The following is a 144,179-nucleotide window of genomic DNA, read 5'->3' as shown; positions in this document are numbered from 1 at the left end:
TTCCAAAGGGACCATTCCCTATGCAACCTTGCCCAGACGGTAGAGCCACTGCCTCCCAACTTTAGAGACTCAAGTTCAATCCTGACCTCTGGCGCTCTCTTTGTGGAGTTTGCATGTTCTCCCTGTGACTGCATGGGTTTTCTCCAGGTGCTCCAGTTTCTTCCCACATCCGAAAGACATGCAGGTTGGTAGGTTAATTGGCCACTCTAAATTGCACCTAGTGTGCAGGCACATGGTAGAATCTGGGGGTATGGGATGTGTAAAAAAATGGTATTAATATAGGATTAGTATAAATGGGTGGTTGATGGTTGGCATGGACCCAGTGGGCCCAAGGGCCTGTTTCTGTGCTGTATCACTCCATGACTCTATGAACCTGACTCCTATTAACTTCTCCATCTCCACCAATACTTACTCCGCATTTCACAATGCCTTCCTGTGCAACCTCAGAAGATGCTATGGGAAACAAACACTCTTTCCAGATGTAGCAGCAATTTGCTTGCACCTCTTCCTCAATGTGGTCCCCTTCTACACTAGGAAAAACAAATGCATATGCAGAATACCTCAATATTGTCCATAAGGCTGATCCTAATCTTCTAGTTGCCTGCTACTTTAGTTCTCCATGCAGTTCCCAGTCTGACATTTCTGTCCACTTCTATCAAAACCCAATACAAGCTTGAGGACCAGCACCTCATCTTCCGACCTGGCACATTGAATTCTTCTGAACTCAGCAATGAATTGAACAATTTTGGAAAATCAACCTACCAGCCTTGTATCTCACATTTCCAGCATTGCTCCACTCCATCACAGACCTTCTTTCTTGTTATCACTACGTTTGCTAATTCTAATGAAAGCCCATCAACCTGACATATTAACTCTTTCTCTCCCTGATCTGAGTATGTACAGCATTTTCTGTTTTTATTTCCGATATTAGGCATTTGCAGTATTTTGTTTTCAGCCGACAAACATTTATTCATCTGGTTATGTCCAGGTGGAGCTGGAGCTGTCTGCAATATCTTGCAGTTCACTCTCCTGTCTTGCACAAGAATTCAACAATATTGCTTTGCTAGGATGATATAAGGTGCAGGTAGCTCTGCTATAATGCAACAGTTGCATTCCTAAGAAACCTGGCGTTACAGAAAATCACATAAAAACAATTACGTCAATGGGAAAAGGGAGTTAGAGCGAGAGTGTTTCAGACTCGCAATAACAAAGTTATTTTTCCTGCAGGATTTTCAAAATAAATGTCTTTTAACAGCTATGATATTATTTTGTAATTGCAAGCTGAAAATACTAAAGGCTGTATGTTACATTGTTTAACAAATTATCGTTGCATAAGCGTCAATAGAAGTGCTTCTTTGTCAATTTCCAATGGCCTCCTGTGGTGAAACTAGCAGCTTGTGTTCTTAAGAGACAGTGGTGTCTGATTACTGCGGGACATGACATGGAAACGGTTTTTTTTCCCCAAGACTGTTTCTTTGCCCAAGACAGATTCTTTTTCTGCTTGTCAATTTCTAAAGTAACTCTTAAGTGGTTTTCTAGCTCCCGATCGAAGTCGTGTTATAACCAATTTTGCCAGCATAATACAAATAGTCTTCCCTAATTCATTAGTCGCGTTATATCCAATTCACAGTATGGAAACTACCTGTATCTTGGTACAAGATCACTTTCACACATCCAGAATTGATTCCACCCAGAATTGATTCCACTCTCTCAGCATTCAGATGGTGTGTGGCAATAGGCTTGGAATTATGCAAATCAGTGCCCAGTTTGCTTAATTCCGCAGTCGTCCATTCAGATTTGTGTACATTTGATCTACCCTGGCAAACAAAAGAGTAGTTATTGGAAGACAAGGATGTAACTGAAGACACAGGTGCTCAACCAGATGCACGCATGGCTAGCAGGGACACATTGAAAGCTGTGCTCCCACACAAAATATAATAGAGCAGACCATTCAATGTTGAAACATTGGGCCAGAACTGGCTAAAAACAGTTCAACATCTGCACTTTCTGCTGAGCTGCACAGAAACGCCGAGCTCACTTTATGTGGATTAAGTATAAATCCAGATTCAGATGCTGAAGCCCACCATGGTGACAGTATCTCATGTAATGTAATGCTGTCATGTCCTCTGTAGACCAGAACAAGACTTGCCCACAAAACAGATAAGAGATATATTGACAGCAGATAAAGCCACACTCTACCTTTGTCAGCAAAACAAAAACAAATTCCTGGAGGAACTCAGTGGCTCAGGCAGCATCTGTGGAGGCAGAGAGATGGTTAAAGTATCAGGTCGAGATCCCACTTCAGTGCTGCTATTAGTCTTGATTCAGGGTCTCAATCTGAAACATCGACCATCCCTCTGCCTCCACAGATACTGCTTGACCTGCCCGAGTTCCTCCAACAGTTTTATTTTTGCTCCAGATTCCAGCATCTGTTGTCTCGAGTCTCCATTTTAAAACTCTGCTGCAAGGTCTCTTCAAGGTATGCCCACTTTGGAAACATTTTCCTCCTCTCTTCGATGGGGGTTCTGTGAGTCCTTCTGTCACTGCTCTCCCTCTATGGTTTCTTCTGCTCTTCTGCTCTTTGACCATATTCTTACCAAGAGTCCAGATGCAGGGTCTCGACCCAAAACATCAACTATCTCTTTGCCTCCACAGATGCTGCCTGACCCACTGAGCTCCAGTTTACAATATCTGCAGTCTCTTGTGCCTTTGCATTTTGTCTTCAGAGCATTCGAGCGCTAATAAAAAATAGAAATGAACAATTAGAACGTTTTCAAGCTATTAACAAAAATAAGCTTAAATTTTTTGAGATATATAAACAATTAAAAACATTAATGCAAACAAACAAAAACACATACTTACTGTTCTTCAAATCAGTTCTTTACTCAAATTTCTGTACTAGGTTTAACCTAGCACCAGTTCAGGAGGCAGCTTCCCAAATATAAATTCCAGGAAACTCAGTCAGTTTTTGCTCCCCACCTCGCCCCATAAATTCTGAACAATCCATGAACACTACCTCGTTATTCCTTTTTTTTGTACTGTTTATTTATTTTTGTAATTTTTATGTCTTTGCACTGCTCTGCTGCCACAGAACAACAAATTTCACGTCATATAAGTCAGTGATAATAAAGTTGATTCTGCTTTGGAATCTGTTTCCAATTCTGAACAGTCCAACATTGGAGCAAACAGGGAACCACCACTGGAAGCTGGCCACGTTCAGCTGCGGAGGAGGTGGGATGGGAGAAAGATATTTAAAGGATGGTTAGGTATGAGGACATTGTCTTCTTTCCTATTTCTAGCTCCACTGCTGGCCATAACCTCAACATGAGGTGTTCCAACGATAGCCAGCACAGATTCCAACATGGGGGAAGTTCGAGGGTGGAGTTATTGGCTCCTGCAGCCTCTTGTATGACAAGGGCAAGGAAAATGTGTCAGAGAATGTTAATGCAATGTGTTGGCCTCACGTAGTTGTCACAGTTTAATAGTAGGTGGTATGTGCAAGTTTTGAGATGTAGATGTTCCACTAGTGCTGGAGCACCTGACTAATTGTGTGCGGTTAATAAGCTGCAACTATTTCCAAAAACGTAAAAGAGCCAACAGAATGTATTCGCACATCAACAAAAATTGTAACCAAAAAAAAAGCTATCCACACTCAGAATATTCCAGATTATTAATCTCTAATTATTGAATACAGAAGGATACAAAATGTACATAAAGTAACAATTGCTATATCTCATTCTTATGTGGGTACCTTGCAGAAGACTTGCATTGCAGATTTGTCCCATCCAGCCAAGTACAGCTATTTTTAACTAAACCTCTTCCTACGCTTTCCAGTTTCCCTTCCCTCTTCCTTTCATAGCTTTGTAGCTGTTTATAAATGGTTAGATCTCTAATCCCTTCCATTTCTGGTGAAAGGTTATCAACCTGTCTTTTTAATTACTGTTTTCCCTTCTCTACAGTCACTGCCTGATTCCCCAGCATTTTCTGTTTCTGTATTTCAGATTTTTAACATCAGTTAAATTTAGTTATTGTTTGTACTGTATGTATTCTACCTGTTTCGCTCTTTTAGGGTGAAGTGAAGTTTCCTGTAGTACAGATAGAGCTCTTTCTTCAAAATCTAGCCTGGAAACACCCTCTACTGGGCAGAAGCCTTATTAGAAACATTAAAAAAATGATGATTTACAAGAGAGATGCAGGAAAAAGAAAGGAAAAAGGATGTGATCAAGAAAAGTAGTGAAGGATGGGGGGGGTGGTGGGAGCAGAGAAAATATAAAGTTATAGAGCACTGCCTATGTGTAAATGAAAAAGAGAAGGAAGGAGGAAGTGAAATTGTATTGAAAATCATGAAGTGTGCATGTAACAGTATGTTACCTGAAAATAAAAGAATAAACCAGAGGAAGGAAATACAGAAAATCAAAACAGTGGAGAGAAAGAAAAAGGTAAATAAAGAATGGGAAAAGAGGATGAGAAGAGAAGAGGAAAGAGAAGCACAAATGAACCAAATGCATGGATAAAGGTGGAAGGTGATGAGAGGATATGAACAAATGGAAACAAAGGAGATATCAGAAAATACAGAGGAATTGATAAAAATAAGGGAAATGAAGGAGAAAAATGAGTCAGGAGGAGACTGAATTTGAGCAGTGAAAGGGAAGTCAGCAATCTCAGAACAGATATCAAGTTCTATACATGTATGGAATCAGCAAATGGAAAGGGCTACTGATCAAATAATGGACAAAACCTTGGAATCTTTTACAAAACTATTAGATATCGTAAAGGGGGAACTTTAGGATCTTTCTGGGGAAAAGAATCAAGGACCAAATGGTCTTACTCATCTAGTCAGAAGAGAGAAACTTCAAGGATGATGGGGGAGGAGGAGAGACTGAGAATTTTATTTCTTTGAATACTTCATGCTTTCTATTTTTCATTAGATGGGTCTGATGAACGATTGCTTTTCATCATATTTGCCATAAATAGAACAACATGAGATAGCTGCAAGCAAACATCTCCATAAAACATCATATTGCTGTAAAATTCTGGACTCTGTTTCAGTAAAAATAGTGATGGCCACCATTTCTATTGGCCATGTAACAATGTTCTGAGTTATTTTTAGAGAAGAAAAATATCATTCCATTCATACTTTCACTTTACCTTGCTGTATTTCTATTAAAATGCAGGTTCTTCTTTCACTTCCTTCAGTTCTATTCAATGGCTATGTGCCTGGAATGTTAACTCAGGAGTTCTCTCAGTAGATTCTGATTGAGCTGCTATTATTTACCAGCATTTTTTGTTTGTTTACTCCTGAGTTTAGTTTCTTGCCATTCAACAAATCATTTGAGGCTAATGGGAGAACTGATCACAATCAATTGCTACAAAGTAAGTAGACTTGAAAGACAGATGTTAATGCACTAAAATAAATATAAGGAAAAGCAAACTATGAAAAAAATAAACACATACCTGAGTATTTCATTAAAATGTGCCACAGCAGTAATTGGAGCATTGGACTGCAATATTCCCTCATATCTTTGGGGTGAGCTAATTTGTGGTAAAAGATAGTACAGTTACTTGGATTATACTTGCAGCCCCTTTTGTGGGAAAAGTAGAAGTTTGGCATACAGACTTTTCTATTCCAGCTTTGAAATATTGGATAAGAATGTCTAACTTTGCTGATGGCCAAAAGTTTATGTCTCTGTCAAGTTCTGTCTTTAATTTAATATTAAATTAGTCTCAATGATATGTGATATATTACAGCAAACTCTGGATGGATTTATAAACTGTACACTACAACATTTGTGCTTTGTGAATGTACCTTAATACTATAGATGCATTTTCTTGAATCTCTTCTATGCTCCAATATTTTTCACTCAACATCTTAATTTAAGATCATGATTGAAAGAGTTGGCTTGGAGGAAGTATGGAGCTCTTTCATAAAATTATATGAAATTTATTTCACAATGGGGTGATGTAAAACACTTAGTTGTTGTGGGATTGTGAAATCCTTTTACTTCATGGTCAAAATGTTCTTGTCTCATAGAAAAAAAACATTTGTAACTTAGACCATAGACCATAAGACTATAAGATGTTGGAGCAGAATTAGGCTATTCAGCCCATCGAGCCTGCTCCACCATGCAATCATGGCTCATTTTTTTCTCAGCCCCATTCTCCCACTTTCTCCCTGTAACCTTTAACCCCCTCACCAACCAAGAACCTATCAGTCTCTGCCTTAAATATATCCAATGACTTGGCCTCCACAGCCCTCCATGGCAATAGATTCCACAGGTTTACCACCCTCTGGCTGAAGAAATTCCTCCTCATCTCAGTTCTAAAGGGATGTTCCTTTATTCTGAGGGAGTGGTCTCGGATCCTAGACTCTCCCACTACTGGAAACATCCTCTCCATGTCCACTCTATCCACGCCATTCAGTATTCGGTTGGTTTTAATGAGATCCCCCCCTCATCCTTCTGAATTCTGTGGAGTACAGGCCTAGAGCCATCAAATGCTCCTCATACATTATGCCTTTCATTCCTGGAATCATTCTTGTTAACCTCCTCCGGACCCTCTCCATCCTAAGATCCTTCCTAAGATACAGGGCCCAAAATTACTCACAATATTCCAAATGTGGTCTCACCAAGGCCTTATAAAGCCTCAGCAGTACATCCTTGCTTTTATATTCTAGTCCTCTCAAAACGTATGTTAACTATGAACTCAATCTGCAAGTTAATCTTAAGGGAATCCTGAACTAGGACTCCTAAGTCCCTTTGCACCTCCAATTTCTGAATTCTCTCCCCATTTAGAAAATAGTCTACGCCTTTATTCTTCCTACCAAAATGCATAACCTTACACTTCCTTATGCTGTATTCCATTTGCCACTTCTTTGCCTACTCTCCCAACCTGTCCAAGTCCTTCTGCAGACTCCCTGCCTCCACAACACTACATGTCCCTCCACCTATCTTTGTATCATCTGCAAACTTGACCACAATGCCATCAGTTCCTTCATCCAGATCATTAATGTATAAACTGAAAATTTGAGGTCTCAACACTGACCCCTGAGGAACTCCACTAGTCACCAGCAGCTATGCTGAAAAGAACCCCTTTATTCCTACTCTCTGCTTTCTGCCAGTTAGCCAATCTCCTATCCATGCTACTACCTTGCCTCTAACACCACAGTCTCTTATCTTGTTTAGCAGCCTCGTGTGCAGCACCTTGTCAAAGGCCTTTTGAAAATCCAAGTAAATAACTTCTCCTAACTCTCCTTTGTCTAACCTGCTTGCTACCTCCTCAAACTTGGCCATTGTTTTACTGATTAACTGCAAGAGGAAGGAACAATGAAACTGAACTGTCCACCAACAATCTGCCCATCCCTTCACTCCCAAAGACCCTTCAGCTGTCCCAAAACCCATCCCCCTAGCCACTCAATGATACACAGGATCACTGAAACATGCCATTGCATTAGTTGGTGCATGGAGAGTAAAAATCTGGCACCACTAGATTATGCTGCATATGGAGACATTGTCTAATGAGGAAAGGTCAAACAGGTTGGGTCTAACCTTAACCCTAATCATTGCAGTTTGGAAGAATGAAAAGTGATCTTATTGAAACACTTAAGATTCTTAGGGGGCTTAGTAGGGTAAATGCTGGGAGATGTTTCTCCTTGTGGAAGAGGACCAGGGAGCACAGTTTAACATAAGAGGTGAACCATCTATGACCAAGATGAGGAAAAAAATTCTTCCTTCAAGAGCTTGTGAATCTTTGGAATTCCTTGCCCCAAAAGGCTCAGAGGCTGCCCCCTTGAATATATTCGAAGTGGAGATAAATAGATTTTTAATCAGATGGCCTAGCACCCTTGCTGACATAGCAGCTGGTGCGACAAGCACTGCAAAAGTGGTGTAGGCAGGTACAATTGCAACATTTAAAAGACATTTTGTGGGCAAGTGGGCAGACACGGTAGTGTAGCGGTTAGCATAATGCTTTACAGTGCCAGCGACCCGGGTTCAATTCCGGCCACTGTCTGTAAGGAGTTTGTATGTTCTCGCTGTGTATCTGCGTGGGTTTCCTCTGGGTGCTCCAATTTCCTCCCTTGTTCCAAAGACGTATGGGTTAAGAAGTTGTGGGCATGCTATGTTGGCGCCGGAAGCATGGCGACACTTGCGGGCTGCCCCCAGAACACTCTATGCAAAAGATGCATTTCACTGTGTGTTTCGATGTACATGTGACTAATAAAGATATCTTATCTTGTCTTATCTTATGTTTAGACAGGTACATGGAAAGGAAAGGTTTGGAGGGATATGGACCAAATGCATGCAAATAGGACTAGCTCAGGTGGATAAATTGGGCTGAAGGTCCTGTCTTTGTGCTTCATGACTGTGACTTTATGACTCTAAATATGGACAAGCATTCATCACACTCCTAACTAAAAGCAGATCAGTATTTCTTATATCCAACTGATTCAGCTGAATGTGGTAGCCACACATCTTTGGAATAGGAATATTGTTGGGCTGGAGGAACTTCAGATATCGGGAGGGACAAGGTCATTCAGGAATTTGATCAGTGTGATGACAGTTTTTACCATGTGAAATTATTGTTGATTCAGTCAATCAATGGTACCAATCTTTTCTTTCATGAATTATACCCCAAACAAAATGAATTATTATTTTTGCTTTTCAGATATCTATAGCTGTAATTCCATTGTTTCTTGACAAGTGTGAGTTAAAAATAGAGGGAGATTTTATCATGTTATTGACTAATTTTAAGCAGTATTTTTACAAACCATGAACAGCAAGATTCAATTTCATGTCCACATTTTACCATTGCATTGAACTCCAACAATACCTTGAATAATACCGATACAATCCAGTCACAGGAGCCTATCTCGGAAAGTATTAAGTAAGTGCCTCAAGACTGGTAATAACGGCTCATTGATCTCCTTCTAAGCTGGAAATAGGCAACCAATGGGACAATAAATAACCAGCTCTCCACTTCCCAGGCCCTGGTCCACAGCTCCGAGGCTATTGCTCATTAAGTGCTCATCAAATGTGAAAAGGGCTCCTCCTCCTACTTCCCTCCAGGTTGTGAATTCCAGACCCTCACTATTTCTTGGGTGACATCTGTTTTCCTTGAATCGTGCAACCGATATCTGATAAACAAACTACTATTTTTATTTTCTAAGCACCTTTAAAGTGGTGATAAGTGCTTCATAGAAAGAAGACAACAGAAACTTGTTTAATCTTATGTGTATTCTCTACACTCACCAGGAGATAGAAGATATGACTAGGTTGAACTGCATTTCTGCCTCTCTCTAGCCCATTTTACTGCAGTAAAGCAGGTAATTCTGGAATATTTATAACACATTAAAAAAATTACAAACTGCCAATCTAATGAAATAAAAGCAGCTGCTTGAGTCATAGAGAACATAAGAAACCAGATCCATTCAGATTGCAGCACCATAGCAAACCTATTGTAAACACAAAGGAAGGTTCTCAGACACAAAAAAATTCTGCAGATGCTGGAATCTGGAGTAATACACAAAAAGTGCTGGAGGAACTCAACAGGTCAGGCAGCATCTATGAAGGGAAATAAACAGTCAACATTTCGGGCCAAGACCCTTCATCAGGAAGGTTCTTAAGTATCTTAGGCTTGATGTTTGAAAACCTTCCCAAAAACTTACAAAATGCAGCTACAAGTGTAGGGAGGCACAAGATTGCTCAGCTGAACATACATCCCAAAAAAAAGGTGAGGTGATTTCACTAGAATTCATTATTTATTCTAAACAAGAACTAAGTTTATTAATACAAGTATTGTCAAAATTATATGCATTTAATATAAGCAATCAATTAAATGGTGGTGCACAGGATGGTGGCATAAGTACAAACTCTACCCATCAAACCAAAGGGCTTCAGATTTGAATCTGTGTTCAGTCTACTGGTTGTAAGTGAGGTAGCAGGTAACAACTCCAAAATTTAATGCGAAGGCACCTAGCCAGAGGTATGCATGAGCACATTAAGTATCAATTTAAGGGTCATTCTTAATTCTTTGATTTCTTTTATTATCTGAACCACAATTACATACTAAGGTACATATTGTGACCACAGTGTTGAGGACTGGAGGGAATCTGGTAACCATGATACTATGTCTCTACAAGCGGGCAATGGCTTAAGGAGAGAGGACAGGGAAAAAACAGAAAGAGAAAAAAAAACTTTGTCCTTTACCCAAGTAAATTTTCGATTTAAATTTGGTATTGGCAGATTAAACAACCAGGTGATTAGAACAGTAGCCAGATAAGCACTGAGGTTTTGTCCCTAATGACTAAAAACATAAAGTATTTGTTATCTTCTCTGAATAATGAACAAATAGTTCATGCTCACTGTGTTGAGAATTCCTTGAGCCTGGGTGCTTGGCAGGGATTATCTCTGTGACTTCTATGTACAAAGAAAACACCTCCTGTGAGCACTGTTCTTCACCAGTCTGTCCAGGTTCCTCTGGCCCTGGGAGCACTCACCCACCATCCCACTATCCCCCCACCCCATGCCCCATACCATTATTGCAGTATCAATTCATGGAAATGCCCCCTATAACTGAAAAGGTGTTGCTTGTATTTTGATACATGCTTTTAAAAACTGGTGCAAAGACTGCACCTTGCAGAGTAGGGAGTTGGAGCTACATTTGGAGCAGGACCTTTGGTGCAAAGACTGCACCTTGCAGAGTAGGGAGTTGGAGCTACATTTGGAGCAGGACCTTCAAAATGAGGTGAGGCTCTGTACCTGCACTTGTGAGTTTCACCTTGCAAGAGTCTAAATGAGGCACATTTGCAAATTGTTACCAGTTGATTGGCTGATTAACTGCAGCAAATAAAAGGAAGGTAGGTATTAGCAGAACAGCTATTTTGGGAATGGCCATAGTTGCAGTGGGTTAGGGTTAGAGTGATGGACCAAGGCTTTGGCAAGAAGAGGCAGAGGTAGGTCTCTGGTAAGCTTCTTTCTCTCTTGCTTTGGTATTTCCTTTAGTGCCAGGCTAGAGTAGTTAGAATGGCTCCAGGGTCAGTGGTGTGTTCAGCTTGTGAGATGTGGGAGTTTCTGGAGACATCCAGTCTCCCTGATAACTACATCTGCATGAGGTGCATCCAGCTACAGCTTCTCACAGACTGTGCTAGGGAACTGGAGCTGTAGCTGGATAACCTTTGGCTCCTATGGGATAATGAGGAGTTCGTAGATAAGAGCTACAGGGAGGCAGTCACTCTGAAGTTGTAGGAGGCAGGTAGCTGGGTGACTGTCAGGAAATGGATAGAGAATTGGCAGGTAGTGCAGAGTACCCCTGTGGCCATTACCTTCAATAACAGGTATGCCACTTTGGATACTGTTGGGGGGGGGGCAGAGATCCTATCAGGGGAAAGCTGCAGTGACCAGGTCTCTGGCACTGACCCTGGTTGTGTGACACAGAAGGGAAGTAGGGGGGGGGGGGGAGAAGAGGAGGGCAGTAGTGATAGGGGATTCCATAGTAAGGGGGCAGACAGGACATTCTGTGGATGTGAAAGAGACTCCCAGATGGTATGTTGTCTCCCAGGTGCCAGGATCAGGGATGTCTTGGATCGGGTCCACAGCATTCTGAAGGGGGAGGGCAAACAACCAGAGGTCATGGTACATATTGGTACCAATGACGTAGGGAGGAAAAGAGATGAGGTCCTGAAGAGGGAATATAGGAAGCTGAAAAGCAGGACCTCAAGGGTAGTGATCTCTGGATTGCTGCCTGTGTCATGTGCCAGTGAGGGCAAGAATAGGATGATTTGGCAGATGAATGTGTGGCTGAGAAATGGGGGTAGGATTTCAGATTTGTTGATCATTGGGATCTTTTCTGGGGAAGGTACAACCTGTACAAAAGGTATGGGTTACACCTGAACTGGAGGGGGACCAATATTTGTGCAGGCAGGTTTGCTAGAACTGTTGGGGAGGGTTTAAACTAGTTTGGCAGGGGAATGGGAACCAGAGTGATAGGTCAGAGCTTGGTTCATCTAGTGTACAAGTAGACGCAGAGTGTAGAAAGACTGAGGAAGGATAGGCAGTTGAAAGGGCAAAAGTGCAGTCAGTTGGGTGGCTGAAGTGTGTCCACTTTAATGTGAGAAGTATCAGAAACAAGGCTGATGAACTTAAAGCATAGGTAAGTACATGGAACTATGATGTTGTGGCCATTACAGAGACTTGGCTGTCACAAGGGCAGGAATGGCTGCTGGATATTCTGGGGTTTAGATGTTTCAAAAGGGACAGGGATGGAGGTAAGAGGTGGGGGAAAGAGTTACAGCTGTAGAAAGGGAGGATGTCCTGGAGGATCGTCTACTGAGTCAGTGTGGGTGGAAGTCAAAACAGGAAGGGAGCAATCACTCTATTGAAATTATTCTACGGACCCCCCCCCCCCCCCCCCCCCCCACCCCCACCCCCCCCCCCTCCCCCCAAATAGCAGCAGAGACACTGAGGAGCAGACTTTGGAGAGGTGCAAAATAACAGGGTTGTTGTCATGGGTGATTTCAACTTCCCTAATATTGACTAGCACCTCCTTAGTATAAATGGAATAGATGGAGTAGAGTTTGTTAGGTGTGTCCAGGAAGGATTCCTGACACAGTATGTGGACAGGCTGACTAGAAGAGAGGACATACTGGACCTGATACTAGGCAATGAGCCTGATCAGGTTTCAGATCTCTTGGTGGGAGCATTTTGGAGATAGTGACCATAACTCCTTGACCTTTTACATAGCCTTGGAGAGGGATAGGAGCAGACGATAGGGGAAAGTATTTAACTGGGGGAGGGGGAATTATGATGCTGTTAGGCAGGAACTTGGGAACAGATGTTCTTGGGGAAGTGCACAGTGGGAATGTGGAGGTTGTTTAAGGAACACTTGCATGGGGCTCTGGATAAGTTTGTCCCATTGAGGCAGGGTAAGGATGGTAGAGTGAAGGAACCATGGTTGACAAGAGATGTAGAATATCTTGTCAAGAAGCTTACCTAAGGTTTAGAAAGCATGGATCAGACAGGGCTCTGGAGAGTTAAAAGGTAGCCAGGAGGGAGCTTAAGAATGGATTTAGGAGAGCTAGAAGGGGGCATGAGATGTCCTTGGCAGGTAGGATCAAGGAAAACCCCAAGGCATTCTACACGTATGTGAAGAGTAAGAGGATGACTAGAGTGAGGGTGGGACTGATCAGGGATAAAAGAGGAAACGTGCCTAGAGTCGGAAGAGGTAGGGGAGGTCCTTAATGAACACTTTGCTTCAGTATTCGCCAGAGAGAGACCTTGATATTTGTGAGGATGGTGTACAACAGGCTAATACGCTAGGGCATGTTGATGTGAGGAAAGAAGATGCACTGGAACTTTTGAAAAACATTAGGATAGGTAGTCACTGGGGCCAGACGGGATATATCCAAGGTTATTACGGGAAGTGAGGGAAGAGATTGCTGCGCCTTGGTGGTGATCTTTGCATCCTTGCTGGTGACAGGAGTGGTGCCAGATGATTGGAGGGTGACAAATGTTATTCCTCTGTTTAGGAAAGGGAGTAGGGATAACCCTGGGAATTACAGACCAGTGACGCTAACTTCAGTGGTGGGCAAATTACTGGAGAAGATTCTTAGAGACAGGATTTGGTATTAGTTTATTATTGTCACTTATACTGAGGTACAGTGAAAAACTTGTCTTGCATACCATTCATACAGATCAATTCATTACAGTGCATTGAGGTAGTACATTTGGAGAAGCGTAGGCTGATTAGGGACAGTCGGCATAGCTTTGTGAGGGACTGGTTGTGCCTCATGATCCTGACGAAATTCTTTGAGGATGTGACAAAGCACATTGAAGGTAGAGCAGTGGATGTGGTGTACATGGATTTTAGTAAGGCATTTGATAAGGTTCCTCATGGAAAACTCATTCAGAAAGTCAGGAGGCATGGGATCCATGGAAACCTGGCTGTGTGGATTCAAAATTGGCTTGCCCATAGAAGACAGAGGCTGGTTGTTGATGGAGTGTATTCTGCCTGGAGGTCAGTGACCAGTGGTGCTCCACGGGGATCTGTTCTGGGACCCCTGCTCTTTGTGATTTTTATAAATGACTTGGATGAGGATGTGGAAGGGTGGGTTAATAAGTTTTCTGATGACATGAAGGTTTATAGTGTTGTGGATAGTGTAGAAGGTTGCTGTAGATTACAACAGGAACATTAATAGGATGCAGAGCTGGGCTGAGAAGTGGCAGATGGAGTTCACCCAGAAAGTGTGAAGTGATGCACTTTAGAAGATTGAATTTGAAGGCAGAATACTAGGTTAATGGCAGGTCTCTTAGCAGTGTGGAGGAACGGAGGGATCTTGGGGTCCACATCCATAGATCCCTCAAGGTTGCCACGCAGGTCAGTAGGGTTGTTAAGGTAGCGTATGGTGTGTTGACCTACATTAGTCGAGGTACTGAGTTCAAGAGCTGCGAGGTAATGTTGCAGCTCTATAGAACTCTGGTTAGACCACACTAAGAGTATTGTGTTCAATTTTGGTCGCCTCATTATAGGAAGGATGTGGAAGCTTTAGAGAGGGTGCAGAGGAGATTTACCAGGATGTTGCCTGGATTGGAGAGCATGTCCTATGAGGATAGGTTGAGTGAGCTGGGGCTTTTCTCTGTGGAGAGAAGGAAGATGAGAGGTGACTTGATAGAGGTCTACAAGATGATAAGAGGCATTGATTGAATGGTTGAACAGTCAGACTTTTTCCCAGGGCAAAAATGGCTAACACAAGGGAACATAATTTTCAGGTGGTTGAAGGAAGGTATAAGAAGTAGGCTTTTTTTTTTACACGGTGGTGGGTGCATGGAATGCATTGCCAGCAGAGGTTGTGGGGGCAGATACGTTAGGGACATTTAAGAAACTCTTAGATAGACACATGAATGATAGAAATGGAGGGCTATGTGGGAGGGAAGGATTAGATGGATATTAGAGCAGGATAAAATGTTGGCACAACATGGGTGGGCTGAAGAGCCTGTACTGTGCTGTAATGTTCTATGTTCTGTTGAGAAATGTAAGAACTTCAATATATCATGAGGGGCTATGCCACTGAAACCAACATCGGTTTCATTGTGGCATTTACACAACTTTCATGAACAACAAGCAAGTGAAAATCAAAAAAACTGCAGATGCTGGAAATCTAAAATAAAAACAGAAAATGCTGGAAATAGTAGGTAAAGTGGACTCAGCAGGTCTGACAAAAGGGTCTTGAACCTAAAATGTTAACTCACTTCCTTTCTCACAGATGCGGCCTGACCTACTGACTATTTCCAGCATTTTCTGTTTTTATTTCAAAAAACAATAGTTGGGTGACTCAAATACCATTTTAACACCAGATGGCCAAAATGTTCATTATGCATTTTAGCATACAAAAGCAGATTCTGCTGGTTGAATTAAGAATGCTTTGTAAAATTGGTATTCATTACTGTCAGCACATAGCCTGAACTGGTTCAAGGAGAAACCACACCATCTTGTTCTTCAATCAATATGAGAATAGTGATAAATTTTGCTTTAGTAGCATTGCCCAAGTCCAGAGAATAAGTAACTTAATTAAAAATGTATGACTTGGCATTTGATTCCATACAGCAAAACAGATGAAAGAAGAACAATTGTGGATGCTACAGTCTGCCTTGGAATAAGAAGCATTGTTAGGAATAGTTGTATTGTTGACCACAAAACTGCAGATAATAAGCATCTAAGCATTCAACATGAATGCTCTCACTGCTGCTATGGATGTTTTGGGGTGCATGATCCAAGAAGCAGCCAAAGTTGAACTGAATTCCTCTGGACAAACCAATAATGGAGGCATCAGTGAAGGTTCCAAAAATCTTATGTACATCTGATATCCTTGGTTCAAACGGGTCCATGTCAGACCAAAGCTTAAGTCGTCTTGAATATCCAGGAATAGAATAGTACCAACCCTATAGAGTGAAGTTTGAAGTTGTGACTCTCACATGGATAAGAGAAGGTTACCACTGAGCAAAGGTCGAGCTGATAGGCTGACACATCAGTGCACTACAGAAGGCATGGCGTGTTGTCAAGAGGGCCATCTTTCATCCATGTAGTTGGATGTAAACAGTCACAGAATTATTTGGAGTTCTCCATTTCCTGGCCAAATTTTTCCCTGAACCAAAATAAATTAATTCAGACATTCCAAAACATTCTCTTTTGTTGTTGTGCCCCTTTTCAGAGAGATTATCTGTCTCAATTCCAATACTCCTCTCCAATGATTAAAAAATGAATAAAATGTATTCTTTTTAAATTGTACCCCCACCCTGCCTTTTGAATTTAGCAACCTTGACTAGAAAGGTACACCCCCAGTTTAAACCTCAGAACCATTCAGGATATTGTTTTTAAATGTGTGAAGCCTATGACAGCTTGGGCTGAGTCTGGGAGCAGGAGCTAGAAAAGTCATTTTCTCATGTTGTGGGTGGTGTGAGGCTTAGCTGCAAATGTTATAACGTGCAAGGCCTCACCACAATGAATTATCAAAGTGTTTTATGTAAGGTTTTGCAGAAAGGCTAATTGTGTATTTTACCAAAGTTAGTGGCAAGTGTAGTCAGCTCACCACTCCATGAATCTGTTGCAGTGAGTTGGACCAAAATTGGTAGATCACATGATGTCATGAAGTGCAGTAAATAGTGAGGAAGATAGTACAGAGGAACATTAAAACATTGGGGGCAGGAGTAGTTCAGGTGGCTCTTCAAGACTGCTCTGTCACTCACTAAGATCATTCTGATCCAATCTTGGCTTCAACACCATTTTCTGCTCTCCACTTAGACCCCTGACTCCTTTGTAGTTTAAATACTGTCAATTTCTGTTTTGAATATATTCATCGACTCCAACTCCACCCATCCCTGTCATTGAATATTCAATCCACGGGAGAAGAAATTCCTCCACATCCCCATCTGAGATGGGAGGCACCTCATTCTGAGATTATGACAGCTAGTTCCAAACTCCCCCACCAGGGGAACATCCTATCAGTATTCACTTTGTCAGTCTCCTGCAGAATCATAGATATTTCACTCTGACCACCTCTCATTCTTCTATACTCCAATGAGAATGAACCCAACCTGCTCAACCTTTCTTCACAAGTCTCTATATATCTGTAAAAACTCTGACTGTCCATTGTGTTATTACTTGCTAGTTTATTCTCTTATACTATCTTCTTCCTTTTTATTTTTTTTATATAGATTCTTTGCTGGTTTTGAAAAGTTTCTGGCGTACCACAAATCTTTACAACATTGTATGTCTGTTCTTTCAATTTGATACCATCCTTAATTTCCTTAGTGAGCCACAGATGGTGCTTCCTTCTCCAATAGTTGTTCTTCCTCACCCTTTGTTGGTGTACTTCTTTTGAGATTTATGAATTTCCTCCTTGCGTTTCCCACTGTTGGTCTTGCCAATTAATCCATTTCACCAGTCCATTTTAGCCAACTATGTCCTTATACCTTGGTACTTGCCTTTATTTTACATTTAGGACACTAGTTTCAGATGTCTCCTGGAAATCCAAATACACTAGTTTTACTGGTTCCCCTTTATCAATCCTGTTTGATACGTCCTCAAAGAATTCTAGCAAATTTCTCTTGCCCAATCTATATCAGAATCAGGTTTATTATCACTGTCTTATATGATGTGAGATTTGCTATTTTACGGCTGCAATATAGTGCAAAGACATAAACTTACAATAAATTACAAAATAAATAAATCATGCAAAAAAAGGAATAAAGAGGCAGTGTTCATGGACTGTTCAGAAATCTGATGGTGGAGGGGAAGAAACTGTTTTTGAATCGTTGAGTGTGGGTCTTCAGGATTCTGCACCTCTTCCCTGATGGTAGTAATAAGAAAAGGGCATGTCCCAGATAATTGAGATCACTCAGGATTATTGCAGTAACTTTTTTACAAGCCCCATTACATCTTGATTTAACGTCTTGCTGCTCCTTTGCTTGCTTGGTATTCAACAGCAACTATCTATAAAGCTGGTGAGGCTCTGTGGAGTTCAAAGCCATTCAATCACATTAGAGGGTCTGAACAAGCTCTCACCACACAAATGCTTTGCCAATGTATAAAGTCACAAACACAGGTTTCTGACTTTCACAAACATTCAAAAAATATAAATTGCTCTTCAAATAATTAATACATGTTTTACATCAATGGATCTAAAATGTGCTGCCAATTTGTGATCACCTGTTTTATGTCACTGGATAGAGTCCATTCAGGGACTCGACCTCAGACAGCGTCGTCACAAGTTCCACCCGAGTGCCCTGACAGCCCCTGCCAGAAGGCAAAGCTGTGGAAAAAACTTTGTCCTTATGTCAAAACTGTGAAGCAGTTTTAATTGTTTTAAAAATAACTCTGAAAAATTTAAATTTAAAAAAGTTTATCTAAAATAAATGAAACATCTTTTACAAATCATTAACAACATTAAACTAAAGCAAGATTCCTTAGCTTCCCCATTTTAAGGATCTCCAGTCCTGCACCAGTACAGAACTTGCTTTAATGTGAATGGCCGATTGCCCCTTTGGAACATCTGGCTAAAGCCAGCAAGATTCGGTTCAATAATGCACCTTGTTTTTGTCAGGAACACCGTGCAGAGATGCACAGGTTAATGTTTCCTGTTCAATTTACACTAATTTAATGTACCTGCAATTTTCACTCAGAAGATTGTAACACATGCTATGCACAATTCTGAGCAAAATCTGAATATCCTTAGTTTAAAGAATAATCTTTAGAAGATATTACCACCTTGTAATATTTAATGGATACAAATAATTAGGATTTTTGCCCCAGTTCAGACCAATTTTTACCAGAAGTACAAATGTAGATTAATGTATTCCATGTTGTTTTATGCATCATTAGACAGGGATAATGAGAAATCTGGTCTCGTATCTTGATTTCATGTTGGACTTTGTATTTCTTGTACTTGCTATTTACAGGGATTTGAGACCAAAGTGTCTGTTTCAGCAAGGAACCAAAAAAGAAGGGGTATATTGCCACAAAAGTGATCCCTGACAGAATAGGGGATGATATGGAGTTCTTTCTCACTTCTTCTGACAACGCTACTTTTCATTCCAGTGTTCTGATGTGCCTTCCACTTTTTTCCAAGGAAGTTGAGAGAACCGCTGGTTGTGTCCAACACATATCTACCTGTTCCCACCTTCATTCCCACCTGGAACCAAAATGGAATTTTCCTTCTCATTTTCTACCCCACCAGCCTCCACATTCAATATATCATTCTCTATATTTACATTTACTCCACTGTGATACCACCATCAAATACATCTTCCCCTCCCCACCAGCATTCTGAAATGAACTTTGCAACACTTTTGAATCATCCAATGTGTTTCTCCTCACCCAATGGCACTTTACTGTCCCTGCACAACAGATACACTACCTGTCCTTCTCCCTCCACTGTCCAAGGTTCCCTAAATACAGTCTTCCTGTGAAACACAATTTACCTTATTTCCCTGTACCCTTGCAACTCATTCCCTCTGACATATTTAACAATCCTCCTATGATTATTTTGCCACTTATCCACGCTAAGGCAATTTACAGTGGAGTCAGAGTCACTGAGTCACTCAGCACGGATATAAGCCCCTTGGCCTAGCTCGTCCATGCCGACTATCTGAGCTAGTCCCATTTGCCTGCATTTAGCCCATATCTCCCTGAATCTTTTCTATCCATGTACCATGGATCAAAGTTAATTAACCCACCACCACAGCTTTGGGATGTGTTGAAGAAACTGGAGCACCTGGAGGAAACTCATGTAGCCTTTGGAGAATTGTGCAAACTCCACACAGATAGCATCAGAGATCAGAATAGAATCTGGGCCCTGGGAGCTGTGAGGCAACAGCACCAAATACTGTGCTGCTGTGTCATGCATTAGATTTAAGTTAAGACACAATCTAAATCTTTAACCAAGCTTTTACTCATCTATCCTAACATCTTCTTTTATTGCTTTTTCTTAGTTGAAAACACTACCACAAAACAGCTTGGAATGAGAGCCACTGTATAAAGGAATTTGTTATTTTGTATTCTTGCTGGGTTAATGGACTAGAATCCTCCACTAAACATCAAATCATGGAGGAGACACAAGATGCGAAATCTGGAGCAACAAACAATCTACCTGAGGAACTCAGAGGGTCGAGCAGCATCTGTGAGGGGAAAGAAATTGTCAATGTTTCGGGTCAAGACCCTGCATCAGAACAGGGTGATGCAGGATTTGGACCCGAAAACATCACATTCCCTCCCCCCCCACCCCCCACAGATGTTGCTTGACCCGCCGAGTTCCTCCAGCCAATTGTTTGTTGATCAAACTCACAGAAGTGGTTTACTGGCCATTGATCCTATACTTCCAAAAGCAAAACCCTGTAGCCACTGGAAATCTGAAATAAAAATAGAAAATGTTGGAAATACCCAGAAGGTCAGGCAGCAACCTTGGAGAGAGAAACAGAAGACCTCAGTGACCTGCCTCAGTGACCTGCCTCAATGACTACTGTCCAATAGCGCTTACATCAACCGTAATGAAGTGCTTTGAGAGGCTGGTTATGGCCTGAATCAACTCCTGCCTCAGATGACCTGGATCTGCTCCAATTTGCCAACTGCCACAACAGGTCAACAGCAGAATGCGATTTCTCTGGCCCTTCACTCTGCTCTGGACCATCTGGACAACAGGAACTCATGCATCTGGCTGCTGTTCATCGACTACAGCTTCACGTTCAACACAATCATCCCATCCAAACTCATCATCAATCTTCAAGACCTGAGCCTCTGTCCCTTCTTCTGCAAATGAATACTCAACTTCCTCATTGGCAGACCTCAATCAGTGAGGATTGATAACAACATCTCCTCCTCGCTGATCATCAACACAGGTGCACCTCAAGGCTGCGTGCTTACCCCCTGCTCTACTCTCTACACACACATGACTGCGTGGCTAAGCACAGCTCCAATGCCATATACAAATTTGCTGATGACACCATTGTTGTCGAACAAATCAAAGGTGGCGATGAGTCAGCTTACCGGAGTGAGACAGGACACCTGATGGAGTGGTACCGCAATAAATACCTCTTGCTCAATGTCAGCAAAACTAAAGGGCTGTTTGTTGACCAGGAAGGGGAAGAAAGGCGAACATGCACCACTCTACATTGGGGAGTGGCGGTAGAAAGAGTTAGCAGCTTAAATTCCTGGGCATTAATGTATCGGATGACCTGTCCTGGGCCAAGCACGTAGATGCAATCACAAGGAAGGTGCACCAGCGTCTCTACTTTCTTTGGAGGTTAAGGAGGTTTGGCTTGTCACTAAACACTCTAACAAACTTCTACAGATGTACTGTTGAAAGTATCCTGACTGGTTGCATCATGGTCTCGTACGGCAATTTGATGGCAGGAACATAAGAAGCTGCAGAGTGTAGTAGACTCAGCCCAATACATCACGGACACATCCCTCCCCACCATTGGTAGTATCCACAGGAGACGCTGCCTCAAGAAGGAACATCCACCATCAAGATCCCCACCATCTGGGCCATGCCATCTTCTCGCAGCTACCATCGGGCAGGAGGTACAGAAGCCTGAAGTCCCACACCACCAGGTTCAAAAACAGCTACTTCCCTTCAACGATTCGGTTCTTGAACCAATGGCACAACTCTATCACTACAGTTTAGCAACACTGTCTCAACTTTGATTATTTTGCACTAACATGGACTTTGTTTTATTTTTGTTCCCGTTGTGTTCTTGTAATTGTGTTCTTCCTTGTTAAAAAAAAAATTGTGTATAATTTGTATATTCTTGTGAATGCTGCTTATATGATGCAATGTGCCTGTGATGCTGCTGCAAGTAAGTTTTTCATTGCACCTGTGCATACACGTACTTGTGCATATGACAATAAACTCCACTTTGACTTTGAGAATTAACATTTCAGGTTGATGTTCTGATGAAAGTTCATCAATGTATAATGTTAATTCTGTTTTTCTTCCCACAGATGCTTCCAGGCTTGTGTTCTCCGTACTATTTTCATCATTTACCCTAGTAACTAGTACATTTACCCTAGGGGCGGCATGGTAGAGTAGCAGTTAGCGCGACGCTATTACAGCACCGGTGATAGGGGTTCGATTCCCGTTGCTGTCTGTAAGGAGTTTGGTACATTCTCCCGTGTGTGCATGGGTTTCCTCCGGGTGCTCCAGTTCCTCCCACATTCCAAAGACGTACAGGTAGGTTAATTTGGGTTTTAAAAGAAAAGGGCAGCACAGACTTGTTGGGCCGGAAGGGCCTGTTACCCACGCTGTAAAAATAAAATTTAAAAAGTCCTTTTTCATTGTCAAAGTTCTACGTATGTGTTTGTTGTTATTGATGCTGACAGTGGACCTTGATAATAATTATGGCACTGTTATTTATTATACTTTTAAATGCATAGTTAATGCACAAGTAATGTACAAAAGGGGAAATTTCATTAATATCCCAGGGAGGTTAACATGAGAAGCCATTTTTGTCAATGGCAAAACAGCACCACTCGGTCACCACTGATTTACAATTCAGAGTATCTCTTCCTTGCCATAACTTGCAGGTTGATTTGTGTAATAACAGTGTTTAAATTAACTATCAGCCTTCAACAGATAACTGTGGATCTTTATTATTGTTGCTTCATGCTTACTGACAATCTCAATTAATCTTCTATTAACGTGACAGTCACCTATTTTCTGCCTCTTGTTAAAAGACTTTCCAATCATCTGATCTTCTCTTAAATTCAGCCCCTTTATAATTGATTGTCAATCGCCAAAATGACTTTTTTTTGTGTAGCTTTGTCCTCATGCTCAAGAGCATACCACCTACTATTTTCAGTATTAAAGATTGTTGGCTGACTAGTTTTAAGTAACAGCTATTTATGTCAACTTCTTATTGTGTGCTGCATCTAATGCATGCATGTTAGCTGTTGATTAGAGTTATTATTGTGACTGCCTTCTCTGTTTAGTTGAGATTACCATTGATTAATATATCTATAATTATAATATCATACATAATAGCGAATCCCTGTCATAATGGTGATATTGAATACACATCCACTCAAAAGCAGGATGTGTTCAGAATATTTTTTATTAAGATGACAATTTTGAACACTTCAGGAAATTAGGATGTGAGGGTGAAGAAGCAAATGGGACAGAGTAAAAGATCATAAGGCTTAAAGGCAGGGATAGACCATTTGGCCTCCCATGCATGCTCTGACATTCAATGAGATATTGGCTGATCTTCTCTCTCAGCATCATTTACCTGTACTATCCCCTTGATTCCCTTAATTTCCTAAAATCTACCAAACCCTTGAACATACTCAGCTGCAGGTCTTCCCCAGCTTATGAAAGCCCGACCTACGTATAGCCTGTACATATGAATGAGCATTTGGGAGAGCATCAGATGGATTTACTGGTTTCTGTGGACAGCTTCTATCCTGTGGGAACTTGGTTCACGCCAAGATCATTGCACCTTGCAGAGAAATCTGAATGGTTGAGTTAAATGCCCTGGTGTAACTACATGTCACTCTTGGTCAGCCCATGCCTCTCCTTAATTATCTTGCTGGGTGACTGCATTTCTGACGTACAAACTGTTTGGGTTATGAATGGTTCTCAGCAACAGAAACCCTGTCATAACTTGGGGAGAACCTGTACTAAGCTTCCATAATCCTCTTGGGTGGAGAGTTCTGAAGATTCACTACAATCAGGGTGTAAAAATTTCTTCTAATTTCTGTCCCGAATGGCCGAGCTCCTCTTTTGAGAAAGTGTCCCCTGGCTCTAGACACCCCAGATGGAGGAAAAAACTACTCCCATTTCTACCCCTGCCAAATCCCATAAGAATATGGTCTCTTTCAACGAGATCATCTCTGATTCTTATAAACTTGAGATAGTATCGGCCCAGTCTGTTTAATCTTTCCTTGGAGGGCAATTCCTCCATCCCAGGAATCAATCTTGTAATCTGTTGTTTTACTCCTATTGCAAGTATAACTTTCCTTAGGTAGGAAGACCAGACCTTTACACAATATTCCACGTGCAGTCTCACTAGTTCCTATACAATTTCAGTACAACATCATTACTCCAATACTTTTGCTATATCAGCCATGCTGTATAGCTTATTCCTGACCCTATTCCTCAGTCTTATATTCTCAGACCAGCCTCATTCTGCAAATCATGTGGCAGGTGATTGTAATGTAATGGTAAAGTTCTTCTCTGATTGCTTTATAAAATCATTACTTCCACCACTAGGTAGCAGTCTGTTCCATAAATTCTTCAGTTCTGAATAAAAGTATTTTGTACATACAACTCAAAAAATCTCTCTGATATATTTACAACTTCAAATATTTATTTGGTTCTGACAAATAGCCTTCAATCTTAAACATTAACTCTTGTTTCTTTTTCTACAGATGCTGCTTGACCTGTTGAGAGTTTCCAGCAGTTCAGAATTAGAATCAGATTTAATATCATTGACTTAGATGATGCGAAATTTGTTGTTTTGCAGCAGTTCAGTGCATTTTCCATTTTTATTTTGATTATGTATCTTCCTTTCATTTTCTGAATGAAAGAAGATGGAGGAACTGCCAATAATAAATAGCAAAACATGACAAATGGTTTTCTCTGCAATGTAATACCATTAGGATAATGGTGTCTTTTCCACTGTGATTGAATTGTACTGTATTGGAGAACTGGGTTCATATGTAAACATTCCCAATTAGGACTGCTGAATCAGAATGAGGAATGGCAGCTCCGGATAACTTAATTTGCTCCCTTCCCTTGATCATGATCGCTGAGGCTAAGTTCTGTATATCTATCATCACTCAACAAAGAACACAGATGGAATATAAATTCTTAATCCCTAATCTGGACAACCAGTAATTCACAAATTCAATACAATCAGTTATTCCTATCCAAATAAAAGGTCTTGAACCGAAACATTAGCTGTCCATTTCCCTCCACAAATGCTGCCTAATCCCCTGAGTCCCTCCAGCAGCTCATTTTTTTGCTCCATATTTGAGAATCTGCAGTCTCTTATGTCTCCATTCACAAACTCTCTTCAGGATACTTCAGCAGCACCATCAAATTTCCAAATATCTAACTTTAATCCTCTATGATATTTCTGTAGCCATACCTTTGGTGCTCTTGTCCTTATCAAAGACCAACATCTCTACCACCTTGGTCACTTTTGTGACTATGGTGGTTTGGTTATTTATCAGTATCAATGTGAAGCATCACCATTCCTGTTCACTTCCATCAAAACTGCTCTCTAATCCCGAGCCATGCTGGGTTGCAGTGATAATCCCTTTACTATAAACCATCTTTTTTAAACTCTCTTCCCTGCATCCCTCCCCTCAACAACAACATGAAAGTTGCTGACAGAGTTTGCTTGAAATCTGTGACCCATCATTTCAGCTTTCTCTAATTCACCCATTCCTTCCCTGTACCCACCTCTAATTCCTCCAAAGTCTTCCACTGCCCTCACTTTGAATGCAAATCTTCCTCTAGCCTCTCTCTAGCAAGCTCTCTCTCTCTCTCTCTGGGATTTAGTCCATGAAACCCTCATCTCGTGCTCCCTATTCCAATAGGTGACTGGAACTTTCTCTCCCTGCCCTTGGTGCTTGCTGATAGTGTTCATGTCCCTCCCTCCTCTTATGCCATCCCTTTGCCATCATCACCTGCTTCCCTAAAAGTGCTTGAGTCTGCTTTACAAAAACATTTCCAACATGATGACCTCTGCAAACTCCTTTTCCTCTCCAAAGTTTTTCATATGTACTGTTGCCTCCCAAGTTTGTGCTTACCTCTTCTGGAATTTTGTGTTTCAATTGGGTTCCCATCTCCACCACAGCTTTCAGAGAGCCCTTTTCAAATTCGTATATGGCACTTAGAGCCTTTGAGCATAGGGAGCTACAGCACAGAAATCGACCCTTTTCTGCCACTGAGTCTGCACCAGACATCAAGCAACCATTTTTACACTAAATATACTCTAACCCATTTTATTGTCCCTCTATTCCCATCAACTACCCCCACTACATGCAGCCCCCCCCCACACCAGCCCCAGATACCACTGCTTATCTACACACTAGTGGCAATTTACAGTGGGCAATTAACCTATTAATCTGTCTTTAAGGTGTGGGAGGAAATGAGAGCACTTGGAGGAAATCCACACAAATGCAGGAGAACATGAAAGCTCCACATAGACAGTACTTGAGGTCAAGATTTTAACCTGGGTCACTGGAGCAGTGATGCAGCAATTCTATTAGGTGCACTGCTGTGTAATGGTAGTCACGGGACACTATCCCTCCTGGTTCTTCTTAGCTGTCTGGAGTTCTTTAGATGGCTGATCATATCCTCCTCCTGAACCTTGGTCTGGCTGCATGGGACTGTCTAGCCAGTTTGCACCCTTATCCTACAATATCCACTTCTGCATCAATACATCAGGAATATTTTGAAGATCTATTCTTGGACTCCTGCTTTTTCTCATCGACATGTTTCCCTCAAAATGTTACCTGAGATCACGGCAGATTAACCGCTTTACTGCCCATGATTTTTAACATTACATGTCAGATCTCTATCACCAGGGAGTGCCCAAGGACAGTATAAAAAGATAAGAAGACATTGTGTGTAGATTCCCCTGCAAGACAAAAAACTTCCAGTCTTTGAAATGTACTGTCATTTCTTCATTGCTGCTCATACAAAATCTTGAAATTCTGACCAACAAATCTGGGAGTGTCGTTTTATCACAATGACCAGAATGGTTGAAAATGGCAGCTCACCTCCACTTTCTGAAGAGGACTATTCAGGGATGAGCAATAAATGCTGACCTTGGAACAATGCCCACGACCATGAATGTATAAAAGAATTATAAGAAAATGGATAAACCTGGTAAGTGACACAGGTAACACGTTTGACATACCAGCTCCTAAACAATTCATTGGCTTGTTAGAAAATATGCTTGATTTCCCTATTTGTACTATTAACTTCCAGTAGGTGGTGTCCCGTCCATTCGAAACACAGTGGCCTAACAATTCAAGTGCTCCCTAAAGTGTGCCCAGCTTTCTGTTTGCATGTAAGCTCACCATATTTAAATTTGATTGCAGCTGAGGACTGGAGGAATCTGGAGATGGCCTTCAGGTGAGGTGTGTGTGTGTCTGTGTGGTGTGTATGTTTATGATCAGGGGTCAGGAAACTGGCTGAAGCAGAACTCTGAGGAGAGGTTGAGTGGGGCCTCCTGGAGATCAGGAGGTGTTGGGAAGGGTACATTTAATGCAGAGTTAACAGGTGAGTATTTTACTTACCTTTTGGTTTCCCAGTCCAATGCTGCAGAGATCAAACTTAGCTCTAACAGGAGTGGCCAACTTCGGGACAATATGGTCAAAGTCACCCCACAGTGCTCCAGGAGGAGCACTGCATGGGGAAGGACCATTCCTTCTATCCCTGATGCAGAAATCGCTTCAGGGCTGCAAGGCTGACTCATGACCAGGGAGCAAAAGGTGAGGGTCACATGGAGATGATGATCTGGAGATGATCGTTGTAGGAGTTCAATTATGGAAAGTGACAGAACAGGCCTGGCACACTTTGTGCAAAGGAAGGCCTTTCCTCTGCCAGATCTGCCACTGCAGAGTTGGCAGGTGGTGTTGATAGGCTGATGATTGTAGGGAGGAATAGGAGAGTGTGGGTGGCTGTAGAGAGAGGACAAGGTTGGGGGGAAGTATTGGGGAGGATGTTGTGGTGGTGGAGGGGGGCTAGGGATGTAGCTCAGGTATATTGGGGGATGGAGCTTCAATAGGTGGAGCACTGAGGAAAATGCACAGGGAGGTGGAGGTGCTGGAACGCGACTGGGCTGAGAACCAGCTGTCAGGCATGTGATTAGTCTGAGGTCCATAGAGGTGAGGCTGGGTTTCCAACATGTGATCAGACTGGAGTTAAGGTAGGATTAGACATTAACCCAGGATTTGCCCACTCAGATGAGCAAGGATCTCAGAGTGGTCAGAAGCATACATCAAGGAGAGTAATTATACCTGCAAGTCAATGAACAGTTTAGACTCTCAGCAGCAGACTAAACCAAACATAACACCAAAGCAGTTCTCCATTGTCATTGTGAATAATCCCTGCCATTCAACTGCGCAAATGAGTTTAGGGCAAGTGGCATCAAAGTGGGCACTCTCCATAGCTGGGCATCAATGTGCAAATCCAATATTCTCCTTGTGTGCATATCCCAAGCACAGAGCACCTGGTCTGAATTTCCAGAAGTGTGCTATGAGTGTGCAACTTGCCCAATCAGGCTTTAGATGAAGTTCTTGCATAGCGTGCAATAGTACAAATGAATTTCTGGCCTACTGTTCCTTCTGCACAGCCTTCAGCAGTTACAAAGGTGTCCCCTCCTTTATATATGCACCTGCTTTTTGACTGATTTAGAATAACAATGCAGTATTCACATATAATTTTTTTTCCATCTTGCTGACTCCATTTCATTGTCTCAGGTTGCTTGCAATGAGAGGGTATTATTGCTCTGAACAGAGACAATTTTAAAGTAGGTGCAGTGCCTGCAAGCATAATAGCATAAGAAGTAGAGTAATAGTCGGCCTTTTGGCCTGTCAAGGTTGTTCCACCATTCAACAAGATCATGGCTGATTTTCTACCTCCATATTATTTTCCTACTCTATCCGTATCCTTTGATTCCTTTGATATCCAGAAATCTATCAGTGTCCGTTTTGAATGGAATCAATGACTGAACCTGCACAGCCCTCCAGGGTAGTGGATTTCAAAGATTCATTGTGATCTGAGTGAGGAAATTTCTCCTCATCTAAGTTCCAAATGGCCTACCCTTATTTTGAAATGATGACCCCTAGCCCTAGATTCCTCAGCTAAGAGAATCATCTTTCCCACTCCCACTCCGTCAGAGGGGGAACAACAACCTAAACCCTAAACTTTCATGCTGGAACATCAACCAAGATTCTTCTGTTGGAGTCTTGGAGTGGGACTTGATCTGAAAATATTCTGTCTCAGATACATGAAAACTAACAGCTGAACCACAGCAAGTTCAGATCAGGTAAGCAAGCTTTTGTGTCTTTGAAATCCAAGGAGATGTTTTGAAAAGGTAACAAGAGTTAGGCCCACCAATCCCCATCCTCATCAACTCAGTCACAGCATCTTACTCGCCCCACTCGGGTTTTACTGGGCATCGCAGAAGGACTTGGAAGCAGAAGAAGCAGATCTCTCATAGAGGGTGGAAAACAACAGTAGAGATTAAATAGTGTAAGATGCACTAATACATTATTTCTGAATTTTGCTGTTATGTGCATTATTCACTCAGGAGGATCTTGGTCAGAATTTTTTTCTGAAGACTTTTCCTGATTGTTTTTGCGAGTACCTGTTTCACCATTGTGCAGAGTTTGACACAGCTGGAAACTTCATCAAAGGCATTGAAAGTAGCATTTAGTTGAGATGATGTCAAAGTGTGATGATCTCAGTCCATCCACATGGAGAGAGTGAGAGCGCAGAACATTCCTTTGGCAGGTTCCAACGACATTGCTAGATTTGGATGTTGTCGATAGCAATGCTTCAATAGAAGCATTGATGTCACCCTGAATACAATATTATTGGAGGGCTTTGATGGATCTTCTAACCCTGTAAAGACAAGGAATGGATCTCTACATGATAGACAATTGCTTTACCCTGAAATCCTTGAATTGAACTGCTCCTTTTCGAACGGTCACTACACAGCACTGATATTGACTGATCCCACTGGGCAACCCATTTCCTCGGTGCAGCTATTTTCTTTCTCAAGTACTTAAGATTTAAGATATCTTTCTAGGTCACATGTACATCGAAACACAGTGAAATGCATCTTTTGTGTGGAGTGTTCTGGGGCAGCCCGCAAGTGTCGCCACGCTTCTGGCGCCAACATAACATGCCCACAACTTCCTAACCCGTACATCTTTTGGAATGTGGGAGGAAACCAAGCACCCAGAGGAAACCCACGCAGATGCAGGGAGAATGTACAAACTCCTTACAGACAGTGGCCGGATTGAACCTGGGTCACTGGTGCTGTAATAGCGTTTACGCTAACCTCTACAAAAACTATCAGGTAAAGTCTTCAGAGAAATTCCCAAAAAAATTCCAATGGCAGTAATGTGTCCGCAAGCTTCAATCCAAAATGCCTTACTTCATCTTTTATCAGCCTCAGAGATACCATCCTGCTATTCAAACTTAAAAATAGTGGCCCCTCTTTTGTTGGTTGGCTAGCTGGGCAAATTGTGCTCACCCACCTCTCCATTAATGTGACAAAACAGGACAAGCTAGAGCAAATAACATGCTGATGCCTAGTCTAAAAAAGCAAAATACTGTGAATGCTGGAAGTCTAAAATAATGGCAGAATATGCTGGAAATTCTCAGGAGGTCAGGAAACAGAATTAACATTTCTGCCCAATAATATTTCAGCAACACTGATAAAAAGTCATTGACCTGAAACGTTATCATCAGTTCTCTATCCACAGCTGCAGCCCAATTATTTTGTAATCTCACAGAGAAGAATTTTGATGGCCAACTTTTATGATTTCAAATTCCGAGATTTGACTGCACCAATTATATCTCAGTATGACTGACAAAAGGCTGGGTTTTCAAAGAAAATGTGGACATTTGTAAAAAGGGCAATTTCACATTGGCAGCGGCAAGGTGCACCAGCCTGAAGGTAAGCTTGAAGCACACAGGTGATCCACGGGGTAGAGTGCTTTACTCTGCATCCAATCCATGCAAAATTGGACTTTGTATTGGAGGCCACATATCGTGAAATACACTTTTGCAACAATACCGCTCACAATAATGAGCGTTAATTTTACTGCCTTTTTTAAAGGAAAATTATTTGATGGCAAGAGGCAATGCTGGACCTTTTTTGCCACTAAACCATGCCAGCTCATGGATTAACCTATAGTCTTCAAACAAATAATTAAACAATTGTGCTTCCAATGCAGAACTGAGCGATGATGAACAACAAAATGGATATTAATCATTAGAAATAGAAACATAAATGATATGTTCTTGTCTTCTGTGGGCACAGTCCACCAACCCCAGCCTAATGAACAGCGTGTCCAAATTTATTATTCCTTGAATTACTCTTAGACTCCTATTTATTTGCTTTGAAATGCTATTTACCATTTTCTCTATCCTTGCACTTTCAGAGAAGTATGTATTTGAACATGAGATCTCAGTGCTTACTCATACCCTGCACTGTTTCATATTAAAAGAATTTCTGTCTATTTTGTTCTGTTCTTTGACTGGAAACAGGCAAAACTCATAATGTTTCAGGCATTCATCTTTTGAACAGGCCCTTAAATTGAAGCTCTCCTGCACAGGTGGGGATGAGAGTGATTCAACAATCACCTTGTCATTTAACACCATCAACAAAGATAACCTTGTGATTTAATCTCATTGCTTTTTGCTGGACCCCGTTGGGCACAAACTGACTGCCACTTTTGTTTCCAATGTGCCATTGACTACAGGTCAAAAGTATTATACTGCTGTGACACATTTTTGAGATATCCTAGCAATGTGAAAAATGTTATTTTGAGTGCAACTTTTTCCTTTAGTGTGAAACTAGCTCTTCAAAAGAAAATTAGAAATATTCCTACAAATCTATGACAAATTAATTTATTCCTAACTTTGATAAACATTAAGTATTGTTTCTTAGATCTTATTCATGAACGAGTGAATTTGTTCAACTATTTCAATGATGATAGAAGCCTTACTCATTCGTTTGAACAATCACTGACCTTAAATATTTAGCTAACAATTTTACAGATTTGAAAAACAGTTAATATAATTCAGAAGCAGCTGCCAGTCATACACATAATTGAAACAACTACATATTACTGTTTACCTTTGAATTAGAAGCTAGGTTCCTTCTTAATGTGAGGGACTAACTGAACAATTATTCTAGATCAATTAAGTTTGGATAAAACATTTTTAAAGAAAGAGTCTGGTATTGTAATTGACTGAGAGAAGGATCATTGATGAATTAAGACTAGATAAAATATGTTTTCCTTTGACTTAAGACATGCTGGAGTTATTACAAAGATTATCTGCGAAAATCACATTACGTGTGCTTTGGAGCTTCTATGCTGAGCTGTTTACAAATATCCCTTGCACTATCTAAAGCTTACAGAATGATGATTTTGGGAATAATGTTAACTCAACCCTCTTGTATTTTGAAAGGCTGAGGTCTCAAAATAAAAAAAACATTAGCAAAAGTACTCAAAGACACAGAAGAAAATTTTATAGCTAAACTTAATAGCTGTGGTGAAATACTTTTTTTTGCTTTCTTCCATCACAAACCTTAAATTGAACATCTTTGACGTACAGTAGGCTGGCTGCAGAAAAACAGCATGATGTGAAAGACTTCTGAGAAATATCTTGAACAATTTGATTGATTCAGTCTCAGATAGTTTACTGATGGATATTCCCCACTGTTCAAACAAGCATAGGAAGTACGCAAGAAATGAATCAGAATGCCGTCATTTACTAAATATCCTGGTCAAAATTATTGCCTTGGCTGTTACTACCCTGTCACCCAAAATAATAAGCTAAATATGATTCACAATATTGAGGATTAGCATAAAAGATCAAATTTCCAGCAGAAAAATATAATAATAATGATAAATACTGTCAAAGAAAACTTTTAAAAAATCAAGTTCAGTCTGGTTGCTTTTCAGACATGTCTTGCATACATAGAACATTACAGTACAGTACAGGCCCTTTGGCCCACAATGTTGTGCTGACATTTTATCCTGCTCTAATATCTATCTAACCCTGTCCCTCCCACATAGCCCTCCATTTTTCTATCATTCATGTGGCTATCTAAGAGTCTCTTAAATGTCCCTAATGCATCTGCCCCCACAACCTCTGCTGGCAGTGCGTTCCATGCACCTACCACTCTGTGTAAAAAAAATATACCTCTGACATCCCCCTTGTACCTTCCTCCAATCACCTTAAAATTATGGCCCCTTGTGTTAGTGATTTTTGCACTGGGAAAAAGTCTCTGACTGTCCACTCGATCTATGTCTCTCATCATCTTGTAGACCTCTATCAAGTCACCTCTCATCCTCCTTCAATCCAAAGAGAAAAGCCCTAACTCACTCGACTTTTATACTTTATACATAATTGCTTTATACATAATTACTTTATACATAATTGCCTTTTCGCCCTATATGTTGCATTCAAACATAGAACTGTGAATCTACAGCCCCTACAGGGAGAACAGCAGTTGGTAATTAACTATAACCTAGCATATTACAGATTGAACTGCATTTAATCAGCCTTAGTGAACTGCTAAGGAAGCTGCATGAAAATTGAAATGCAAACAACTTCCATCTAGCTAGCTTGCTTTCTCTTTGCTCTCAATGGGAAAGCCTTTTCACCTAAAAGCTATTCATTTGCATGCATGCTTTATAAAATAATGATAGATGAAAAAATAATGATTTGCTTTGAAATCCTACTGTTGTGTGAAATCATTCTTTATTGTCTTAAGGATCAAGGACTCTGGAAACGAGCTTCGTAGACCAAAACTAGTTTAATCACAAAGGCAAACACGGGACAGAATGGATGGGAACAGACACACGCTCACTCACGCACAGGATACCACGAACACGAGAGGGGAAGCGCAACTGGGGTAAAATACACTCACACACGCACAATAATACACACAAGCACACAGTAACAATGTACAACTTCAGGATATAACGCTTCAATGCCCGTCCCACACTAGCATTGGCCCTTAACGCTCCCTGAGTCTGAGTGAAATGCTCCCTGACCATGTGGTGATGCACTCTTACCAATGATCCCTGCAGCGTTGTCTCACTATCCTGGGGTCATCAAAAGAGAGGCAGGGCTAGGGGAGCAGCCCTCTTCATGGTGCTAGGAGGCTGGGTGGAGCCTCACTGTTATGATTTGAACGAGCCAATGGTGTGGAAGTCAAAGACAAAGGTTCCTGCCACAGCCAGTGGTCAGGCAGGTTCAGAGACAAAGGATACTGGTCAGCAGGTTCAGAGACAAGGATACTGGTCAGGCAGTTCAGATGTAAAAGGTACTCTCACACCTGAGGGGTGGTGGAGCTGCACCTTGATTGACAGTAGTATCACTTCCGATCAGAGGAGCAATGCTGTCCTCCGGTCAGCGGGGGTCAGTGTCGTTACTGTCACGTGACAGCCATGTGGATTTCTCACAGCACCTACCTAAAAGCTTCAAATTCAAATTGATTTTTAATATTTCTGTAAGTATATCATACATTTGAAAAGTATATTCATAGTACAATCCTAAATCTTATTCATACAGTCACACAAACTGCCCAGAATGTACAACCAATTCTTAACTGTAACTATATTTATAAAGTGCTTCATTGGCTGCAAAGAGCTTTGGCATGCTCCAAAATAGATGTGAAAGATGCCTCATAAATTGAGACTTTATTACTTCCTTTCTTAAATTGTTGTTTTCTCAGCATTATCTTCCTCAGACTTTAGCTACCAAACATCACGGCACTGTCATCTACGTTCCTATCCCATAGTTTTAATAAGTATCCTGACATTCAGCAGAACCTTGGGTTATGTTTACAATAAAGTTGAGAAACGTAGGATGAGCAAAGGTCATTTGTCCCATCAATCTCATTCTGTCATGGACACATTATCAAGGACAAATCCTAACTATTTCAAACATGAAGAAAAGTTCCAGTTATTGAGTTCCTGATTTCTAATAAAGTTAACTAACAGAACTTTAAAATATCTATTCATCCTTATTTTATTATTTTTCATTGTTGATTCCAACTGGACAATAGCTTTCCTTCCACTCCCACACAACCTATTAGCACAAGAACTGTCATGATCAGGTTTGACATTTAATTCCATTTTTAATCCAATAGTCATTCATCTCTTTTTCAGTCTGCTTAAAATTGGCCATGTATTAATTCCATTATCATTTTCATGGATGGAAACAACTCAATCATTTCTGTATGGGACAAGGCACTCTACTCACCAATGAGCGTCGAATGCAATTCATTGTTCAGCATCAATTAAATCTACAGAGGAAAATAATTATTTTCTTGCTGCTAATAAGACCACTGAAGGCAATCAGATCATTCAATATTCATGATATTAAGTTTGACTCCAAGATTAGAATACTACTGGATTCCTTGCTGACGTGGATGAGCCCTTATGCGTACATCTGATTATGCAATACAAACCATAGACCAAACATGGGATTCAATTTTTTACATCTACCTTTTGAGAAACTGACTTTGTGTTCCATTGTGGTTGAAAGCGTACATGACCCTGTCAAGATGAGTAACTGGGTTGTTGCCTGGACAAGTGATAGATGAAGTGCCTCTGTGCAGATTTTTAATACAAACACTAATGCCTTTGGATGGCAACTGCCAGCTGTCAAGTTATCGAGGTAAAGCTGCTAACTCTAATGTGGAATAAGAAGCATTAAGTTTCCCAGACTCTGGCTGAACCCACTGTCTATTCCTGTGGCGTAAAAATCAATGAGCCTGTCCAGTTCTGACAGATCCCACAGACCCGGTTGACAATGACTGACGTCTGAGAACTAAATGGCAGCCAGGGCTGCAATCTCAGAGCTGGGAGAAAATCCTAAATCAAAAACACAGTACTTCAGTGCACATACATACTAGTAATCAGGACCCTGATCATGTGGATTCAATTCCACCATCACCTCTTACACTTTCATGCAACGGTTCTCCCTGTTATTGACCTTGCAGTCTAAGAATCAGCTGAAGTAATCTGAAGTTTATCTTTATTATCCTGCACTAACAGTGACATGTCACAATTTATCACAGTGATCGAAGTGGCTAAATAACATATTACTGTGCCATAGGAATCAACTGTACAAGACCAGAGCTTTAAATGTGTCGATTCAAAAACCTTCAATGTGCTTTGAAATGTAATTTTTATTGAACTTATGTGAGATCTTGATCTTGTTCTACTTGCAATGTGCTTCCACTCACAGGGTCAAGTATTTAACTCAGCCCTTCAAATATTCAAGTAAATATATGATTAATGCTTATATTCTCTGGGAGTAAAGTCCTAAGTTTTAACATGTCCATATGCTGATTGCACAACTCAAACAGAAAGCCAATTAAAATACTTCACCTTCTCTTATTTAAGTTCAAGTTCAAGTTATACTTTATTATCATTTACCCATATGCTATAAAAGCACATGGAGGAACAAAATGTCGTTTCCCCCAGACTCACACAACAGAGGACATACATAGAACAGAGGGCATACAATAAACGCAGGACAAAAAAATTGTGCAAGTACAAATAGTGCAAAAAAATGGTATACTGATACAGAATACAAAATTAGTGCAGGGTTAGTACAAAACCGAGTTGGACAAGAAAATACAGAAACTCAGTGTGTTGCACTAAATGTATGAACATGTTCAGCAGCAGCCAAAGTTCTTATACGCCATTGTGCACACCAGGGCTTTTGACGCGGCATTTATCTGGATTAATCAAAACCAAATTATATTTAAATAGCTGAACTGTGAAAGTGCTTCCACTGTGATTTTAAATGAATGCATTGAATAAATGCATTCACTGTTTATAGTAATTATGCAAATAGACTGAGGATTGAGGATGACTTGCTTGCATCTAGTTTTGTGTGTTCTGATGTGGCTGATGAGGCCAATCTGGGATCTATTGACTCTTCCACAGACAGGACAAGAGCTGGCTGATGGGGGGAGGAGATGAGTAGTGTGCAAGGTGGTGTACTCCTTCATCTACTTATGCAAGGCCCCTGTGTGCTCCCAATATTTGGCCTCAAGGTTCTCAGTCCCATCCGGCATGCTCCGTCTCCTGCTCCATGAGCAGCCATGGGCCAGAGATTCCCAGGAATCAGAGGTGATGCTGCTTTTATTTTAAGGAGCTTCGAGTCCAGCATTGAATCTTTTCCCTGTCTGCCTCGATGATGACACTGCTTGGAATGGAGTTGTCTGATTTGGGAATCTGGTGTGAGGGATGCAAACAACATGCCTACTCAACGGAGCCAACTAAATGTAACTAGGGCTTCAATACTGGGGGAGTTTACCAGGAAGAGGAGGCTGATGTGTGTATATTTATCCTTCCAGTGAATTTGGAAGATATTGTGGAGATAACAAAGGTGATTTTGTTTTCCAGTGCCTTCATCTATTTGTTCTAGGGAGCCCAGGTTTCAGGACCATATAGGAGGGCGAGAACCACTGCTACCTGGTAGACCATGTGTTTGTGACAGCTTTGAGATCTGATCCTTAAAGTCCCTTTTCCTCAATAGAGCAAATGCTACGCTGGCAATATTGAAGGCAGTGGTGAATTTCATTGCTGATGTCTGCCTCTGCCGAAAAGTGGCTCCCAAGACATGGGAATTGGTCAGCGTTTTCCAAGGGATCGCTATGAACCTTTGTTGCCAGAGAGCAAAGTGGTGCAGCAGGGGCAGGTTGGTGGAGAACCTTTGATTGTGGACATTGAGCATGAGGTCAACGATGTTTTTGGAGTTGAGGCTCCAAGGATGTGCAATGCAGGTGTTGTTTGCATACTATTAGCTTGAGGTTTGGGTAACCTTGGCTCTAGAGATTAGTCACCATCGGTTGAACCACATTTTGTTGGTTCTAAAAATTAATTCCAGTTCTCTGAGGAGTAGGTTGGAGAAGAGGAAAACAATGCAGCAAGAAAGAATGAGAAAAGCTTTGGGGCAATTACACAGTCTTGAGTGACACTGGTATTCACTGAGTATGATATTATTGTAGATCTGTGAGTTAGTAGCATGGTTCACATACCATTATGGAGTAAATGTAAGATGGAGATGAATTTCTGTGGGCTACCAAATTTCAGGAGGGTGTTCCATGATGCCTCCTGATTGATGGAGTCAAAAGCTTTAGGGAGGTTAAAATAGGCCAAATATTGTGCTGGTGTTGCTCCCTGCATTTCTCATGTTCACTAAACCTCTGGATGGATGGACTGACTCTGCACTGTGATTCAGAGAGTAGCTCTTTGGCTATTGAGAGGAGGCCAGCAAAGAGAATCAACACTGGATTCAGAATGAGCAAAATGCCAAGCTGCGTGGTCTCCCATCATCGTAATCATTTAAATGCCACTCTATTTTTATAGCAAACTGAAGGCAATTGTGTATTTTGGACAGGATGCAACACAAAGATCATTGCAGAAGTCTTTGCACATTTCTATAAACAATAATGCTCTAAAATAAATTGAAAACCATTTGCTGAGATTGTTTAGTAATGCCCGGCACCTTTGTTATTGGGACTGAGTGGCTGTATGGGAGGGAGAATGAGTTTATGCTTCACAATCCCAGAAACTGAACTAAACCCCATCATGCCCTGAAAGCTCTGTAAAATGTTCAAACTGTGAGAGACAGAGAGAGAGAGAGAGCGAGGGAGAGAGAGAGGTAGTAGAGAGAGAGAGAGGGGGAGGTAGGAGACAGAGAGAGAGGGAGAGGGAGAGGAATGATCTATCTTTTTATCTTGCCTCCTATGGTCTTTGATTATCCACAGAGCTATAATATTGTGATACAATTGAGGCTCCTCATATCCTTGGGAGCTTTAGGAAGTACTGACATGTAGGAGTTGTCTAATTACACAAGGCTTTGGGCTAACTTGGCTCAGCATCTAGGTGCTGGGAAGTTTGTAAAGCATATATTTCCCACCTAGCAGGTATCTCACTGCGAATGGGTAACTCCCTTGAACCATCTTCACACATATTGAAGTGTACCCCATTTTAGATATTTAGATATTTATTTATTAGTCACATGTATATCGAAACACACAGTGAAATATGTCTTTTTGCATTGCTAAGAATGTGCTGGGGGGCAGCCCGCAAGTGTCGACACCCTTCCAGCGCCAACATAGCATGCCCACCGCTCCTAACCTGTATGTCTTTTGGAATGTGGGAGGAAACCGGAGCACCCAGAGGAAACCCACGCAGACATGGGGAGAACATACAAACTCCTTTACAGGCAGCAGAAGGAATTTAACCCAGGTTGCTGGCACTGTAATAGCATTACGCTAAGCGCTATGCTACTGAAATTGTGTTTAGTCACCTGGAATGTAATTCAAAGTTATGACTTTGTAACTTTAAAAATGGAAGCCAGCAGCTGGCACCAGCACCAAACTGAAAAGGGGAAGGAGATGACGTCCTGTTTGCTCAGCTAGAGGCAAGGTGGTGTATGAGCCTTAGTGTTGGATCAGTGCAGAGGCTGCAGTTCTATTGTCTTTGGAGTATTACCTTACAGGTAAAACATCTCGGCCACAAAGGGGCTGCCGTCCAGGCAGAGTGACTTAGTCAGTCACTGGTTGTCATGTTGGTGGATTGACCCCAGGTTCAATAGAGAATACAGTCAGGGTTCAGTTCATTGCAAGGAAGGGTGGAGAGAAAGGGAAGGATTATCCTAGTGTCAGCTATTACATTAAGATTACTATAACCTCTCAACCTTGTGTAAAGGTATTTTACCACAGGATTAGGAACTCTGTTTTTTCTTTGTCATTTACTAGAAGTCGCTAGTCAGGACTTCTGCAGATGATGGTAATTCAATTCCTGGCCTGTTGCCTAGACAGGTAGGTAGGGGAGACACCAGTCCTACATTTGCTTGGTTTAAAAGGATGAACGAAGGATGTTAATGCATTAATGATCTCCCAGGTTTTGAAGTAGCAGGAGATTTTGCAGCATGCACTGTTTGCTAGCTATTTGATCTCCCCCACATTTCAGCGTTGAAAGGTTTGTGTTGCAAATTTCCATGAGTATGAACAGTTAACTACAGAGCAGGAGCGATGAGATACATTGTACTTCAGTGACTGTCAGGATCAACAGTGTATCTTAACCAGTTACCAACACAGAAAGAAACAGAGGAATGATTGAGAATAGGGTGAATTGGAACCAAACTAGATTTAGAAAGATAAATAAATAGAGGGAAAGGAATAAACATTGAAGGAGAGCAGTTAGACAGAAAGATGAAAAATAAGATTTTTTTCAATAGTAGCTCATCAGAAACCCTGTACTTCTGAGACTCCAGTATTTGTTCTGTGTATCTCTGAGAGTAAATAGCATTACTGGAGCATACATTTCATAAGGATTCTTGCATAATTAATGTTGTCACTAACTTTCTAGAATAAGGTTGGTTTATGTTTACAGTGCAAATGCAGACCTTCCGAGAACCTACAAGGTGGTTACCAATAAGCACCAGTTTTTGCATAGCTAATGGCAGAATGATAAATTGCTGGGGGGTTCAATGCACATTTAACCCATCTATTTTTTTTTCAATTGCATTAGTTACATCAGAAAAATACCTTATGATATGCAACACACCAATCCAAAAAGGAGGTCACTGAGGCTGTCTGTGTTGGAGTTCACCTTCTTCTCCCTTTGAAGAAAGAGAGCTTTGTGAGGTGCTTTGTAAGAATTAAAAGCTTCTGCATGGACAGGCAGCAATAGACTGCAGATATATTGCCTTGAAGGTTCCACAATGGAAACCAGACATACATTAATCACCAGAGGTTCAACTCAATTAAAGTTCATTTGATCTACGAGCACAAGCAGAGGATGGTGAATCTGAATTAACCAGTGAGCATTTAGAACTCCTATTTCCTGAAATAATCAATGTTGTTCTACCGGCCAGATCAATTGCTGTCTGCTTGATGAGAAGAGTTACCCATTGTGGCCTAGCTAATCACACCATCGCATCACCTTCCCACCACAGTGGAGTGGTGATCTCATGAAAGCTATGGTGTCACAGAACACACACACACTGAGGCAACAGGTTAATGGGGTGGACTGATCTGGAGGGCTGCTCTACGGTACAGTCCTGAGAAGTTATCCAGGTTTGTTGCAGCTTGTTTCATTCTGCATAACAGGGTACTAACGTGGGCTTACAGAAGCCGGGCTCCTGGAACAGCAGACGAGGAAGAAAAGGAAGAACTAGAAGAGGAGGAAGAGAAAGGAGAAGCATCCCATCAGCCCTTCTGCTGATGAGCCTCTGGTTAATTCAGTTGTAACTATATTCTCACTGAAACCACCGAAACACTGCTAATCCCATTTCAGTTTCACTCCATGCATCATCTTGAGTGCCCCTCTGATCAAAGATACAGAATCACACCGCATCATCACCTTCCCTGATCATTTAATTATTCCAACCAAAACAGCCGACAAATATGGAAACACCAACCCATCACTCCTGTGCATCCCTCAGTGTGGTTTTCCATGTGCCTTTCACTCGGTGTTTCAACACAATGCTTTCCAGTCGCTGCACCATAATTGGTGGAAGGCTGCTGGCTTTCAATAGAGAGAGCTGCTGATGGCTGTAGGGACTCTAAGCAGCTCTTGTCGGGAGGGCCCAGTTAGACTGCACCCTCTCATTGTAAGTCACAGTGGTCTGGGCTGGCCAGCTGACAATCAACAGCAAAGGTGCGGGTGAACTGGCTGGGATGGGAAGATAAATGCTGCCATTGTGAAAGAGCACAGCAAGTTTGTAATCTCTAGGCCCAGCCAATCATGCAGAAGGGGAGAAGTCAATTAGTGGGGGTGAATCAGCAGTCCCAATAAAACTGTTGGAGGTCAGATTGTTGGGCAGATGTGACAAGTTCAAAGCTCTGTTCAACACCGGAGCACCAATCTCAACTTCCACTTCAGTACTCAGAGGCTGGCTGACTTCTCAGGAATGGAATAGAATCAGAGACATGAGCCATCAGATGCTGCATGGGAGTTGGGTCAGGGGCATTGCAATGGAGTTGCCTACTTCCTGCTGGAAAACTAGTGCCTCCAGAGGGAGCCCGAGGATCTTGGGGTTCACTCTTTGCTGTATTCAACCAACCTCTGCTGCAGTATTCACCCAGCTGTGAAAAGACATCCAAGAAGCTCCTTTAAGAGCTGCAGACCTGGGTGAGAATTATTCCAGTTTGGCTCCAACCACTGCTAGCCATTCCAAGACTGAGTATCATGGATTGGTGTCGACAGCACGTCTGGCACTGACTGGACTGAGTATAGACTTCCTGTGTGATCTCCAGCAGCTTAAATGGTTACGGAATAATCGCACATTACAGACAGTGCATCCATGGGACAGAGCTAGCCAATTCCACCCAACCCCCCCCAAATCTCACCCCCAACCATCCTACTATATTTGGAACCCTTTTGAAAGAAAACAAAGAGAGGAAAAGAAAGATTAAGACAGAAATGGAGAAAAAAAACTAAAAAAATAAATGACATACTTGAAAGTCCAAAGGCAAGTAACAATTGAAAAGCAAGATATGAGGATGATAACAGTTAATTTTTAATGCCAGGAATGTTGATTGACAGTATTTACCAGCTTTCATTGATTGGAATGGTTTTATTTTTGAAATACAAGGTTTTCTGTCATGAGTTTACTTCACAGCATTTACTCAAACACAGTAATTTCACAGCTGTGAATGTACGTCAGTGGTGAAGCAGTTGGCAAATGCCACTTCCTCAAAACTACTTCCTCAAGCCGCACAGTGCAAGTCCTCAGAATGACTTCATGTGCGTGTTGGCAATCCAAACCAACCACAATTTGATCTGAGTGCCTTGCTAGATTGTTGCACAGACCAGTCAAGGTGATTCATTTTGGGAGCTCTAAGAAGGGTAGGGTATATATCATGAGTGGTAGGGTCCAAGGGAGTAAAAATAAACTACTGGGGGAACTCAGTGGGTCAGGCAGCACCTGTGGGGGGGAAATGGACAGTCGACATTTTGGGTTGAGGCCCTTCATCTGGACTAGTGAAATGACTGGACTACCCAAGGGAGTATTGAGGAGCAGAGGGACCTTGGTATACAAGTCCATTGAGCCCTAAAGGTAGCAGTGTAGATAGACAAGCTGGTGAGGAAGGCTATGCAATGCTTGCCTTGATTAGTCAGGGCATAGAATATAAGAGCAGGGAGGTTATGGTACAACTTTATAAAACTTTGGTTGGGCCACAGCTGGAGTATTGTATGCACTTCTGGTCACCATAATATAGGGAGGACGTGATTGTACAGGAGAGGGTGCAGAGGAGATTTATTAGGATATTGCCTGGGATGGATTGCTTCAGTTATGAGGAGAGACTGGATAGGCTGGGTTTGTGTCCCTTGGAGTGGAGGATGCTGAGGGGGATCTGATAGAGGTATTCACAATTATGAGGGGCAGAGATAGAGGAGGTAGTAGGAATCTTTCCCCCAAAGCAGACATGTTTATAACCAGAGAGCACAGATTTAGGATGAGGCATATGAGGTTTAGAGAGGATCTAAGGAAGAATTTTTTCACCTGGTGGATGGTTGCAATCTCCAACACACTGCCTGAATTGGGTGTTGGAGGTGGGTACTCTCATAATATTTACAAAGTATCTGGACAAGCACTTGAATATTATGGACCATGTGCTAATAAATGCTAGTGGAGAGATGGATCCTGGATGATTGACATGGACATGGTGGACCCAAGGGCCTGTTTCTGTGCTCTATCAGCCTGTGACTCCATGATGAACCAGCCCAACTTATCTGGTTGTATATTTGGTCTGACATATCATACAGTCCTGCAGAGACTTTCCCACTGACAGCCATAACAGGGCAACGGTTCCTGCTTCCACAACTCTATGTCCATTAAAACACTGGAGCCTCAAATGGCTCATTGCACAAAGCCTACACAAGGCTAACACTGCTCCTGATGGATTTAAGAACCTGTATTTTTCTATCTTCCTAATTATTCTTTGTGAAGGAGGCTCCGTCAAAGAGTAGTCACTATTAATTGGTCCCTTCTGTTCAAATAAAATCAATGTTGCCAAATGCCGCAGTATGACAGAGCATTTTTGGGTTTTGATCTGGAGTTATGTTTGCAGAACTTGGGAATAAAAGTTTGCAAACTATTCAGTGCATTTTAAAATCATGTTCTTTGCTAAATGGATGCAAAGAAGGCAACCATTATTTAATATAATTAAAATTATATCTCAAATTAATTAAAATGCTTTATCTTCTCAAGATGCTTTAATTTAATTTTGTAGCTACTTTTCTTCTATCTTTCTGTTTGGAGCCCCTCCTATGCCTAACTGTCCACCCACCCCACCCTCAGATACATAAGATTCTTGTCTGGCGGTGGGAGTTGAAGGGCGGAAGGGAAGGACGACTAAGATTGCACACAGGTTACTGTATTTTAATTCCACTTGATCAAAAATAGCACTGAAAACAATTTGGCAAGGTTTCTTCCCCCTCCTGTTTTGGCGATGCTTGGCTCCATTGCCAGACCATGGATAGAGAATGAAGAACATTAATCTCTCACCTGAACCTCAATCATGCATTAGTTATTTACAATACCCTCATGCTTCCCACTGCAACAGTGAGAGAGGCAGTTCAAGCAGCCTAGAGAGAGCTCTGGATACAGTAAGTGTAGCTCTGAAATAAATCAGCATCATGGCCATAATTATTACATGATGCAGCCATAGACATGAAAGAAGCAAACAAGTGCTACATAAAATAATCAAATAAACTATTGTATTACAAAAGGTACAACAGTTAAGGAGAACCTGGTATGTTTAAATTCATGGCCATTGTTATGGAAATATTATTGTTGGAAATCAGGCTGCAATGAATTAATGCAACAGTAGATATTCTGGTGCCAGCTACAGTTTAGCATTATAACTTACATCTGAGTCAGAGGTTGTGGGCTCAAATCTCACTCTTAACTCTTAAGTACAAAAAGCTCAGCTGACACTTCAGGTCAGCCTGAGGGCTCTGATTCAGGCTATTGTGAGATAGTGGAAGATACAAAATAAATTCAAGTCCCTCTTTATTTGTATAGTTCTAAAGAGAAAGCAAAGTATGTTTTGAAATGGTTGTGACAGCCATTTAAAAACTGTCTTTGATTAAAATGTTAGATTCATTTAACAGAGGACTTTGTTCAATTATACGATGAATGGGAAATTGGACATGACATTTAAGTTGGGAAATTGAAACGTTTGCCAGCAAATACTTCTCTGAAAAGTGTCTTATGGTAGTTATCTGATCAGTGGCTTTGGACTGTTTTGCAGACAATTACTTATTTCAAAAGCACACTACAGGATAGTTGTATAACTGCTGCACAACATTGACTTCACAGGGCTTCCAGTGCAGTAGTATTTAAAATGAAAATTAGATTTTTTTTCTGAAGTACCTTGAAGTGCTTTGATTTTCCACCCTAGTTTTACTCCTGTTGTGAAACAATGCATTTATTCTGGGATACAGTTCCCAGGGTGCCAGACCCACCCCCCCGCCCCCCCCCACCCCCGTCACCCACCGTTCATTACCTCATGAAAGTCCGCCTGTGAGCCAAGACCCTGAAGTTCAGCATTGAGTATCATCGTTTTAATCAAAGAAGGTTTTCAACCACTTGTCACAAAAATTAGAAACGTGCATCGTAGATTTGTCAGTCATTATAAAACTGATGTTCAATGCCTAATGTTGGTATTAATGTAGCTGATCCTGAAACACACTTTGGACTGAATGAGAGTGGGGAGGATGTCAAAGCACATTTATACTCAATCTTCTCTATATTGTCTGCATAGTGAACCAATGTACACAAATCAATGTGATTTTTGATTTCTTGTCTCCCTTGCTGATTGAATATATTCTATCTATAAAAGAATATAAAGTATATGAATCAATTCCTGTTCAAGTTATTATAGACTTTTGATATTAACCGTAACTTCTTGGATTGTGAGTTTTATCTTAACTAACTGCCCCTGGATGATTTGGAAAGAGGCAGAAATGGAACTGGAAAAGGGAGACTGGGGAGAGACTGAAACTTCAATCAAAAATTTCTTGAGAGTCAAGACACAAGAGACTGCAGATGCTGGAATCTGGAACAAAAAAACAAGATGATGGAGGAACTCAGTGGGCCAGGCAGCATCTGTGGAGGGAAATGGACAGCTGACATTTTGGATTGAGAACCATCATCTGGACTGAAGGAGTAGAGGCGAGAGCGTCATTGATCTTGAGAGTCATTTGCTTCACCACACTGGCTCCTACTCCATAGTCTTACAAATTATTCAATTCTCTTTTGACATTTACAATTTGTCATTGCACAGGTTAGGCCTCAGCTGGATCATAGTGTTTCGTTCTGGTCACCACGTTGTAGAAAGGATGTGAAGGCAGTAGGGAGGGTCCAGAAAAGATTAATGAGATTGGTTCCTGGGATGAAGGACTACTGGTACAAGGATAGATTGGAGAGGCTGGGAATTTTTTTTAAACTTTGGAGATGAGAAGGCTGAGAGGAGATTTGAAAGAAGTGTATAAAATGATGAGGGGTCTGGAGAGAGTGGATAGTGGGAGGCTGTTCCTGTTGGTAGAGGGATCGAAGACTAAAGGACATAGGTATAAAACAAACTGGAAGAGAATTAAGCATAGCGCGAGGAAAAATTTTGTGTGTAGATGGAATCTGGAGTGCATTGCTTGCAGATGTGGTGGAAGCAAGTTCTGTTGTGGCCTTCGAGAGAGCTTGGGATATATGGGGAGGAAAAATTCCAAAGAGGTTATGGAGAAAGAGCTGGGGATTGGAACTGGTGAGTTACTCTGGAAGAGAGCAGGCATGGACATGATGGGCCAAATGGCTTCCTTCTGAGCTGTAACCATTCTACAATTCTATTATTTTAATGCTTCTTTGAAGGTCACAATGGAACGTGCCCCCACCACATCTGCAGATAGTGCAGATTCCAACTGCGACAAAGGCTTTCCCCTTGTCACAACGCTGTTCTCCTTTACTTACTACCTCTAGTCCTCGAACCCTCCACCAACAGGAACAACTTCCCTCTATCCACTCTTTTCAGACATCTCACCATTCTATATACCTTGATTGGATCTTCCCTTGGCTTTCTCTTTTCTAAATAAACAGATCCATCCTTTCTAATTTATCCTCATAATCGTAGACCCTCGTGGAACCATTCTTGTAAATCTTTTCTGGATCGTCTCAAATATCTTCATATCCTTCCCATAATGTGGTAGCCAAACATGAACTCAATACACCAGCTGAGGCTGGACTGGTGTTTATAAAGGTTCCACTTGATTTCCTAATTTTATACTATATTCCTCTATTGATAAAGTCCAGAATCATATATGAAAATCAAGAGATCTGCAAATGTTAAAAGTCTGAAACAAAAAACAGAAAATACCAGTAACATTCAGCAGAGCAGGCAGCATCTGTAGAAAGGGAAACAGAGAGAATGCTTCAGTTGGGAGACCCTTCATCAGCACTGCGAAAGAGAGAAAAAACAACCCAGTTTTAAATTGCAAAGAGTGGGGAAGGAATGGACAGGGCAAATGGAATATTTCTGATAGGGTGAAGACAGGGTGGCTCAGGAGAGTCTAATGCTTATGGGACCATCTGATTAATAGATTAATGAGAGTAATTAGAGAGAGGGACAGAGAGAGAAATAAAGAGAGAAAGAGAGAGAGTGAGAGAGAGAGAAAAGAGAGAGAGAAAAATAAAGAGAACAAAAGAGAGAGGAGAACCACGGAACATGTTAAAGCTGTGAAATGTGATTCAAGGCTGTTGCTGGAAACTGAAACCAAAAGCAGGATGCTGGACATGCCCAGCAGATCAGGCAGTGTCTGTAGAGATAGTAAAACTGAGGTATTATTAAGCTGGGTAACTATACAGTAGAATTGGCCAGTCCTGATACAAACAGAAAAAGTGAGTTGTCTGAAGTTATGAATTTGATATCAAGTCCCAAAGGCAGCAACATGTGTAGATGGAAAATGAGTGCCTTTCCTTAAAGATCACGCTGGGCCTCCTTAGAACAGTGCAGAAAAGAGAAGGGATGAGAGCACAGGTGCCGGCAATAGATGCAACATGATCAAGCGCTCTACCATTCATATTTAGCTCCCAATGAAGTAAGCAAGATGGGTACAATCTACATAAACAATTTGAATTGGAGGACTAAAGGATGTGGGGAAAGTTCCAAAGATTGAGTGGATGAAGCTATAGGGGCACTTGAACTTGAGTGGGAACCAGGGGTAAGAAATGTTGGTTGCTTGGGAATGTAGTGGCAGGCAATAAAGCCTGATATTCCTGCCTATGTTTCAGTTGTCCTGACTGGGCATGGGTATGGAAATACAGCCCACAGAGACCTGAAACATGGATAAGTGTTTTAATGGTAAGGTTGGCACAGACCAAGCATTGCAGAAGGGAAAATAAATGGTTGTGGTAATGAATAGAAGTTTCTATTGCCAACCTTTGATGAGGCTGATGGACACTCCACCTGTCTCTTTTTTGTGAAACTTCTAAACTTTTGTATTATGAGACTACTCAATATTAATACATTCATGTTTGACTCATGCACTAAGGTGCTGGCACACACTAATCTCCACAACTGTTCACTGCCATTATTTCTGACATCTCTAGCTGAACAGTCAATCAGTGAGGAAAATGTGATTGTAGGGTCTGAGATCCTGTTGGAAAAGTAGTTGATTCATCACTTGTCTCACCATTTAATGAACAATATTTAACCCGTCACAAAACTTGGGTTCTCACTACAAGGCTTTCAGCTTTTTTTGCACCAATATGGATAAAGAAATTAAGCAGTTATACCAGGTGCTGTCAAACTGAGGACCTCTTGGCCTTTAATTATGAACCCAGCCACATGTCAATGATTCATGCTTCTGTAGCACCGTTTTCTTGGCTGTATTATACACCTTTCAAAAATGTCTTTGAAATGAGTAAATGATTTTTTTGTCAGTTGTCACAGTTCTGCTCTGATAATTTCCATTTATTCTTGGCAGCACTCACCTCCAGAGGAGAAATCTGTTGGCTAACTTGGTATACTTTCTCAGTTCTTGTTTCATATCTGAAAAACTAGTACGTTTTTATATGCTGGATAGTTTACAAAAGCACAGGTATAGATCAAACTCTGGTCTTTTAGAAAATCCAAAAAAGAAATCCAAAAGAAAATCCAAAATAAAAACAGGAAATGCAGAAATATTAACTCTGTTTCTCTTTCCACAGATGCTGCTTTTCTTGCAGAGCCTTTCAAACATTTGCCATTTTCTTCTCTGGTATTTAGAAATGCTTTAAAACCTTCTTCTAGCCCAGTTTCTCCGGGCATGGTGCGACTTATCAGCACAACTAGAATATGATTTAACATCACCTATGATCCATAAACTACCTCAAAAATCTCTCCCTGAATCTCCATTAAAAAAAGCTTGGTACATGTTGACTAAAGACATCAGCATGCCCATTAAGTAGTTCCTCATCATTGTAGGTAGGGGTGCATTCTAGTGAGACAACATTTTACACCTTTTACATGACATAGAACATAGACCAGTAGCACACAGAAACAGGCCCTTCAGCCCATGATGTTGCACCAAACTAATTAAGCTAGTAATTAAATGCCTAACTAAACCAATCCTTTCTGCCTACGCAATGTCCATATCCCTCCATTCTCTGCATATTCATGTGCCTGTCTAAGAGCCTCTTAAACACCTCTATCACATTTGCCTCCACCACCACCCCAGGCAGCGCCTTCCAGGAACCCACTACCCTCTGTGTAAAAAACCTGCCCTGCACATCTCCTCTGAATTTACTCCCTCTCACCTTAAATACATGCCCTCTGGTATTTGACATTTCGATTCTAGGGAAACAATACCAGCTGCCTACTCTAAAATGCCTTGCATAATCTTATAAACTTCTATCAGGTCTCCCCTCAGCCTTCACCGCTCCAGAGAAAACAACCCAAATTTGTCCAACCTCTCCTCAATGCACATGCCCTCTAATCCAGGTAGTATCCTGACAAATCTCTTCTGCACCCCCTTTGAAGCCTCCACATCCTTCCTATAATGGGGTGACCAGAACTGAATGTAATACTCCAGATGCCTCCTCACCAGAGTTTTATAGACTGCAAAGTAACTTCTTGACTCTTGCACTCAGTGCCTCAACTAATGAAGGCAAGCATGCCATACTCCTTTTTTACCACCCTATCAACTTGTGCAGCCACTTTCAGGGAGATCTGGACTTGGACCCCAAGATCCCTCTGTATATCAACATTTTTAAGGGTCCTGTCATTAACTGTGTACTGTCCCTTTACATTTGATCTCTCAAAGTGCAACATCTCACATTTGGCCAGATTAATCTCCATCTGCCATTTCTCTGCCCATATCTGCAACTGATCTATATCCCCCTGTATCCTTTGCCAGTCTTCTATGCTATCCACAACACCACCAATCTTTGTATCATCTGCAAGCTTACTAACTCACCCATCCACATTTTCATTCAGGTCATTTATATTTATGACAAACAGCAGAGGTCCCAGTCCGGATCCCTGTGGAACACCACCAGTTACGGATCCCCAGCCAGAATGTTCCATCAACCACTACCCTCTGTTTTCTATGGACAAGCCAATTTTCAATCCAAATGGCAAACTCACTGTGGATCCCATGCATCTTAATCTTCTGGATGAGCCTCCCATGAGGGGCCTTGTCAAATGCCTTAATAAAATCCATGTAGACAACATCCACAACTCTACCTTTGTCATCTCCTTGAAAAACTCAGTTAAGTCAGTAAGACAAAATTTGCCCCACACAAAGCCATGCTGACTGTCCCTAATTAGGTCATGGTTTCCCAAATGCTCAGAAATCCTATCCCTAAGAAACCTCTCCAACAGCTTCCCTACCACTGATGTGAGACTCACCAGTCTATAGTTTTCAGGATTATCCCTATTTCCCTTCTTGAATAATAGAATAACATTAACTGCTCACCAGTCCTCTGGGACCTCGCCTGTGGCTAGAGAGGATATGAAGATCTTGGTCAAGGCCCCAGCAATCTCATCTCTTGCCTCACTCAATAACCTGAAGTATATCCCATCAGGCCCTGGGGACCTATCCACCTTAATGTTCATTAAGAGATCCAACACTACCTCCTTCTTTATCTCAAAAAGCCCTAGCATACTAGCATGCTCCACACTGATCTCACTATCCTTCATGTCCTTCTCCTTGGTAAATACTGATGTAAAGTACCCATTTAGGACCTTGCCCACATCTTCTGCCTGCAAGTACATATGTTCCCTCCTTTATCCTTGAGTGGTCCTACTTCTCACTCATTATCCTCTTCCTCTTGATGTATATATAGAATGCCTTGGGATTCTCTTTAATCCTACTTGCTAAGGACTTTTCTTGGCCCCATCTGGCTTTCCGAATTCCCTTCTTGAGTTCTTTTCTGGCTTCTTTATAATTCTCAACGTTCCATTTGATTTTAGCTTCCTAAACCTTATATACACTTTCTTTCTCTTCTTGACTAAATTCACCATTTCTCTCGACATCCAAGTTTCCCTTACCTTGCCACCCTCTTCTTTCCAGAGTAAGGACATTGTCCATCGTCCATATGGCCCTTTTGCAGAGCACTGGAACATACCTGTCCTGTACTCTGTGCAGTTGGTCTTTAAACACCCTCCACATGCCAGATGTGGACCCCAAAAACAGCTGTTCCCAATTAACTCTCCCTAATTCCTGCCTAATACTCTCACAATTTGCCCTGTTCCAATTTAATACTCTCCCGCAAGGTCCATTCTTATCTTTATTTATAGCTATTGTAAAACTTGTGATCATTGTTCCTTTAATGTTCTCCCACTGAAATATCAGTCACCTGGTCAGGCTCACTTCCCAATACCAGGTCCAGTATGGCCCTTTCTGTCATTGGACTATCTGCATACTGATTTAAGAAATCCTCCTGGATGCACCTAATAAATTCTTCCTTATCTAAACCTCTTGCACAAAGGAGGTCCCAGTCTGTATTGGGGAAGTTGAAGTCACCCACGACAATAACTCTGTTGTTCGTACACCTTTCCCTAATCTGCCTGCATATCTGTTCCTCAATATCCTGGTTGCTACTGGGTGGGGGGTTGGTGGGGGGTCTGTAGTATTACCCCATCAGAGTGATTGCACCTTTCTTATTTTTGAGTTCTACCCATTTAGACTCAGTGGATGAGCCCTCCATTATGTCCCCTCTGAGCGCAGCTGTGATATTGTCCCTGTTTAATAGTGGAGCAATGGGGATTTGCCCATTAGAAACCCCTTCTGACAGTGCATTTTCCTTCTTATCAAAGCATTTATGATATAATTTCCATAATCCTGCAATTTTCAATTAATTTATCTTATTTATTACAGCTTTGTTAAAGTTTCTCCGATTTCATTAAAAATAAGAAATCCTGTATTGATTAAAACTTAAAATCTGTGAACAATATTCTGAGAGCAGTCATCTTCAGAATTAAGGTTTCCTGAAGGTGTAATTTCCATATCTGGAAAGGTTACCAGTAGAAGTTATTTGCAGACGTCTTCAACAGTTGCTTTTTTTTTACATATCTAAGATTGCAGGGAGCGAATATTTTGATCAGGGTAATGTCATAGAACAGGGAAACAGGCCCTTCAGCCCATCAAACCTGCACCACCATCAATCATCTAATCACACAAATCTTATTTTATACTTACACGTTTCCATCAACTCCCACAGATTCTATACTTACCTGCGCACTAGGGGCAATTCACTGTGGCAAATCGACCTTCCAGCCTCCGTGTCTTTGGGATGTGGGAGGAAACCAGAGCACCCGGGGAAACCGATGTGGGCAAGGTGCAAACTCCACACAGACGCCAGTTCAACCTGTACTGCTGGAGCTGTGAGGCAGCAGCTCTGGCAGCTGTACCACTGTGCTGCCCAAGGGGACAAAGCCAACTCATGATTATTACCATGAAGTACCCTGAACTCACCCCCTACACTGGAAAAACACAAGACTGCAGATGCTGGAATCTGGAGCAACGAACAATCTGCTGGAAGAACTCAGCAGGTCGAGCAGCATCTAGAACATAGAACACAGAACACTACAGCACAGTACAGGCCCTTCGGCCCACAATGTTGTGCCGACATTTTATCCTGCCGTAAGATCTATCTAACCCTTCCCTCCCACATAGCCCCCTATTTTTCTGTCCAAGAGTCTCTTAAAAGTCTCTAATATATCTGCCCCAGATGCATTCTGTGGGGAGTGGGGAGGGGGATCCCACAGAGGCCGCTCCATCCGCTGAGTTCTTCCAGCAGATTGTTTGTCACCTCCTACACTGATTAGTTACTGCCTTGAACTGAGCATTCTCATCCTGTGTTTGAATTACTCCTTGAGGTCTATCCCCTCCCTGTCTCTTCAATCACTTCCAGCTCTTCCATCCTTCATGCATTCTGGCCTCTTCTCGCCCCCCTCGTTTTTGTCACTCAACGCAGGCGCTTGTGCTTTCAACTCTTGTGGGCACTGAGCTCCAGAAACGCTCAGCCGAGCTTTTATTTTACCCCACACGGCCTCACTGTCCTCATTTATGAGGCTCCTTGAAATCTCAATCAGTGATCAAGTCTGTATTAACTCAATGTAACTGCACTGTGTAGTGAATTGGCCTGTACGATCGGTATGCAAGACAAGTTTTTTACTGTACCTCGGTACAAGTGACAATAATAAACCAATACCAATACCATGACATTTTGCAGGGTGGTTGGGTGTCAATGTGGTTGGGTGCAAGCTTTGCTGCGTCGAAGAAAAAAAATTACAGGTTAGGGAGCGTTAGATTTTTCTGTTCCCCTTCTTTCTTCAAACTTGGCAAACTGCATTCAGGGGAATAATATCTAGAATTTACTACTGCATCTGCTTTGTGTCCTGTAATGGATTGATGTGGGCGAGCTAGCACATGCCCTCTCACAAGCCACACGGGAAAACTTTGCTTTTTTGGTCAAAACTGGCAGTGTTATTGCATATTTCTGAGTACCTCCGATATAAACATTAACAATTTGCAGAAGAAAATCAAATAAAACACCTAAATTATTAAAACCATTGAACAACCGCAAATAGTTCCCATTCATATCAATGTGTTGAGCCAAGTCTTAACCGGGCAGGGAATCGGAGAACACTGGGGGGGGGGGGGGGGGAAGGATGCGGTTTGGGCAAGATCTCTCTCTGGAACGGGGCTCCAGCTCCCAGCCAGTGGCGGAACACGGTCAAAAGGTTGGGCCCCACCGAGTTCCCGAAACTTACCAGCACCTGGGCGAAGAAACTGACGGCAAGACCCGGGCTATAATTTGCTAAATTTCCCCCCTGCTCATGATTCTGCCAATGTGTACAAAAATAATTCAAATGCAGATTATCCTTTCGAACAGAGGACAACTGGTTAATTTTATCTGACCGTTTCACTGAAGAATTCTCGGCTCTACGAGATGAACTTGCAGCATTATATTAACACTTGGGGTAACGCCGTACTTTCTGCAGGAGATGGCGCAATGGTTAGTATTTTGTGTTCCCAAACTTGCTAATCTTTCCTCGCAGCTCTGAAAGTACGTAATGAATGTTAAGAGAATCGCGCGTTGGCAATTTATGTTTCCCCATGTGGGAGACATGAAGCTTTAAACGAGGTGTTCTCATCATTAATTATGATTTCCCCTACAGCTAGCGGGTTCAGCGGTGGTTAACCAGCCTGCCTTTCTGCAACTCTAAAGAGTTATGTTCATTAAGGAAGAAAATTTTTTTTTCACAAGGAGAGCTGCTTTTGTGATAAATTATTCAATCGTGTAGAGAGGGAGGGTCGATCGCAGACACTGGGTATGATGGTTCGGAGGCAGGTTGAACTCCACCAGCGCTCTCGAGTCTATTAAGGTCACCAATTTAAATCAAAACCTGTTAAAATCAGGTAACTCCCAGTCCACTTGCTTTCCGAGTTTTCGGCGTGTTGAGAAAGAAACTCGAGGAGTTGGAGATCTCGGTGCCGGACATCGACTGGACAACAAGCGGGAGTGGTGTCGGACGCCGAGAGCCAACCCTGGTCGCTGCAGGATGAAGGGACGGTCCGGACTCGGCGTTCTGGGACTGATGTACTGCTGCATCGCCCTGAATCCACAGGTAAACCTCTTATATGTAGATTGATCTGGGAAGGAATTAGCGCGGACCATTGCTAAACCGTCCAACTGGAATATATTCTCCAGTGTTAGCTCAAAGGTCAACAATTAAGATTGCATCTAACACTGGGCGAATTATTCCTCATTCAGTGACTTTACATGACAAATGCTAAGCGTATTTCCGAATAGTTTTTTTTGTCTGCTGCATTGGTTCCGAAATATGTCTGTTTTGATATACATTCCAGAGATTTTAGAAGTAATTCTTTCGTTTTATGTTTGCGGATTGATGTCTTTGTTCGCAATAAATTTTATAAATTACATTAGCTAGCATCTTGGTGAAATCCAGTTATTACCAGATCGGAAAAATGCTTTCTTCATACTTTAATAGTAATTACTTGACATCTCATGTTTGGGATGATGGCTACAAGAATCCGTTGATCGGATTCCACAAAAACGGACTATGAGCTTTTATGGGAATGTCGAAAGGAAAATACTAGCCAGGGCAAATGGGGGTTTCTTATGGTTGGAGACCAAGGAGTTTAATTGGTAAATTCGTTTATTTTTGTCACCTGTACCGCGACTTTGTTTTGCATGCCATTCATACAGATCATTTCATCACATCAGAGCACTGTGGTCGTACAAGAGAACACAATAACAGAATAAAGTGTTACAATTACAGGGAAAGTGCAGTGCAGGTAGACAATAAGGTGCAAAGCCATAACGAGGTAGATTGTGAGGTCAACAGTCCATTTTATAGTGCTAGGGGATCGTTCAATAGCCTTATTACAGTGGGATAGACGCTGCCCTTGAGCCTGATGGTGTGTGCTTTCAGGCTTTATAATAATACATTTATAATAGAGAATAAGGAAATGGCAGAAGAATTAAACAACTATTTTGGGTCAAAGAGCAGAGAAAAAAACAAGCTGCTGGAGGAATGCAGGAGATAAAGCAGCATCAGTGGAGGGAAATGGACAGTGGATGTTACGGGTCAAGAAACTTCACCTGGATTGAAAGAGTAGAGGGGAGATGGCCAGTATGAGGGGAAGAGGTGGCGCAAGAACTGGGAAGTTAAAGGGGGATCCAGGTGAGGAGGGGCGATGGATAGATGGAGGAGGGAAGGGTGGAGATAGCGATAGAAGCTGAGAGGTGATAGGTGGAAGCAACAAGGGGCTGATGATGGTAGAATCTAACAAAACAAAGGGAAGTGGAGCATGGAAACCAAATAAGGGGAGCGGTGTGGGCAGAGGGGAACCGAGGGTGGACGGGACCCAGTGGGAGAGTGTGTGGGTAATGGGCAGATGGAGTAGGTGGAGGAGGGAAAGGGAACAGGGTGATCTGGGCCTTGAGGAGGGGTGTGTTGGGTGTGTGCAGGAGGAATCGGGCAGATCAGAGGGGGAGCAGGTTACCTGAAATCGCAGAATTGAATGTTCATGCCTTCAGGCTGTAGACTACCCAGGTGGACTGTGAGGTGCTTGCTGCTTCTCTAGTTTGTGTTTGGCCTCAGACGCTGGCGGTGGAAGAGGCTGAGGACAGGCAGGTCGGTGTGGGAGTGGGGAGGGGAATTGAAATGCCTGGGAAGGGGAAGGGATGGGTGGGGAGGAATGAGTGAATCAGGGAGTCACAGAGAGAGTGGTCCCTGCGGAAAGCAGACAGGGCTGGGGAGGAGATGTGACTGGCGGTGGGATCCTGCCGCAACTGGTGGAAATGGCAAAGGATGATGTGCTGGATGCAGATGCTGGTGGGGTGAAGGGCAGGGACCAAAGGAGTTCTATCCCTGTTCTGTCTGGGGGAGGGGGGGGTGAATAAGGTGAGCAGAAGTGTGGGAAATGGAGATGTGGGTGAGGGTTCCATCAACCACAGAGGAGGGGAGGCCATGTGTCCTGAAAAAGGAGGACATCTCCGATGTCCCGGAGGGAAGGGCCTCATCTCAAGAAAAGATGTGGTGGAGACAGAGAGATTGAGAGAAAGAAATGGTGGCATTACAAGTGACAGGGTGGGAGGAAGTGTAGTTTAAGTAGCTGTGGGAGTCAGTGGGTTTGTAGTAAATGCTGGTGGATAGATTGCCTCCTGAGATGGACTCTCAGAGATCAAGGAAGGGGAGAGAGGTGTTGGTAATGGTCTAAGTGAACTTGAGGGCAGGGTAGAAATTAGTTGATAAAATTGATGCGTTCTGCAGGGGTGCAGGAAACAGTACCAATGAAGTCATTGATGTAGCTGAGAAAGAGTTGGGGAGTGGTGACAAAGTTTGGAACAAAGACTGCTCCACACAGCCAATAAAAAGGCAGGGTAGCTGGGACCCAACTATTTTGTGTCAGTCTTTCTGGAAGGATACAAGAAATGCTGTCAGGATCTATGAAAAACTGAGGGAAATAAATATTAATCATAAATAGTATTAGGGAAGTTTGTGAACTTGAAAGCCAATAAATCCCAAGGACTTGATGATCCATATGGCAGAGTTTTGAAAGCAGTAGCTATACAGGTAGTGAATGCTCTGTATTCATCTCCCAAAAATTCATAAATTCTGTAATTGTTCCTGAAATATTGAAGGGTAGCAGATGTCATGCCACTTTTTTAAATCAGGGAGAGAGAAAAAAGGGAATTTCCAATCTATTAGCCTAATGTTATTGGCAGGGAAACTGCTGGAACCTGTAATGAATGATATAATGACAAAACACCTTGAAAAGAATAATAACATTGAGCAAAGCCAACATGGATTTATGAAAAGAAAATCATAGTTGACTGGTCTGGTTTTTTTTTGGTAGAGGGATATGACTATTAGAATAGATAAGGAGAAACCAGTAGGTCTGGTATATTTGGATTTTTTGCACAGTTTTTAGTTAAGATGTTTGATCAATAATGTTAGAGCACATGGAAGTGGGATTAATATACTGACGTGGATTGAGAATTGGTTATAGGATGGTACAGAAACAGTGGGAGTAAGCAAGTACTTCTTAGGATGGCAAAATGTGAGGTCACTTTCATTCACAAAAAAAGTAGAGTGTTCTTGAGTGAGAGATTGGGTAGTATTGATGTATAAAGGGACCTATATGAGCTACTGCAAATATCACAGGTGCATTAAGAAACTAGGAGGGCAAATGGCATGTTAGTTATATTTTATTATGAAAGGATTTTAATACAGGAGTAAGGAAGTCAGTGCAATTGTTCAAGGCCTTGGTGAGACTGAAGGATCTCGAAGAGTCTTGACCCGAAATATCGACCGTTTATTTCCTTCCATAGATACTGCCTGACCTGCTGAGTTCCTCCAGCATTTTGTGTGTGTTGCTCCAGATTCTAGTGTCTGCAGATTCTCTTGTGCCTTGGTGAGACTGTTCCTGGAATATTTTGTACAGTTTTGGTCTCCTTCGATAAGAAAGGATGAATTTAAGAAGACTCACTAGGTGGCTTCTAGGAGGTGGACTTACCATATAGGGGGAGACTGAGTGGACAAGGTCTGTATTCTCCATGGTTGAGAAGAACAAGGAGACATCTCAATGAAACTTAGAAAATTCTTACAGGACTTGACAAGCTGGATGGAGGGAGAATGTTTCCCCTGGCTGAGGAGTTGGGTACTTTAAGAAGAAACTGGAGAAGCAGAAGGGGAAAATTAGCAAATAATTTAAGAACAGATAGTAAGAGCTTACACCAGAGTATAAAGAGGAAGAGAGTAGCCTGGGCAAATATGGTCCTTTAGAGGATGACAGTGGAAAATTAATAATGGGAAATAGAGAAATAACAGAAATGCTAAGTAATTATTTTGAATTAATTTTCATGATTGAAAGTAATCCCAGTATTGATAGATAATGAAGGGCTGTTAGGAGGGAAGTACTTAAAACAAAATCTATTACTGGAAAAAAAAGTACTAAGTAAACGTAATGGGGCTAAAGGCTGCTGAGTCCCCTGGATCTGATGGCCTGCATCCTGGGCTCTTAAAGGAAGTGACTGCAGAGATAGTAGATGCATTGGTTGTAATCTACCAATATTGCTTAGTTTCTTGAGAGGTCCAGAGGTTTGGAAAACCACAATTGCAATACCAATATTCATGAAAGGAGGGAGACAGAAATCAGGAAATTATAGGCCAGTAAGTCTAACAACCGTCCTTGGGAAATTGCTGTAATCTGTTATTAAGAAGGTAATAGCCGGACATTTAAAAAAAATTGTAAGACAATCAAGCAGAGTCCACATGTTTTTACGTGAAATCATTTTTTGACAAACTTGCCAGAGTCCTCTGAGGATGTAACAAACTATATGGATAAAAGTGAATCAGTTGGTGTATATTTGGATTTCCAAAAGGCTTTCGATAAGATGTGGCATAAAAGGTTACAGCACAAGATAAGAGCAAGTAGGTTTGAGGAGTAATATTTTGGCATTGAATTGGGGGTGGGGGTGATGAGGGGCTAAATGATAGAAAACAAAGAGTCAAGATAAATGAGTTATTTTCAGATTGGCAATCAATAATTAGTGGGATGCTGTAGGGATCAGTACAGAGGTATCAACTACTTATAATCTACATTGATAACTTAGATGAAAGGGCTGAGTGTACTGTAGTCATTTGCCAATGATAGAAGGATGGGCGCATAAGGAAGTAGTCAGAGGGACACAAAATGCCTGAGAAAGGATAGCTGGAGTTTAATATGGGGAAATGTGAGATTAAATGTGAGGTTATTCTCACATATAAATGTGAGAAAAGAACTGGTATTTCAAAAGTCAATGAAAAGCAAACATACCACATTACATTCTAGCTGCTTAAACAACTTGCATTTTTGTGACCAATTTCTCACCCTTGGTAGAGAAAACAATGACACTACTGCTGTGATCACAGTGCTGCAAAGTCTCACTGGATTCTTGAAAAGACTTTCTATTTATATACTCAGCAAAACCTGTACACTTGCTGAACAATGACATCATCAAACTTTTAAAATATGTTATCTTCCTAATGTATGGTTGAGGAGCCCATCTCTCTCATAAGATTCAGCGCTCCAACCTGGGTAAGAGAGAGCATGGTTTATTTAAAATTTTCATCCCCAGGAAGAGGATTTTTGATGTATCCGGAAAGAGCTACTCAGAATTTCCTGTTAATATACAAATACTGGAAGTTGAATGAAATAGCTTTAATTAAAAACATCTAACTGCCTTTAAGCACACACAAGGGACTAATTCAAAGATGTAATTCTTCTGGATTCAGGTAAAATTTACAAACAATTCTTCCAGTGTAGTACAAAGTTTACATTACAACATTTTAATTCAATCCTCTTATCGTTTTAATCTCATTTGGATTTCCATGTCTCTTTCCAGGTTAACACCGCTGATGAAATTACCAAGGCAGAACAAATCAACCAACTTATTGAAGAAAATATAAAGTGTGATCATCAAATATTGAATCAAACTGAAGGAGGTACAACTCTGCTACACTGTTTACTTTCTTACTTTGTCAGACATTTCTGAGTGTTATCTTTTTCTTGAGAAATCTGACATCAGGACTAAGATCCTTCATGAATGACACACCGCACTGAGATGGAAGGCAGAAGAAGCAGGTCAAAAGTTAACTAATGCTGGTCTTCGATTTTAAAATCTGGAGTAGGAAGAACTACTAAGAGAGAGGAGATTCTCTGCATTAGCAAATTAAGATATAAAGCAATTCAGCAAGAGTATTTAAGATTTTATGGGTGCGTTTATAGTTTAACTGCAGCATCGGTGACAAGTAGCCTTGCTCTGCATTGAAGTTGTATGCCGAATAGAGTGAAAATAGTGTGAGGATTTGACAGATTACCGGAACAAAGCAGTTCTGGGGAAACATCTTTAGTCTTAAATCAAAGTGAAACACAAGGACTACATACAGCGAATAACGGCGGTCCATTTAAGGGGAAGCCATGCAGACACAGTTAGGAGGATAGAAGTGAAAGGTAAATTAATGGGGTGAATTGAAGAAGGGTGAGAGGAGCCCGGCATTGGCATGGACTTGTTGGGCTGAACAGCTTGTTTCTTTGCTGTAAATACTACATAACACAATGTTAATTGCAGAATTTAAAAAAAAATCCACTCTGTCATTTCCATGATAAAAGTAGATCTAGCTGTAATCTCGATGACTGTCATTTTTGTACATACTCTTGTAGGTTTGCAATATCTGTTTTCTTTAATATAATACATTTTCATCACCTACTTGCTGGAAAGTCCACGTGGAATATATTAAAAGGACTCTGAATGTGTTGGAAATGAACCTTACTCTGCTGAATAGTCTGAACGTCGCTTTAATGTCAGAAATAATCCTTCCATTACTGGAGATAACTGCAACCAAAGATGTTGGTCATTTTATCCTGCCTGGGTTACTTTATTTAAACGGAAATGTTAATCCACCGTGTTTGAAATCCATTGATTTTCCACTGGCCCAAGGGGACTAACACTGCCCCTGTGCTGAAAATCTGGAACTTTACCACAGGGAACAGACCCTGAATTGTCCTGACTTTAGGATTGTGTTTATAAGGAAAGCAAGGAATTCTACTCACTTTAAATGATAATGTAAATAACTCATTATAGGCTGGTGAGCCTTACATCAATGGTAGGAAAATCATTGGAAAAGATTCTATCTGGAAAAGCATTGACTAATTATGGATAGTCGGCATGGCTTTGTGCAGTGGATGCCATGTCTTACAAACCTGATTAAGTGTTTTAAGGGTGGGGGGTGAAGATTATTGATGAGGGTGGGGTAGTAGATGTTGTCTACATGGACTTTAGTAAAGCTTTTGACAAGGTCCCCCATGGTCGGCTGATCCAGAAGATTAAGGCATATGGCATCCATGGAGACTTTGTAAATTGGATTCAAAATTGTCTTGACCATAGAAGGCAGAGGGTAGTGGTGGAGAGGTTTTATTCTGACTGGAAGATGGTGACCAGTGGTGTTCCACAAGGATCAGTGCTGGGACCTCAGTTGTTTGTGATATATATAAATGATTTGGACGAAAATGTAGGGAGGCCGATTAGTAAGTTTACAGACGACATACAATTTGACAGAGTTGTGGAGTGTGAGGAAGGTTGTCAAAGGATAAAGCAGGGTATAGACCAGTTCAAAATATGGGCAGAGAAATGGCAGATGGAGTTTAATCTGAACAAGTGTGTGGTGTTGCACTTTGGCAGGTCAAATGTAAGAGGAAATGGTACAGTAAATGGCAAGGCTCTTTGGAGCATTGATGTACAAAGGGATCTTGGGGTGCAAGTTCATAGCTCCCTAAAAGTGACAACACAAGTAGATAGGGTGGTAAAGGCGGCCTACGGCATGCTTGCCTTCATTGGTTGGGGTGTTAAGTATAAAAGTCAGGAAGTCATGTTGCAACTATATAAAACTTTGGTCAAGCCACATTTGTACAGTTCTGGTCACCCAATTACAGCAAGGATGTGGAGGCTTTAGAGAGGGTGCAGAAGAGGTTCACCGGGATGTTGCCTGGATTGGAGAGTATTAGCTATAACTAATAGAGACATAACTGTGCCTTTAACTATCGTTTACTGTACAACCGTAAAAAAAATGAAAACATAATACGCGTTTATTACTGACATATGCATAAGCCTGGCACCAAGAACATTTATTTGTCATTGCCCACAATACTATCAACCAGACACTGGGCACATATGTCTGTAACACACAGTGAGTGCCACCTGAGCAGCTAAATCTTCATGTTGTAAACCTGCTATAAAGAAAGCTGCGGCCTTAGGCCATCCAAATCCCTTATAAAGCTAATAAGATGCTTCTGAAGCGTGTTTGTTGCTCTGATGTAGGAAATACAGTAAGTAATTTCTGCTCAGTTATAACCCACAAAGAGTGATGTGATAATGAGCAGATGACCTTGCATTAGAACTTTACTGAGTTGGTTGAGGATAAGTATTGATCAAAAGGAAGCATTTTGCTCTTCTTCACATAATTTCATAGAGTCATAGAATCGTACAGCATGGAAACAGGCCATTTGGCCCAAACTGTCCACACTGACCAGTGGGCACCCTTCTGTATTATCTAATCTCCCAGCTCTTGGTCCATATGCCTATGCAATTCAAGTGTTTACCTAGACACCTGTATAACTTATGTATAATTTATGTTCTGTGTGTTGTCTGAATCTACGTGCCTGTGATGCTGCTGCAAGCAAGTTTTTCATTGTACCTCACCATACTTGTGCATATGACAATAAACTCGAATTGGCTTGACTTGACTTCTTAAATGCTGTCATCGACTCTGCTTCAACCATTCTCTCAGGCAGTGCATTTCAGGTACTTACCACACTCTGGGCGAAGAAGATCCCCCTCATATCCTCTGTAAATCTCTTCCTCCTTACCCTAAATCTATGTCCTCTAGTTTTATCTACCACTGATACGGAGAAAAGTTTCCTGCAGTCTCCCTTATCTATACCCCTCATAGTATTAGATACTAAGATCACGTCCCCTCTTAACCTCATCCACCCATATCAAAGGGAGCTTTGCATCTTACCTGAGAGGCAAACTGAACCTTACTTAAGGTCCAATAAGAAAGCCAACACTTCTCCTTCGGTTCTGCCTCAGGCTTTGGGCCAAGACTTTAGACTAGGATCCCCAATATTGAATCCACAGCAACGCACACAAAATGCTAGAGGCTTCTGGCTCGGAGAAGGAGAAAGCTATCAATGGAATCGTGTGTGGTAAAGGGAATGGTGGTGGTGCTGGTTGAGAGAGGATGATGAAGGTTTGTTAATCACAATATTTGATCTTCTTCCCGTAAAGAATACTGCATCACATGCAGGCGTACCAAATTACTACCTCACCTGGAGGTGAAATGAAAGAGCTGGTGTCACACCTCCTGAACTTGCATGGGAGTGTGCCATGGCAAGTGGGCGAGAGGGGCAGTTGTTGAAAAAATATAATGCCGGAACTGTGAGATATAAAACACTGCAGTTCCTGGATTTTGAAGTAAATGAGAATGCTGAAAATACTCGGCAGGCCGGGCAGCATCTGTAGAGAAAGAAAAATGGAATTAATGTTACAGGTTGATGACCTTGCATCAGAACTGGAAATATAAACTGGAAATACAAACTGGAAAGACTGGTTATCTGAAATTGTTGAATTCAGCATTGGGCCTTGAGGCTTGTAATGTTTCTTTTTCGATGATGAGATGGTGTTACTAAAGTATACACTGAGCTTTGTTGGAGTGCCAGAGTGGGGGTGGGATGGGGAATTAAAGTGACAGGTAACTAAAAGCTCAGGGTCATCCCTGTGAACTGAATGGAGGGGTTCTGCAAAGTGGTCACCAATCATGGTTTGGTTTCACGAAATGAAAATCAAAAAACCGCAGATACTGGAAATCTGAAACAAAAATAGAAATGCTGGAAAGTCTCAGGAAGTCGGGCTCCATCTGTGGAAAGAGAAACAACTTATGTTTTGGATCTGCGACCCTTTGTCAGTTCAAGTGAATCAGTGTTTCACCTCAAAGGAGCATACGGGGTCCATGGATGCTGTAAAGTGAAGAGGGAAAAGGGCAGGCATTGGATTTCTGCCTGTTGCATGGGATGGCGCAGTGAGAAGGGGAGTAGGTGTTGGTGGAGATGGGAAAGTGAGCAGGAGTCAAGGACGGAACGGTTCCTTTGGAATTCTGAATGGAGAAGAAAGGGGAATTAAGGTGATAGAAATTGCAGAAGATGATCCATTGAATGTGAAGGCTGGTGGGGTGGATGATCAGGACAAGTGGGAACCTATCTCTGTTTTGAGTGGGGAAAGAGGAGTGAAAGCAGAAGTGCAGAAAATGGAATGGATCCTGCTGAGAACCCTGTCAATGACAGTGGAGGGAAAACCACACTTATGGATATATTAAGACACCCCAAAGGCCCTTAATTTTTTTAAAATTTTTAATATTTTTATTTACGACGAGTCCGCGCCGCCCATTTTAAACCAAAATTAACCTACCTGTGTACGTCTCTGCAATGTGGGAGGAAACCGGAGCACCCGGAGGAAACCCACGCAGACACGGGAGAACGTACAAACTCCTTACAGACAGCAACTGGAATTGAACCCTGATCGCTGGCGCTGTAATAGCGTCGCGCTAACCGCTACGCTACTGTATCGTCCCTTGTATGGATGTTTCCATCACTTTATTAATGAAGTTGCTACAATTTTAGGCAGCATCCTTACAAATATTTGGCTTTCTTCCAGACTTCCTCTTTAACATTCTACGCACATTGCTGCAATCCAGAGAGCGCGGTTAGTCACAAAATCCTTAAACAAGTGATACCACTAAAGCAACAACCACTGTTCACAAACCAATATTACATACAACACATATGTTACAATTTACAACCTCTCCGGACTTTCCTTCCTTTACTTGTCCCATTACCACTACTGATTTCTTCTACCATCAACTTTTCATAATTTAATCACCTCTAGATACCAACCTATCATTAATATTCCCCTTTCATCTTTTCACTCTCCATTCCTAAAATTGATTAACAGCTCAAACACCTCTAACGATTTTCAGTCCTGTTGATGGGTCACAAGCCTGAAATGCCTACGCTGCTTCTCTCATCACAGTCCTTAATTGGCCTGCTGTGTATTTGCAGCAATTTCTGTTTATAACTCAGCACCATCTGCTCTCAGAATTAATAATCCATGCATCACCAATGATAAATACATAGACAGCATGAATTGCTACTGAGAGAAGTTTAAATTACATGAAGAAGACACTTGAAGAAATAGAGAATTTTTAAAAAGATTTCATACTTTTAATGTTCATAAATTGTTGTAATCGCTGACATTTTGATTATTTCTTTCTTGATGGTCAAAGATAAGTCTTTGTTAAGAAATTCCATACCTTTATCCAAAATATCCATCAAACTGATGGGTTACCTTTGCTACTTTTCTCATATTAAGAGTGGATAAATTTGCAGGTTTTGAAGCATTTCACCAAAAAAAAAATTAAATGGCAGAACCCTTAGGAGCAGTGATGTACAGAGGGATCTTGGGGTGTAAATCCATAGCTCTATGAAAGTAGGGACAAAAGTAGATTGGATGATAAAGAACGCATCTGGCATACTTGCCTTCATTGGATGGGGTGTTGAATACAAACGTAGGGAAGTCATGATGAAGCTGTATAAGACCTTGGTTAGGCCACATTTGGAGTATTGTATGAAGTCTGGTCACCGCATTAACAGGGAGGATGTGGAGGCTGTGGAGAAGGTGCAAAAGAGTTTCACCAGGATGTTGCCTGGATTAGAGAGTATTATCTATAGGGAGAGATTGGACAAACTTGGATTGTTTTCTCTGGAGTGTCGGAGGCTGAGGGGCAACCTGATAGATCTATATAAAATTATAAAAGGCATAGATAGGGTAGAGTCTTTTTACCAAGGTGGAAATGTCAAATACTAAGAAGGCATGGTTTTAAGGTGAAAAGGGGAAAGTTGAAAGGAGGTTTACAAGGGAAGTATTTTACACACAGAGTGGAAGGTGCCTGCAAAGCGCTGCCAGGGGAGGTGGTGGAAGCAGATACCACAGCAATGTTTAAGAGGCATTTGGACAGACACATGAACAGTCAGGGAATTGAGGGATACAGGCTGTGTGCAGGCAGATGGGATCAGTTAGATTGGCACCATGGTCGGTGCAGATGTTGTGGGCCAAAGAGCCTGTTCCTGTGCTGCACTGTTCTGTGTTCTATGTGGATGCTAGAAATCTGAAACAAAAATAGAAAATGCTGTAAACACTCAGCAGGTCAGGCAGAATGTGTGGAGGAAGAAAAACAGATTAAATATTACACGTTGATAGTTTTCTAATTTTCATCCAAACTGACCAGTTCTGATATTGGAAAGTTATTGGAATCTATCCTCAAGGATGGGGTTACAGAATACCTAGAGGCGCAAGGCAAGATAGGTCCTAGCCAACATGGTTTTGTGAAGGGAAGATCCTGCCTGACCAACCTATTGGAGTTATTTGAAGAAATCACAAGTAGGGTGGATAAGGGAGAGGCGGTAGATGTTGTGTATTTAGACTTTCAAAAGGCCTTCGATAAGGTGCCTCACAAGAGACTGATTAATAAGATGAGAGGTCATGGAATTACGGGTAGGATAACAGAATGGGTGGCGCATTGGCTGGTTGACAGGAAGCAAAGAGTGGAAATAAAAGGATCTCGTTCCGGTTGGTTACCGGTTACTAGCGGTGCGCTGCAGGGGTCGGTGTTGGGACCACTCCTTTTTACCTTGTACATTAACGATTTGGATGATGGAATAAATGGTTTCGTGGCTAAGTTTGCGGATGACACCAAGATAGGGGGAGGAGTAGGGAGTATTGAAGAGATAGGAAGGTTGCAGAGGGACCTAGACAGTTTAGGAGAATGGGCAAGGAAATGGCAGATGAGATTCAATGTTGAGAAATGTGCAGTTGTACACTTTGGAAGCAGAAATAAGTGGGCAGATTATTATCTAGGAGGAGAGAAAATCCAAAGCACGGAAGTACAAAGGGAGTTGGGGGTACTCGTGCAGGATACCTTAAAGGTTAACTACCAGGTCAGATCGGTGGTAAAGAAAGCGAATGCTATGTTGGCATTCATTTCGAGAAGTATAGTGTATAAAAGTAAGGAAGTGTTGATGAGGCTCTACGGGGCACTAGTGAGGCCTCATTTGGAATATTGTGCGCAGTTTTGGGCCCCACATCTTAGGAAGGATGTGCTGACGTTGGAGAGGGTTCAGAGGAGATTTATGAGGATGATTCCAGGAATGAAAGGGCTTACGTATGAGGAGCGTTTGTCGGCTCTTGGACTGTACTGACTGGAGTACAGAAGAATGAGAGGGGACCTCATAGCGACATTTAAAATATTGATAGGAAAGGACAGAGTAAATGTGGCTAGGCTGTTTCCCTTGGTGGGTGAGTCCAGGACCAGAGGGCACAATCTTAGAATTAGAGGGTACAGTTTCAAAACAGAGATGAGGAAACATTTCTTTAGCCAGAGGGTGGTGAATTTGTGGAACTCCTTGCCACGTACAGCAGTGGAGGCCAGATCAGTGGGGGCGTTCAAGGAGGAGATAGATAGATATCTAAATAGTCAGGATATCAAGGGATATGGGGATAAGGCCGGAAATTGGGATTAGAATAGGTTTTTTTTTCTTTCCCTCATTCCCCGTTTCTCATTTCTATTTTCCCTTTCCTTGGAGCAGACTCGATGGGCCGAATGGCCTGCTTCTGCTCCCTTGTCTTGTGATCTTGTGATATAACCTGGAAGCTGCTTATCTGAAATTTTTGAATTTGGTGTTAAGGCTTTAGCACTGTTGAGGAGAGAACTGTGCCTTCAGAATGCTGAAAGCGCAAGGGAGGGAAGATATATTTTGCGCCTGATATCATGTTGAAGGTGGTGGAAATAGTGGGAGATGATACATTAAATGTGTAGGCTGGAAGGGGAACCCTGAAATAAAAACAGAAAATGATGGAAACATTCAGCAGGTCAGGTAGCATATGTGGAAACAGAAGCCAAGTTAACATTTCAGGTCTGAAACTCTCCACTGGAATCTTGTTCTTGTTCTGGCTGGGAGGAGAGGGAGCAGGAAGTGAAACACTCTCAGTGTGGTTATGAGGCCTGCAATTAAGGGGAGACCATAGCTGGAGTAAATAGAAAGTGCAGTGGTGTAGAAGGGAAGGGTCTGTTGTCATAACAAATACGATGGAGCTAAACAAACTGAGAGTCCTTATAGGAAGCAGGATGGGAGGAGGAATGGACAAGTCACTAACCTTTCTCCTGAGATAGAGATAGAGAAGTCAAGATGAAGAAAGACGGTGCGCAGTGAGAGCAGGGTGAAAAGTGACAGTAAGTGTGACAAAAATGTTGGAGTTCTGTAGGAGACCAGGAAGCATCTCACACACTGGAAAAAGATGTTAGGGAGTGGGCCTGAAACAAAGACTGTTCCATAATTCCCACACACAGCTTGGAACCCAACATCCTCCAGTAGCTACCTTTGATTAGGAAGAAGTGAATGGAGTTAGAGGAACGTTGTTCAATGTGAGAACACGTTCAACCAGGCAAAGGAAAGTAGTGGGGGAGGGAGACGTTGAGCCTCTGATCAAGGAAGGAGCAGAGGGTCCTGGTAAGGGATGGGGGTGTAGAGGGATTGGATTCCTATGGTGAAAATAAGCCAGTTAGGGCCAGGAAACTGTTAAAGTTGTGGAGGGCATCAGAAGTACCACAGATGTAGTTGAGAAGAGACAAGATGGAGAAAAAAAAGTGTCAAAGTACAAAGGAGTATTTCTTATGGGACAAGAACAGGCTGAAATAATGTAACTGCCAGGACAATGTTGCCAATCTTAGGGAGGAGGTAGAAGTGGCTGCACATAGTTGGGGGACAATGAGGGTGGAGGCTGTGGAGGGCTCTAAAGGAAGTGAGATCAGTGACTTTCTGGAAGACCCTGGCCTGATATTCGGTTGGTGGGGGTCACAATTCAGAGGGAGGTCTGAGGAAGTGTCAGAGAGCTGGTATTCAGCCTCTGTGAGATAGAGATATGCAAATTAAAATATGCAAATTAGGCATGTGAGGTCCCTCTGTCCCAGGACCATTCTACGAAATCCTTTCTGCGCCGTCGTGCGGGCTTGCTTTTGTATATTACACCTGCTTATAAAACCCAGCATCCTGTAGGCTTCTTAAAATTTCTCCAACTGCCTTGCCACCTTCAAAAATCTATGCATATGGACACTGTGTTTCTTCCCCCATACTTAAGGTCCTCTATCGCAGCTCAACCTGCCTTGAGGAGAAAGGACCACTCTGAGGAGCCAACGGATCCAGATGGTGAGTGCTCACCGTGTAAAAGAACAATGATTTGGAAGCACAGGCTTCCTACGCAGCTACTGAAGATGATTTTCCCTCATGCGGCTGGAGATGCTAAGAAAGCAGGATGTGTCTGCTTCACACATCTATGAAATATTGGAAGGAGTGACAGTCCAGAAGGTTTCTTTGCTCTGTAAATTTCTGGAGGAGGTTATAAAGGCATTGACTGTTTTGTACTGGCCCTTCCTTTGTTTCAGTAGATACCTTGAGGTCCATTTGAACAGAAAACAGTTATAGCACTTCCAAGACTTAATCAGGGCAATTGTGTCTGTAGTAAGACTGACAGAAACATGTCTGAATCTGATCTGGTGGGCAACAAGGCAAGGTAACAGGTGCTTCTGTCTCTCATGGTGATAACACTGAATATTTTTTAAAGTGTTAATGCAGAAGGGAGTTTCAAATCTGCACTCCTCTTCCTTGGCAGTGGAGAGCAAATCCCTCCGGAGCCCCTAGGGCTGCCATCTGTTTCAAGGAGCGGTTCAGTCCTCAATATTAAAATATAGTACTACATTTCAAGTTAATACAGAATGCATTTTCTTCCTCATTTTAACCTGGCTGCCTGCATAACAGGTTTATCAGCTTGTCTCTCAAGAGAGACAAACCATTTATTTCCTGGCTGACCAGAAACCAGAACTGTTCTGGGGCATGCTGTGTGTCCCACTCTCACCGCTATGAATGGGTACAAGAGCCGGGCTTGAATTCTACCATGCACTGACCTCAGGTTGCATCTGCACCTGTCGATGGGGCCCTGCGTCAACAGCAATGGACATCCGACAGCCATGAGTGCCTTGACACTTCAGAAGGTGGCTCTGATTTCTGGCGTCGTGCCTTTTCCAGAGGTAAAAGATAATATTCAGCCACAGGAAGGTTAAGGATGAAAGGAGGGGTGAGCTTGGTGCAGCAGACACTGAACAATCTTTTGATTCTTTGTGGTATAATGTTTCAATTTATAGAAAAGTACACCCATGAGCGATGCTGTTGGATAATCACTGAAATTAATTAATGTCTTAATGCTCCTTCTGAGTGAATTAATTTGAAAGGATGTTCTATCATCCCACGTGATTGAACCCTTTTAAAGAGAATTATGCTCCTTGGCATTCGTAGGATGAATCTACACCAAAATAATCTGAAGAGTTTGAAACAAATACATTGGGCTGGCATGTTCCTTAGGGAATATTAATACTGAGAACTTCATGCATTGCTTGTTACATGCAATATTTTTCAATTATTTCTATTTGCTAATATATAGAGTAGTTTATTTAACAATGGTGAACACTTGAAGTAGAGTCACATATGTAGGTTCTCAATGAAATCTTGTGCAAAGGGCAACTGTGCCTTTCATTACTGAAGCAGGAAAGGTTGCTGCAGAAGAAAATAGTATGATGTTTTTTGAAACCCTGTTTTTCTTTTAATGAGAATCTCCAGCCTAGTACAGACACAGTGGTTATGACAAAAAATAATAACAATAGATGAGACCAATAAGCCATTGTCTGACAGGAACTGATACAACACTGCAAGTAGCCTGTGCTAATCTGACTGCACGCAACCTCTACCATGAGAAAAGATAAAGGCAGCAGTTATATGGGAACACTGCCAAATCTGTGTTTCTCTCCAAGTCATGCACCAAGCTAATTTAGAAAAATGTTACTGATCCTTCATTGTCGTTGGGTTCAAATCTGGGAATCCTTGCTGAAGAGTACGAAAAAAAGATGCAACCATTTGAGAAAACAGCTGACCACATTGCAAAAAAATGGATACATAAGAAAATAATTCAATCTGTTTTGGAACCTCCACAGAATCTTGACAACAAATCAAAAAAATGGTTTTTGGCTCTAAAGACAGATGGTCACGATAAGATGACTTCAGTTGATGGACAGGTTGTGCATGTCCCACATTTGTTCCCTAGTATTTTTCACACTGACCACCATCCCAGGCATTGCACTTAGACAGCGTAACCAACGTCTGAGTGGTGACTGTGCTCAGTGAAAACCTGACAAAGGTCTCTGACCTGAAACGTTGACTCTGTTTCTCTTTCCACAGATGCGGCCTGACCTGCTGAGTACCTCCAGCATTTTCTGTTTTTGTTTCAGATTACTGTGCTCACCCTTGGTACTGTAGAACACAACTTCAATTCCAACCTTGTTGAGATACCAAATATTGTTGTGAAACACCCTCACTGCACAATCTAATTAGCATATTCCCTGTTAGATTGCCTACTTTTTATTTTTAAATGAGTCTCTGGTACTTCGATCAACTCAGAATTTACATTCTGCTTAGAACTGAAGGTGACATGTAATTTAGGACACCCATCTGAAAATGGAGAAGGGCTCAAAGCTGTAAACTAAAAAGTGTCTTGAGGATGAAAATTGCACTGAGAACATGGAGGAAATGGAGCAAAGTGAAAATGGAACTTCTCACCCCTCTCCATACCCAGCTGAGGACTAATACTATCTTCCTCATGGTGATTTGCTACCTACCCACTCAGTCATACACCCAGGCAACCATATTACAACAGGAGTAGAGTCATAGGGTGATGTAGCATGGAAACAAGGTCTTTGGCCCACAGAATCTGTGCTACCCATGAAACGCCCACTAATCCTAATCTAACCCATTTTATTCTCCCCACATTCCCATCAGCTCTCACTAGATTCTAACACTCACCTTTAACCTACCAACCCACATATCTTTGGGGCATGGGAGGAAACCAGAGCCCTCGAGGGAAACCCATGCACTGACAGAGAGAACATGCAAACCCCACACAGACAGCACTGGAAATCAGTATTGAACCCGATCGCTGGAGCTGTGAGGAAATGGCTCTACCAGTGTACCACTGTGCTGCCCCAATATATTTCAACTGTAGACATACAACTGGCAACCCTAACAGCTTCGTCTTTACTAGGACAGTTTTGGTCTGTCATAAACTTCAATTTGAGTACATTCACCCCAATGGATTTAGATGACAAGTTTGTGATGGGAACACTGGGTGATAAATGAAGTATGGATGAGGAGACTAGAACTGTTTTTCATCTTTCCGTAGCTGTGCAGCCAGGAAATTCTGGCCTTTATCCAGCCTTTTATCAAATTCTAGCAAAGCGTAGTTATAATAGAGGATTCATTTGATGTTGTCCAGAGCAACCTTCAACATGTAACAATGACACATGGCGCTCACTATGCCATACATATTAATGTGAAAAGGCCCATTGGTGTCATCAACTATCCTGAAGCATGCAGTCTTCCTACAAGGATCTGTAGCAGTGTTTCCAGCACCAGAGATCCTAAGCACAACAAGAGCAACTCATTATAGTTCATGAAAATCAAAGAGGTCGAATATTGAATTCCCTTAGATAACATGCTCCTTCTTCTCATCTATATGAGAATCCCTTTGCCTGCCATTCTATTTTCTTTTCCTCGCTGTGTATAGTCTGGCTTGCTGAGCATATCCACTATGCCAGAATCAGATTCGCAACAAATCACAGAGCCACTTCATTGATTCCACCTGCCACATGCACTCACTTTGTCAGAGGAATTCCTTTACTTCCACCCACACTTCTCTGCTTCCCAGACTAACTTGTTTCTCTCTTTCTCTGTTCTGATGAGGAGTCCCTCATCTCAAATAGAACATGGAACATAGAAGAGTACAGGACCTTCGGCCCCATGATGTTGTGCTGAACTAATTCAACTAATAATTAAAATCCTACTAAACTAGTCCCTTCTGCCTACACGTCCATATCCCTCCATTCTCTGCATATTCATGTGCCTACCTAAGAGCCTCTTACACGCCTCGATTGTATTTGCCTCCACTACCACCCCTGTGGCAGTGCATTCCAGGCACCCACTACCATCTGTGTAAAAAAAACTTGCCCTGCACATATTCTTTCAACTTGCCCCCTCTCACCTTAAGTGCATGCCCTAAATGTTATCTGTTTCTCTTTCCACAGATGCTGCCTGATCTGATGATTTTTTCCCAGCATTTTCTGTTTTTATATCATGAAGGTGCAGTTCTCCTTATCCTACTCATAAAAGTCTGGACTACTGGGCAAGTCCCACCACCTTACTGTTAACAACTCATAACATAGAGCCACAGGCCTAACGCATTGGTAACTACCACCATTAAGCCACTTTGACTCATCTTATCGCAGGCATTCCCTTTGTTCTACACGTCCTTCCCCCACCTCTCCGACTGAAAACTAACTCGCATCTCTCTCTTTTCTAGTTCTGATGAAAGGTTACAGAGCTGAAATGTTGACTGTTTACCTTTCTACATATGCTGCCTGTCCTGCCTGAATTTTTCCAGTATTTTCTGTTTTATTTTTTCATTATTGTTAAGACTGGCATTCTGCATGAAACACTCCAACCTACAACAGCTCAGGACTGGAACCAGTGCCTAGGCCTTTTTGAAAATTGCTACAGGAACTAAAGTGGGTCTGCAATCACAGAAACATGTTCTAAGGACACAAGATCTTATGAAATTGATACAGGAGTCAGCCACTTGGTACTTCAAAGATGCTCTGTTTTACAATAAAAACATGGTTAATTTTGCTCACCTATAGAAGGATGTAACTGTTCTGGGTTAAGTGCAGCAAAGGTTCACCAGACTGTTTCCTGAGATAGCAGATGTCTCAACATGAGAAGAGATGGAGTAGGGTCTGTTCTCTTGAGTTTAAAAGAACAAGAGGTGACCTCATTGAAAAAAACAAGTAGAGGGCTTGGCAGGGTAGATGAGGAGAGAATGTTTTCCTGGATATCTAGTACAAGTGATCATTGTTGCAAAATAAACCATTTAGGACTGAAATAAAAATAAATCTTTACCCAGATGGTGAAGTTTTGGAATTCTCCCCCCGAGAGGCTGGGAAGACCCTAAGTGGAATTTAAAAAAACTGCAGGTGCTGGAAATCTAAAATAATAAACACAAAATGCTGGAATTCAACAGCTCAAGCAGGATCATGAGTTTTATACTGAAATGTTAACTCTGTTTCATTTTCCATAGGTGCTGCCTGACCTGCTGAGGACTTGCAGCATTTTCTGTTTTTATTGTGAAGGCCCCATCATTGATTGCATTCCTAGCACAGATCGATAGATTTCTGGATATTAGAGCAATCAAGGGGTGTGGGAACAGGGCAGAAAAATCAGCCGTGATCTTATTGAGTCATGGAACAGGGTCTACGTCTGCTCCCATTTCTTGAATGTGGAATCTGGTTGTAAATGGATTTACTGCCGAATTTACGTTTGACGTCCAGGTCAATTCCTGATGGACTAGAAAAAGAGCTGAGGATTGGAAAGTGAACAATTCCTCTCTGAAATGGAAAAAGCACATTCAAGCCATTGACACCCTTTTAAACAAGCTGCATCAATGCTCCCACTTGTACTGAGCTTACCTGCATCAACTAGCTTTGCTGAACACATATTTCCCCATGTGGAAAACAAGTGGATCTGGTGTTCTGGAGAATTGGTAAAATTAATTCTTAGTAACACCATCCAGGACAGAACAGCCCACTAGACTGGAACCCCATCCACCACCCTGAACATTCATACCCTCCACCACCAATGCATGTGTACCATCTACAACATGGACTGCACTTACTCACCAACAGCATGGTAATAGTTATGGATTAGGGAGGTGCTGTTGGAGTAGCACCTCCGTAATCCACAAGCATTACAATGAAGAAGGACAACATCATCCAGTGCATGGGAACACCACTACCTGCAGGTTCCCCTCCCAGTCGCACACCAACCTGATTTGGAAATATATTGCCAAACCTTCATCCTCACTGTGTCTAAATCCTGGAACTTCCTCCCCAAAAGCACTTTGGGAGCAACCGCACCAGAAGGCTAGCAGCATTTCAAGAAGACATTTCATTCCCCAGGACAATTAGGGGTGGACAATAATTGGTGGCCATAAATGAATAATAAATGAAAGAGTTTAAAATTTGACCTAGGTTAAGTTGATGCCCTCATGGTGATCATGAACAAAAGCCTCATCTCACTGCTTCAAGAAATAATCTGAAATGTTGATGGAAAGGAGGAAGATTAGGAACCGTAAAACAACATCAATGCATTAATGGAATAAAATATCCCTCCAAAGTAGTGTTATATTTTGACACGTCAAAGGTAGAATGTCAGTTTCTTAAGTGCTCACAATGTGTTTGTAATTTTGGTGCTCTCAGGGGTGAAGCCTCACCAAAGCAAGAGCCACCTGAGCTGTCAAAGGTTCAGAGAAATATTGTGAGCCAGTCATCTCTTCAGTAATGGATTCTGAGCTGATGTTGTTATTAACAATTCCCAATTGCTTATGGATCTACTGAAATGGAGGTACAGCATGCTGGGCATTGCTGGGAGAAGGATACTTTGTATTTGCAATTTGTGCCTATATTCTTTCACTTCTGCGGGTCAGAGAGCCTACTGCAGCTCGAGTTTAATCAATGACAATTATTTCAAATGACTAATTCCCAGCCTCTGTCCAATTATTCTCAATTATTTTGGAAACTGGAACACAATCACTGCAAAGATCTTTGTAACATGAAGACATATGCACTCTATCAGTGCGTAAAATGAACAAGCAGCAATTTATTGATTATGCAAATAACTTCACAAATTCAGCAACTCCCAGTAATGACTAAAAGGTAAGGATTTTCTTGAAGAGTCAGCCAATGGCTTCAATGGACACAACAGCAGAAATTCACGCAATATTGATCAATGTAATAATTGAATGACAAAGGTAATTTTTATCTAAAGAAACATAATTCAAAGCTAAATTGCATTTATTTTAATACAAGTGTAACTAGTAAAGGAGATGAACTCAAGGCTTTAATTAACATGGGGGGTCTATGATATTGTTGCCATCACAGAGACATGTTTGAAGTACAAGCTGGACTGACAAATCAATATCCCAGGGTATAGAATTTTAAGGTGAGACAGAGGGGGGAGTAGAAGGGGAGGAAGTATTGCACTGTTAGTCAAAAAATGCATTACTTCAGTATTGACGGAGGATATCCTAGAAAGCTCCTCAAACAAGGCCATATGGGTAGAGATTAGAAACCAAAAGTGAGTCATCACTTTGCTGGGGTTCTGTTACAGATCTCCCAACAATCAACAGGAGACAGGCAGATATCAGAGAGGTGCAATCAAAATAGGGTTATTGTACTAGGGGATTTCAATTTTCCGAAATTAACTGTGATTGCCTTAAGCATTATAGGCTCAAAGAGGGAGGAATTTTTGAGGTGTGCTCAGGAGAACCTTTTGACGCGGTGTGTAAATAGACCAACAAGGCAAGGAACATTACTGGACTATATCTTGGGGAATGTAGTTGGGCAAGTGGAGGGAGTGACTGTTAATGGGGAATCATTTTGGAGATAGTTGCCATAACTCTGTATATTTTAAGGTGGTTATGGAAATAAGGTAGGGATGGACTTGAAATAAAGACCTTAAATTGGGGTAAGGCCAATTTCATCAACATAAGGGAGGACCTGGAAAAGATAGATTGGGAGCATCTACTTGTAGGTAAGTCCACATCTGCACAGTGGGAAGCATTCAAAGGAAAAATGACAAGAGTTCAAGGCCAATATGTAAACAGAAAAGCTAGGGGTAACAAGTGCAGGGAACCCTAGGTGTGAGGGAAAGTGAGGGTTGGATAAAGAGAAAAAAGGAAGTCTATAACAGGTAAACAGTACTAATGACATAGGAGGGCTGTCATGACTATAAAAAGTGCAGGGAGGCACTTAAAAAGAACATTAGGAAGGCTAAGAGGGGTCACAAGAAATCATTGTCAGACAGGACCAACATAAATCCAACAATGTCCTATAAGTTTGTTAAGGGCAGAAAAAACAGAGAAAAGGTAGGGCCCATGATGGACAATAGGGGCAATCTGGGAGTGGACCCAGAAGGTATAGGTGAGATTCTAAATGAATACATTTCATCGGTTTTCACAAAGTAACCAGACTTTGTGGTTGGCGAATTCAGTGAAGGGGTAGGTGAAAGTCTAGTCCTAAATAAAGAGAAGGTACTAAATGCCTTGTAGGGCATAAAAGTGGACATATCCTCAGGACCAGATGGGATTTATCCCAGCTGCTATGGGAGTTAAGGGAAGAACTTTCTGGGGTTCTGACAGAGGTTTTTAAATCTTCACTGGACACAAGTGAAATATCAGATGACTAGAGGACATCAAACATGGTCCCTGTTTTCAATAAAGGCAGCAGGGAAATGCCTGGTAGATCACATCACAAGATCACAAGACAAGGGAGCAGAAGTAGGCCATTCGGCCCATTGAGTCTGCTCCAAAGAAAAGAAAGGGAAAAAGAAAAAGAAAAAAGAAATGAGAAATGGGGAAATGTCCATGAGAAAAAAACGCTATTCCTTTCTAGCCCCAGTTTCCGGCCTTATCCCCATATCCCTTGATACATTGACTAATTAGATAACTATCTATCTCCCCCTTAAACGCCTCCAATGATCGGGCCTCCACTGCTGTACGTGGCAAAGAATTCCATAAATTCACTACCCTTTAGCTAAAGAAATTTCTCCTCAACTCTGTTTTAAACCTGTACCCTCTAATTCTAAGATTGTGCCCTCTGGTCCTGGTCTCACCCACCAAGGGAAACAGCTTGGCCACATCTACTCTGTCCATTCCTTTCAACATTCTAAATGTTTCTATGAGGTCCCCTCTCATTCTTCTGTACTCCAGTGAGTACAGTTCAAGAGCTGACAAATGCTCATCGTATGTAAGCCCTTTCATTCCGGGAATCATCCTCGTGTATCTCCTCTGAACCCTCTCCAACATCAGCACATCCTTCCTAAGATATGGGGCCCAAAACTGCACACAGCATTCTGAATGAGGCCTCACTAGTGCCCCGTAGAGCCTCATCAACACCTCCCTACTTTTATACACTATACCTCACGAAATGAATGCCAACATAGCATTTGCTTTCCTTACTGCCGATCCGACCTGGTGGCTAACCTTTAGGGTATCCTGCACGAGAACCCCCAAGACCCTTTGTACTTCTGTACTTTGAATTTTCTCCCCTTCTAGATAATAATCTGCCCGTTTATTTCTGTTTCCAAAGTGTACAACTGCACATTTCTCAACATTGAATCTCATCTGCCATTTCCTTGCCCATTTTCCTAAACTATCTAGGTCTCTCTGCAACCTTCCTGTCTCCTCAATGCTCCCTACTCCTCCACCTATCTTGGTGTCATCTGCAAACTTAGCCACGAAACCATTTACTCCATCATCCAAATCGTTAATGTACAAAGTAAAAAGAAGCGGCCCCAACACCAACCCTTGCGGGACACCACTAGTAACCGGTAGCCAACTAGAACAGGAACCTTTTATTCCCACCCTTTGCTTTCTGCCTACCAGCCAATGCTCCACCCATTCTAATATCCTACCTGTAATTCCATGAGCTCTCATCCTATTAATCAGTCTCTTGTGCGGCACCTTGTCGAAGGCCTTTTGAAAGTCTAAATACACAACATCTACCGCCTCTCCCTTATCCACCCTACCTGAGATTTCCTCAAAAAACTCCAATAGGTTGGTCAGGCAGGATCTTCCCTTCACAAAACCATGCTGGCTTGGGTCTATCTTGCCTTGTACCTCTAGGTATTCCATAACCTCATCCTTGAGGATTGATTCTAATAACTTTCCCACCACCGATGTCAGACTAATAGGTCTGTAATTTCCTTTATGCTGCTTCCCACCTTTCTTATATGGTGGAACTACATTTGCGACCCTCCAGTCCTCCAGAATCATGCTGGAGTCTATCGATTCCTGGAAAATTATCACCAGTGCTCTGCAATCTCTAAAGCCACCTCCTTCAGAACCCGGGAATGCACCTCATCCAGTCCTGGAGACTTATCTGTCTTTAGTCCATTTAGCTTTCCTAGCACCTTCTCTCTAGTAATCTTAACTGAACTCAGTTCCATTCCTTGAGACCCCTGACTATCCGGTATATTGCTGATGTCCTCCACAGTGAAGACTGATGCAAAATACTCATTTAGTTCCTCTGTCGTCTCCCTATCATCCATTATAATCTCTCCTGCACCGTTATCGATTGGTCCTATATCAACCCGTGTCTCTCTTTTACTCTTCATATATTTAAAAAAACTCTTAGTATCCTTTCGAATGTTATCTGCCAACTTCCTTTCATAATTCATCTTTTCTTTCCTAGTGACCTCCTTAGTTTCTTTCTGCAGGTTTTTAAAAGTTTCCCAGTCTTCCGTTTCCCACTAATTCTTGCTTCCTTGTATGCCCTCCCTTTTGCTCTTATTTTAGCATTAACCTCTCTCGTTATCCACATTTGTGCCTTTTTTCCATTCAAAACCTTCTTTTTTCTTGGAATATATCTATCCTGCATTTTCCTTATTTCTTGTAGAAATTCGGTCCATTTCTGCTCTGTCGTCCCTCCAGCTAGCTTACTTTTCCAATCATTTTGGGCCAGCTCCTCTCTCATGCCACAGTAATTTCCTTTGTTCCACCGAAATATCGATACACCAGTTATCAGCTTCTCCTTCTCAAATTTGAAACTGAACTCAATCATATTGTGATCACTAGTTCCTAATGGTTCCTTTACCTTTAGTTCCCTAATCACCTCCGTATCATTACACAGCACCCAATCCAAATCAGCCAATCCCCTGGTGGGCTCATCAACAAGTTGCTCCAAAAAGCCGTCCCGTAGACATTCCACAAACTCACTCTCCTGAGATCCACTGCCTTGCTGGGTTTCCCAATCCACCTTCATGTTAAAATCCCCCATAATTATCTTAACGTTGTCACTCTGACACACTTTTTCTATTTCTAACTGCAACTTATAGTCCACATCCTGACTGCTATTACGGGGCCTATATATAACTGCTATTATTGTCCTTTTACCCTTGCTATTTCTTAGTTCCACCCATAATGGTAATTATAGACCTGTGAGCCTAACATCAGTGGTAGAGAAGATATGGAAAAAGTGCTGAGGGAGAGGATTAATGATCACTTGGAAGGGCAGGGAATAACATGGCTTTGTCAAGGGCAGCTCAATTTGATTGAATTCTTTGAAGAGGTAGCAAAGTGTATCGATAAGGGCAGGGCAGTGGATGTGACTTACAAGGTTTTAGTAACACTTTTGAGAAGGTCTCACATGGGAGACCAGGTCAAATGTTAGGGCCCATGGGATCCAAGGCAAGTTGGCAAACTGGATCCAAAATTGGCTTGGCAATAGGAGACAGAGGGTGATGGTAGAGGGTTGTTTTTGTGATTAGATGCCTGTGACTAGTGATATCCAACAAGGATTGGTGTAGGGACCCTTGCTGTTTGTAGTTTACGTGACCGGGATGTGGATGTGGGAGGCAAGATCAGCAAGTTCATAGATGACAGAGTTGTTGATAATGTGAAAGTTAGTCTTAAGCTGCAGAGAGATATCAATGAGTTAGGGGAATGGGCTGAAAAGTGGCGGATAGGGTTTAATTCAGACAAAAGTGAGGTGATGGATTTTGGGAGCTCTAATGAGGTTAGGACATGCACCATGAATGGTAGGGTTTTAGGCAATATTGAGGAACAGAGGGACCTTGGAGTACAAATTCATAGATCCTTGAGGGTGGCAGCAGGTAGGTAATGTGTTTAGCAAGGCATAGGTGATACTGGCCGTCATTGGTCGGGGCAATGAATACAGAAGTAGGGAGGTTATACTCCAACTTTGTAAAACCTTGGTCAGACCTCAGCTGAAATATTGCATGCAGTTCTGGTCACCAAGATACACCAGGAAGGATGCAACAGCATTGGAGAGAGTGCAGAGGAGATTCACCAGGATGTTGCCTGGGATGGAACAGTTTAGTTATGAAGAGAGACTGGAGGAGTTGGATATTTTGTCTCTGGAATGGAGGAAGCTAAGAGGGGTATAGATTATTAGGGAGGTATATAGATTATTAGGGATATAGAGATGTTAGACTGCAGGAAACTTTTCCCCATATCAGAGTTAGATAAAATTAGAGGACATAGATTTAGGGTAAGGGGGAAGAGATTTAGTGGCGATATGAGGGTGACCTACTTTACCCAGGATGGGCAATGCCTGAGAGAGTGGTTGAAGCTGGGTCGCTGACAGCATTTCAGGAGTGTCCAGATGAGCACTTGAGTCTCTTAAGCATAGAAGGCTATGTACCCAGTGCTAGGCAATGGGATTAATATGGAAAGGTGCCCACTGGTTGGCATGGACGAGTTGAGCCGAATGGCCTTTTTCTATTCTGTCATTTATAACCTGAAGCCAGTGTTATCAACTTTGTGCAAGGTTGTTGCAGGATGCAAAACCCACAAACTTTTAAAAGCTCCATCCAAATGGATATTTAAAAAAAATTGACTATTTTGTTTTATTTTATCTTTCTTGTGAATGAATACAAATGTCTGGAAATTTTTGGATGGATTTTATTTTTACTTGTGGTAGCAGAAGACTGGCTAACCTGGGTTTACCAATAATATCCCTCAGTTTGTAGTTTCTAAGTAGTTTGACGGCCAGTTAACGATTGGTGTAATGTGAACAAACATTAATTCTACTCTGAAGTTGTGGAAATAAATTTATCAAGCTTTGAAACCACACTAATTGATTAACAGGCAAACTACTAATATTGAAAACCATTTTATTATTCCCATATAATAGAACCTATCAGGCTGTTTTAAGGATGAGGTCAAGAAACTTTTTCCCACATAAAGTGCAGTGAAAATCTGGAATCTAGAACTGTCTCCCTCCAAAAAACTGGGTGAGGATGGGGAAAATTGAAGATTTCAAAACTGAGGTTGATTAGCAAGAGGAAAGGTAGTTGGAACTCTCATATCTACTCCCTGACCCCTCTGAATTTTAGCGACTGAGTCTTGTTAATATGCCATCTCTTGGACAGATGTTCCACTACTATTTCCCTATGTCTTAAATTGTTATTTCTAACCTTTCCCGGTTCTGATGGAAGGTTATGCACCGGAAAGTTAACTCTGTATGTCCCTCCACAGAGGCTGCTTGTCCTGCTGAATATGTTCAGCTTTTTCTGGTTTTTGCATTTGACTTCTTTAGAAAGCATTTTACAAACTTTGTAGTGTACTTGTTGCTCCTTAGACTGAACCATTGCATTCTGTGCTTTTACGGTATCCTGTCCTTTTACAGATGGATCTTGTTCTCTGGAGTGGGATGGGTTAACTTGTTGGCCAAAAGGTATCCCAGGAAAGTTGACTGCGGTTCCCTGCCCAAGCTACATGCATGACTTTAATCATGACGGTACTGTGCTTTAAAACGTTACTTATTATTTTACAGATTATTAAATGTAAATGGCAAAAAGCAAGTAGGCCAGAAGAGACATGGCAGTTAGTAAAGTATAAACAAAGGGTTTTTATTTTCCCCATTGGTTTGCAGGGTTTGCCTATCGACACTGCGATGATGATGGGAAGTGGAAGTTTGTGGAAAGCCGAAACCAAACATGGGCAAATTACACAGAGTGCATCATACAAACCTTCAACTGGCAAAGACAAGTACAATTAAAACCTCCCTTTACTGTGATGTTGTAGGTCCTATATTGGTGTTACAATCTATTGGGAATTAACTTTGAAACCTAATTTTACCCTGTACTTATAATGCTGTTTCCAATTTTCCACAAAACTAACAGAAATGAAAAACTCCACAATACAAAATTTTTACTGAATATTTTCTACATTTTTATATATTTATTCTTATTCAGCAGGAACTTTTTGAGCGGTTGTCAGTGATGTATACCTTAGGATATGCCATTTCACTCTGCTCACTGATCGTAGCGATTATGATCATGGGATACTTCAAGTAAGTACAGAAGATGAATTTTTATCCACCCATCCCCAATTTGATATTCAGGAGGAATGTAACGGGGTGAATATTGTAATTTAGCCTGGCTAAGACACAGTACTATATGAAGGAGGCAGAAATAAATCAATGGAAAATCATGCAGGTGTCCCTGAGGTATGGAGGCCATAGTGGGAGAGCTCTGTGGAACAGTCCTGGGGTCTTAGTTTGCTCCTGTGCAGCTGAGAAATTCCTTCTGAAAAATCACATTGAGCCCAACCGCTAGGCAATTGGTCTGAAAGTTAATAAATCTGAATCACAGAATCAAGCAATTTAAGGCACCGAAAGAGGGCATTTGGTCCATCATATTTGTGCTAGCCAAACAAGAGCAACTTAGCCTAACTGCACTTCCCAGCTCTCAGTACGTAACTTTGTGGATCACAGCTCTTCAGGAGCTCATGCAGATACATTTAAATATGACGAGGGCTTCTGCCACCATTGCTCTTCATGCTGTGAGTTCCAATTCCCCACTGGAACTTTGGATGGATTTTCTTCCTCAACTCATCTTTGATTCATCTACCAACTATTTTAAATGTGCATCCGCTGATTACTGACCACACTGCCAGGGGAAATAGATCATTCCTGTTCACCTCGTTTAAGCCTCTCATAATTTTGTATACTTGGATTAAGTTTTCCTTCAGGCAAAGGAAACAGTACAGATCTAGCTAATCTCTCTTTATAACTGAAATTCAGCAATCTTGGCGAAGTCCTTATATACATGCTTTACACATTTTTCCTGTAATACAGTGACCAAAACTAGACGCTACCCCAGCTGTGGCTTCAGTAGAATTTTGTATGATGTTAACATGGTTTTCCTGCTCAGGTATTTTTTGCCAAAGCAGGTAAATGAAACTGGGTATATAAAAAGGGGACAAGAATTGTTACATTGCTGTTTCACACTCCTGTTTTTCAAAGAAAAGCCCAGCAGCACCAAGTTCCAAAGTGTCCCTGTGTACCCTGTTCATCAGGGGAAGAACTTTTCAGACTGCTCACTGAGTGGATAATGTCAACATTACGTATAACATTGAATCATGTCAACCAAGAGGCCTTTGCTGGGCTCAGTGCCAGCAACAACGTGAGCATCACAACCGCTCCACGTCACCAGCCACGCCATTTGTTATTATATGATAAATTTATTATGGAACGTAGTTAATAGTGTTAATGATGTACAGAAATCATGACACATTTGAGCAGTTTACTCTCACAACTCTTTAAAGCCGGAACCCTTTCAGAGGCACTACAGAAAATACAAACGAAGAAGTGTTCGAGAATAAGGAATATGTTTCAAGAATAAAACAGACCAAAAATTTGTTGCGAATCGGATAACAACTTGTATTTAGTTAATCAAAGAAAAAAATGGCAAAAGCTTGAAAGCCTAGGCTGTAGAGATCTCAAATGATTTTCCAGCCTTTGTCATATAAAGCAATTATGTTATTATTTTTAATGAATATGGTCCTATCACACTCTAAAGGCACTCTAAAAAACCACATGTTAAGCAAGCTCTGTACAGTCTCAGTCTAATTAGCACCTTTCCAGCCTCGGTCACTTCAGTGAATTGAGAGAATATTAAGAAAGTTTTCAAAAGCCTGCCCATTCCTTTCCCCAAAATATTTTTTTCTTGCAGCTTTTTGTATTGGATGAATTTTTCTATCTCCAGGATGGACTGCAGTATTGGCTGCAAAGTGGACTTCATTCACTGGAGCTCATTGAAAACTCTCATCCTCAAAGGCTTTGAGTGAATCAATCCTTCCAGAGAAGAATAAAACTATATTACATATTAGAGCACAAGAACTTACTATGTTTAAAAAATATATATAATATTTTGAATGATGCTGTGATTTATATTTAATTAATAATTGGTTAGGTAATTGATAACATTATTATGGAATAAAGAGTAGTGTCTTCAGAAGTAGTTTCAATTTTTGCAATGAACACTGTGCATTTTAGCATAACCCAAGATTGCTGATAGCAGTTTTAAAGTGCAGAGTAAAACATATTTTGTTGGGAGGGCTTAGGCTCCTGATGGTGATATTATCAAAAGTAATATTGTAAGTTTTATATTTCAAAAGATTCTCCTATTCTGACAGTGGTGAGTTAATGCTAGTGTGTGATTCTAAATAGCCATTTTTCAAGTAAGTCTAGGTAGTGATTGGTCACTCGTTATTGTACACCTATGGTAATGCTTGAATCTATTCTCACTTCCTCCACATATAAATACACCTCTCAAAGGAGTCACCAAACAGCAACAAGGTCCAGAGAACTTGCACAGAATTTTCCTTGCTCAGCTCAGGCATACCGAAGCTAATTGTGAGCAACAAATCAAGCACTAACAGTTATTGAATCAGAAAACTGTCCTCGACAAACCCAATGATCAAATAAATTAACTGAATCATTAGAATTGCTGTGAAATATCTAATGTGTTTTTAAATAGTCTCTCACTGATCTTTCTAGTGTTACATTATTTATGTTTTTTTTACATGTCTATGGATCCTGAATTTCCTCATACTTTCTACCATTGGATTGCCATAAATTCAGCAGATATTAGTGGAAAACCTATACCTATGTATAATCCAGGCTGTAACGAAGTCACAACAGTAGCAGAAAGATCTGTTATGTTCTGGAGCATTGCAAGTATAATGCAGGATCAAGTACTGTATTTGAAGAAACATTAGAATATAATTACTCTTGGTCAGGAGACAGAACTCACTCTCTGTATAAAATCTTATCATTTTCATCAATTTTCTAAAGAGATGTGTTCCTGGAAATTTTCATTAAACAAATTTTCTTTAATTTGAAGAGGCTTGGTGAAATGCATTACGCACATTTCAGAGAGTGGTGTGCTATACACACTAGCTAAAAATAGATTCATAAAGCAAAACACAGCTTAAAAAATCAATGGTGTTATGATAAAAATCCATAAATCAAACATACAGAAATCAAGGGAATTACTGTAATATACTTGGTCACCAAAGCCATCTACTACATTGCACATTCTCAAGATCTTGACCTTCCAAGTGTGTAAAATTAGCTTCAGCCTGTTCATGTCATTTCAATATTGACCCAGTATGAAGGAACTGAGTATTAGGCCAACAATAAGAAAAACAAGGAGGTTCTGAGAATTGTGAACCATGTCAGCTATCTATAACTTAAAGGAACAGCTGAGACTCACCATCACAACTACCAATGATAAAAAGATAACAACAAAAACTGTAGGTTAAGGCTATTGTGATTAAGTGGCTTGAGTACTTACTCCATAATTGCTAGAATTCCAATACCTTTTTTTGACTTAAAGAGTCGCGAGAAGATGGAACACACTAGCATGAGAGGATTGAGGCATTTGGTACAGATGCATTCAAATGGAATTTTAAATAAGTGTATGTGATAGAAGGGAAAGAAGGATTATTTATGTGGTTCAATGAAACAAAGTGATGTGAAACATCAACAATTCCTTTTCCCCCACAAATGTTGCTAGACCTGTTGAGCTCCTCCAGCAGCTTCTTTTTTGAATGTGAAAGGGTTCCCTTGCATGGCATAATTACTGGCAGGGAATGATTGGTTTAAATTACCAGTTTCTGTGCTGTAACATTATTAAATATGATATGTAGCACTAATGTTTTAAAAAGGAGAAAAGTACTAGAAAACAGAGAGATGTGATGAAGGATGGAAAAGCCTTTTAAAGAGGATATGTAAAAAGATATTATAGCAGATAACCAAAGCTTTGATCAAAGATTTTGGTCCTAAAGAGCATCTTAAAGGAGCAGACAGAAGTAGAGAGGCAGACCTTAGAAAGGCAACTCAAGAGCTCTGGTATTTGGTAACAGGTACAATGGTGTTTGGTAATGATTGAGAGGATGTAATGGGGGGTGGGGTTGGTTCTGGGGCCTTGTTATAATTTTTATAAATGACTTGGATGAAGGAATGGTTGCTAAATTTACAGCTAATGCAAAGATAGGTAGGAAACAAAGTCGTGAAGAGGATGTTAGGAGGCCACCAAGTGATGGAGTATAAGGAGACACACGAGAGACTGCAGATTGTGGAAATCTGGAGCAACAGACAAACCGCTGGAGGAACTCAGTGGGTCAAGCAGCATCTATAGAGGCAAAAGGGATGGTCAATGCTCAGGTCAAGACCCTGCTTCAGGACTGAGAGTATAGAGGGAAAGTGGTCAGTATATGGAAGAGAGAAGGAGAAAAAGGCGATGGGTGGAACCAGGTGAGGGGAGGTTGATGGGCAGATGGAACCAGGTGGGGAAGAGGGAGGGGAGAGGAAAGGTGAACTAAGGGAGAAGAGACCCAGCTAGAAAGGTATGTGGGTGATGTGAAGATGGAACCAGACAGGGGAAGGTGATGTCTAGATAATGGGAGGTGGGGTGGAAGGGATGGAAAAGATGAACAGAGACCCTGGGTGGACAGGTGGGAGTGGGAAAGGAACGTGAGGATGTGGGTTAACTGAAATTGAAAAATTCAACGTTGGTACCATTGGACTGTTAGCTATCCAAGTGGCATATGAGGTGTTGTCCTTCTGGTTTGCGTTTGGTCTCATCGTGGCAGTGGAGTAAACCAAAGTCAGACAGGTCAGTGTGGGAATGGGAAGACGAGTTGAAGTCACATACAACTGGATGGAGTATAATGTGGATAAATGTGAAATGTTACATTGTGACACGAAAAATAAAAATGAACTATGTCATCTAAATAGTAAGAGAGTGCAGAGCTCTGACATACAGAGGGATCTGTGTGTCCTAGTGCATGATTCACAAAAGGCTGGGTTGAAAGAACAGCAAATAAGAAGGAAATCTAATAGAATGAAATTGTTCCTTGTTAGGGGAACTGAATACAAAAGTAGCTGGGCTATGCTTCAGTTATGTAATGCATTGGTCATAATTTTGAATACTATTAGATAAGAGATAATATTTATTTATTAGTCACATGTATATCAAAACACACAGTGAAATGCGTCTTTTTGTGTTACCGAGAATGTGCTGGGGGCAGCCCGCAAGTGTTGCCACGCTTCCGGTGCCAACATAGCATGCCCATGTGTCTTTGGAAAGTGGGGGGAAACCGGAGCACCCGGAGGAAACCTACGCAGACACGGGGAGAATATACAACCTCCGTACAGACAGTGGCGGGAACTTAACCCGGGTCGCTGGTGCTGCAATTGTGTTATGCTAACCACGACACTACCGTGCCACCATTATTGGTCTCCCTCTTTAAAAGAAGGATGCTAATTCATTGAAAGCATTTAAGAGAAGGTTTACCAGACTAACACCTGAAATAGGTGGATTGCCCAAAAGGAAAGGTTGGACAGGCTGGGTTCTATTCACTGGAGTTCAGAAGTGTGAGTGGTGACTTGGTTGAAACATAATGGTCTTGTCAAAGTGGAGGTGGCAAGAATGTTTCGTGTTCAGGGAGAATCTAGAACTAGAGGTTCCTCTCCCTAGTGAACACTGAACCAAAGTATTCATTAAGGACCTCTGCCTCCAGGCACATGATTCCCTGTTTATCCCTATGGTTCTACGCTCACTCTGGTCATTCTCCTGTTCTTCATGTAAGTATAGAACACCTTGGGGTTTTCCTTAATTCTACTTCCAAGGCCTTCTCATGTCCCCTTTTAACTCTCCTAAGTCCCTTCTTAAGCTCCCGCCTGGTGACCTTATAATTCTCAAGAGCCCTGCCTGATTTTTCCTTCCTAAAGCTTAAGTATGCTTCCTTCTTCCTCTTGACTAAATGTTTCACCTCTTGTCAACCATGCTTCCTTTACCCTACCATCCTTTCCTTGTCTCAGTGGGACAAACCCATCCAGAACCCCCTGCAAGTGTTCCCTAAATGGTCTCCACATTTCTGCTGTGCATTTCCCTGAGAGCATCTGTTCCCATTTACTCTCCCAAGATCCTGCCCAATACCATTGTAATTAGCCCTCCCCCAATTAAAAACTTTCCCATATCGTCTGCTCCTATCCTTGTCCATGGCTATGCTGAAGGTCAGGGAGTTGTGATCACTATCTCTGAAATGCTCGCCCACTGAGAGGTCTGTCACCTGACCAGGTTCATTGCCTAGTATTAGATCCAGTATGGCCTCTCCTCTCATCAGCCTGTCCACACACTGTGTAAGGAATCCTTCCTGGATACATCTAACAAATTCTGCCCCACCTAAGTCTTTTGCACTAAGGAGGTGCCAATCAATATTAGGGAAGTTGAAGTCACCTATGACAACAACCCTGTTATTTTTGCACCTTTCCAAAATCTGCCCACTTATCTGCTCCTCAGTGTCCTAGTGGCTATTGGGGGCCTATAGAATACTCCCAATAAGCGATTGCTCCCTTCCTGTTTCTGACTTCCACCCACACTGACTCAATAGACGATCCCTTCACAACGTCCTCCCCTTCTGCAATTGTGATACTATCCCTGATTAGCAATGTCACTCCCTCCATCTTTTATATCCCAGCTTATCCCTTCTGAAACATTTAAACCTCAGAACATAAAGCAGCCAGTTCTGCCCTTGCAACAGCCAAATCTCTGTAATGGCCACAACATCGTAATTCCAGGTACTGATCCATGCTTTAAGTTCATCGCCCTCATTCTTAATACTTCTCATTGGTATTGGTATTGGTATTGGTTTATTATTGTCACTTGTACCGAGGTACTGTGAAAAGCTTGTCTTACAAACCGATCATACAGGTCAATTCGTTACACAGTGCAGTTACATTGGGTTAGTACAGAGTGCATTGATGCAGTACAGGTAAAAACAGTAACAGTACAGAGTAAAGTGTCACAGTTACAGAGAAAGTGTAGTGCAATAAGGTGCAAGGTCACAACAAGGTAGATCGTGAGGTCATAGTCCATCTCATTGTATAAGGGAACCGTTCAATAGTCTTATCACAGTGGGGTAGAAGCTGTCCTTAAGTCTGGTGGTACGTGCCTTCAGGCTCCTGTATCTTCTACTCAATGGAAGAGGAGAGAAGAGAGAATGTCCCGGGTGGGTGGGGTCTTTGATTATGCTGGCTGCTTCACCAAGACAGCAAGAGGTAAAGACAGAGTCCAAGGAGGGGAGGCTGGTGTCTGTAATGCACTGGGCTGTGTCCACAACTCTCTGCAGTTTCTTGCAGTCCTGGGCAGAGCAGTTGCCATACCGATCCGTGATACATCCAGATTGGATGCTTTCTATGGTGCATCTGTAAAAGTTGGTGGGAGTCAAAGGGGACAAACCAAATTTCTTTAGCCTCCTCAGGTAGAGGCGCTGGTGAGCTTTCTTGGCCGTGGCTTCTACGTGATTTGACCAGAACAGGCTGTTGGTGATATTCACTCCAAGGAACTTGAAGCTCTCAACCCTCTCGACCTCAGCACCGTTGATGTAGACAGGTGCATGTACACCGCCCCCTTTCCTGAAGTCAATGACCAGCTCTTTTGTTTAGTTGACATATTAAAGTAAACATATTTCAACTCATCCAACTGACTCTATTTATGCCCTATCCCCTGCCTGTCCTTCCTCACAGTCACTCTGCACATTGCATCTACCTTTCCACCAACTGCTCCATCATCTGACCTATCACTCTGGTTCCCAACCCCCTGCCAACCTAGTTTAAACCCTCCCCAACAGCTCTAGCAAACCTGCCCACAAGGACATTGGTCCCTCTCGAGTTCAGGTGTAACCTGTCCCTTTTGTACTGGTCATACCTTCCCCAGAAGAGATCCTAGTGATTCACAAATCTGAAACCCTGCCCCTTGCACCAACTCTTCAGTCACAGATTCGTCAGCCATATCTTCCTATTCTTACCCTCACTGGCACGTGACACAGGCAGCAATCCAGAGATTACCATCCTTGAGGTCCTGCTTTTAAGCTTCTTTCCTAACTCCCTATATTCCCTCTTCAGGACCTCATCCCTTTTCCTATCTGTGTCATTGATACCAATGTGTACCATGACTTCTGGCTGCTCACCCTCCCCCTTAAGAATGCTGTGGACTTGATCTGAGACGTCCCTAACCCTGGCACCAGGGAGGCAACATACCATCCGGGAGTGTCATTCTCAACCACAGAATCTCCAATCTGTTCCCCTAACCAATGAATCCTCTATCACTACTGCATTCCTCTTCTCCCTCCTTCCCTTCTGAGCCAAAGAGCCAGACTCAGTGCCAGGGATCTGGCTGCTGTGGCTTTCCCCTGGTAGGTCACCGCCCCCCCACCCCCCCCCCCCCCCCCACCCAACAGTATCCAAAACAATATACTTGTTATTGAGGGGAATGGCTGCAGGGGTACCCTGCACTGACTGCCTATCCCTTTCCCTCTCCTGACGGTCACCCAGCTACCTGCATCCTGCAACCTAGGTGTGACTGTCTCCTGGTAACTCCTGTCTATCATCTCCTCAGTTTCTTGAATGATCCAGAGTTTACCCAGCTCCTGCTCCGGTTCCCTAACGTGGTCTGCAAAGAGCTGCAGCCAGATGCACTTCTCGCAGGTGTAGTCATCAGGGACACTGGAGGACTCCCTGACTTCCCACATCCTGCAAGAGGAGTGTACCACTGCCCTGACTGCCATTCCCACTGCTCTAATTGTGCAATAACAAAGAAAGAAAGAGACCTCACTAGGACCTCATCTTAGCCTCTTCAAGCCAAAGCTTCTTGAGCCAAAGCCTCAAGGTCTCACTCTTACACTGAGCCATAAATTTAAAAATAACTTTGTAGAGTATGTGATAGTACACCCCTGCAATAGTTTGGTTATTCAAGTTGAAGTATATTGATTACAAAGTGCCTCACGTTAATTATTTTTCCCCTAACAGAAGACTCCATTGCACCAGGAATTATATCCACATGCACTTGTTTGCCTCCTTCATGCTCAGAGCCATCAGTGTTTTCATCAAAGACCACGTTTTGCTTTCTTATCTTGGAGAAACTTACGACTCTCCTTCCGTGGATGACGTGAAAGCCATGACGAGCTTTGCTACAACAGACAAGTCCTATGATGTACGTATATATCCATCTGTTCTGATGAAGGATTTGACTGTTAATTGGTCTTTTGCAATGACCTTTAACAAGAAAAGGGTCTGATTCCTGTCAACATAGCTAACATAGTTACTAATCTCAACATAATGTTAAAGTGTTCTTAAAACTCAAATTTTCCTCTGCCTGCTGATTTACGTAACTGCAGCCTGATTTGGGCAGATTGCATGTAAATGAAATTCAATGGGATGCAGACAAGGGAAGTACTACAAAATTATGAAAGACTGAGAAAATCTAATTCTATAGGAAAAGGTCAGGATTAGGCTCTTCATTCCCTCAATGAGATCATAGCTGCTTTTTTGACCTTACCTTTCATCCATCTTCGCCACATTTTCTTGAAAAAAAACTACAGATGTCAGATATCTGAAATAAAAACAGAAAGTGTTGAAAGTACTCTGCAGATTCTGATGAAGGGTCATTGACCTGAAACATTTACTCTGCTTCTATCACCACAGATGCTGTGTGTCTGGCTGAGAATCTCCAGCACCTCATGTTTTCAGAGACAAAAGAGACTGCAGGTGCTGGAATCTGGAGCATCTGGTGGAGGGAGGGCAGTGACTAGTGGTGTCCCACAGGGATCGGTTCTGAGACCTCTACTTTTTGTGATATTTATAGATGACTTAGGTGAGGGGGTGGAAGGCTGGGTTAGTAAGTTTGCGGACGACACTAAGATCGGTGGTGTTGTGGATAGTGTGGAGGGCTGTCGGAACTTACAGAGGGATATTGATAGGATGCAGAGCTGAGCTGACAAGTGGCAGATGGAGTTCAATCCAGAGAAGTGTGAGGTGGTACACTTTGGAAGGACAAACTCCAGGGCAGAGTACAAGGTAAATGGCAAGGTACTTGGCAGTGTAGAGGAGCAGAGGGATCTGGGGGTTCATATTCACAGTTCACTGAAAGTTGCCTCACAGGTGGATAGAGCAGTTAAGAAGGCCTATGGGATGTTAGCTTTCATAAGTCGTGGGATCGAGTTTAAGAGCCGCGAAGTGATGATGCAGCTTTACAAAACTCTAGTTAGACCACACTTAGAGTACTGTGTTCAGTTGTGGTCGCCGCATTATAGGAAGGATGTGGAGGCATTGGAGAGGGTGCAGAGGAGATTTACCAGGATGCTGCCCGGATTAAAGTGTATGGAATATGAGGAGAGGCTTAAGGTGCTAGGGCTTTATTCACTGGAAAGGAGGAGGATGAGAGGAGACATGACAGAGGTATATAAAATATTGAGAGGAATAGATAGAGTAGACAGCCAGCACCTCCTTTCCAGGGCACCAATGCTCAAGAAGAGAGGGCATGGCTTTAAGGTTATGAGTGAGAGGTTCAGGGGAGATGTCAGGGGGAGGTTTTTCACCCAGAGAGTGGTTGGTGCATGGAATGCACTGCCTGGGGTGGTGGTGGAGGCAGATACATTGGACAGGTTCAAGAGTTTGTTGGATAGGCATGTGGAGGAATGTGCGATAGAGGGATATGCGGGAGGAAAGGGGTAGATAGTGTGAGGGTGGTTTGATGGACGGCACAACATGGTGGGCCGAAGGGCCTGTTTTGTGCTGTATGGTTCTATGGTTCTATGGTTATAAAACAAACTGCTGGAAGAACTCAGCAGGTCAGACAGCATCTGTGGAGATAGAAACAGAGTCCTGTTGCAAGGTCTCGATCTGAAACATCGACCATCCCTTTACCTCACTGTTTTCATTTGCCTCGTGTTGCCTTTGCTTAACAAGAATCTTTTCATTCTCAAAATTAATGCTAATGTTTGACCCAGCATCAACTGCAAATTAAAAAGAATTCCAAATTTCTACCACCCTTTGTGTGTAGAAATAATTCCTTGTTTTACTCCCTCATTGGTGTAATCTCTTCTTATAACTTAACTCTGACAGTCCCGGTATCAATCTGGTGAATCAACATTACATTCCCTCCATTGTACCCTTCCTAAAATGTGGTGCCAAGCATCCTTCTGGTGTTCCAAATGGAATCTATCCAGGTAGTTATACAGATTTTTAGCTGTTAGCAGCTCTGGTCACATACTTAATGGTGCTGATCTGAAAGAAAGTGAAGGAGAAGGATGTTCTATGATCAGGTATGATTCCCCTGATGTGGTGGAGCATTACAGACCTAGCCCTCCTTTATCTGATGTGATACAGGAGATGCTGCAGGATGTGTCTGAGGTCATGATCACAACTTGCACCAGCCCCCATAACTCTGCATTGGAAACCATAACTGATCAGGGGTGAGATGGGGTACATTGGCGGTAGGTGGAAGTTTGGCCTTAGAACCGAGGAATAGGTTGGTCTGACAGGCTCGTTAAACTTCCGTTTTTATTTAGCTCAGTGCCTGTAATCCCACACATTTGTTTGGCTGGTGATTCATGATAACCATTGACTTTGGTGACTATTTAAATGGTGTGTACCCAGAATAAAGTGCATAAAGAAAAACAGCGTAAAGGTGATATGCAAAACACTGCTGTGTCATTTCATCACTTTTCCATCTTCTCTATGGTTCATACAGCTTGTTACTGGGACTTAATATTTATAGTTTGGGACTACCTCAACCAATGGTTGATCAGCCAATTCAACACTGTCCTTTCACGTCTATACCTGTCCTAATCCATTCTGTTCTCCTACCACTTTTCCACCAATCAATATTAGCATCATAAAGGTAAAGTGAGAAGCAAGTGAAGATGAGAATACAGTAAAACTCTGACAATCCGCCATCTGATTGTTTGGAAATTCCATTGATTTGGCACCTATCTCACAGGGTACTGATTCCCTTGCTCCCTTTAACACATCAGAACCTCAGTTCCCTCGCTTCCTGGCGGTGATGAGTTAGCGTACAGGAATGAGATGGGACCACCTGGTGCTGCAACAACAACCTCTTGCCGAAGCCCAGTAAAACTAAAGAACTGATTGTTGACTTTAGGAAGGGGAAGGAGGGCAAACATGGGCCGGTCTACCTTGGTGGATGGGCGGTAAGAGGGTCAGCGGCATTAAGCTCCTGGGTGTTAACATATCGGCTGACCTGTCCTGGGCCCAGCACACAGATACGATAACAAGGAAGGTGTGCAGGTCTTAAGGAGGTTCGGCATGTCACCGAACATTCTAACAAACTTCTACAGATAAGTATCCTGATGGGTTGCATCATGGTCTGGTACAGCCATTTGAATGCACAGGAACATAAGAAGCTGCAGAGAGTAGTGGTCTCAGCCCAATAAATCATGGGCACACCCCTCCCCGTCGTCGGTAGTATCTACTTAAGGTGCTGCCTCGAGAAGGCAACATCCATCATCAAAGATCCCCACTATCTGAGCCATGCCATCTTCTCACAGCTGCCATTGGACAGGAGGTACAGAGGCCTGAAGTCCCACACCACCAGATTCAAGATCAGCTACTTCCTTTCAATTGTTCAGTTCCTGAACCAACCTGCACAACCCTAATCAGTACCTCAGTATAGCAACACTGTGACCACTTTGCACTGCAATGGACTTTGTTTTTTTTGTTCTAATGGTGTTCTTTCTTGTATAATTTTGTATAATTTATTTTTAGTTTATGTTTTTCTTGTGAATGTTGTGTCTCTGATGCTATGTGCCTGTAATGCAGCGGCAAGTAAGTTTTGCATTGCACCTGTGCATACATGTACTTGTGGATGTGACAATAAACTCGACTTTGACCTTGACTTTAACACATCAAGGCCCTGGTTTCCACGCTCCCCTTAACACACCAGAAACCCATTTCCCTCGCTCCCTTTAACACGCCAAGGCCCTGGTTCCCATGCTCCCTTTAAACTCACTGGGACCCCAGATCCTGCACTCACTGGAAACTCACCTGGTTCTGTTTCTGAGCTCCTTTTAAACTCACTGGGAACCAGTTTCCCATGTATCCTTTAAACCTTCCTAGTTCACTGGAAAATTTATTGCACTACTGTGCAGCATCTAAAAGCAAGTGAATTAAAAAGTGTTGGACCTTTAATTGGAATAACACCTAATAGTCTGGATAATCTGCCAGGCTGAGCATGCTTGAATAACAGAGGTTTGCTGTGGTTGCTTTCCTTCAATGCATGTTATAATAAGGAAACCGCTGGGAATTGACACAAAGTGACGGCAAGCCAAGTTTACACACAATGGTGTTGAATATAGACTAGGATACATTAACATAAATCTAACATTAATTTAGCTGTTTCCACAAGAGCATGCTTAGTGCGATAGTCAGCAAATTATTCCACCAAAAACCATGACATAATTTCAGAATAATTCGAGAACAGCATGAACCAATTTCAACTTAATTATAACCTAAAGTTCTTCGACTGATGTTTTTGATGGCTTTAGCTCACTCAGTTTCACTTTGCAAATTGAGGTGAGAATTACAGTTCGATAGACTTGAGATGGATCAATGGGATATTGTAGTACCTCCCATTACGACCTTACATTAATCAGCTTTAAGCATTATCTCAGGGAAAGCAATCAATCATTCTAGTTCAAGGTGGGAGTTTTAAATTAAAACTCCACACACATAACCTGACTTAATTGTCTAAATTTGTTCTCTGCAGACTCTTGGAAGTTTCGTTTCACAGTTAGTAAGGTTTGTGTTAAAGTTATCCAAACGTTTTGAGTATTCTTACTTGCTGATTAGTGTCCAAATGTTGCAGAAGAAGTGATTGTTACCTGATGAATTACTTGCTAATTAATCTCTCTTTAGAATCAGCGGTCAAAATGCCAAAATGCTCGCAACCAGTCTGACTGTATGATTTGGATCAGGATAGGTGGAATATAGATGTAATCAAAACTGAAGATTGAGATGGGGAAGTTTCAACCCACCTTGCCCAGTGTGAATGGAGCAAGGGACCTGTAAAGCAGACCATCCAACCTCATCTTTCTGAAACCACCTCACTCGCAGTAAGGTAACAGAAGCGCTACCAGAAGCAGCTAGTTGCCCCATTACATCACGAGCATCCTCATTCTTATTTTGACGGCTCATGTGGAGGAAACAATTGCAGCTTTCCCAGCTGCCAAAGCTAGGCAGCAGCTGATCCGGCACATGGAGGAGCTCCACGATGAGGACTTTCCCTTCCTCCTCTGATGCAGGGGGAGCAGAGCAGAACTACGCCTTCAGGCCACAATAGAGGGGGCACAATGGCGCAGCGGCTCATGCTACTGCCACACAGCTCCTGCAGCCTGGGTTCAATCCTAGCCCCAATCACCCTTTTCCTTTCCCCTTCTTTTCCCTCCTCCACCCCACTCCATCTGCCCCATCACCCGTGCATTCCTCCCACTGCGTACTCTTCCCCCCTACTGCTCCCACCTGCCCACAGCCTCCTCCCTTACTTGGCTCCATGGTCCACCTTCCTTTCCTATCAGACTCCATTGCCTTCAGCCCTTTGTTGCCTCCACCCCTCACCTCCCAGCTTCTGCTGCCATTTCTGCTCTTCCCCCTCATCTGCCTATCACCCACCTCTCACCTGGATCCTCCTATTGCTTGCCAGCTGTGGCCCCACCCCTTCCCCTTCCCCTCACCTCTTTATACTGGCCATCCCCCTTCTATCTTTCAGTCCAGATGAAGGGTCTCGACCCAAAACGTCGACTGTCCATTTCCCTCCATCGATGCCGTCTGACCTGCTGAGTTCCTCCAGCAGTTTGTTTTGCAGTTCAGTGCTGAGCTCCGGTGCTGTCTGTGTGGAGTTTGCATGCTCTCCCTGTAACTGCATGAGTTTTCCTTAGGCGCTCTGGTTTCCTCCCACATCCCAAAAACGTGCTGGTGTGTTAACTAGCTCCCTAAATTGCCCCTAACGTGGGTGGCTGGCACAAGAGTCAGAGGGGAGTTGAAGAGTGCATGAGGAGGAACAGGTCACAGGGAAATGTGGGGAAATAGGAGAGCTGGGAATGCAGTTAAATAATGGCATAGTATTGTTTTAATAGAAATGAAAGGGGAAATCATGATGGCATGTTAATATCAAGGCAACAGTCACAATCAGGGGCAAACCACTAATTCAAATTTATTTCTTAGCTAGGTTTAAAAATAGATTGGAAGAGCAAATATTGTGTAACCTCCTCACTAAGGAAATTATTAAAAGCATCAGATGAAACTAAAGACAATCTAATGTAATAATTTCATAAATACTGGCCGGTTTTCCTACGGTTTCTCACAGATATGCTAATAATGCTAATAATGTTAGTGCCTCCTAAGTTTTTAAGTCAAGTCATCAATGCATATTGGAAAACTCTGATGCAAAATGAAACGGAGAGGAAGCATAACTTAAATCTGCCCGTGTCCCTGCTTGGTTACTGTGATGTTGGTACTGGGGCAGGGCAGTGTGGTAAATGTACATTAGTGCTTGGTGGGAAAGGTTGTGAATGAACCATTCAGAAGAATCCACATCACAGTATATGCAGGACCTTTATCTTTGTCTGGCACTGATACCACCTCAAGTCCCTGAGAAAGAAATATCAATGTGAAAGAGATGGGCCCCACAACAATTATTTTGGCGAGGGTGGAGTGGGTGGTGGTTTCTTTCTACTGCATAGAGCTGAGAATGTTGATACTGCACATTAATGCATCACAAGAAGGGTGATACTGATGGTGAGGTGAATTGAAAAATAATTTGGCCATACATTTTTTTATATTATTTCCCCTCCCAGAGATCAGTTGATACAGGGAACTCAGCGGCTGGGCCTATCTACCGACTTGGATATATTGTTAATACAACATGCTGGAAATGTAAAATATACATAGGACATACCTGAATCACTGGTTGCACTCCTAACACACTTTTTACCATTTTATGTCTATCTTAAACTGCCAACGATGACCAAACCAATTCCAGAGACTTGTACATATATTTTGATGGACCAGACGATCATGTCAGGCATTTTAAATCCAACCAGTTCAGTTCCAAACTGTAAACAGGTCAGGTACCACTAGATGTTTTCCAGCTAATGTGCTGAGTGTTTCCAACATTATCTGTCTAGTACACGTTTACAATTTGGCACTGAACCGATTGGATTTAGAATGCCTGATGTGATTGTCCCAGTGATCCTATCTATCAAAACGTATGCATAAGTCTCTGGAATTTGCATAATTATTGTTAACTGCATAAGATAGACATAAAATGGTTAAAAGCATTTTAATGTGAGGAGCGCAACTTGTGATTCATGCATTCTACTTAGATGCTGCAGGCAGATATAATACAGTTCAAGTAACAGAACATCATACAAATGAAGGACTATCATTTCATCATTGTAGTTGCTCATCAGCAAATCCATTAATGTTCCAAAGTTTTATTCAATCCATTACCTTGGTAATTAAGCTCTAACAAAGAGAAATAATTCAAACATTTCAAAAGAGTACCTGCCATAATGACACAGAACAAGCAAATCAGTGCATGCCTATTTATGCTCTAATGCATCCAAGGGTGACTGAGGTTACTGTTCTTTATGAGAAAATAGTACAGTATAAACATTGTGCTTGATTGCAGAACTGAGATGAGATCATTGGGATCTATGAAAATCCTATCGATAGGGAAAGGTATTCTGAAGTACATTGTTTTTCAAAGTACCCCATTTCATATTATAAAATATGTACTTACAATCAAGTGATTAGTAACTTATTGGGTGTGGGAGAACGAGCAGGTTGGATTATCCTCTCTGTAGAGAGGATGACTTCACTGACAGTACTGCAGTTTCCATCCTAGAGTGCCTATAGTGAAAGCTACAGAGGATGTGGCTTTGGACTTGGAGAGGTGACCTGCATTGTACAACCCTGGAAAGTTATGCAATTACTTGAGTGTAAAACTTCCAACTGCTAGTAACACGGCCTTTCAGGGTCCAGTGACCCTTAGGTCAGTGCTAAAGCACAACCATGTTGCTTTCAGTGGAATTCTGATTGGATACAATGGATAGCTATCATTCGATGTTGCCTTAAAATGGGTTGCCAGGGACAGAGATCCATCAAAATGGGTTCAAACAGGGGTAAAAATTTGCTGCATATGCATTCTTCCATTTTATTCTTTCAATTGTGAAATTTCTTAGATATTTCTTCCTACCAAAGTGCATAACTCCACATTTCCCTAAGCTGTATTCTATCTGCCACCCATTTGCCCACTCTCCTAACTTGTCCAGGTCCTTCTGCAGACTCCCTGCTTCGGCAACACTACCTGTCTCTCCACCCATCTTGGTTCTGCTTACATACTTCCGATTTATGAAGTCAGAGTGTTGCTTTTAAATTTACATTATTAACCATCTGCCTTTTAGTGGAAACACATTTGAGTTCTGTAGATGTCAATATGATGGAAAGTAAGACTGAATTCCAGGTAAGAGCTTCTCACAGTTGTAGCTTAAAGATCAGGAATATCACACAAATGGTAGTATGCAAAGTTATTGATCTGTAGTGACAATGTACTTGGATTGAACTGTCATGGTTTTCTCTCTACTGATCTTTCAATTTATAATTCATCATATCTGGCTCTCTCTGCCATTGTTTATCTTTTGCCCCCAGTCTTCCTCTCTGTAAGACTGTTACATTGCACACTTGGGCATTTGTTTCACAAACTATCCATGGTGTAAATCTTTCCTTTTCTCCTCTTCGCTTTCATCACTGTGGGTATGAGTCAGCCTCAACATCAGCTACTAGGCTGCAGGCATGACACACAAAAAGTAGGCTGATGCGCAGTACCGAGGAAGTTCAATCTTGTCAGAAGTGCTACCTTTGGATGAAAGGGTTAGACTGATCCTCTCTGCCAATATACACAGGGCAAAGTAGTGAGATCTCTTGATTGCTCCAACTAAAAGCAGACTAACTTGTCCATCATTTTCAGCTGCAGAACCTTTCCTCCTTTACTGCTCCCAGGTATCAGTAAGTCAGCAGAGCAGTAAGGTGACACTGTAGAATTTAACACACCTATTAATGAGGGTCAACAAACATTTTGTTTATGGGACTGTCACTTGGAACTTCAGCAGTTCATAAGACCTAAGGCTTTGTGCACTTCTGAAGTGGCCTCACACAAAGAAATGCCTCTACCTCATTTGCTTCACAAGTGCAGAGGATGGGAAGGTTGTGTCCCTAGTAATTTTGCAGAGGAGAGAAGCTGGGGGGTCAGAGCTTAAAGCAGTAAGTAGAAAGTTCAAGGTGAGAGTACTTAATCAGGGAAGTGATACAAGCTTGTGGCTCGGCAGGGGTTGATGCTGGCAGTTATGGAGCGGGTGATGGAGACCTACCAGGGATGGGTTCCCAAGGCCATCCTGGGATCTGCTCAGGGAGATCCCTTTAAGTCACTTGCTATGTAGGTGCTGTGAGTATCTCCTTCCACAGGAGCGGCCTGCAGACGTCAATGAATGGCACAGGTTTGGGATTCTCCATGAGCTTAAGGGTTGTACATGGAATACCTGCAATAAAAATCTCAGTCTTCATGATCCAAGCAACGTCCCTGATTTTCGATAACAAAGATTGAATTCCGTGGTGTCTGAACATGCCCTTGCAGAACTCATTTTCAAGGTAAACCTTTGGGATTTGGGCAGTGATAGCAAGGTCAAATATAGTGTGCACATCCGGTTGCATCTGAGAAGGTGAAAGCAAATGTCATTCTTGAACCAGTGCAGTCTGTTCACATTAGCCAGTTTCTAGAAATTCGACCACAAACCGATACATTTTCAAGTTGAGATGATGAGTGGCTTGGAATTGAAGGTATTTGTGTGTACCCATTAACCTAGTCCTTCCTGTTGTTACTTGTCCTTTGAAATGTGTGAAGTTAACATTCCACAGAGTGAAAAAACTTCCTTCACATTTTTTTGTTAAAACTGTTCTCAAATATTTTGGAAGCCCATCTGAGCAAATCTGAGAAAATTGGAAAAATGAATGCTGTGTAGCGAATAATTTTCTATTAGCTGGAACTTGCAGTTAGTTAGCAATCAGAATAGTTAACATCAGAAGGCAGCAGTACAGTGCAAAGACATAAAAATCTATAAATTACAAAAACTAAATAAATAGTGCAAAAAAAAGGAATAACAAGGTAGTGTTCATGAGTTCACGGACCGTTGAGAAATCTGATGACAGAGGGGAAGAAGCTGTTCCTGAGATGTTGAGTGTGGGTCTTCAGGCTCCTGTACATCCTCCCTGATGGTAGTAACATGTCCTGAATGGTGAGGGTTCTTAATGATGGATGCTGGCCTTCTTGAGGCACCGCCTCTTGAAGATGTCCTCAATGGAAGGGAGGGTTGTGCCCATGATGGAGCTGGCTGAGTCTACAACCCTCTGTAGTCTCTTGGAATCCTGTGCATTGGGGGCTCCATACCAGGCTGTGATGCATTCAGTCAGGCTGCTCTCCACCATACATCTGCAGAAATTTGAAAGAGTCTTTGGTGACATACCAAATCTCCTCAAACTCCTAATGAAGTAGAGCCGCTGGCGTGCCTTCTTTGTGATTGCATCAATGTGTTGGGCCCAGGATAGATCCTCTGAGGTGTTGATCCCCAGGACTTTGAAGCTGCTCACTCTTTCCACTGCTGACCCCTCAATGAGGGCTGGTGTGTGTTCTCCCAACTTCCCCTTCCTGAAGTCCACAATTGGTCCTTGGTCTTGCTGACATTGAGTGCAATGTCGTTGTTGCGACACCACTCAACCAGCAAATCTACCTCACTCCTCAAATGCCTCACCGCCATCTGAGATTCCACCAACAACAGTGGTGTCATCGGCGAAATTATAGATGGCATTTGAGCTGAGCTTAGCGATACAGTCATGATAATAGTTAATTGAGCCATTCAAAAACTTTTACTTTGATTTTCCTTTGAAACATAACTTCTAAAAGGTTTAGTGCTATAGTACCTGCAAAGTACAAGCCCATTTATTATGTATACAGATATGTTGTTTTGGAAACCAGTGTGATCATGGATAAGGTAGTAGTTAGGGATTCTAAAAGAGTTATCTATAAAAGTGATCAACATTTGTTGGATCAGTTTACTAATGCCTTTGAGGAAAGGAAACCAGCCCTCCTTCAAGTCTGTCTAATATGTGACTCCAACCCCACACTAGTGAGGTTGGCTGTAAAGTGGCTTCAAAGTGACCTAGTGTGCGACTTGATTATATCGATATGCTGTTAAAAAGTACCACATAGAGTATTGTGGCTCCAGAAGAGTTCACTAGGGGGTGTAATAGATCCCCGTCTTTTCAGTAGCACCTATATTGAGAATGAATTAATAAATAGTCTTAATGCCCCTGTATTTTCCCAGACCCATTCCCAATCTGTTATCCTAAAGTGTGCCAGAAACTTTGTTAACTTCTCTTCCACCTTTCAGTTGTCAGGTCTTATGAGGACTCAGTAAGTATTTAAAACAAAGCCCGAGACTTTGCCATTTAATGTGAATGCACAGAGTTTTTTTTTCTCTCTGACCCCACCTTTGTCTATGCAACAGGTAGGATGCAAGATCATTGTTGTGTTGTTTCTCTACTTCTTGGCTACGAACTACTTCTGGATCCTAGTGGAGGGTCTATACTTACATTGCCTCATATTGATGGCCTTTCTGTCTGACAGAAAATATCTGTGGAGTTTCACCTTCATTGGATGGGGTAAGTGCTAACATTTCTTAAAAAAAATCAATAAAAGACTTCCAAAAGCAGGAAAGGAGGCTGATGGAAACATCATCCACCTGACATGTTATAAATCTTCTTCAGTTGAAATAATTAATTCCCACTTGGCACAACTGAACCAGATACTTACCAGAGCAAGTATATATCTAGCATGATGCCCCATATCAATGCACTAATTTTGACGGGAAATAACCCAAAGCATGACTTTTCTTTCTATTCTGTTAAAAATAGTTAATTTCTTGCCAAGACCTACATGTAAGAAGGTCATCAATTAATTCAATAAGGAATGCAGGAGAAACTCAAGAGAAGGAGTGGAGTGTGTAACTTGCAACCAGATGAGGTGATTAAAATGAAAGTCTTTGTTACACGCAAGGGGAACCTGGATAGGTACGGGTAATAGATGGAAATGTTGATCAGGTGAGATGTCGTAATGTGGGAGGAAATTTATGTGGAGAGTAAACGCAGGCATATTTCCACTCAGCCGAATAACATAGTTGTGATATCAGTTTTATGCCATGTCTGATTCATGTCTTAAGTCCAATTTTGGGATATGTCCAATCTTACACTGAGTACAGTGAATACTGCTCTAGACTTCTTGGTAGTTTCATCTGTTTTTGGGTGGTGAAAGAAAGATGAATATATTTAATTTTTTTTGGATTTGTGTCCACGTTGCTCAGCAGTTTGGTGGGAGGAGGCAGGGACGAAGGAGGTTATAAGTCAAAGTTCAGTATCTATTTGGAGAGACTATGATTGTATACCAGCTTATCTATCTGTGTAGATCAAAGCTGAAACTAAAGCTCAAAATTGCTCTAAATTTAATCCACAAATAGTGTAGCCTTGAAATCCCGTAATTGACCATGAGAAGTTTTAAGAGAGAATTGATTTGGAAGCTCCATGCAGTAGGAATAACAGTTTCTGATCAAATCTTTCAAAGTTATTTTCAATGTTCTGTTGTGACAATAATAGGGCCATCTTCCAAAAGAGCACAGATCTCACTAAATGTTTTATGCCTTGGAGAATCAGTGAAATAAACTTTATAAGTAAGCTGACCACTTTCTATTCCAGGAGTTCCATCAATCTTTGTTGTGGCTTGGGCCATTGTGAGAGCAATATTGGCTGATGAAAGGTGAGAAAACATCTTTTTCTTATCACTTTTTTATAGAATAATAATAAATTTATGTAAGAAATTGGTGGAATATCATCTTCCTTTGTTTTCCAATGCCTGGAGAAAATCTGCTATGTTTCTGGTTTGCTCCAACGAGGCATAATATTACTATTCCTGGCTCTGTAATTTAAGCTCTAAAATACCACATTCTCTATAATACTGGGATTCATGATCCTGTCGCAAAGTTTTACATCAACTTTAAACTTCGAAGAGCATGAGAAGGTCAATGTTACTGGGTAGAATCACCATCAGCTGAGACTTACATATATAAAAAAAACACTTATAATACACCAGTTAGAACAATTATCTTAGAAAAGTCAATTTTCTGAAAAACTTGTTGAGAAGGTGAAAAACCTGACGAATATCTTAATGAAATGGATTATAATTCTTAATTAGTGCATTATGACTCTTTAAAATATAGATTCGGCAAGATCCTTCTTAAATATTCTGGTTCTGAAAGCGTTACTTTCAGCCATGAAATCTGCCAAGCTGTGTTTTGCTATCAGCTAAAATTTTTAAAGATAGTCGTTAATTGCATTTAGAAATTGCTGGAAAGGCTACAAATTTGTCTCGGACCTCTAATTGTCCTTGAAAATCAAAGGAAAGCAGATGGTGGAACCATGAAATGAAAAGCTGTAAACACTCAACAGGTCAAGCAGCATCTGAGGAAAGAGAAACACAGTTAATGTTAAAGCCCGAGATTCTTCCGCAAGTGAAAAGGGATGACAGTGCAAGGTAAAAGAAGGTGGTAAATGATTGGTCTGGAGCTGCAAATGGGAGAGACAGAAACATTAGCTGAAACTATCGTATGAAAATATTTGTGATGGAAATCTGAACTTAAAATGATGAAAATACTGATCGTCTGAAGGAATTGAACCAATATTGAGTCTTGAAGCCGATAATGTAACCAGTCTAAAGATGAGCTGCAAATAATTGAATTTACGTTGAGCTTTGTTGAGATTTTGTTTCTTTCTCTAGAGATGTTATTTCTGCCATATTCTGTTTTCACTTAACACTATCACTTTCTAAAATTAGTTACAAACAAACCCTTAACACATAGGAAATGTGCCATCTGGCCAAATACTAATAGGGAACACAGAAAGCAAGTACAAAAAATGTTCTTGCAGTCTGATTAATGTCAATCTTCATTGCAGCTAAAAAGAACTGCAAGTACAGACTTCAATTTTTATGTGGAGGAGAGGACAAAGTGGAAGTGGTTGTGTGGGAATTTTTAAAAAAAATTGCATGTGGGACGGATATTAGCTGAGAACCATGTGGTTAGTTGTGAGGACAAGTAGTTGCCCTAATATTTATATTTCTGATGCTTTAGATGCCTCAATCTAATGCGTTTTTTTAAATTTTATCTGTTTCAACTAAAAGCATGGCTCTGGTGAGTGAAAGGCTTGTTAAAAAGCTTTTGCTCCAAAGTTAACAAGGTCAGACTACTGTCAGAACTAACAATAGGCTTAAAGTTTGTTGTTGTATTATCATAATTTTCTTTCTTTTTGTGACAAAGATGTTGGGAACTGAATATGGGCAACTTTAAATGGATTTATCAAGCACCAATTGTTATAACTATTGTGGTAAGTACACGCTATGATTTCCTGTTGTAGTTCTGATGGATAAGAGAAGTGGAAAATATAGTTATGCAAGTTAAAAGAACTCACACTGAACGTTTGAAGAATCAGCAAAATAGATTTATTTTAAAGTCTTGCATAAAAGTAATTCGAAGTTACTCATAGAACATATAACATAGAACATTACAGCATAGTACAGGCCCTTCAGCCCATTTTATCCTGCTCTAATATCTATCTAACCCTTCCCTCCCACATAGCCCTCCATTTTTCTATCATTCTAGGAGTCTCTTAAGTATCCCTAATGTATCTGCCCCCACAACCTCTGCCGGCAGCGCGTTCCATGCACCCACCACTCTCTGTATAAAAAACCTACCCCTTATATCTTCCTCCAATCACCTTAAAATGATGCCCCCTTGTGTTAGCCATTTTTGCCCTGGGAAAAAGTCTCTGACTGTCCACTCGATCTATGCCTCTTATCATCTTGTACACCTCTATCAAGTCACCTCTCATCCTCCTCTCCAAAGAGAAAAGCCCTAGTTCATTCAACCTATTATAATCACTGTGATCATAAACATTCCTCACATAGTTCTGTGACCAGGTACTAGGGCTAGCTGGATCAATTTTACATTGTAAACATAGAACAGTGCAGCACAGGAACAGACCTTCAGCCCATGATGTTATGCAGAACTAATTAAGCTAATGGCGCCTAATTACACTGATCCCTTCTAACTGCACACAATTCATATTCCTCCTTTCTCTGCATATTCATGTGTCTTTCTAAGCGCTTCTTAAACACCGCTATCATATCTTCCTCCACCACCACCCCTGGCAGCATGTTCCAGGCACCCACCACCCTCTGTGTAAAAAACTTGTCCCGCACATCTCCTTTGAATTTTCCCCCTCTCACCTTAAATGCATGTCCTCCGGTATGAGACATTTCAACCCTGGGAAAAAGATACCGGCTGTCTATCTATGCTTCTCAAAATTTTATAAACTTCTTTCATGTCTCCTCTCAGCCTTTACCACTCCAGAACAAACAATCCTAGTTTGTCCAACCTCTCCTTATAGCACCTGGTGTCTAATCCAGGCAGCGTCCTAGTAAACCTCTTCTGCACCCTCTCCAAAGCCTCCACATCCTTCCTATAATGGGGCGACCAGAATTGAACGCAATATTCCAGATGCAGCTTAACCAGAGTTTTATAAAGCTGCAGCATTACTTCCTGACTCTTGAACTCAATGCCTTGACTAATAAAGACAAGCATGCCATACACCTTCTTTACCACCCTATCAACTTGTGCTCCCAAAGTTATGCAATATTGTTAAAATAGCATTAATATAACATTGCTCTATTAAAGAAAGGCAATATAAGATTCAGATTTAATCACTCTTTACACAACCTGCTGTGAGGACTATGGTTTGTGCTTTATGTATCAGGAAATGAGCACCAGCTGATCTGCTCTAGCTAGCATTATATTGTGCAGCATTGTACAAAATCATTCGCTGTTTTGCTCATTGTTAGCATTTCCTAGTAAGGAGGATACTAAAATATATTGTTCTATGTAGCATGTTAATGCATATTACAGTAGAAAAAGAAGACATCTAATTAAGACAGAAAAAAGTAATTGAATATATTAGTGTGAATATTATTTCTTGCAGGACTCATTTTGTTGAATTCATATCCCTATCTTACTGTAATAAGCGACTAACTTTCGGAGGCAAATACCTCCATTCATGACATGTCTTATTAATCTAACACACATCTTTCTGGTATTTCTACCTTAACTATTAGAGAAATGTGACAAAATGTTATGCTTAATTATCCCATACAAAATGATGACATGCACTGAAATCATTCTTGTTAAGAAATGTTTTTAATTGCTATGAGTGAGTTGTTTGTTGCAAGAAATGAATCAACATTTCAATGAGCTAGGGCAAGAGATCACGATAAAGCATTGTAGCACATTGTAATACTCTGAACAATTATATTGGCTTTTCTATCTCAGTAAAGTGGTTCCAAAACCCGAGTTTAGCATTTCTTCTATGCAACTGTATTTGCGATTTCTATAGCAACCAGCCGTTTTTAACATGGTCAATGCAATCCCAAAGTAAGCAAAAACACTTTTAAGTCTTTTACTATTACGTCTAAGATTTCATAGACAAATGATTTTTTTTACATTTGTGAATCTACTTATCTTCATTCTTTCCTTTATATTAAAACATGCTGATGGGTTAAGTGACTACTGCAAATTACCTCTAAGTGTAAGTAGGTGGCAAAGGAACCAAGGAGGAGATGATGTGCATGCAAGAGAGAATAAATTGCAGGGCTACAGGGAAAAGGGACTGGAAGTGGGACTGATGGGATTGGTTTGCTGGCATGGACATTATGGACTGAATGGCCTCCTTCTATGTTGTAAGTAATTGCACTAATTTGCCACTGATTACTGCAAACAGCCATATGAACTTCTAACCTACAGATGTTGTACTATGCCAACAGATACGTTGCTTTCTGTAACAATACACTCTAATTTGGCTGTAATTAGACTGGAAAGTAAGTTAGGATCAATGTACAAAGATAAAGGTTTCTTAGCAGCTTTACGCATTTGAAAAACACCTTAAATGTAGCAAAGGTGCTTTACAGTGTGTTGTTAAACAAAATTTGATACAAAGACAGACCAGGAAAATTTAGGGCTGAAGACCAAAATAGTTTAAGGAATGGTTTAGAAGAGAAGAACAAAAAGAGTATGAGCAGTATAGGGAGGAAATTCCAGAGTGCAGGACCTCAGCAGATGCAGAATGGCCACCAACAACAGAGCAATTAAAATTGAAGATGCACAGGAGGCCAAAACTGGAGAGGGCAGAGAAGCTCTCACAGCTTAAAAGTAAACTACTTCATACATAGATGGGTGTTTACATTGTCACAGTAAACAATGATTAATCTTTATCTCATATTTTTCAGATAAACTTTATTTTTTTTGTCAATATCATTCGGGTTCTGGCGACCAAGCTGCGTGAGACCAATGCTGGGCGATATGATGCAAGGAAGCAGTACAGGTAACATTTGATAAGGTCAGCTTATTCTTTGTCCTTAACACAATCACTGTGCCATTTATTATTAGGATTGTTAAAACTTCCTGCCATCTTTTACAGTGCTGATACTTTTCAATAATTTTCTTGCAAGTATTTCTCAATCTCCAGCTCATAATTTGTTTCTGAACTCCAAACACTTAGATTCAGTATTTGACTCCCTCAAGCATAATCTCCCTAGTGCTATAATATTTTCCCAATTAAAATAGATACCTTCTCCTTACCTATCTTTCCTCGATATTTGTAAAGAGGACATTAAGTATCCATTCCTCACTCTCTCTGATCCATTACTGCCTCAACCTCATATTTCCACAAAGCTCTTCATGTCTATAGTTTACCAATCTGAATGACCTCAATGGGCACTAATGTATCCCAAACTTATTTTGGACTGCTTTGTATTTTCTATGTAATTCTGAATTACTTCTACCTCAAATGCTTTGTAAATCTTTGTACACTATGTTTCTTCGTAAAATTCTGGTGCTAAATTCCCTGTAGAATTAGTTTAAATTCTCACTCAAGGCATTGGTTATCTCGCCTGTGAGGCTAATGTCTTAGCTCTGTTTCAGTGCAATTTGTCCATCTTAAATGGGTGAACTACATTCACTGAGCTGATCGTTGTTCCAGGAATCTGAAGGTCCCCTCTCCTCCTTATGTGCCACATCTCTAACTGTGCAACAGCCAACCACACTCTCAGTTGTGTACGTTACTGCAAATGACTCGGATAAAACTACATTCAAGCACTGTTTTTTAACTTCCTCTCCGTCTCGTTAATCTTTGACTGCTGGACAACCAACACTCTCCCTGTCTGACAAAGGGTCTTAGACCTGAAACGTTAATTCTGTTTCTTTTTCCACAGATGTTACCTGACCTGCCAAGCATTTCCAGCATTTTCTGGTTTTTTATGCCTCTTCCTCACCTAGCTGTTTATTTTTGGCATGGACTGTGACTCCTAACTCTCTTCTCCCCACTTACCAAGAAAGTTTTGTATAATCTCTATAATTTGCTTGCCGTTGCATACAATATCTTGGTGACAGAGAGTGGCCAAACTACCTGACTGTACCTCCTACTACTGATTCCCAAATTACTACTGAGTTACTACACTTTGTTCTAACCCCCATGCTGCCCTTTCTCTCACAGTGTCCACTTTATCTCTAGCTGACATTCACTGCTGTTGAATACCCTAGTTGAGGTAATGCTACTGTCAAGTTATTTTCAGCACTGAATTGCTTGGACAAGTGAATGCTAATTACATTCAGTTATTGGAAGTCATTCAGTTAAAGTACATTTTTGTCAGACATGACATTTCTACTGATGTGAAGTATTTATACTACTGGAAATGGCTATTTATATAAAATTAAGAACATTCAGTTTGTACTGAAGTAGTAAAAATGGATTAATAACCTGAATCAGCCCTTCTGCTACATATGATACATTAAAAATCTTACACCTGCATGCACTTCCTCTATCAATTTCTTCCATTATAAATTCCCACATCTACCCTTGTGAATTAGTTGCTTGTGAACAAGCTAGACTCTTACCGAAAGTAGCACTGCAGAAACTCAACATGCAACAGATACAAGTCAGAGCTCAAAACAATCAAACTCCACTGACTTCCAAGTCATAAAAAGCTTTGCTCTTTAACACTAATATTTAAATATTAAATACAACCGTACTACACCAAAGGGATTGTATGATGTTGAAGTGCGACGATCATCTTGACATCTACTTAAACTGAGTTTGTTTGTCTTACCATGTGAAGTGAAGTGAGAAACTGGCTAATACATGCTCGTTGATAAATGAATAGAAGAGAAACTCTGCTCTGTATGGAATTCAAAGCTTTCTGAGGTGGTAGGGGTTCACAGATGAAATAAATATATTTAAGCAAAAAGAAACAGCACAATACAGGCCCTCTGGCCCACCATGAATAAATAAATAATAACATTTAAAATTTATTAAATAAATACAGACAAAATAATGAAGAGAATTGTTAAGTCTTCAGAAAATGTTTAATCAGGACAGATGACAAGAAAATGAGACTGTTAACTTGAAGTTTAATGGAGTCTATTTTTGGTGTATAGTTGGACTATCCAGACTGTAAAGATTCTCTCTGGTCCTGCGCAATGATAGGTGCAATCTATCACTGGTTCTGTTGTAAACTACAATCTTAAGAAACTTTTGACCACAAGTCTGATAGGTAATAGTTTGCACAGGATGTCCTGAAGGCCCTGTGGTAGAAGGAGATGGTGGACCTTGTAGGATGGTTTCCTAAGCAGACTGTTGAAGTTAATTGGTAGAGTATCTCATCACCAGAACTCTCAAACAAGCACCAAGACCTCACTTGGTGAGAAGGGCTGTACACATGAGATCCTTCATGCGTAACCAGAGTCTCAATCCCACAACACGCAGACCTCAAGGTGACTGCAGCATGGATGAGATAGCCATCCACCTTTTTGTGGATCGTGTGTTTGCCAAGTCTGGAAAGAGGTGCAATGATTGTCCATTAATATTGATGACACCATTGAAGTCTTCACTCAGAAAACTGGCTGGAATGACGCCAGGAGCATTAGGAGCTGCTGGAAGACGGCCAGCCATTCATTCTTCAGAGCTGGGGTGTACACATTGCTGAGCTGGAGTAGAGCAATTTTGTATGTTACGTCTGGCTGGGGGGAGTTGGACGCTGCATTGCTTCTCGTTTCCTAAGGCTGGGATGAGTCGGGTACTGCATTGTTCCCAGATTCCTGCAACTGGAGTGCATCAGGTCCTATGTTGCTCCCGGTTTCCCGAGCCTGTGGTGCTCAGATGGCACATCCCTCCTGGTTTCCTGAGGCTCTGGTGCATTGAGTGCTGAATTGCCCCTAGATTCCAGGAGATGAGCAAGTTGGATGCTGCACTGCCTCTTCTTCTGTTGACTGTCAGCTGGGGAACAGCTGGGAGCTGATTGCTGGGGCTTGATAGCAACTGTTTTCTCTTTCCTCTCACTGGACACATGCTTGACCGAAGCCTTGGCAGGTGGAGGGGAGATGTTTTACTTGGTGGAGGACTTGCTGCAAGCACCCTCCCCTACTGCCTGTGCTTAGCTCAAGGAACACTTGGGGCAGGCTCTGTATACACTGTCTGTCTCCCCACACAGTTTGCAGCACCTGCTCTCCTTGCACCATTTTGTCTGGTGATCTTCCTGTTTGCAGTTTCCAGAACTGATGGCTGTTCTAGTGGCTGCCGAGTGCCCAGGCTTGCTGCCGGTGCAGCACACTCTGGGGTGTCCTGCACAGACTGTGTAGCCGTGGCTTTGACCGAGTGGAAAGCTGGAGGGCAGTCAATGGTGGCTCCCATTGCACCTATCCAAAGTATAACCTTGACCTGACGCTTGCTTGACCGGGTCCCAAAGAGATTGTTAGGTTGATGCAGCTTCCCGCTCCCTTGATGGACATGGAAACAAAGGTCAGGATATTCACAACCAGAACCTGGGGATCGTACATGTTCAGTGTCACAGTCCAACCTTTTTGTGTTGGAAAGTGCACGGAGTCTTTGCCTTCATATGTAATGGTTGGACAGTCCTCCTTTCTCAACGTGCCATTTCAAACATCAAAGGTTGTGGTTTACAACTGAATCCGATAAGAAAGGTTGTTCATATTATGGAAACAGGCCTTTCGGCCCAATGCCATGCCGACCAAGTTGATTACCTGAGCTAGTCCCATTTGCCTACATTTGGCCCATATTCCTCTAAACCTTTCCTATCCATGTACCTGTCCAAATGTCTTTTGACCATTGTAATTGTACCTACATCTACAACTTCCTCTGGTAGCTCATACCACACACCTACCACTCTCTGTCTGAAGATGTTGGCCCTCAGGTCCCCTTTGAATCTTTCCCCTCTCACCTTAAACCTATGCCCTCTAGTTTTAGACTCCCCTACCCTGGGAAAAAGACTGTGAACATCCACCTTATCTTTGCCCCTCATGATTTTATAAACCTCTAAGTCTCCCCTCAGCTTCCTACATTCCAGGGAAAAAAGCCACAGCCTATCCAGTCTCTCCTCATAATTCAAGCCCTCCAGTCCCAGTAACATCCTTATTCAGCTTAATGATGCCCTTCCTATAGTTGGGCAACCAGAACTGCACATAATATTCCAAGTGTGGTCTCACAAATGGCTTGTGCAGTTGTAACGTGACCTCCCAACTCCTGTACTCAATGCCTTGACTGATGAAGGCAAGTGTGCCAAATGCCTTATTCACCACCCTGTTTACCTGTGTCGCCACTTTCAGGGAACTAGGTACTTGTACCCCCAGGTCGCTCTGTTCTACAACAGTCTCCAGGGCCATACCATTTACTGTGTAAGTCCTGCCCTGCTTTAACTTCCCAAAATGCACAAAATGTAACAATTCACTCTTGCCGTAGTTAAATTCCATCTGCCGTTCCTTGGCCAACTTTTCCAATTGATCTATATTCTATTGTAATCTTAGATAACCTTCTTCACTGTCCACTATACCATCAATTTTGGTGTCATCCGCAAAATTACTAACCATGCCAACTACATTCTCATACAAATTGTTATCATAGATGACAAACAGCAGTGGACCCAGCACCATCCCCTGCGGGAGACCACTGGTCACAGACCTCCAGTCTGAAAAACAATCTTCCACTACCACCCTCTGTCTCCTTCCGCAAAGCCAATTTTGTATCCAATTGGCCAGTTGACCCTGGATCCTATGTGATCTAAACTTCCTAATCATATGTCCTATTTGAATTTTCTTAATTATTTTGTCAGTGTATTAATAGGTAGACTTAGTTTCTTTTGACCTTACACATATTTAGTTTCAGGTGCTTGCTAATGCCTGTTCATCTTCTTATTATTTCACTACATGATTCCTCTTCCCTCCTCAACATACTGTTATGCTCCACTGGAAATTTTCATTGCAGAATTGCCATTGTTTACTTTAATGAGGTGTGACAATGTTAGTGCTTTCTTGAAAGTCTACATCAATCATAACTGAACTGTTCCTCTTGTGATTGATATTTATTTAAAAGCATTGATTGGAGCATTATCTGCATCCTATCATTATTTTCATACTCTAACTATAACAGGCTAGAACAATGAAAAGGACTATACAAACTATGTCTGCTGTTGTTAATGTGAAAATCATCCAGAGACTTGTGGTAAGGGAGAGATGCTCTGTGAATTGTGCATTCTCCCAATTGCTGGGTGATTTAAGCTGTTTTGCTACTAAATTTACAAAAACAGCATCCATCTGGCCCTAAACCTCCCCCTGATTATCAAGGTCTTTGCATTTTCCATTAATATCTCACTAAATATACACAATTTTATCCAGTAGTTAATAGCTCAAGTATGTCTTTAATGATATTTGTTAATGACTGCCAATCAAACTATCTCCCCATTCCCACAACGACCTGTTCATCATTGGCCTTCTTCATTGCCAGCATGAGGCCCAAGACCTCAAACTAGAGGAACAACACTTTGGTAGTCTACAATCCGATGATATTAACACCGAATTTCAGTAACCCTTACCTCCTGTGTTTCCCCGCGCCCCCCCCCACAACCCACAACCCACTTCCAGTCCTCCCATTTTGTTCCCTTTCCAACACCCTATTTCCAGCCCCCCCCCTCACCTATTTTCATGCCCTTCTCCCTCTTGGTTCCATCCACCTACTACCCACATACTTCATTCACCTAATCCCCTCTCCCAACTGGTTCCACCCACCCTTTCATCTCTCCCTTAACGGTTCCCATTTTCACCTTCCTTAATTATCAGATTCCAGCTCTTCTAGCCATTGTGTCATAGAGTCACACAGCATGGATCAAGAGACATACAGTCATCCCCACTTATCATTCTCCGGCCTCCGTCTCTACAGTCGCCCTCCCTGGCTCCATCTACATAATTTTTTTTCCTTGTCTACTTCCACCTATCACCCACCTTCCTCTCTCTCCCAACTCCATTCCATTCCCCCTCTCTCCCACCTGGCTCCATCTGCCCATCATCCCTCACTTGGTCCACCTATCACCTACCGGCCCCTGTCTCACCACTCCCCCTCCCTTTATACCGGCTATCTTCGCTCTCAGTCCTGATTCAAGGTCTCAACCCAAAGCATCAGGACTGAATCACTGCTGTTGTACTTGGAGCAATGGGAAATTGTGTAAGTTTTCTGCCTACATACTGGAGGTTTGATCAACTCCATTAATGCTGCGTCAAGTATGTTGGTGAAGTGGAGGAAGAAGTTTAATGTTCACACAAGAGTTGTTCAAGTGAGTGAATTCAACATTCAAATAGTATATCTTATCAACTGCACCATTGCCCTCATTTATGGATTAATTCATTGAACGCCATCTCTCTACCAACAAATCTATATCAATCAATACACAAGCCTTCGGTGCGTGTAGTTTACCTCATACTCATGCTTTCAACACGGTTGCAAGCCTTACATCAATAACTCATTGTTCATATGTATTGGCAGCTGGTCAACTGTGAGGGCCACATCATTCAAGTGTTTTGCAGGACACTCTGTCACGCATGCTCCCTTTCTTACCAGAGATGGTGGCCTACATTTAAAGTCAGCAGAAGAGGACTTAGGGAGGATAAACATATCAGTGCGTTTACACCCATGGAGGAGGTGATGCTGATTTTATGTTGAAGGTTGAGTGTAGCTGGCATGCAGGTCCACCTCAGAATGAAGGAATGATTAATGTGGTCACAATGCTCCTGTCCTTCCTGTGACTAGATGCACACAACAGTCTGAGAGAGTGATGGAAAGAACTGGATTCATTGGAAGAAGCAAGGCCTTCTACGGTGTTATTCATGTAAGATCAATGCCACAAGAATCTAAAGCCTACACTCCGACACCACCTCTCCAGCCATGCATTCACCTTGTGTGTTCTCCTATTTTGTACTCAGTGGCATGTGACACTGGGAATAATCTGAAGATTACTACTTCGAGGTCCTGCTTCTTAAACTTTTAATCTTTACTCTTTAAAATCTGCCTGCTGGACCACATTTTCTGCCACTCATTTCTGAGTGAGTTGCAGTCCATTTGTGAGGCACCCGATACATTCTCCGAGGTTTCAGAATCAGAATCAGATTTATTATCACTGACATATGTTGTGAAATGTGTTGTTTTGCGGCAGCAGTACAGTGCAGGACATAAAGACATAACAATTACTGCACGTTACAAAAGTAAATAAGTAGTGCAAAAGAGGAATAATGAGGTAGTGTTCATTGACCATTCAGAAATCTGATGGTGGAGGGGAAGAAGCAGTCCCTAAAACGTTGAGTGTGGGTCTTCAGGCTCCTGTACCTTCCTGCTCTTCTTCGATTAGTAATTTGAAAAGTCAAGCCAAACAGACATGTCTGCTTCCATCTTCTGGGAAATTTATTGGTCTAATTTAAATAACACCTGGAGCCCAGTATAAATATAACCTGTGGGTCAGGAAACTTTCTAGCAAGAGTACCACAGGAAACCAAGACAACAAGGGGTATCCAAGGATGTGCATGGGCAAGTGAGTAAGAAGTCTGAGGGAGAGGATTGACTGGATTGCAATGAAGTCAGTGGGAAAAGGGTATGATTAAAATGACCAAAAAGTGTTGGCATGGTGAGGGTCACAAAGGGGAGATTTTTGGAAGAGGCCTTTGAATGAGATAGATGAACGTGAAATGTTTGAAGGAGGAGAAGGGATCCAAAGAGATTAGTGAAGGACCAAGTATGTTATTAGGGATGATGATCCTAGAAGTGCTTTGAAAAATAAGGGTAGAATGAATAGTCAACAGAAAACGCTTCATTGGAGAGTTGGAGATGAGGAAAGGGTCTCAGGTTGTGAGTCATGTTTCAATGGGTGCTGTGCACTTATTGTAGTCCGTTGACGTGAGCGTTCATCCGGACAAACCATTATTTGTAAAACACAAACATTTGAGGGTGGGGTGAAATGAAGAAGAACAGCAACCTTGATCAAGTTGGTCAACACATTGACTTGCAAGTAATATTACAAATATTTTATTAATTATGATTGTAATTCTGTTTATCCTTTTTTAAAGAAAATTAGCAAAATCCACCCTGATTCTTGTGTTGGTCTTTGGAGTCCATTACGCTGTGTTTGTTGGTGTACCACACACCTTCACTGGAGTATCATGGGAAATCAGGATGCACTTTGAGCTTTTCTTCAACTCATTTCAGGTACAATCATCTCATTGAAAAGTTAAAATGATGTGAGAGTTTCTGAAACTCGATTCTGTGCTAATATTGATCAATGAATCACTTGAGCTAGTGAGAGAAATAAACAACTTAGCACCCTTACTAAAGAAATGTATCCCAAGTGTCACAGAGTCCGTGCCCACTGTCAAGCTCCCAATTACACTAAAACTGCACTAATCCCATTTTATTGTCCCCATATTCCAATCAACTCCTCCCAGGCTCTACTTCTCACTCATATACTAACAGCAACTAACTTACCAACCCATACATCTTTGGAATGTGGAAGGAAACCGGAGCTTCTGGGGGAAATCCACACAGACAAAGGCAGAGCCTGCAAACTCAACACGTATAGCAGCGGAGGTCAGGATTGAACCTGGGTTGCTATGTATGTCTGGCACAGTAGTTCAGTATTTTATAAATACCCAAGGAAGAATAAATTCTGATTTATATCTGTCTGATAATTTATTTATAACAAGGAGGTAAATAAATCTTGGCAAAAAGATGGATAACATTCTTTCTGCAAGAATTAAGTTTGTAATATTAGCTGAGCCAAGCAACCAGGTTAAGTTTCAAGGTTGAGATATATTCTTAGACTTTGGGGGAATCAAGCATTCAGAGAACCAAATAGGAAAGTGATTTGAGAACGAGGTCAGATTGGCCATGATCTGGGAAGCTGCAGGGGTCATATTGCTCTATTCCTGCTTCAATTTCTTATCTGCTTATATTTATCTAGAGTTGAACCCCACATACACACTTCCACTTTGTAATTATAAATAGATATAGGTCATTAACTGTGAACCATGTGGATAGACTTTTTTGTCAACTATTTCAATGTTTGAATTTTCATTTGTCACCTGAAATCATTGACAATTAACTCCAGATCTAGGATTACTCTAAACACACAATCATCCTTGGATAGTTCATGCGAGAACTATCCAAGCAATATCCTGAATGGAGATAATTGGAACTAACCTTTATTGTTCTATGGGATTCTCAATGTGAATGGGTGTTTGGGTTATATTGCCACTGACATACATTTCCAATATCACTTGCAAATGCAGGGTTGCTAATTCTTCAGAAATTTCATGAAACTTCCTGAAAATATAGATTTATTCTCTGTAGAACCGCCCCTCCCCCACCACCAAGCAGTGGCAAAAGGGAAGAAACAGGCCATAAATATTAATTTCAATTTTGTAACTATTGTAAATGTTTTTTTTTACACTGGATACAGTAAAATCTACTGCATTCCTGCAATAGTGCTGAAGGGCTTCAGAGCTGGCTCTGCCTTTGGCCATGCAGTTCCTGTCTGTTTACAACACTGGCATCCATCTGACAAAATGGAAAATTAGCCAGAAATATTGTGCCTGGAAAAAGCAGGACAAATCCAATTAACTGCCACCGCCTTTGACTTACTCTCAAATATTATCAAGATGATGGGAGGCCCCATTGACGGTGCTGTCTTGTGGGACTCGACAATAACATGCTCACCAATGCTTAACTTGGCTCCAGATCTCAGGGCATTCTTGGTCCAAATGTGGACAGAGGAGCTGAATTCCAGATATTACATTAAGGAGGGATATGTTTATATGTTTCTTGCATATATTTTGTGTTTCACAAAGTGTCCCAGAAAGTATATTTTGGCAAAATAAAGCATTGGAGAATTCAAATTTCTGCAAACTCTGCCTTAGAACCAGGATTTTAAGCCATTTATATTCTGCTTCTGTTTTTGTCCGATGTTAGTATGTCCATCGTTCTAACTCTGTCATTTTGCAGGGATTCTTTGTTGCCGTCATTTACTGTTTCTGCACGGCAGAGGTAAGTCATCCTTTTACTTTGGGGGGAGAAAAACACTGACAGCAAGATTGAATTCGTCATTTCTTCCTGGAAAGATTGTTCATTTTCCCCATTCATACTTTTCAAAGAAATTTGATAAAGAAAATCAACAAACTGCAGATGCTGCAAACCTGGAATAAAAGCAGAAAGTGCGAGAAACACACAACGGGTCAGGCAGCATCTGTGGAAAGAGAAACAACGTTAACAGTTCAAGTTCAAGTGAAGAGTCTTCAGACTATAGCATTAACTCTATTTCCCTTTGCACAGACACTGCCTGATCTGCAGAGAGTTTCCAGCAATTTCTGTCTGTGTGCCAAAGTCAAGAATTGGCCTATCTGCAGTCTGCAGGCCAAATTGTAAGTTCGTCATTAATAAACCAGGTGGACTTTTATCACAATGTAGTAGATTTGTGATTATTATTAGCTTTTTATGCAAGATTTATTTAATGACAAATTTAAATTTACCAGCTGTTGATGTGGGATTCAGAATGTCTCTGGTTCAATAGTCCAGTTGGTGTAGTGGGTCAATCAATCAGTATTGTTTCTATCTGAATCCAAAGGTAGGAGACCAAACTCCTGCCACTGTTACCTTCTGTGACAACCTCCTGGCACATCTTTGTCATGTTGCCAGTACACTGGTTCTTGCCGTGCTTATGGGCTATTACGGTCATGGACTCAGAGAGCTGGACAGCATAGAAACATGCCCTTCGGCCCACTACATCTATGCCGACCATCATGCCCATTTATACTGATCCCACTTGCCTGCATTAATTCCATTTCCCTTTGTGCCCTGCTCATTCAAGTACCTGTCCGGATGCCTCTTAAAAATGTTGTTACTCTTCCTGTCCCCACCACCTCCTTTGCCAGTTCATTCCAGATACTAACTACTCTTTGCGTAAAAGATTCTCCTCAGATTCTTTTTAAATCTCCTCCCTCTCACCTTAAACCTATGCCCTGTGATTCTCACACGGTTAAAATTTTGGTCTATTGTTAGTGTGTTTGCATTCCACTGTGCTTGTGTCGTGTGTTTACTGCCCCCAGCCAACACAATCATTCATCAGATGTCCTGTTTCCATTGTGCATTTAAACTGCGGTGCTGAAAGAGAGTCAGGTGCATCATATCACTACCACTCAGCCCAGTTAGTCAGAAGACACAGAAGCAAACTGTCAGTGCTGTGTTTGGGATAAAGAGCTCTGACAAATGTACTGGAGAACACTCTGGGCAGACTGTCTGCCGGTCCCTCACCCACCCATCACACGGTGCACCCACCCATCATGTCAATCTTACCCTGCCCCCCAACTTCAGCTCATTGTGCCAGGAAGTTGAAATTCAGTCCATAATATCATGTGTAGACAAATTATTATAGAACAAAATCATTACAACTGTGTCAGTGTACAGATTATAAAAATGTTATGGAATTAGTGCTTGTTTGTCCACATGATTACAATGACAGGCTCCAGCTTAAAGTCAACATCAATGTTGTTTAATACAATTAAATGTTCACTTCTCAAAGGTACAGACAGAAATTAAAAAGTTATGGACGAAGTGGAACCTCTCCTTGGATTGGAATGGGAAAACAAGTTGTGGTACCAACAGATATTCCTCAGCACTAACCAACCTGACCAATAGCACTGCCAGCCAGGATCAGGTGACTGGGCATATGTCATTGTTAACTTCCAAATTCCTTAAGAATGGAGCTAAGCGTGAAAACAGTCAGTTGACCTTACCCGGGTATGTAGGAAGCAGCTCTGACCCAGAGAGCATGCAAGCATCCATTCTTGAAGAAGCCAATGAAAATGAAAAAATCCAAGAAGATAAAATTAAAGATTCCTCAAAGCCAGTACAGAAAGCAAACAAGGACATGAAAAAACAGTGTAAAGCACAAGATTAGAATGAAATGAACATTTGCTCTATCAAAATTCTTGCGCAAGGATCAGAGTTCTCTGTAATAGGATGAAATACTCTGGCTACAGTTTTTTTTAATCCAGCATGACTATTTTGTTCATATAGTATTATTCAGCTCTGATAAAACTGTTGATTACTGCACATAAGTGGTTCAAATTTCATCTGATTAATATTTTACCATGCTGCATCTGATACTGGTTTATGATTTGTGTGAGAGCCTAAAAATTATTTTGCTTGTCCCATTCATTCCCCAATAGGTTTTAAAATAAAAATACAGCTTTAAGTCTATGCTTGTACGAAAAATGCTGCTGAATCCTGTTGGAAGTACAAATATAACTATTGTTTCTTAATAAATACCTTTTTGCTCCATTTGTTCATAGGAAGCAAAGGACTTAAATGACTACCTGTGTTTTGAGCTCCTGGCTGCAAGTTATTTCAACTCCCCTTCCCATTCCCACACCAACCTGTCTATTCTCAGCCCCCTCCACTGTTACAGCAAGGCCAAGTGCGAACTGGAGGAACACCTCACACTCTGCTTAGGTGGTCTACAGCCCAATGGTATGAACAGTGAATTTTCCAATTTCAGGTAACCCACTCCCCTCGTGTTCCTTTCTCATTACTACTCCCTCGGTTCACCTTTCCTATCCCCTCTCCCACTTGCTTCCATCTGCCTATCATCCCTTCCTTATCTGCTTCCACCTGTGACCCTACCAGCCTCTGGCTCTACCTCCCATTCACTTCTATTTACTACTATCTCCCCTCTGCACTCTCAGTCCTGATGCAGGGTCTCAACCCAAAACATTGACCATCCATCCCCTTGCCTCCACGGATACTGCTTCACCCGCTGAGTTCTTCCAGCAGTTCGTTTTTTGCGCTAGAAAGCAAACATATTTTAAGTTGCAAACAAGGGGAGAGGCAAAAAGAATAGGATGATAGGGTAGGGACCGAGAGACTCTGAATGGCACAAGCAGTTGTGGTGCCCAATGGGGGTGCATGGATTAGTGGCTTGAATTTAGCGACTACAGGCTGCCCACAGGTTAACAGCACCTGACTTATGGACACCCCTACATGTGAACGAGCTCCCATAATATTATTAAATTCAAATGTCCGACGTAAGTACAAACGTTAATTCCTACAAATGACAGAACTAGTTTTCTCTCCCTCTCACCGCTTTAATTATTGTTTTTTGTATCAGTCTTATGTGCTTTTGATGCCATTCATTGCAATACTGTGGAGGTATGGTTACTGTATCTAGTGATTTTTGTGTATTTTCTGACTCATGGACGTCTGTAAAAACGAAACCCATTCGTTACCCGGGGACGACCTGTACCGCCAAACCAGCACTTTTACTTGATGGGCTCTTGTACTGTAGCTGTGATTATGATAAAGCCAAAGCAGTTCTTCTCCTTCTGGAGGTGGTCGACAACCTGTGTGAACAGAGTGTACAACGGTGTGCCTCCTGAATGAAAATCAGAGTGAAAAATCCTCATTGGGATAAGGAGGGTCCAGAGCTGGAAGTGTAAGTTAGAATATTGAAGAGAAAGTGGAAGGAAAGAAAGAGGATGAAAAAGCAACAAAGAAAATGTAATTATTTCAAAATTAAGTTATCTGCAAAAACATTAAATGGTATTTGAAGGAATGAGTCTCTGCACCTTTAACTTTCCAGTGATGGAACCCTCTACCTTGATAATGATAAATTACCTCACCCTATTCATGATGTATGGCACCACAACGGGCCACCCTCTTGACCTGACTTAAGTTCACAATCAGTGATAGTACTCACTGGTAACAGTTTATTCACATTATCAATAACATCTTCCTACCTGTGACCATATCCTCTCCCCTGATCCTCGAATCAAATGCTCAGCAGCATATTCCACCCGTAAAACATAACTGGCATTGATCTCAGTCACACAGTGCATAAACAAGCCCTGCCAGCCAAAAAAAGTACCCATATATACTAATCCCATTTACCAGCACTTGGTCCATAGCCTGCTATGCCTTGACAATTCAAGTGCTCATCCAGGTACTTCTTAAATATTGTGAGAGTACCTGCCTCCACTTCCCATTCAGGCAGTGTTCCAGATTGCAATCACACTCTGGATGGACATAAAATCCTTAGATCCCCTCTAAATCTCTTGATACATTTTAAACACCAGCTTTGCTTCTGCTTTCAATTCTGCTGTCCCCACCAAACCCCTCTGAATCTCTCCTCCCTATCATCCCACTTGGCACATCTCATTCTTTGTCAATTTAAACCTTGCACCAGCTCACTAGTGCCACAGTTGTGAAAATATTCAAATCAAAAGGATGTTATTGAAACAAAAAAGATTTGTGTAAAAAACAAAAGTACAAAATTGTTCTTTTCAAATCTAAGTCAACACTTTTAAAAATACTGCCACAAAGCTGCCTACCACAACAGAATTGAAAGCAGAACACAAGTAGTGAAGGGAAAGAATTTGGAGCACATGGTCCTACTGGATGTAAGTCCTTGATTTAGGAAGCATACTTAATGTTGTAAAGTAGGAAATTTCTGCTTTTAAAAAATGTCATTGTTTATAGTGCAATTGTGTAAAAACTATAGGTGGTGTGGTTTTGTAATTTGTTCCTTCGTTATACAACTCACGTGTACTCTTTGAGAAAAGAAGCACTGAAATTAAAGTCTGTGACAATTTAATAAAGTAATTGTGCCATTTAAAGATTAAATTGTTAGCTTTTCTTATTAATGTACTTTAAATTATTAATCCCAGGACCTATATTTTAGTAACTTGAACTTGTGTCTGGTCCTTGTGGGAACATGCTGCTTCCTAATTAGCTTTTGTGTTACTATATTTAACAATCGTGATTATTCTTCAGAAGTACTTCACAAGCTTTGTGATGTCCGGAGGTTATGGAAGGCATTACAAAACCATGACTTGATATTATTATTTCTTCGACATTCACTTCCTCCAGCAATAGCAATTCATGAATGCACTGTGCAGTGAGCCACCCTGTTCAACACTGACTATCTGTCTTTATCAGATCCACCATTAATAATTTCCTGTCTAAAGCTGTATGAATTCGAGATAATGAGGGCCTATGGGTGTGATAGGAGCTTGCATGTTCATACAATCCATAACCTGACAGAGGGCAGGGGGCAGATGCACAGTGGATGCTTTAGCAATGATCAACTGAATGAGGATCTTTCACGGCTGATTAAGCCATGCCACCTGTCTTAGCCAGCTGTCAAACCAAGCACAAACTCTAGACGCTACTAAATGACTATTAAGTAGAGTCATGGCATCGAAACATGGCATACAGCACCGAAACAGGCCCTTCGTCCCAACCTGTCCATACTGACCAAGTTCCCACCTGAGCAGGTCCCATTTGCCTGCATTTGGCCCATATCCCTCTAAACCTGTCCTATCCAAGTACCTGTCCAAATGTCTCTTCAACGTAATTGTATCCAGTCTCCCACTTCCTCTGGCAACTCGCTCCATACATTCACCATCCTTTGTGTGAAAAAGTTGCCCCTCAGGTCCCTTTTAAATCCCTTCTCACTTTAAATCTATGCCTTCTAATATTTGGCTCCCCTACCCTGGGGAAAAGACTTTGGCTGTTCACCTTATCTATGCCCCTCATGATTTTATACATCTCCATAAGGACACCCCTCAGCCTCCTATGCTCCAGGGAAAAAGTCCCAGCCTATCTAGCCTCTGCTTATAACCCAAGACCTTCAGTCTCAGTAACATCCTCTTAAATTTTTCGCACCCTTTCCGGTTAAAAAAAAATTAAAAATTAAAAACGTTTAAAAAATTATCAAAAAGCTTTCAATATTGAAACCCCTTCAGAACAACCTAAATAATTAAAAATTCTTCAGTAAATTCAATTCAAAGAAACAAAAAACTTAATAATCATTTTGCCCTCTCACAACTATTCTCGTCCATTTAAACGTGGTTTCTGCACATAACTAACCTGGTGTAGGTTTAGTGAGCTGATTTGCTAGCACAGGTATTGGGGAGACCCTGGCGGGAATCCACTAATAATTGAGCAAGATCCCTCACATGAATAATGTTGCTAAGAGAATTGGTCAGAGACTGGGTATTAATTCAAGAACATAAGAATATTAAAAGTAGAAGCAGGGGTAGGTCTTCCAGTCTCTTGTATCTGCCCCAGCATTGAATATGAGCTTTTACCTCAGTGCCACTTTACTGTAGTAAACCAATATCCCTTAATTCCCCCAGTATCTAAAACTCTATCAGTCTCTGCCTTGATCTATCAATTTCTGCTCCGAAGCAACTGTGGCTATTAAAAGTTCATTGGAACCAATCTTATTTTACACTGGGGCTGTTTCAAATAGCAGAGAGTAGACTTTGTGAAAGGGCAGTGTACGGATGTACACTGTCAAACAGCCCTTTAAACCCAGCATGCTGGGCAGCATGGTGGCACAGCGAGAGGGAAGAACAACATGCTGCACGTCCTGGATCAGAAGCCAAACCAGTCCCCATTCATTTGTGTAGTTTTCTGCCCCTACCTTCCTCATTCTTACATTGAACAACTTCTCCTTTGACTTCATTTACTTCCTCCAAATAAAAGGTGCTGCCATGGGAACCCATATGGATCTTGGCATGCCTGCCTTTTCAGGTGATGAGTGGAATATGTGATAATGAGATTGGTGCATTTCCTGCTCTCACTCTGAACTGGAAAATTTTATCAACTTTGTTTTCAATTTCCACCCTTCTCTGACCTTCACGTTCCCTTTCTCGACTTCTCATCCTCCACCTGGAATAGGCAGGCAACCAATACTGCATACATTCTCTTTCCTGACCTACCTCCCCCCCAGCCTATTTCCTACAAGAACTGTATTTCATTCACCCCCTCCCTTGCACTTCTTCTGTGATGCCAGTTTCAATTAAAGGTTGCCTATTCACCTCTCATTTATCCCTCAACTTTGGATTATCCTCTAACATGGTTGATATGACCCTCAACCAACGAATACTCTTAACCCTAGTCTTTCCATCGTCCCACCCCAGAATCACAACAGGGACCTTCTTGTCCTCGTCTTCCATGCCATCAGCCTCCCAAGGAACATCCTGCACATTCCATCATCTTCAGTGAGTTATCACAATTGAATATATTTCACCTTCCTCCGCTTTCAGCCTCCCTGGCGAGAATGTTTCCTCCGCAACACCTTGATCCACTTACCCATTATCCTTCCCACAATTCCTTCTTGTGCAAAGGCAGGAGAAGCAACATCTTGTTTCCTTCTTTCCCAAATACCCATGAACGCCGACCCATTGTATGCACCTTTCTTCCAGTTTAGTTTACTGAATTCACTTCTCACAGCGTGGTTTCCTCTATACTGGGCAGACCAATATGGCTGGGTGATTACAATGCGTTGCCTTTCATTCAGTTTACAAAGAGAGCCTCGAGCTTCCAGTCACTTGTCATTTGACTTCTCTGCCCCAATCCCATTCTGACCTCTCTGTCCTTGGCCTCTTATCTTGCTCTAACATAGTGCAATGGAGCCTACAGGAATACCATCTCATCCTTCAGTTAGCCATTTTGCAGTTTTTCTTACTCAATGCTAGCCTTCACAATTCCAGATTTTAACCTCCTATTTTGTTAGTTTGAACCTATTGGTAATGATACGCATCTGGTTCTCTAATGCCCTTGAGAAAAGGAAATATACCTTTCGTTGCTTGTTATAAGTGTAACAATGTGGATGATTCCTGACTGCCCTGTGGCACAGCCGAGCAAACAGTTGTGCCGAGCCACCGCCACATAGACTGCAACTCATCATGTTCGTCACTGTTTTGTTCTTATTCTCCGTCCTCCATTTCCTCTGCCTCTGAACTTGCTTGAACTCTATTGTGACTCTGATCTTCTAATGGAAGGTCAGTGTCCTGAAACATTAACTGGTTGTCACTCCACTGACGCTGCCTGGCCTTCTGAGTATTTCCAGCGTTTTCTGTTTTAACTTTGTATGATATATGATTAGCCAACAGAATAACTTCTGAATATTGACTGCTCGGTCATAGATAGGCTTTATCCAGGTAAATGGCAAAAGAAATCACCTGAATCTTCTTTCCTATATGTGGGAGCAGATTTCCATGGACCAGTTCTCTCTCCAAACAGGAAATGGTAAAAAATACATACAAGAAAAAAGACACATCCGCAATATAATAAGCAAAGCAGAGCAAAGATTGGATTATGTTCTTAAGGTTCCATAGGCTGAATTTTCTGATAATTTTTAAATCCCTTTAGTCATGCTTGTACTAACAACAGCTGGGTTGCAATATATTTTCATATTTTACTAATATCTGCAGTTAATTGGTAAAAAGTCAAGAAAATAAAGTATGGACAAACTGTGCATGTTCTGTGTAAGAACCCATGCTGTACTTTGCAAATTACTCCAACACAACTGTTAAATAATTTTGCTCATTGAAACTCTGGAGTCTAATTTCAATCAATAGTGGCCCCCACAAAATGGCTGCAGTTGTCACATCAGTTACCACAGAAGTACTTGACTATGCCAAGTGTATGAGGAAAGGGTCGGTGATTCAGGAAATCTGTACACAGTGGTACAGATCAAGTGAGAAGTAAGCAAACCATGTAATGGAAGGGTCTCACCACCTTTTGACCAGAGAGGAGATGGGTTGGTTCTGCAGTAAACAGAACCAAACATTAAAAGTTTCTTTTTTCATGAGTGGAGTATGATGAATCGTAATGGATTGGATAGGTGACCAATGAATTTACTGTTATACATCATTGATCATTTCAGAAAATCTGAGTTCCTATTAGTTTCTTTGGAATTGCAGTCCTTCATAATTTGTGCTTATATTTATGCATATTTTTGACCAATCAATAAAATGTCAAAGTAAAGAGGGAAGGAGCATTTGGCTCAGGATACCATCAATTATAAGTCCAGGTGGATCAGGTACTCAGACATGGGTTGGGTTTTTGGCAAAATCTTCAAATCAGAAACTTCTAAGTTGTTTCAATAGAGGGAACATGTGCAATACAACTGTGTCCTACAGAGCAAGGTGCAATGAACTGCAATAAGCAATGAGCAGAACCTGTGATTTTTATTTTTATTGAACCATTATATATTGATCAGAATATTGGAGATAACTCCCCCACTCCTGTTTTTAATGTCTAACATTTTGTGTAAAATATGATTCTCCAGTATTTCAGAGAGACACAGGAGACTGCAGATGCTGGAATCTGGATCAACAGACAATCTGCGGGAGAAACTCAGTGGGTCAAGCAGCATCTGTGGGAAGGAAGGAATTGTTGACATTTCAGGGTCAAAACACTGGTCTCGACCTGAAATGTCAAGAATTCCTTTCCTCCCACGAATGCTGCTTGACCCACTGAGTTCCTGCAGCAGATTGTTTGTTGCTCCAATATTTCAGCACTGATTGGAGCCCAGAATTTTATCTTCCAACCTCTGGCTTGAACCAAAACCTCTTGATTCAGAGGTGAGAAGGTATCAGCTGGGTAAGTATCCAATACTTAGAAGGGATACAAATCAGATTTTGAAGGTGTTTGGATTCATTTCCTCCTTTCTGGGAACCAGGCAGAGAGCTTAAGTCCCTCTTTACTTCTGATAGAAGTAGTCAATGAGTTTTATGCAGCCCCAGCATAATCAGAAGACAAGGCTCACAGATTAGTTTTGTTCAGCTCTTATGTGGGATTGTAATACAGTGAGGACACAAACATATCCAGCTTTGGAAGTGGTAAAATAAAATTGTGGTTGGAAATCACTGAGGTTAGGGATTAAGGCACTTTATTGAGAAAGAGCAGAGGCAATACTACCCCATGTTTGACCAGGCGAAAACCTGCTGACGTCTAGGGTAAAGAAACAACACCTTGGTATTTAAAGGCTGTTTATGGAAAGAAAAGAAAATCCAGAATCATCCATATTTTTCTCCATATTAAATACAAAACTTTGTAGGAGAAACTTCTATACATCTTAATGTAAATTACTCAAACAGAATTTGAGTAGCAAGAAAAAGGATTGCCACAACTTGGTTTTATCTTGATAGGCAAGTTTTTTAATGGGTCATCATAATTTATACAAACAACATGTTCTTGTAATACTCAATGAGGCTGAACAGCCCAAACTTTCAATTTCCCTCAGGGATTCAGCTCATTCAATCCAGCTTTCAAAAATGAAGTAGTCATCAAATTGGCTATATGATTCTGTCTTTGTGATATTTAGTTCTTTTATTTTTTTATGGATGAACGTATGAGGAAAGTGCACAGAATAAAAGACTATCAGTAATAATCTGATTTCAATATTTCAATAGATTGAATGAAAGTTATGTCTCTTGAAAACATTTGCTGGATCAAACTAATCATCCAGAAGATATTCACTAATAAACTGTCATTCATTCTTGCTTTTGCTCAATCCATGCAGCATCCCTAAGAGTACGCCATAACCTCTGTATTTGGATGTGTGAATCAAGACTTGTCAACAGAAGCAAAATAGTGTCTACTTGTCTATCTTCTATCATCGTGTTGGTATCAATGATTACTGCTATTTTGCATGACCTCTGAACTCTTGTTGTCAAAATCTATAAATAGTTCCATTATTATGAGGCGACTCAGTCAAGTAATCCAACTGCTGCCTCAATAGATTGACCCTCACAGGTCTGGAGCTCAGAACATTTTCTTCCTCTGGGACACCTCACTCTTGCCAGCATGTTACTTTGCTTTTCAGTGCTGTTTCTCAGCCTTGTGATGGCCCCTGCAGGTAAGTGACACTGTCTAACCCAGTATCTCACTGCCACCATGACTCAGTACCTGCTTCACTTGTTGCCCCATGGCAGAATAGACAATGCCCAGCCCTTACTGGCAGACGCCCGAGCAGTCAGCACTGCAAGTCCATGACACATATTGAGGTTACCCATTCTCATTTGTTACTGACTAGGTTACTATTGGTGAATGTCCCTTTAAGATAGAGTTGTGTGTGTGTGTGTGTGTGTGTGTGTGTGTGTGTGTGTGTGTGTGTGTGTGTGTGTGTGTGTGTGTGTGTGTGTGTGTGTGTGTGTGGGGCATGATGATGTCAACAGAAGATAAGGACATAATGATGTTGATGGAGCAGACAGTTGGAGTCAGTGAGAAAAGAGAGAGAGAGAAAGAGAGAGAGAGAGAGACACCAGCCTGCTAGTTTCTCTATCGATGGATGAGAAACAATAACTGTGTCTGTCACTACAATCCACATATGGATTTTTGGAACAAAGCAGTGGAGTCCACTTTGTTGTTAACCTGTAGAAGGAAACAGGTATCTGTGTGGATGGCCACGATTTGAGTGCCTTTTGGGGTGGCAGATACTTCGGAGCAAAGGAATGGAGCATCAGTGATTAAGGTGTCGTATGAGATCCATCGTGGAACATTTGAATTTTGTAATTACTCTCTATTTTCTCTCTCTACATTTCCTCTTCAGTCAACGGTGGTTGTTGAAGAAGCCTTTGCTCACGTTTCACCTTACGGCTTGCTGAACTGAACTTTGAGAACTGTTCCTGGACTTGGAGTTTGGGAATTCGCCACACACACACTTCGAGTTTAGAGTTTTGGGGTTAATGTTTAAGATCTAATATTTTTACTTCTAACATTCTAACAGTTTTACTTTTATTTTTCTTATTATCATTAGTTATTAATAAAATCATTTTTAACACTTATACATGACTCGATGTGTTTCTTTTGTTGCTGGTACGTAACACATTGCACACCCACTTCTGGGGTCATCACGTTCCCATTCACCACCACACAACTTCATTACAGTCTTTGTCTCAATGTCACACAACCTTCCCTCAATTTGCTGCATGCTTCAGCCACCTCCCAGATGGTCCAGTGTTTAACTGCATTACTCTCCTCCAGCACTAGCTTCACAATTCTTCTTCAAATGTCACTTGCATCACTACCTCTGCCTTGATGAGCACATCTGCCCTATAATCAGTGATTACTTCTGCCTCTATCCTCTGGGTTGTGCTTTCTCCCAGTGTCCCAGGCTACCATCAGACCATACTCTTCTGGATGGCTAATACTTGTGGGCTGGAGCCACCTTGGTGCCTCTCAAGCCCACCTGACCAACAGACTGTTTGGGTGGGGCCACTTCAGCCTGGAGCATGAGTGCCTCCTGGATCTCTTCACTGTCCAACGCAGTGAACCTTCCAAATACACTGTCCCTCAATCCAAGTGATTCCATCTATTTTTTTTCCTACCTGAGTGGATGACCTTACGCTTTTCTGCATTATATTCCATTGGTCGTGTTGTTGCCCATTCACTTAACTAGTCTATGTCCACTGAAGCCTCCCTGCATTCTCCTTAGCAACCCCACGTACCACCCAGCTTTGTAACCTTATGTAATAATTTATTCAGACAGCTAGGATGCCTGATTTCAATGTATTAGTTACTGGAGAGTGGGCCTGTCATTGGAAACCAGGTCATGAAATAGAATCTGAAGAAGAGGCAATGGCAGGGAAAGACCTATCTCATGGGCTACAAGTAAGATAGGTTCTCCAAGTCTCCTAAAAAAAATTCCCTGCCAATCACGATATTTCCTCACCGTCATGATTTTCTGACCCACTGCCTGTTCTGTCATTGGCCAATGGCGGCCCCACCATTCAAAACCTAAGTCTTCCCTCTGGATTTTAGGCTCCAAATCCAACTCCCAGTCTTTTCACATGTCTGGTCCCCTAAATGCCACTGACTATCCTGCCCAGTTGCTGAGGTTAAAAACATAATCTTCATATAAAGTTCGCCTGGACCACTGTGTTTTTGAACTTCTGGGGGTTTCCAGGAGACTCATCCCCATCCCCTTCCAGCTTCTATGTAAGTATTCCCCATGGGGTTCCAGCTGGGAACTGTTATAACAAAGGACTGCTCAATATAAACCACCTGAAGTGAGTTACTTAACTTCTTCCCCATCAGATAGCACTATAAAAAACTTCAATAGGTTCATATAAAATGCGAGGAACTCTCTGTTGAACAAACAATTACTTGATTCCAAATATTCTGAACATCTTCCCCACAAACAACTCCCATCTGCAGCTGTGTGACATTTCACTGATATATGCAGAACCATTAATACGTTAAGTCTTCTGAAAAAGAGCACAATTCAATGCAGAAACATAAACCCATAATTAACATGTAGCAAAAGGTTCATCACTCAGGATGAAATGTTGACAAAAACCTAGTATTTGAAAGGTGCAACTGGTTCAATATTAAAATGTTAGTTCTGTGTATGATTAAAATTCATGGATAAATGCCAAATCCTAACACTTTGCAAAATGTCCTGCAAATTTTTAAAAACTTTGGTGGGCTCCAACAGTAATATTAGCTAAAACCAGGATATGCCAAGCTCATTTTTATCTGATGTTGCCTTTGTTAAACCATAATAACAGAAGCAAAAATGACATTATTGCAAAGTTCAAACATTAAATCGTGAACATGAAAAATGTGTTTGGCATAGAGTAACACAAGTGCAATAATGTGAAGAGAAAATGTACAAAATGCTTACTAATTAAATAGCATTTCATAATGTATGCCAAAATATGAATATTTAAATTGACCTTGCCGATCATCTAAAAAGCATCCGTAGCATTTGCATTGCTTCAGCATACTTATGTTGGATGTGGTCTTTTTCAAGTTTGTCCAATATCCACAAAGATCTTGATTTGCTGGGCATTTCCTAATGCTCCAACCTGCATTCACACCTTTTACATGTCCCTTTGTTTTGTTCTCTCTAACTTCTCTGACTCTCTAGCCTTACCTTATCAGAGAAATTCTCTTTTTTCTACCCATCCTTCCCCCACTTCCTCTCCAACTTAAAACCAACTTTGTTTTCACCCTTTTCCAATTCCAACCAAGGGTTTTTGACCTGAAACATTAACTCTACTTCTCTTCCTGCAGATATTGCCTGACCCTTTGAATACTTCCAGCAATTTTTTGTTTTCATTCCACAAAAAGATGGATAAGACACCTTAAAACTGAAATACCTGTAGTTCAACCTTCATTGGCAGACTTGGAAAGGTAGCAAACAAGGAAGGCGATTTTGGGAAATTGTAAAGGTATGCTGACAAAATGAATGGGTTCTTCTGGAAGTTGGAGCTAAGCCACATAATTGGGTCAGTGTAAGACAGAATCCAATTAGCTTCTGACATGTGCTATAATGACCTGGAGATGAAAAGAAAATACAATGAAAGGTACATCATTCTCTGGCAACTCTGAGAATGACAATATTCACCCTCCCAAATTTAAACCCAAGATCTTTGAAGGTAACATATTAATTCCCAAAGATATTTGTTATTTCACTTAGAAGCATTTAAATAACTTAAATTACCTTAAATAAAAGGGAAGAAATCCTCATACTTGCATTCAATTTCTATGAAAAAGGGTTAACTTTTCTTGCACTTGGTCTAGCCTGATGGAACTGCCAGCTTTTCAGAGATAGCTTCAACCCAGATTAGCTCCTGACATGAGCTATAATGACCTGGAGGTTATTGGTGCTGAAAAACAATGAAGGATTGTTCGTTCATCAATTCTGACACCTCTCCAAGTTCTGGTGTAGGATTTTCAAACCCACACGGCCTTCTCGCTCAATGTTATCTACTGAGCCACGCTAATAATGGCAGCAAAAACGTCATATGTATCAGGATGACCTTTGTCTAATCTCACCTTTCAGCTGGCAAATTTAAGCTCACAGCATTGTCCCTGAGGCAAGAGTGCAAGAAATTATAAAAGCATGAAATTCTATGGAATTTGGATGCAGCATCTGAAAGCTGTGAACTCAAACATGCTTATTCAAGAAAAATACATTTGCAAGCTTTGGGCTACTCAGAAATGAAAAGACGCTTGTGGAAGGTGAAACCAAAAAAAAATAGAAGAGAGGCACAAGAGGCTGCAGATGCTGAAATTTGGAGCAAAAAAATACACTGCTAGAATAACAAAGCCCCACCTGGTTCCATCTGCCTGATTTTTTTTTGCTTTCCTCATTATTTCACTTATGAACTACCAGCCTCTGTCTCTACAGTCTCCACCCTCTGCCAGTTGATACCATGTGCCCATCATTTCTCTTCTCCCCTCCCCTCAACCGGTTCCGCCCACCAGCTACCAGCCTCTTTCACTTGCTTCCATGTACTGGCCAACATCCCTCTACACCCTCGGTCCTGATGCAGAGTCTCAACCTGAAGCGTCACCCATCCCTTTGTCTCCACAGCTGCTGCCTGACCTGCTGAGGTCTTTCAGTAGTTTATTTTTTTAACTAAATAGAAGACATTTGTGACTTCCAAAGTTATTGCATATGCTCATCTGTATTTTCTTCTTTTCTTTTTATTAGTTTTCAAATTAATACAGATTAATATATAACATGTACATGTAATACAAAGAGATCAGGAGAACAATCATGGCATGGATAATCATAAAGAACAATAAAGTATAAAAAAATCTGTAGATCCAACGATCTCTTAGTGAATGAATATAATATAAAAGAAAGGAAAGAAAAAGATTTATTATGTAATTATAAAAGAAAGAAAAAAAATCCCCAAAACAATAAGAAAAACTATAAACAATATATCAAACCAAACTAAGCTAAACAAAAAAATTTTTAAAAAAACAGAAAAAAAAACTGTACTAAAGTTTCTCAGTAGAAACAGAGCAGTATTATGTCGTCAACTCCATTCCTCTAAGTTGAAAGGTTATTATAAGGGGATCTATATCATGTGAAAATATTGAATAAACGGACTCCAAACTTCCTCAAATTTAAGCGAAGGATCAACAGTACCACTCCTAATTTTTTCCAAGTTTAAACATGATATAGTTTGAGAGAACCATTGAAAAGTAGTAGGGGGTATTGGATCCTTCCATTTAAGCAAAATGGATCATTTGGCCATTAATGTAACAAAGGCAATCATGCGGTTAGCGGAGGCAGATAGCTGGCCAGACTCTAATCTGGATGGAAAGTTTGACTGGAGCTTTGACAAATTGAAGTCCATTTTACAGGACTTTGAAGAAAAACAAAATACTCTTATCCAGGAGAATGCCAAACAAATGCAACTAATTGCTGAACTCGACCAAGCTGGTAAAGAGAGAGATGCCAAATATCATTCACTTGAAAAAGCTTTAATTATGACCAAGCAAAACCTGGAAAACCAACAACAGAGGATCATCGACCTGGAAGGACGCAGCAGGAGGAAAAATTTAAGAATCGTCAATTTTCCAGAAAACACCGAGACTGGTAACCCTACAGAATTCTTTTCTAAACTTTTGGTCGATGTGTTCGGTTCCGATATGTTCTCTGCTGACCCCATTCTTGACAGAGCTCATAGAGCATTAAGATTCAAACCTACTCCGGATCAAAAACCTCGGCCAGTAATTTTGAGATTTCATTTTGTCAGTGTCAAGGAACTCTTGATTCGTACTGCTCGTCAACTTGGAATGATTCAATTTAAACAATGGAAGTTTCGAATAGTTGAATATTACACCCCAGAAGTTATGAAAGAAAGGCTGACCTACAAACCAATTATGGCTCGTCTCTATCAAAGCAATTATCATCTTGCATTATTATTCCCAGCAAGGCTGAAAATTACACTACCTGATAAATCTCGTAAATGGTTCAAATCTATCCAAGAAGCCGAGCAATTTCTTCTGAACTAGCTTTTAATTTTAAAAGCTAAGAAATGCGGAAGAGATACAGTGTTTTTCCTTTGATTTACTACTTACTCGCTTTATCTAATTAATTTTTAGATTTAAACCTCTCTTTTTTCTTCTTTTAATATTTTTAATGTTTTGTTTTTATAATAATTAAGAATTTAACAAAATGACTGATCGTTTGCTTTCTTTTTGAAATAATTATTAAACTGTATTCTTTAAATATTGACTGTTAACGCCCTTTGGCTCTGTTTTAATTCCACAACTTTGTTGTTACTTCGATATTTCTGTTTGGGTTACCTTGTTCATTCTTAGTCTAAACATGAGTGGTTTATATATTTGTTAATTTGGACTACCACCACCAATAGAATTGAGGTTAATTCAATTATAGAGAGTAGCTTTCTGGCTGTCTATTGGCCAGTTTTCAGGCTGTTGGGGGTGGGGGGTGGGGCTCATCTTAGTTTTTTTCTCTTCTGGGCTAAACTACAAATTTTTCTAAATTGTCGTCATATCCGCTTCCTCTTTGAACTTTTTTACTTCTTCCTGTTGGTAAGATCCGTATATACCGAGATTAACACTTTACATACCATATGTTTTTCAATCTGTTAAAATGGATAAGACTATTAATTTTATTTCATGGAATGTTAATGGCTTAAACAATTTGCTTAAGCGCAAGAAGATCTTTAAAGTTTTTCATAGATTAAATGCTCAGATCATTTTTGTTCAGGAGACTCACATCAGGAAGAAAGATAATCAATGTTTTTTTTAGACTTTGGAGAGGTCAACAGTTCCATTCAAATTCACAAGCAAAGGTGAAAGGAGTTTCTATTTTTATAGACCCCTCAATTTCGTTTGTCCATCATGAGACAATATCAGACCCAAGTGGTAGATCTTTATTAATTACTGGTCTACTTCATAATAAAAAAGTTGTTATGGTTAATGTTTATGCACCCAATGTAGATCACCCTGAATTTTTTAAACATTTGTTTGCATTATTTCCTAATTTAAATGAATACACTGTGATTATGGGTGGAGATTTTAATTGCTGTCTAAACCCTTCAATGGATACATCTGTGTCAAATCCTACACTTCCAAACAAATCTACTGTCTTTATTAATTCCTTTTTAGTTGAATCTGGAATTTTAGATGTTTGGAGATTTCTACACCCATTTGATAAAGAATTTTCATTCTTTTCTCATGTCTGCCATAATTACTGGAGGATTTTTTTATTGATGCTAGACTAGCTCCACTTACTATGGACTGCAAATATGATGCAATTGCCATTTCTGATCATGCACCATTGAGATTATCAATTAACTTACCGGATGTATCCTTTGATGTCAGACAATGGCGATTTAACCCTTTGCTATTGCAAGACTTAGATTTCGTCCAATTTATTAAAGAATGGATTTCATTTTTCTTTTTAACTAATTTTACTGAAGAAATCTCCAGTGGGATAATATGGGATACGTTTAAAGCATACATCCGTGGTCAAATTATTTCATATTCCGCTGGATTGAAAAAATGAACTAATAACGAAATACGTATATTAGCCGACAAGATTAAAGAAATCGATAAAGCATATTCTGTTACTCCTAATCTGGGGCTTTTAAAAAAGAGAGTAGAACTCCAATTACAACATAGTTTATTATCAACATCTTCAATTGAAAATCTACTACTTAAAAACAAAAGTCAATTTTATATACGTGGTGACAAATCTGGTAAATTATTGGCCAACCAATTGAAAGCTACTGTATCTAAACGTCAGATTAATAAAATTCGTAAACCAGATGGTACCTACACGATAGATCAAGTTCAAATTAACAAATCCTTTCAAGAATTTTATTCTTCTTTATACCAATCAGAATCCCCTGAGAATCCTACATTAATACATGAATCTTTAAGAGATTTGAAGACTCCTCAATTATCTTTAAATGAACGCTCTATATTTCAGAGGAAGAAATAAAGAAAGTAATATTTTCAATGAATTCGGGTAAAGCACCCGGCCCTGACGGATATACAGCCGAATTTTCTGTATTTTCTAATCAAAAAAATAAAATTCAATTTTCTTTTTTTTGTTTTGTCCCTCACTATTTTAATGGCATGCAAGGAGATAATGTTAAATTAAAACTTGCTTCTTCCCTTTATTCCAGAGGGGATGCAGTGCTTCATGTTCTTTTAAACAAGCCAATGAAGTCTGCAAAAAATATAGCCTCTATGTTCTCTTTTATAAGTGAGATTATAATTTTATTTTTGGTGGTCGGCTGAATGTTTGGGCTGTAGTCTATGTTACAAACACTGTATTGCAAGCTTTCTAGTAGCTGCACGTGCAGTCTTACCTTGTGTTTAGGTAGTGGCAATAATTCAAGTAAAATTAAAATGAATATACACGAAGAGATTAGTTAGGATTAAATCAGATGTGTGATCTACTGCTGTTGAAAGGTAATTAAGCTGAAAGGCTAATTGTATTTCTCCCTCCACAGCTGCTGCCTATCCTGCTGAGTATTTGCAGTATGTTTTCATTTCAGATTTCCAGCATCTGCTTTTGGATTTCATAATTTATTACTGGGATTCATTCAGCTTTACATGATACATAATTCCACTAAACAGTGATTTTTCCATCACTTTATTTCGTCATCATACTTTGCAATGTATGCAATCCTAATGATTTACATGAAAGTATTCACACTTGAAATAAAACGTTGTAAAAGAATGATTGGTGTTAGATAAAGAATATAACTGCAACAGTGATTTTTAAAATGATTATTATTTTTGTTTATTCATTCAGTATGATTTAGTTGAGATCGGGAACTCAAGCTTGGATATTTGGCACATGCCAGACTTGACAGCTGCTAGTTAACTCCATGCCAGCCTGGCACCCACTCAGTACTATACCTGTGCCAGCCCAGCTGCTCTCTCTGAAGCCCTGATGACTGGACTGTGCCAAATACAGAACTGTTGTACAACTGATATATACTATAGATGAGATTTGTAGGTCTAAACAGCATCTCAGATTGCTTTCTGAAGCATCTTCTAAACATCTTATATCCACAATAACTACAGCAATTGATCTTGCATTTTGACAGCCTGATTTGGGATTCGAATCATCCTGTCCCCATCTCCTGTATACCTATACACAGAGACAAGAACTCAGATACACACACACACACACACACACACACACAATCCCAATTCCAACAACCCCCTCCTGCCTCTCCCCCATCTTCAAACCACCAACAAATTCTTTTCAAAAACTGACAATACTGGAAGCACTCAGCAAGCCAGACAGTACACATGGAGACAAAAACAGAGAAACAGAGTCAAGGCCTCAGGCTGAAAACATGTCATCAGAACTACAACATTAGTTATGATGTATCTTTGATCTGAAACATTAACTCTGTTTCTCTCTCCACAGATGTTGCCTTACCTGCTCAATGTTCCCACCATTTTCTGATTTAGTCTCAATTTCCAGTACCTGCAATATTTTAATTACCAATTCTTTTCAGCCATTTGAAGATATACCGTGGTCTTTAGAGATACTTCATACAAAATAGATGCAGAAAAGATTCTGCCATGTTAAAGTGTTAATTTAACTTCAAAGTGTGGTGCAATTAAGTCATTGATGGCAAATTTTTATTGGTATAAATAATGGGTTTGTGTACTTGAGGATCATCGGGACTAAAATATTCACATTGTTGCCTAATTCACAATCAGCTTTTGATCTTATGGCTGTTCTCTTCCACTCCATATCATTTGCTTATGTTAAATTACTGACAATACAATAAGTGATAAAGCTGAGAAAATTACACTCTTATTGGAGAGCCCTCTGTAGTCAGTAATTGGTGCCAGGTTTAACTCAGAGTTTTCTTGATATTAGTTTATCACTGCAGTGACCAATTAACATATACAGTTTAACTAAATGTAAATTCACACAAATATAAGTGAATTATGTCAGAATGTGGTAACATTATCAAACTCATAAATCAACAAGCAAAATACCCCAGATGCTGGAAGCTGAAACAAAAACAAAATGCTAGAAATATTCAGCTGCCAGATTGCATCCATAGAGATAGAAACAAGAGTTTTATGTTTCAGGTTGATGATCTTCATCAGAGCAAGGTCATTAACCTGAAACACTAATTCTGTTTCTCCCTCCAAAGATGCTGAATGAATTGCTAAGCATTTCCAGCATTTTCTGATTTGTGATGAACAGAACACAAAGATAGCAAGATTAAAAAAAGTCAAAACAGAAAGTCCAACCGGATGCTATACCTCAGTCTGACATCAATACAAGATTTGTCCACCTACTCATTGCTTCATACCGTCCTTACTGCATTTGTCAACTGTATCTAGTAATCAACACAAAATCTTTTAGTGCTTCCTTTTAATAATATTTTTGTAACAATTAGCTAATATTCCAGCATTAACCTTGTCTTTTTTGCTGCATTAAATGGTTATTTTATAACTTTATTTTAAATATATTCAAGCAAATTCTTGAGAATTTTTGAATCATATTGCACAGGGTGTAAGATGTGGTATCACTTGGATTGGCAGGAGAAAACTTATATACATAGTTCCATGTATTTATAAAGTCCTGTGATGATTAGATGAAAACACAGCTAAAGAAACAAGTAATTTGTGGAAGAATGAGAAATCCTCTCAAATCTGAAAGCATCTTTTCTATAAAAGTACTGCTATATTGATCAGCTTTCATACCAGTATTGCAAATCGAAGGTTTTAGTGAAGTGTTTGTTGATATTCACTGACATATATTTCCATAAATACATTACAAGAGGTTGTGCTTTGAAGTCAATTCATGCAAATTTATTTGTAGCTATCAACCAATTAATGTTCCTATCCTCAAACATTCCTCTGTTATCATCTTTCCTAATCTATATCAATAATTTTCTGTCCATGTCACAGCTGTCCACCCATCAGTTCTCTAATGTCTCTAATACAATGCATTCTGACAGTGTAAAGAATGATCTGAGCAATATCATCCAGTTTGATCTTGTTCAAATTCTACCTATCAAAAACTTGTCAATCCCATGCAGAATGAAAGGATTTGTTTCCACATATCCACACTGAAGTACAAGCTCTGTTGCTTCAGTGTTCACTTTTGTGCCCAACTCTTCTCTCCCTTCAACAGCTCGTAACTGGCTATAAAGCCCAAATTTTCCATTAGTACGAACAGAAATCAGCTGCATATTTCCTCTTGGTCCATCTGTAATCCCAAACTTACATACTTCTTGCTCTGTACATACACACTCTGTTCAGATCAAATCTTATCTCTGTGTCTTTTCCAAACTCGTTCTTTCCCAGGATGCTTAAACATTGCCACTCATTATTTCTCTAGATTTGTCTTTCATTGTCCAGTCTTAATGTTTTTTTAAAATTCCATCTCAGTATCACCAGGTCACAACAGGCACTCTGTGTAAAAAAAACTTGCCCCACACATCTCCCTTCTCACCTCAAATGCATGATCTCTAGTATTTGACATTTCTACCCTTGGAAAAGGATCCTATCTACCCTATCAACGCCTCTCGTAATTAAGTTCTATCAGATCTCCCCTTAGCTTACGACGATCCTGAGAAAATCAACTCAAGTTTGACCAACCTCTCCTTATAGCTCATATCATCTAATCCAGGCAGCATCCTGGTAAACGTCTTCTGCACCCTTTCCAAAGCCTCCACATCCGACCTTTAACGGGGTGACACAATACTTCAAGTGCAGACTAACCAAAACTTTATATAGCTGAAACGTGACTTCCTGCCTCTTACACTCAATTTCCTGACCAATGAAGGCAAGCCTACCACACACCTTCTTCACCACCCTAACTACTAGCGTGGCCATTTTCAGGGAGCTATGAACTTTGACCCCAAGATCCCTCCATACATCAATACTATTAAGGGTCCTGCCATTAACTGTATACTTTCCCCTTACATTTGACCTCCCAAAGAGCAACATCTCACACTTGCCTCGATTAAATTCCTCCTGCCATTTCTGCCCATATCTGTAACTGATTTATATCATGTTGTATCACTGTCTTCACTGTCCACAACTCCACCAATCTTTGTGCCATCTGTGAACTTACTAACCTACCCGTCTACATTTCCATCCAAGCCCTTTACATTTATATCACAAACAACAGAGATCCCAGCACTGATCCCTGTGGAAAATCACCAGTCACGGACTTCCAGCTAGAAAAATGTGCTTCCACCACAATCCTGTCTTCTATGGGCAAGCCAATTCTGAATCCAAGCTACCAAGTCAGCGTGGATCCCATGCATCTTAATTTTCTGGATCAGACTACCATGAGAGACCTTGCAGACCATGTAGACAAGATCCACTGCCCTGCCCTCATCAATCACCTTCATGACCTCCTCAAAAAACTCAATCAAGTTTGTAAGACATGACCTGTCCTGTACAAAGCCATGCTAACTCTCCCTAATCAGGCCATGCTTTTCCAAAAGCACGTAAATCCTATCCCTAAGAATCCTCTGCAATAGCCTCACCGGCCTAAAATTATCCCCTTTTCCCTTCTTGAACAATGGCTACTCTCTAGTCCTCCAGGAGCTCACCTGTTGCTAGTGAGGATACAAAGATCTTTGTCAAGGCTCCAAGGGTTTCTTCTCTTGCCTTTTTCCTTGGCCTTAGCTCCCCCAGATGCATAGCACAATTATGCTTTTGTTATTTCTCATGCCGTTGTTCAAAGAAATGTCATTGTTTGAATGGTCAATCAATTATGTTGTTTAGTGTCATTGATGGACTGAAAGAATTCTGGGCAGATAAAAAATATTACAAAGAAACAATATAGTGATCTAGTAAAAATCCAGCTAGTTGCAAAAATTAATGCAATTTCATCTTATCTCTGGTGATGATATTAGCAGCAATCTCCCTGAAGATTAATGATGGTTTTCCCAGTTCTTCATATTTTGAGTTCACTTTCCCAAATAATAATTAACCAAGGCAGAAGTTAGCTCATTTCAGAATGAATGGACTAGTAAGATAGTTTCAGCAGTTTTAGCCTATGTTATTATGTAACAGTAGAAATTAAAGTGATTGCCCAGTAAAAGGTGTTAAAGAATAATAAAGCAGTACTAGTACCAATGCTGAGAGCCACAGCTGTTTATTAAAGTGAGGATGTTAAGAACTGTTCAAAAGCCCCACACCATGGCAAGTTGAGGATAGGCTCCAGGGTGTTTCATGGGCAGGGCCTCAGCAACACGAACTGCAGGCAGACAGTCCAGGCTGTGGGCTGAGACCAAGATACTCTCATCCAACAGTTCCATGAAAGAAAGCATTTCACAAACATCAGAGTTATACAGCCGGAAAACATATCACAGGAGGAAATTTTCTTTTGTGTCAATAAAATGTCCTTCATCATAAGGCAACTAATTTTGTGGAACATGGGACAGGTCAGAGGCAGCCATCACAAAGTTACTTGATGAACAGTGGCAGAATGGAAAACCAATTTATTGCTTGCTTGCTGCTGGCAAATTGATGTTCAGCTCAAGGCCACTTTCCCTTTGACAAATTCATTTGGAAGAATTGGTTTTCTATGCACATGTTCAATTTCTAAACCATTACTTGATGGGATACCGACTTAACCAATCTAACAGCATTTGTTTGCCATCAAAATGACTAATGAGTGAGATGGCTGTGCAAAGCATCCCATGTTGTTCCATTTGCAAGGCATAGCATCAGCCCGATCAC

General features: G+C 41.2%; 1 protein-coding gene across 3 annotated transcripts; it reads left to right on the top strand.

Moving 5' to 3' along the window:
• The first annotated feature begins 54,370 nt into the window (after nt 1–54,370).
• LOC127577251 (parathyroid hormone 2 receptor-like) lies at nt 54,371–124,498 on the top strand. Of its 3 annotated transcripts, none has more exons than XM_052028296.1 (13): nt 54,371–54,902; nt 60,191–60,290; nt 82,812–82,922; nt 83,058–83,173; nt 83,383–83,477; nt 92,286–92,469; nt 103,892–104,045; nt 105,132–105,192; nt 106,748–106,814; nt 109,765–109,859; nt 117,932–118,070; nt 119,862–119,903; nt 121,435–124,498. In XM_052028296.1, exons 1-13 carry the CDS (start codon nt 54,837–54,839, stop codon nt 121,810–121,812), a joined length of 1,608 nt encoding a protein of 535 aa, XP_051884256.1. In that variant the 5' UTR covers nt 54,371–54,836; the 3' UTR covers nt 121,813–124,498. The 3 variants fall into 3 exon arrangements, with proteins under 3 accessions (XP_051884256.1, XP_051884248.1, XP_051884263.1); XM_052028288.1 differs by having other exon boundaries at nt 83,380–83,477; XM_052028303.1 differs by lacking the exons at nt 54,371–54,902; nt 60,191–60,290 and adding an exon at nt 70,402–70,535 and having other exon boundaries at nt 83,380–83,477.
• Nucleotides 124,499–144,179: the final 19,681 nt, after the last annotated feature.

Source organism: Pristis pectinata, chromosome 1, assembly GCF_009764475.1.
Source record: "Pristis pectinata isolate sPriPec2 chromosome 1, sPriPec2.1.pri, whole genome shotgun sequence".
NCBI lineage: Eukaryota > Metazoa > Chordata > Chondrichthyes > Rhinopristiformes > Pristidae > Pristis > Pristis pectinata.
The sequence above is the reverse complement of the archived record's forward strand: the minus strand, read 5'-3'. Positions and strand labels throughout refer to the sequence as shown.

Excerpts from the sequence above, each read along its gene's own strand:
- LOC127577251 (XM_052028288.1), top strand. The coding sequence starts at position 54,837 with ATGAAGGGACGGTCCGGACTCGGCGTTCTGGGACTGATGTACTGCTGC. Across the intron at positions 82,923-83,057 it reads GCATGACTTTAATCATGACG|GGTTTGCCTATCGACACTGC; the intron begins GTACTGTGCTTT and ends ATTGGTTTGCAG. Across the intron at positions 105,193-106,747 it reads GCAATATTGGCTGATGAAAG|ATGTTGGGAACTGAATATGG; the intron begins GTGAGAAAACAT and ends TTTGTGACAAAG.